The 137,908-nt window shown below is 53.9% G+C and overlaps 15 protein-coding genes across 15 annotated transcripts in view; 7 read left to right on the forward strand and 8 right to left on the reverse strand.

Moving 5' to 3' along the window:
- NCLIV_054030 (conserved hypothetical protein) overlaps positions 1–6,759 on the reverse strand; it is a gene marked incomplete at both ends in the record, with an annotated part of 7,476 nt that extends 717 nt beyond the window's left edge. Inside the window, 4 exons of the mRNA XM_003884955.1 lie at positions 1–3,061; positions 3,466–3,683; positions 4,163–6,306; positions 6,750–6,759. The exon at positions 1–3,061 is cut by the window's left edge and continues 717 nt beyond it. Of these exons, the coding sequence (XP_003885004.1) occupies positions 1–3,061; positions 3,466–3,683; positions 4,163–6,306; positions 6,750–6,759 (5,433 nt within the window). The remainder of the gene's footprint in view (positions 3,062–3,465; positions 3,684–4,162; positions 6,307–6,749) is intronic.
- Positions 6,760–10,899: 4,140 nt separating this feature from the next.
- NCLIV_054040 (conserved hypothetical protein) lies at positions 10,900–14,394 on the forward strand (the record flags this gene model as incomplete). Its single annotated transcript, XM_003884956.1, has 5 exons — positions 10,900–11,485; positions 11,951–12,296; positions 13,137–13,220; positions 13,926–14,013; positions 14,296–14,394. 5 exons carry the CDS (start codon positions 10,900–10,902, stop codon positions 14,392–14,394), a joined length of 1,203 nt encoding a protein of 400 aa, XP_003885005.1.
- A 1,600-nt stretch (positions 14,395–15,994) lies between these two features.
- On the reverse strand, positions 15,995–21,749 carry NCLIV_054050 (hypothetical protein; the record flags this gene model as incomplete). Its single annotated transcript, XM_003884957.1, has 7 exons — positions 15,995–16,535; positions 17,083–17,357; positions 17,900–18,166; positions 18,427–18,673; positions 19,210–19,298; positions 19,968–20,109; positions 20,836–21,749. 7 exons carry the CDS (start codon positions 21,747–21,749, stop codon positions 15,995–15,997), a joined length of 2,475 nt encoding a protein of 824 aa, XP_003885006.1.
- Positions 21,750–26,622: 4,873 nt separating this feature from the next.
- On the forward strand, positions 26,623–33,132 carry NCLIV_054060 (hypothetical protein; the record flags this gene model as incomplete). The annotated part of the gene is made up of 10 exons (XM_003884958.1): positions 26,623–26,805; positions 27,468–27,552; positions 28,435–28,598; positions 28,867–29,392; positions 29,544–30,232; positions 30,513–30,581; positions 30,819–30,992; positions 31,470–31,795; positions 32,288–32,481; positions 33,002–33,132. 10 exons carry the CDS (start codon positions 26,623–26,625, stop codon positions 33,130–33,132), a joined length of 2,541 nt encoding a protein of 846 aa, XP_003885007.1.
- Positions 33,133–35,505: 2,373 nt separating this feature from the next.
- Positions 35,506–39,039, forward strand: NCLIV_054070 (hypothetical protein; the record flags this gene model as incomplete). Its single annotated transcript, XM_003884959.1, has 4 exons — positions 35,506–35,736; positions 36,337–36,443; positions 37,051–37,187; positions 37,691–39,039. The coding sequence occupies 4 exons, from the start codon at positions 35,506–35,508 to the stop codon at positions 39,037–39,039; spliced, it is 1,824 nt and encodes a 607-aa protein (XP_003885008.1).
- Positions 39,040–42,431: 3,392 nt separating this feature from the next.
- On the forward strand, positions 42,432–46,242 carry NCLIV_054080 (conserved hypothetical protein; the record flags this gene model as incomplete). Its single annotated transcript, XM_003884960.1, has 3 exons — positions 42,432–44,410; positions 44,965–45,461; positions 45,776–46,242. 3 exons carry the CDS (start codon positions 42,432–42,434, stop codon positions 46,240–46,242), a joined length of 2,943 nt encoding a protein of 980 aa, XP_003885009.1.
- A 2,528-nt stretch (positions 46,243–48,770) lies between these two features.
- NCLIV_054090 (hypothetical protein) lies at positions 48,771–90,219 on the reverse strand (the record flags this gene model as incomplete). The annotated part of the gene is made up of 62 exons (XM_003884961.1): positions 48,771–49,037; positions 49,551–49,802; positions 50,100–50,339; positions 50,474–50,812; positions 51,237–51,575; positions 51,911–52,066; positions 52,416–52,495; positions 53,153–53,421; positions 53,993–54,186; positions 54,475–54,722; positions 55,322–55,544; positions 55,747–55,995; positions 56,357–56,592; positions 57,284–57,491; positions 58,012–58,215; positions 58,470–58,975; positions 59,517–59,811; positions 60,190–60,357; positions 60,828–61,521; positions 61,936–62,174; positions 62,560–62,758; positions 63,195–63,382; positions 64,021–64,302; positions 64,773–64,984; positions 65,318–65,453; positions 65,873–66,124; positions 66,757–67,241; positions 67,885–68,134; positions 68,616–68,855; positions 69,090–69,264; positions 69,809–69,998; positions 70,493–70,746; positions 71,326–71,442; positions 71,849–71,955; positions 72,243–72,390; positions 72,709–72,872; positions 72,924–73,128; positions 73,499–73,764; positions 74,295–74,555; positions 74,743–74,967; positions 75,177–75,257; positions 75,746–76,063; positions 76,247–76,529; positions 77,028–77,212; positions 77,938–78,084; positions 79,080–79,215; positions 79,673–79,904; positions 80,243–80,444; positions 80,793–81,006; positions 81,407–81,528; positions 82,006–82,188; positions 82,538–82,794; positions 83,547–83,811; positions 84,128–84,302; positions 84,564–84,727; positions 85,384–85,534; positions 86,315–86,469; positions 87,555–87,875; positions 88,408–88,737; positions 89,045–89,167; positions 89,496–89,624; positions 90,127–90,219. The coding sequence occupies 62 exons, from the start codon at positions 90,217–90,219 to the stop codon at positions 48,771–48,773; spliced, it is 14,028 nt and encodes a 4,675-aa protein (XP_003885010.1).
- Positions 90,220–92,991: 2,772 nt separating this feature from the next.
- NCLIV_054100 (conserved hypothetical protein) lies at positions 92,992–93,758 on the forward strand (the record flags this gene model as incomplete). Its single annotated transcript, XM_003884962.1, has 2 exons — positions 92,992–93,141; positions 93,489–93,758. The coding sequence occupies 2 exons, from the start codon at positions 92,992–92,994 to the stop codon at positions 93,756–93,758; spliced, it is 420 nt and encodes a 139-aa protein (XP_003885011.1).
- Positions 93,759–100,670: 6,912 nt separating this feature from the next.
- NCLIV_054110 (YHL017Wp-like protein, related) lies at positions 100,671–105,971 on the forward strand (the record flags this gene model as incomplete). Its single annotated transcript, XM_003884963.1, has 8 exons — positions 100,671–102,073; positions 102,354–102,486; positions 103,040–103,162; positions 103,537–103,655; positions 104,010–104,076; positions 104,583–104,630; positions 104,938–105,234; positions 105,960–105,971. The coding sequence occupies 8 exons, from the start codon at positions 100,671–100,673 to the stop codon at positions 105,969–105,971; spliced, it is 2,202 nt and encodes a 733-aa protein (XP_003885012.1).
- A 3,390-nt stretch (positions 105,972–109,361) lies between these two features.
- On the forward strand, positions 109,362–114,502 carry NCLIV_054120 (uncharacterized protein; the record flags this gene model as incomplete). Its single annotated transcript, XM_003884964.1, has 5 exons — positions 109,362–111,923; positions 112,531–112,876; positions 113,330–113,439; positions 113,694–113,925; positions 114,444–114,502. 5 exons carry the CDS (start codon positions 109,362–109,364, stop codon positions 114,500–114,502), a joined length of 3,309 nt encoding a protein of 1,102 aa, XP_003885013.1.
- Positions 114,503–116,003: 1,501 nt separating this feature from the next.
- Positions 116,004–116,711, reverse strand: NCLIV_054130 (conserved hypothetical protein; the record flags this gene model as incomplete). Its single annotated transcript, XM_003884965.1, has 1 exon — positions 116,004–116,711. One exon carries the CDS (start codon positions 116,709–116,711, stop codon positions 116,004–116,006), a length of 708 nt encoding a protein of 235 aa, XP_003885014.1.
- A 612-nt stretch (positions 116,712–117,323) lies between these two features.
- On the reverse strand, positions 117,324–118,307 carry NCLIV_054140 (putative adenylyl cyclase associated protein; the record flags this gene model as incomplete). Its single annotated transcript, XM_003884966.1, has 3 exons — positions 117,324–117,707; positions 117,853–118,010; positions 118,178–118,307. Coding segments are annotated over 3 exons (672 nt in total), but the record flags the coding sequence as incomplete, so codon positions are not given.
- Positions 118,308–121,163: 2,856 nt separating this feature from the next.
- On the reverse strand, positions 121,164–123,422 carry NCLIV_054150 (Ubiquitin-conjugating enzyme, related; the record flags this gene model as incomplete). The annotated part of the gene is made up of 4 exons (XM_003884967.1): positions 121,164–121,304; positions 121,870–121,992; positions 122,419–122,568; positions 123,414–123,422. 4 exons carry the CDS (start codon positions 123,420–123,422, stop codon positions 121,164–121,166), a joined length of 423 nt encoding a protein of 140 aa, XP_003885016.1.
- Positions 123,423–125,665: 2,243 nt separating this feature from the next.
- NCLIV_054160 (hypothetical protein) lies at positions 125,666–126,568 on the reverse strand (the record flags this gene model as incomplete). The annotated part of the gene is made up of 1 exon (XM_003884968.1): positions 125,666–126,568. The coding sequence occupies one exon, from the start codon at positions 126,566–126,568 to the stop codon at positions 125,666–125,668; it is 903 nt and encodes a 300-aa protein (XP_003885017.1).
- A 6,352-nt stretch (positions 126,569–132,920) lies between these two features.
- On the reverse strand, positions 132,921–136,631 carry NCLIV_054170 (hypothetical protein; the record flags this gene model as incomplete). The annotated part of the gene is made up of 7 exons (XM_003884969.1): positions 132,921–133,381; positions 133,905–134,014; positions 134,316–134,457; positions 134,858–134,932; positions 135,453–135,561; positions 135,811–135,942; positions 136,278–136,631. The coding sequence occupies 7 exons, from the start codon at positions 136,629–136,631 to the stop codon at positions 132,921–132,923; spliced, it is 1,383 nt and encodes a 460-aa protein (XP_003885018.1).
- Positions 136,632–137,908: the final 1,277 nt, after the last annotated feature.

The raw sequence follows: 137,908 nt of genomic DNA on the forward strand, positions 1-137,908 counted from the left end.
AACTGTCGGAAGCCAGGAGAAGACGACGACACGCGGGCCGGTTTCCTCTCCCGCCTGAGAAGCCGACGCGTAGGTCGACGTCGAGCCCCGCCGAGAGTTGGTCTCCTGCGCGAAGCGGAGAGCGCCTGGAATCTGCAGCGTCAGGCGACTCGTGCACTGGCGCACCAGAGACTGACACGAGAGGCCTGCGGGGCTTCGACCGTCCCCAGACTCCTCGCTGCCGCTGCGACTCCACAGGGACCAGAACCGCCGCGAAGGCGTGTCGCCGAACTGTCGGCCCTCTCGCGGACGAGGCGTGAACACCGACGCGAGACGAACCCCCTTGAAACTCTCCGCCGCTCGTCGGAGGAACTGCCACGAGAACACACGACTGCCCGCGCCCACAACTGTCTCGAAGGATCTCTGACCAGAAAGCGAACCCACCGAAAAGGGACTGCCTGTCTCCGACCCCAGCGCCTTGTTCCGCTCCTCGCTGCAGGCCCCGTAAAACGGCTCTGGGGTCTCCACTCGTGGAGAGTCCGCCGATAGGGAAAGAGGCAAAGACGACGGACGAGAAGACGGAGAAGCAGACGGAGGAGACGGCGAAGCGGGGCCATTGGTGTGCTCGTCTTCCATCTCTGTCGCACAGCTGTCAGTTGGGTCCGCCTCGCGTTTGGCTTCGCCTACGGCGACTTGTGTCTCTCTTTCCTGCCGTTCCATCTCCTGCTTCCGCTGCCGCTCCGCCCTCTTCTTCTGGAGGGCCACCGCCACCGAGTCGATCCGCGCAGACTTCGCCGTGCGGCGAACAAAGGCGCTGGCAGCGGTAGCGGGAGCAAACTCGACTGGGATTTCCCCAGGCGCCAAGGCTGCTGGGGACTGGGAGACACCCGAAGGAAGAGGCCCGGTCAGGGACGCCTCTGGGGCGGAAGGCGACAGCGTGCGAGAGATCGGAGACACAGAAACCGACTCCCCTGGCAATAGAGACTGTGAGGAAGCCGACTCTGAAAACTCGACTACTGTCGCTTCTCGAGAGACTGCAGCCTCGCCCTGCGTTCCCTCATCCTCTCCTGAAACGTCCTTGTCCTCGCCGGCGGCTTCGCCACCCAGAGGCGCCTCCCTGTCTCTCGTTGCCGCGCGCTGTTGCTCCTCTCTCTTCACCCTTTGCCTGGCCTCCAAAGCGGCCGAGGCTGCGTCGACACGACGGGTCCGGACTTGCCTCCTGACAAAGCGGCTGGCCGCGCTCGCCGCCGCGAACTCCACGGGGATTTCTCCAGGGCCCAGAGGCACAGGCGTCACCGCCTCGCCTTCACTGGTTTCCTTCTCGCGTTTTGTCTCCTCCGGGGTGTCTCCGGTCGCAGGATGCCCTCCATTTCTGTCCCGAGTGCCGTCGTCTGTGGAGTCCCCCAGAAGGCCAGATCCCGCTTCCTGCGTGCCCGTTTCTCCCGCGCTCCCTTCTGCATCGCCCGCCGCGCTCTCTTCTGCATCGCCCGCCGCGCTCCCCTGCTGGTCTGAGGCCTTGACTGTGACTCCACTGACAGAGGCATGTGCCGTCGATATCGACGACGAAACAGGGACACTCGTGGTTGCCTCAGCCTCGGCCTTCGCGCCCTCCCCTCGATGTGTCTGGGCGTCCGCCTCTGGCTCCAAGGACACGTCTGCTGTGTCCTGATTCTTCGACAAATCAACGTTGCCATCGTCGACCTCGGTTCTCGCGTCTTCTCCCTTTCCGTCCTTCGCCGTTTCGTTTGCCTCTTTGTTTACCTCTGCGTTTTTCCCCCCTTCCTCGTCTGTCTCTTCCTTCTCGCCTACATGCTCCTTTTCGTCTTCGCTGGGGGACATCTCTCCAAGGGCCTGGCGGCGTAGCCAGGCGTTCCCGAGTTGTTTGCGGCGGGTCTCTTGCTCGTCTTCGTCCTCTTTCAGTCTGCGTCGCTCGTCTTCTTCCTCTTTCAGTCTGCGTCGCTCGTCTTCTTCCTCCTGTTGCTGCCGCTGGAGCAGCTGCGCGACTTCGCTGTCGGGCAACTGTCGCGAGTACTCTTGCAGCCATTCGTGGAGTTGTCTCTGGACCTCCCGCGACCGCGCACACCCGCCGCCCGCGACCGCGCCCGAGACGCGCGCCATGCCGGCGTTGCCGCTCGCGCCCCCGCCTTGGGCGTTCCCGTGGCTGGGGCCGCCCCTGTGGAGTTCGAGGGACGAGGAGCCGATGCCGCTGGCCTTTGCCGATCGCAGCACATCTTGAGTCTGCGCGCGTTTCAACGCGCTCGGAGACCCTCCGTCCGAGGCGCCCCCGAAGGCGCCCATCGCGCCCGAACCTTCCGGATGCGGTCCGCCGGACCCGCGGCGGCTTCCTGCTTCTGCCGCCTCCATTCGCAGTCTGTGCAGACCATCTTCGTCTCCGGCGCTGTGTCCCGCGAAAGCGCCCGCGTCGATGCGGGTGATGACTGTCTTCTTTCGGCCCTGGGAGCGGAGGCCCGCGACTGCGGGTTTGAGGCAACTCTTCAGACCGGAAGCGCCCGCGCAGCCACTGGCATCGACGGCGAGCCGGCTGCCTGGCGAGGAGACACTCGCGATCGATCCCGCGGTCGAGAGCGAATCGCCGACGAGGCGCGAAGGGTGGACGGGAGTCGAGAGCGTCGGCGAGTCTGCGGAAAAGCCGGCGCGCGTTTCGGGGGACAGAGACAGAAAACTTCCGCGGCCCGCGCGGGGCGCCGACTCCGACGCCCAGTCTGGCGAAGGCGAGAGGCCATGCGCGTCGGTTTCGCCCGAGAAATCGCTGCCGCCCTCGCGCTCCGCTTTGCTCAAAAGGAGAGAACTGCTCAACTCGCTATCAGCCAGGAGTTTCGCGTCGAGGTCTTCTGCGTCGGGAAAGTCGCCGCCATCCGCACACGCGTGCAACGCGTAGATGAAAACCACGGCCGGGGCCGCAAAGTTCAGCAGGACGTTCGTGGAGAGCGTGAGGAGCGACGACGGGAGCGCAAACACGGGACTAAACGTCAAGAGCCAATACAACAACCACGGAAGCTTCGAGGCAGTGAAAAACGCCGACTGCTTGTCCATGCATATCGCCATGTTGATCAGATCGTACCTAAACACAAAAGACGAGAGAAAAAAGAACAACCGCGTCGGAACAGATAGAAAAGAGGTGAAGCACACGCAGAGGACTGGAGAGAGGAGGGCGGGTTTTGAAAGGACGGATGACGGCGTCGGGGCTCAGAGAAAAAGTACTCGCCAGCGAATGCGCCGGTTGCCCCACGTCTTTCTCCTGCGCACGCTTCTCGTTTCTCTTTGACAAACGCTACCACGTTTGACGGTGCCACGCGAGCGCGTGGAGATCCGAAGAACAGATGCCAAAAGCCAAGTTCCTCTGCGACACAGACACTGCGAGACGCGCGCCCAACAGTTGGGTGTTTCCTGCTTCGTCCTCCGCCGCGCGCGCTGTTTTTTGCGTTGTCGTCTCCGCCTTTCCGTGCGGCGGGGCCTTCCTCTTACCGGCAGCTGATTTGCCCCGTGACGATGTTTGGCAGCAGCGCGAAAACGTGGAAGAAGCAGATGCAGGCGACGGCCACGAAGGACGTGCAGGACGGCAGCATGGCGGCGAGGACGTTTGAGGAGGCCGAGGGGGCCGGAAAGGCCGCCGCGCACAGGAAGCCAAAGAGGAAATACACGGCGCAGGAAAACGCCGTGCTCGTGAGGATCGTCCGGGTCACCTGAAGCCAACACGAGAGGGAAGAAGGTTCTGTGAACGCATGCAAACCGGAGGGACAGGCATCGGCCTGGGGGCCGCCGGCCGTGATTCCGTCTCCGCATCGACCGGTTTTTTCTGCTCCTCTCGGACGCATCGAGCTCGCGCGGGATCTGCCCCGGCGGGAAACGTCGCAAAAGTGCATTTCTATCGGCAGGCCTGCATCCTCACGAGTCGCCCGCAAACACACGCGGGCCTGCAGAGACTGGAGACCGCCACCCGCGCGGCAAATGCACACCGCGCTGCATCCCAGTTTTTGTGTGGTCGCTCGTGCGCTGAGTCCGCTTTGGGCCTCGCTTTCAGCCTCCCTTGGACGTCTCGCGTCTGCGGAAAACCCCAGCTGTATCCGAGCTAAATAGAGCTTTCGTGTGTGTCCACAGGCAAGAAGTACATCCACAAACTGGCAACGCATACGCGCGCGTGAGCAGAGATTTCTTTCCGTACCGGGACGTCGTCTTTGATTTCGTTCGCCCAAGTCGGGAGTGCGTTGGAGAAGCTGTACGCGTCGACAAACGTGGAGACGAGACTGCCTATGCCGCTCCCCCGAACGACTGCGGAAGGCCACGGCGAAGAGAGGACGCCCGACGCTTTGCCTGGCTCGTGCGCGAGTGTGGCCGCGCTCGGGAGACGCGGCGCCCCGCTCACCATCCTCTCGGCAGCAGGGCCGGATGTGCGGAGACCGGGCATCTGCGGGATGGCCGCGCAAGTGCCCTCTGGACCCAGCAACCCTTCGCTAGGTGTGGGGACAGGACTCGCGCCGTCCGCAGAGAGGGGCGCAGAGAGGGGCGACGAGGCCGTGAACGCGAAGAGCGACGAAAAGGAAGACGCGGAGGAGAGTCGCAGCAGGACGAGAGCAGCCGAGCCTGTGATCTGGAAGACGGCGGCAACAATGGCTCCAAAGGAGAGAAACTGGAGCTGCATGTTATCTTGAAGATCGGCGGCAGCCAAATGCAAGCAAATGCCGGCGGTAACGGCGTACCCGAGAGTGATTCCCATGTGGCCGACACACGGTGTACACACACTGGCCTCGGTCCCGAGGCTCTGTCCGGCGGCGGCTGCAGCGAGGTCGGACAAAGTCGCTTCCGAGTGGCTTTCCGCCATTTGGTTGCCGCCCGGGAGGAAAAACGCCTTCACCACGGCGGGCAGAAGGGAAGACGACGCCGGCGCCGGAGCCCCGTCACAGTTCGGTGTACATACACCGGAGAACACTTCTTCGATCTGCCGCTGACTGGGCAGGGCGTAGAGAAACGGCAGGGAGGGGACCGCGTAGGGCTGCGTTCCGCTGCCTTTGGTGTAACCGGCAACGAAGGCTTCGGGCAGACTCGCAAGAAACTGGGAGACCGCAGACGAAACGCCCGCCGGGACGTAGGCAAGCGGCAGGGACAGCGAGTTCGTGATGGCAGCGACAAGGACCGAGAGCGACATCCACAATCCCTCGAGCCCTGTCTGCGCTTCTCCAAGCAGTCCGCCTGAAACTGACGCGAAGTCGCCGTCGAGAGACACCCAGCTCGGGACCCAGGGCGCGAGAAGCGACAGCGGGCCGTGGCCAAGAGAAACGACGGCGAGGAGGAAGGAGACAACCACGTCGAAAAGGACCAGAAGCGGCCGCAGCAGAAGCGCAGAGAGCGAGCCCAGCCACTCGAGAGCTCCACAGACCGACTGGAAGGGATTGATGTCCGTGGGCAGAAGGGGGAGAAAAAGCGTGAAGGAAAAGCCCGTCAGAAAGAGACAATCGATACAATAGGCCACCAGCAGCGCGGCAGAACAGGTGGACAGGAAAGTGTTCAAGTGCAGCAGCATGGTGAAGGTCCGCGGAAAGCTTGGCGGCAGCAGCGGCGGGGCTCGGGTGATGACGCTGTGTACACCCCGGACGACCTGGCTGTAGAGAGAAGTCGCCACTCCCACGGCGAGGGACCATCCTTTCCGCAAATTGCAGAGAGACGCGACGAACAGGAAAACCGAGGAAGCGGACGGCACGCACCATGTAGAAGGCGCGGCCACGCAGCTCACCGAGGGCGAAGCCGCACTACATGCACGCGTCTTTCCTGTATCTTCTGTCCTCCTCTGCTCTCGCTCCCCTCTCTTCGCCTCCGCGGCGCCGGCCAGTGCCTCTCCTCCCGTCTGCGTGTTCTGTGGTGTACATACACTCGCCGCAGGCTGCTGGGCAGCGTTCCGGAGCGACACCATGCAGAGAAAACGTCTCAGAAGAGGCGCAGGGCCGTAGGGGTAGCTGAAGCCCGCCGACGGCGAGGGGGATGCGGAGTCGTCTCCACGCGAAAGAGACGCAACAGTGTCCTGCCTGGCCCCATTCGTCCCCTCGCTCCCTGCAGAATACTGACTGAAGACGGCGCTGCACAGCGGGTGAAACCGCTTGAGAGAAGGCGCCCCGCCATGCAACGGAGCGAGGTAGTGCCGGACCGTGGCAGAGTACTCGAAGCGTTCGTTGAAGTTCTGGTTGTTTTCAATGAGCGTCACGGAGTGCAGCAGCAGCAGAGAACACATGAAGGAGAGAAAGCAAAAGAGAAGATTCATCAGCAGCGACGGCAGCCAGCCGAAGTCAATCAGCGTCAAAGGCATCGACGTTAGACCTGGACGCAGCGAACGCAGAACAGACACCGCCTGCATGTCGAAGCCGTGCCAAACGTGAGGTCGGACCGGAAAGCCGAACGCACGTGGACGGAAGAGAGACGGAGAGAGCACGCGAAGAGAGGAAAGAAAGACGGAGCCAAGGAGTTGAAAATCGCGCCCCTCGCATTTACGCGTGTGTCACCGTTCACCGCAGATGCCGACGCGACCGGGCGCCGAGGACGGCAACAGAATTCTAGCCAGAAAAGGAACACCGCGAGAAGACGCGAGAAACAGCAAAGCGGCTGGCGAGAGGGAATACGGCGGAAGGCGTCAGTCGAAAGCGACTCGCGGAACACGTTTGTCCGTCATGGGGGACGGTCTGGGAAACAGGCCGTCCGCCGTCTGTCTTTTTTTTCACTGGACTGCTTAAGACAGCTAAAACTGTTGCATTTCAATATCCTACCGGTCTTCATGTTTGATTGGAAGCTGTAGTCATTAACACTGTTGTTTAGTATAAGCATCGCACCAATGCGGTAGTAAGGTATAAGATAGTAGCTAGTCATTGTCAGTATCCTACGGACTTTAATGTCTCTGTTTATTCGATTTGAGTTATACAGTTCTGGATCGCGGATCATTTGTACAGACACAATATCTACGTATAATGTGATAATCACAATACATGGTCTATATGTGATCTTTGTGTTCTTAATGCCGGCTTTGTACGGTTTCTCTTCTTGCTTCCCGTCCCGCTGCATTCTACCTTGCTGGTTCCTTCTTTCCTGGTCTCTGGAAGAAGACTGCCACTCACCTGACGCGAGAATTTGGTTACACACGAAGACGAAGGATGCCGACATGCCAATGCTCTTTTTGTACTTCCAACTCACAGTTAGGTACCGTTTCCTTCTTCTCTCGAAGGCCGGCGCCCGCTGTTTGCCGCCATCTGCGTCGCCCGAGCTTCTTCTAAGAGACAACCACGACAAAATGCTCCGCCGTTTGTCGGCGTCTTCTCCGCGTCCGCCTTTGAAAAACGTTGCGCCTCGAATGAAGCGGCTGTGTTCTTCTTGAATCCCATCCTCTTTTGCTCCTTTCGATCCTCTTCCTAGCCACCGGACTAGGGTCACTACCCTCCGCGACACCTTTGCCGAAGAACGCCCGCTTTCGCCCGTGCTTTCCATCGTGGTGGAGCATTCGTAACGGTCCGAGCGGGGAGAGGACGGCACGAAAACCACGCCGCTAGAACAGCAGCTTCATGTCGAAAAGGTGCACGCGCCGACAGTCGGAGCAGCCGGCTGAAGCTCGATCTAGCAGGCCGGTCGTCCCAGACAGAAGCGAACGGAAGCGGAGTATACGGAAACGGGGTCTTTTCGGAAACCAAGAAACGGGGCTATATGAGAAGGCAACCCCCTGAGACGGCGACTCGACGAGCGACAGCCAAGCAAACGGAAAACAACCCACAGAGGGGGCGACAGGACAGCGCGAAGTCAATCTTGTAGCAACAAAGGCGCTCTCCAGTGCGCCTACAGTCCACCGAGCCGGGCGGCGAGCCGAGAAATGGAGGGCGATGCCAGAGAGTAAAGATACCGAAACGTGGGAGTGTGATGCATCTTACTGCGAAAATGACATTTCCAACATCCAGAGTCGGGAAACGCAAACTGGACGGGTTCGACTCCTCTCGCGGTCGAGGTTCGATGTGCTGGCGTGCGCGGTTTCTTTCCGCATAACCTCTGTGGGAGAAAAGGTACACGACCCCGTCCAGGCGCCAGCTGCAAACCCTGGTTGCTCGACACACTCTGGCACTTTCCACGCGACAAAACAGAGGACGTCAAACGGACCGAAATGACTGTCGGGTGTACATACACCGGAGAGAGTCTATGGCAAACGATCAGCACGGCATTTTTCGAGCTGACGCGAGAGTGCGGAGCCAGCGGGCTGAAACGGGTTCGGAAGTCAATTTGTGGCGAGTGATTTGGTCGCTGAGTTACTCGGAAACGGTCGTGTGAAAGCGCCCAGGGAGCGCTTCGACACAACTGGGTGAAGGTGACAAAGGGGACGACAAAAACGCACAGACGGAAGAAAGCAAAACGTACGACCGCCTTCCGCGCGGTGTGCTGCGATCGTGGGTTCCTTGGACCACGCGATACCTGCAGAGAGAACTGCCGCCCCTTTTAAATGTATCCCTCAAAGAGGCGCTTCTCTTTGACGACTTCCTCGCCACCAGTCGACAAAGCCGGTCCGAGAATCTGAAAGTGACAGAGGTTGTCGAGGACTTCCCTCTCGCGACCCTCGGCGGGAATGGGAGGGAGCGTGATCGCTTGTCGCTTTTCGGCCGCTTTGTAGATGCTGGTGACCACCCTCCGCGCTATATTGGGAAGGTAGCCAAGGCGCTGCCCCGGGCGACGAGACGCAGCCGCCTTGGCGTCGACGAGGGATGCATGAATGGCGGGGAGTGGACTGTTAGCTGGTTCCGCTAGCGGCGCGGAAAAGAGCCCCAGGGAGTTGCAAGTCTCATGTTTCACCCCTCAGACAGATTGAACAAAAGACAAGTTCTTTACACCTCAAACAAACGTGCTGTGGACCAGCTCTGGGAAAGACAACTCGCCGGAACAGCTCACGCCCGGGTGAGCAAACGCGGGGAGAAAGGGAGCGCAGAGCGTCGCTGGTTCACTCTGTTCCGCATGCAGTTGCGAAAGAACATGCAGCCGGCAAAAAATAAAAGCGTGGCCAGTCCTTTTTGCTTTTTGGCAGGCTCCGGAATCGCCTCTCTCTCTGCTTACTTCTCGCGCTCCAGAAACGGGATGACCGCCTCGCCTTTCTCAGCTTCTCTATGTCCCCCTTGTCTTCGTCTTTTTTCGTGCCTCCTTCGCCCTTTTGCCTGCCTGGTGGGTGTCCTAGTAAACTGCATGAGGCTTCTGCCTCAAATACACAAGATCGACGGCCTCTGCTAACTCGGGTTTTCCCCTCCAAAAGCGACTCGCCCGGCTCGCACGTCTCGTCCTCTGCTCTCCTCGTAGAGGAAAGGGGCCTTTCTGTACCAGGGACTCACTGGTGAGGAGTCAAGCGACCGCATCCGTGGTGTTATTTTGCGGAATTTTCGACTCTTTGTCTCCCGTTTTCTCTTCTGATCGCCGTCCTCGCTGCTCCCCTTTTCCGTATTCCCTGTCCAACTTCCAGGTGCCTCAGCAGCGAAAATGGAACTGACACACGAACACCGTTTTCGCTCTTCGACGATCCGAGGCGAAGGCGGCGGCAGGTCCGCACCCTCGAGGACTGCAGCAGGCGAAGAGAGAATACATGTGGCGGTTCCTGCTGCCGAAACACCTTTTGCTGTCCCTTCTAAGTTCCTAGAAGATATGTGGTTGAGCTCAAATGCCTGGTCGTTCTTGCCTCGTCTTTCTTCGGCGTTCCGTGCCTCCTTTCCCCGGCCCGCCACTCCCCTTGTATCCTCTGTTGCCGTGTATCTTGCTGGCTCTTCAGATGCACACCACGCGATGAGCAGCGCAGTCTCTGGCGCCGTTCCGGCTTCTTCAGAAGCTTCTCCTCTCTTCCCCTCCTCGTCGTCTTCTCTGCTGCCTTCGTTGCGCTCCCCGGCCTCGCTGGGACGAGATGGGAACGCAAAAGAGCCTCGTTTTCTCCCTACACCGACGATCGCCCCTCAGCCTCTTCACGTTGGAGGGCCTTCTGAGGAGTGTGAGGCACATCTTGGAGAGACACAGGCGCCTCCATTTGCAGCGAACGCGAGCCGGCTTTCTTATTCTCTCGACCCTGTCTCCCTCATCCATCTCTCCGCTTCTGTCCTTCCTTTCTCTTCTTCCTTGTCCAGCTTGTCGGCGGGAGGCTTGTTTCTCGGGGGCTTCGCTGTATCGCGCGATGGGAAAAGCAAACATGACGAAGACAGCATTTCTTCGTGGAGCAACGTTCCAGCGCCTTCCTCTTTTCGCATATATGAGAAGGCATCGCCCACGACGTCGACGTCACTGGCGGTGGCCTCTTTGCTCTCTCCTGCCTCGGCTTCTTCCCCTTCTGACCCGCATTTGTGTTCCTCTTGTGTCGGGCCCTCTATGTTTCCTATCTCGTCTCGGTTTTCTTCGTTGCCGCTTCTTCGGAAGCGTGAAGATGGCAGCAGAAAGAATGTAGACTCAGTCCTTCAGTCGCAGCCGTCTCCCTCTCTACCGCACACATCGTCGCCCGGGTTTGTTGCAACGGATGCCCACCATTCGTCGCTCTTGTTTTCCTCCCTTGTCAAACGTGCTCCCGCCTCGCTCAACTCAGCCGGACCTCCGGCAGACGGACAGCCCTCGCATTCCCGCTCGGCTGGCCTGGCTCCATCGTCGCCACCGCGTTCTCTGCCTGCGTCTTTGCGCGCCCTCGATCCACGCGTTTCTGCTTCTGGGTCCTCTGCTGCATCGTACCCTTCTTGCCAATACGTTTTTTTGACTTCTCTGGTTCCTGCCGCTCGTCATGCTTCTCCCGTTCCCGCTTTGCTGTCGTTTCTCCCTGCGCTCTTTTCCTCCCCTTCTCTCTCTCCCGCCGCGCCTCCCTCGCCCGTTGCCGCGCCTCCGTCGCCACTATCCTCAGGCGCTTCGCCTGTGCCTCAAGGTCAGCCACTGCCGCGCATGAAGAAACGACAGGCGATTCGGTTCTTCCCTGCCTTCCCCGTGCACCGTTGCCGCGGCGTCTCTTTCAACTCTCCGACGACGGGCGAGAAAGTCTGTGTCGGCCAGTTCGACGAAGGCGCCGGGATTCTCTTGGTTTCCCCAGACATCCTGGACCGCCTGACGCTGGCGTCTCGCTCGCCGTTCTTCGACGGCTTCGTACTGCGTCAAATGTCTCCGAAAGTTGTCTACGAAGACGTGAATCGCGAGGTCTCGGCCTTCCTGGCCGCTGCAGCCAAACTGGGGAAGGGCGAAGCGCGATCCGGTGAAGAAGCCGCCGACAAAGAGAAGGCCGGAGCGGCGGAGACGCCCTCGCAAGAGAAAGGAAACGGGCAGGAAGCAAAGACGAACAGCCGAGGGTCGGTGTCTCCGAACCGCAAAACGGGGAAACGTGCATCCTACGTCAAATCGCTCTCGGGAAGTCTGACGACACCGCAACAGGCGGCTCCCATCCTCACCGAGCTGGAACAAACCGGACGGTGCAGCGTTCCTGTCCAGTTCATCGAATTCACGCGCGGAAAGGAGAAGGACCTCAATCTCTGCGTTGGTAGGCCGCGCGAAACTGTGTGGACACTGTCGACAACTCTCTGGCCACACGTGCGACATCTGCAGCGACGTGCTTCGAGGGAAACGCCTTTCGTCAGATTGGTTTGCATCCACGGGTCGGCCTCCATGCGTGGTTGCCGCAACGAGGGACCCGGAGATAATGGGGATCTAGACACCTCACTCTACGCCAAGACTGGATTACCTCAGGAGATGGAGAGAGATGCATGCGAAAATTTTGACAATGGCGTGTAGGTGATTGTGCCGATCCTCGTAAGAGGTCGCTCTGTTCGCTTCTATCCTTCTGTGCTTTGGTGCCTTCTCTTGTTTTGGGTTTCGGTCTCTTTGTGGTGTCCGTGAGATCTTTTGCGCCTTGAATCGCGTGGCTGTTTCTCCTTTCGGGTGACACTGCGGCATCTGTCGAGATTTGCGATCTGCCGCGCTCTGCCTCTCTCTCTGTGGCGTCTAGGCGACTGCTACTGGCTGGGGATGAAGATTCCTCTCCAGGCGTGCAACCCCTTTCTTGTCTCACGACAAGAAGGAATCCTCGAGTACTACACAGGCGCGCCGAGCTCGCGAAGTGCCTCGTCGCCCCCGTCTCTGCCCGAGAGCCCCGCCGCGACTGAGGGTGGAACGATGAGGAATCCGCGGGGCGGGGATAGACGAATGGGGCCTGTGCACCAGAATGGCGACGAAAACTCGAGAAATGCAAGGACGAACGTGGAGGGCGAGAAGGGGAAAGGCGACAACCAACGCAAAGAGGACGACGAGCTTGGGACCTACCGCGACGTTGTCGAGGAACTCAGCAGTCATGTGTAAGTCAGGACTGGAAGGAGATGTAATGCGTGTCCCTTCGATTCACTTTTTTGGATGCCGTTTGCGGGGTGGGTGACAAAAAACGGATTCTTTAGGTAACTGGCGCATCCACCTGTATAGTCACCAAAATCAGCCGGGAGACGCGGCACGGCGAAGCCAACGACAGTTTCGAGAACCAAGTGAACACCAAATGTATTGATACAACAAAGATAACCAGGGTAATCTCGGATCCTTCTTGGCATTTGCGTATGAGTATGATCTTGATTATTAGTGGTGGTGCTATTCCAAGGCCTTTCCTAGGTTGCCTGCTAGGGGGCCTAAGTGCCTGCTCATTTGATGCAGCGACTTGGGAATACTGGATTGCTGGAAACCGTTGAGTCTTCGTTTTCCGGTTCCCCTGCCGCGTTCCCCGCAGTTCCTTTCTCCAGGGAGCTTAAAACATCTCCCGTAGGGAAGACAAGCCGAATTTTGGTACCACCGTGCAGCCCGCTCTCGCGGGAGGTTTATCTCTATTCAGATGCGCCTTTCTTTTTAAGAAGATGTAGACACACAGTGAGGATATCTACGCGCATCCAATGAAGTTGCTACCTAACGCAATCGGGCGCCATACCACTTGGCAAGCAAAGTCTCAGGGCGACAGCTAAATAGAGAAGTATGAAAGCATTTTGTCCCCCCGTGCAAACCTAAGACGTACGCCCCTGTGGTGAGAGCGGTATAACGAGAAGACCAGTATAACTAGGAGGGAAGGACGGGCCCCAGCGCGTGAGAGCGGAGGGCAGTTTCGCAGTCATGGCGCTTGCATGCAGCTGTCGTGGCAACTCTTGTTGGTCCTTCGTCAGGATGGAGATGTGCAAACGCGCTGCAGAGGTGGTGCCAAACACAGTTGCGTCAGTCGCGGGCAAGGTCCAAGAGGCGTTCCCACGGTGAGAGATTTTTCCCGGTCGATCGCGGGCTGTACGAATCCGCAGCCGTGTGTGGGAAGTGTGAGCCTTTTCTTTTCTTGCACGTTTCAACACGCGCAGCGTTCCCAGCGAGTCTCCTTTTATGCATGCGTTCTCTTCGCGTATGTGCGTATGGGTATAGGGACATAGCTGACTCTGGATGTCGTTTCGTGTATGTATCTACCCATGAACAATGTATGAGGCGTTGTGTATGTGCTGGTAAATGGAACTATTGCGTTGACTTTTCGGGCGTGGCTTACTCATGGGCAGGTCTCCAGTGTCCGATGTCCTGTACGGAAAGGGGGAAAGCTCGAAATTGCCTGCCTGTTTTTAGCAATTCACGTATGGTTCGTTCGCATGCCACATCAGCGTCCCCTCGTGTCAGATGTTGCGGGTGACAAAGGAAAAGAAACCGTCTCCGACTGTGTGGTTGGAGACACGTAGATATCATCTAGGCGAAAGCAAAGCAGGGCCCCGTTGTGACGCTGGATACATCCCTCTTCAGTGAATCCGCTTGGCGGTGTTTCGCAATTTGCGCCTGAACGAAGACCGCGTTCTTTGTTGGGCACGTCAGCGGCACGTCCCGGCTTTTCCAGATCCCAGGCAAATGGCGAGGGAATCTCAAAAGCTTGCTTTTTCATAGCTTTGTGGACTCTTTCGCCGTTGTGTGTGTGTGTGTGTGTACAGCTCAACAGAAGAGGCGATGGACCGAGGGAAAAGTTGGGTTGAATTATCGCAGCGAAGCTACAAGCGACTGACTACGCACGCAAAGTCCGTAGGTGAAACTCTGCGTGTGACGATTGTGGATTTTTGGAAAAGCTGGACGGGTCCATCGAAAGGTGGTGGATCAGCAAGTGGTGCGGGTTAGGGTGAATCTCGGGAATAAATCAGAAAAAGGGCCACAACGTTCAGTGCTCTCTTTAACATTGATATTGTAACTGCGGTCTTTCTCCACCGTGGTGGAATTTGTTTGCCTGTCCCTGTGTGGGTGCCACTCTTCCCTTTTTTTGTCACATCTGAAGCATTAAACTCGACCCTGCTGTGTTCGCGGTAGCAGTCGACATTCGCCGTCCATACAGGCGCGCCTCGTTTCGCCGCAACAAAAGCCAGTGTCGCGCGCTTCAGCGCGGAGACGGAACAAAACCACCTTCAGTGACCAGCGAAGAACAGACGGCCGCTACCGGCTAGTAAGAGAGGGAACTAAGCAGCTACCGTGGGCCCTCGCTGTCGAACGCAACGATGAAACAGATGGAGCAAGAGCGTACCTCACCCAGGAAAAGCGTTTACGACAGGCGACAAAGCCCTACACAGAGCATGCTCAGTCCAGCGATACGGCTGTCCTTTTGTCGTATGCCGTATCTTTGTGCGGAGGACGACACATGCCGGCGACAAACCTTAATCATTACGTAGATGCGTCAGAAACGGAATCGGGTGGCTGGTACTGTGTCTTTCGATGCTGGAAGGCGTCTCGTCTCCCGCCGTGGATTTCACTTGTACAACTTGAGAGCCGCAATTCCCGAGGACAGACGCAGGAGGCTTATCGTGTGGGCGGCACTGCCGAATCATGCTGTTGCGAAACTGAAAATTCCGCAAAGCCCGAAGTTCTTCTCTGGCCACCCACTTTATTTCCTGCAAGTACGCGTCGGTCACTAATTATCAATGCTGGGTGCCGCCGGGTGTCTCCGTTGATAGAAACCGCTTCCTAGTTTTACAGCAAGGCTACCCCGGAAAAAGAAGGAACTGCTCAGTCGGACTCTAGTTTTTCACATGTAAATAAATCAGCGTGTGCGACTCCAGAGTGCAGTCACTCCCTCCACACGCGTATTCGCACGCCCCTCAATGAAGTTGCCGAAATCGTAGCCGCACGGTTGACGCTGACCGGAGGCTCGCGGACACTTGCGCCCCGATAAGATAAAATCCTGAAACACTGTAGCGGTGATAATCATGTACTCGTTATCACATCCACGAAGAGGTCGGGCCTCCAGTCTTCCAGTATTGGGAAACAGATTTTCCTTCTTTTTCATACCCGACCCCCCGCCGACAATTTTTTGCAGCATGGGGTAGGGCTCGGTCCACATGAGAAACTGCTTTCGCATTGACAGAGTAATGGTACACGCTGCTGGAAGGTATGTGCCAACTGTTTTCCGAACGGCTTTTTTGCTAGGAGAACGAAAGCCCCGTCCGCGTGACGTGGAAAAGCTCTAGTTTTTTCTATATATGTTCACCTTAGCGTGTACTTTTCAGAAAAAACTGACGAACGGTACTTCTACCGTTCACGTCTTCAAAAAAGTTGTGTTCTACCGCTGACCAACATGGTCTTCACAAAAGTGAGGGAGACTGCCTATGCAAAAAGCAGGGAGAGCACGTCTGCCTGCTCCTCGGCGCCCTCCCTCTGCTATACCGACCGGAATGGCTACAACAGTAGCGTCCTCTCTGGCCTACCTCCCCTACCACACTTTTCTCCATCCTCGTTCTCGCTTCTACTTTTTCTTCCTCATACCGTCTCTTAAGTAGATTTCCTGTGTGGTATGGCCAATACCGGCAAATCTCTCCGAAAAATTGCGTGCCGGACACTTACAGCTTTGCACGCCAAAGGATCGGCCAGAAAACACTGGATCCATCTTCGTTTCTAGGGGCGTCTCACTTCGACTCTCCTCTCCGCTGTGTCGTTCAAACCCCTCTCAAGGTGGGAGACATGTACTCTGTCTTACCGCTCCTGCTGTATGATTTCCTTGAACGTCAACGGTTTCGTCGGTCTACATTTCGTGGTCCTTCAGCGAGCCACGACGATGAGAGGACAGACTGCTTTGTCCTGTCCCCGCCACGCTGTTTTCCTCCTCGTTCTCTTTCATTGCTCGTCTCAATAGACTCCGCTCTTCAGCAGTGTCAGACGGTGGTTCTGCGGTGCCTACGGTACCCTTGGTTGGTTCCTCAGCATGACTTGCACTAGCGACTTCTCCAGCGGGACTGTCAACTCCAGCATTTGTTCCGCGTGCGTTCTGGGTACTGCCGTCCTGTTCAATTCCAATTTTTCCTTCTCCCTTGAGAACGTCTGCTTCTCGTAGTTCTGCCTCTTGGGTGTCTTCGGTAGAATGAGGGAGTAGATTAGCCCCTTCCGTCGCCTTGCATCGACTGATGACCACCATGAAGGTGTCATGAGGAGCCAGGGCATGGGGGGATATAATGTCATCTTGCATGTATCCAAAATTTTGGCCGAGCCACAGATCATTAACATTGCACTCGATAGGAAAGGTTCGGGAATCGTTGCTCAAGGGAGGAAAATGCACTTGCATGAGCCTGCGAAGCAAAGCAACAAAGCTCAGCAGTCATAATTTAAGAACCGCACTACTCGGACCGGTAAACATGTGTGAGCACATCACGACTTACGTAATGTCTGACTTCACCTATTCGTAGATCCCCGCTGCTGCCAATTTCCCCCACCGACGTACACACAAACTCATCACATGGGTACTGATTTAGCGATTCGCCGCAGATCAGCCGTCTCAGCCATCAACTCCAATCAATCCTCCTTACCTTTCCCCTGATGACTATCTCTGTTTGGCTCTCACTATTGGTCGAAGCAGAGTGTCTATTTTACTGCTTCTGTTACGCGCGAAACCACACGTCTTCTCTCCACTCGCTCACGCACCTGGTGCCCCACAAAAAAAAACTTGCTGAGACGCTCTCTTCCGACATTATTGACCGCCAACCGAACGCTCTCGTTTTCTCCTAACCCCGTCCCATTCCCCGTTGTATGTAACTTAAGCAGAAAGGGAGTCCTTACTGTGCCTCGCTCTGCGCCCCGGGAGTACCAGGGGCGGAGCAGATGTTGGCACCCACTCACCTGTCTCTGTCTCCTGGCGGTAGGTTCTCCACAAGCTGCAGAAGCTTTGGGCGCCTCCAAGGCACCCACATTCGCCAGTAGGCTCTCTGCAGCTCAGACAGCTTCACGATAACGTTCTGTGGCTGCGAAGAGAGATTGACAAACGCCACAGCCGTTGAACCGGCAGCGAGCGGTCGCATCCAGATCGACAGAGTGTTCGGAGATTCGAACACCCGGAGACCCTCAAGAACCAGGTCGTCCTGATTCACTGCAATAACTTTGGGATTTGCCAGGATCTGAACGCACGGATCACCAACAGAAAAACACCCTGCAAGCCAGGAGGCAACGGCGTTGGTCGGATTCTCCGCACGCGAGACGCATAACACAAAATGGAAGGACAAGAGGACTTTCAGTTTTAGATACAGAATGAAAAGGGCGACCACTGATGGATTCGCTGCCGACGACAGCCTTGCACAACCGTGCGGACGGTCAATCGGGTACTGTGCTGAAGAGGCCGCGTGTCAACAGAACTCTCCCTGCTATACGGTACACCTCGGAGCGTTTCGCGTATACCCTCAATCCCCTTCCATATTTACGCGGCCACCAGCTGGGTCTGCATGTTTGTACTTGTCTATACATATGAGAGTTCTCTGCTTCCCTAGCCAGGTGGACGTCGCCCCCGTGCTGACCCTGACTTCGCCATTTGCGGGAACCGCGCTGAGCAGCCCTTCTGAATTATTCTTCGGCTTCAGAGAAGCCCTCTCTAGCTTCAAACACCTCTCTACGTGTTGGGAAAGGAACTCTCGTGTCTTGCTCCGCTTTTCTCTCCTCCACGCACCTGAAGTGTCTGCAGCGACATGTTGCGTACGTCGTTGCCAAGAATGAGTGGTGCCGCGATAATACTCCACACACTCATTTGAGTCCTGCCTTCTGCTGCGGAGAAATTGGCGTTTCCAACCTCCAGCATATCTGGATCGTTGAAGCTCCCGGGGGCCACGACATTTGCGAAAATACCTTGGTTGTCGCCCCAGAAGGTCATGATTTGCGCCAGGCTCTCCCATGTCGCCTGGATGTCTTCAAAAATGCGCCACGTATCACATATTTCCTGAGGGCATGCCAGAACGAAGCACACCAGCCCATGTGCAGCATGTGGCCCTCGCGTTCTTACGGGTGAAATGCGTTTCGCACCCGGAATATCTGCTCGCCTCACACAACGGCAGCTACCACCCAGGAGAAAGCCTATGCCTGTTGGAAATTTGTGGGCGTCTGTCTCCACAGGCGTGCTTATGACCAGTTGTGTCTATGCGGTTTTGCGACATATCCATTCGTTGTTCATTGCTTCTTTCTCTTCTGTGTCGTTCCCACCCCGATCAGCGTGAAATTGAAGCTCAAGGGGTCCTGCACATAGGCAGGCCAACTGCAATTGAGGACGACTTTCTGCTTGTGATCCGGATCGGTCGCTGCCGCTTTTTCGAACGCAGGAGACCACCGTCTGTACAGCATTTCCATATCTGATGACTCCGCGTAGCATCCATCGATTTTCAAGAAATCGACTCCCCATGACTGGAATGTCATCGCATCCTGTTCCTCGTGACCAGCGGATCCGACATACCTGAATGCAGCAAGACAAGCGTAGTTCACGCCAAGAGCGTAGGCATGTGCATGCGGGTAAGACAATAAAAGAATATGCGTACGTGGCTCCGCTACGATGGGCGAAGAAAGAGACGTTTATGTGTCCATAGCTGTGACATCCCGATGTGTCGACTCTGACACGACTCACAGCCCATGTTCATCCATATCCCTCGGACTTTGCATCCTCCTTTCGTTTTTCTTTTTTGTACTCACCCCATACAGGTTCTGGATCCGCTATCGGTGTATATCCCGAATTTGAATCCGTGGGAATGGAGAAACGTCCCAAGGGCGGGCATGCCACTGGGAAAGCGCTGGGCATCCCACAGAAGGGGCTCTCGTGGCCCGCGTTCCTACAACACGCGACGGCACGACGAAACACGAACGGAGAAAGAAACTGTACACGTGGCTGAAGCACAGTGAGGCATGTCGCGATGTTCACACTGGAGAAAGTGCCATGACGAAAAGACGCCGGTAGTTGGCACAACAGCTCAGCAAACAAAGTCACGTGGAGCGGACCGAAACTCTGGCTCTTTGTCGAAGACTCGAAACGGGCACATGACATTCAGGCTCATGGTGGCGGGGCCTCTCGATCCAGAGGAGTTATCCTTCAGTCCACAGAGTCAAAATCAAAACAAACAGACCTCACGTGCGTCTTCAACCTTGAGTCTGCACCAAACCGGCACGTGCATTGTAAAGGTACAGCACGCACGAGTACGGAGTCAGTCGCAGAGTGACCACAGAAAAAAATGGCCGTTGCTACGGTGTCACAAAGGTTCCCTCACGTTTTTTGCCACGGAGTCCGACACAGAAACACGGAACCACACGAACGACAGAAACATGCTCCACTCATGGCGAGTGCTATACCACAGCAGAAAAGGCGCCCCGTCAGCAGCCAACGGCTAGAACCGCAATGTAGAGAGTAAATACTTTTCTCTTCGGAAACGGTTCGCCCTCCAGCCGAGCTCTTGTGAATGGTACTTGACGTCAACTTGCTTGTAACATGCGCAGCGCAACGACTGTTTGTATTGTGCGTCGCTGGATTCGCGGTGTAACGAGTCTCTGCCCCGACACACGTCCCAGTCAATCTATCTCCGCTTCATCGTGCCTCGAGTTCGCGTGTCTCTTGATTCCCCGCCATGGAAGCAGTGCCCCGCTATCTGTCTGAGCCTCCGTTTCTCTCCTGTCTCTTTCCCCTTTCGTTCGTCACTTCCACCATGTGTTGCAGCCCTCCACCACAATCACTTCCTTCGCTCCTCTTCTTCCTTTCTTCCTACCTCATCCTTCTTGATGCCCCAGCAGTCATCGAGCGTGACATACTCGTACCCAGCCGCTTGCAGCCCGGACGCCCTGAGTGCCCCCGCTATGCCCATGACAAGCTCCTCATTCAGCTTCGATGTGTCACACCCAAATCGATTCCTGAGAACATCCGGAAAAGGAAAACGTCTGCGACGCAAACGCTCCGTGAAACGCTATTTTACGCTGGTAGTTGGACAACTCAGGTGGGCTGCACGTCGTTGCACTTTCAGAACCGAATACCGGTTGCACAACTATTGGTGATCTGAAACGACCCTGTGCCGCACCCGACACGCCCAGGCGAAATTTCGCATTTTCTCTCCGGTTTTTGCCCGCTCGTTTCCTCGGTTTGGCTCATGCGCCTCTTCATTTTGCGTCGACCCGTTCCTTGCGTCGACCCGTTTCTTGCGCCGTCCCGTTCCATTTCCCTCTTCCTTTCCAATACCTATTTCAGCCCCCCAGCTATCTCGCCGGTTCCTGTTCTCTAACATTACGAGGGTATCCCGCCAGAAAAACGCCAGCATGACACTACGCAAACGGCGAAAAAGTGAAGACGGCCCTGGGGCATAACTGAGTAGGTCGCAGAACTGGCCAAGCTCCATTTGAATTCATCCGCCGGCCACCGACGCCACAATCGATGTTTACTGTGTGCGCCATGGAATCAGCATTTTCGAGGAGGCACAGTGCTGAAGGTGTCACCGTGTGTTTCTAAAGTTCATGGAGTCTGGCGGTGGTAAAGGACAACATGCCTGTCGTGCCCGGTACATCTACAACCGCTCTGAACGACGACTTGCGCCAAAACTGTTATCGGCAGCTGGTCCTTTCGCGTCAGGAAAAACAATCTCGTACCATGAATTCCATCCCATCGGCGGTTTTGGAATTTGTGCCTTTCCACGAGGTGAGAGAGCACGCGACGAGATAGTGACCGAACCATTCTCAACCATGTCATCCTCTTTGTGACGTTTGTTGGGCAAACGTTTTGAATATGGCATCAATTTCCCACCTCCTTCCGTCTGAGGAATGGTGCCTTGAGCCGTCGAAGCAAAGAGGAAGGACTCCTGCGTTTCCGCAGCGATGAGCGTCTCTCCTGGTGCTGGAACGCGGTCATTATCGTAGCGCCGCACGAAATGGTAAGTTGGCTCTGTGTGGGCTGTCTCAATTCCTTTCGCCTCTCCCTCCGCTTCGCCGTCAAATGTACCGTCACTCTCCTGGTCTTCATTCAGAGCACCTTCATCCAGTAGATCTTCGTTGTCGCTTGTCACCTGAAGCGGGTCCAGCCCCACATCGCTATCCTCAAAATCTAGAGATAAACTGTACTCGCCCGCATCTCCTTCCTCGTCTAGTGACGGACTGTCCGCGTCCTCGCCTTCGTCTCCCCAAACGGGAGCTCTATCGACATGGTCGACCAGTAGGGTTGCGTCGTCTCCATCAGGAGACAGAGAAGCATCTGGGTCACTTTCTTCGCCCAAGTCATCCATACTACCGCGTGCCACGCCTCGATCCGCTTCCTCCCCCTCGCTCTTGCCCCCTGGCCCTTCGTCACTGCCCTCTTCCTCTCTCCATTCACCCTCACCTGACTGGAATGCTTCATCAACTGGCACCGCACTGTCCCGAACAACACCCTGTGGGGCTCGCCACGGAACAGGCGGGTCCCCGTCATCGTCGGTCCACTGCGGAGTACCACGGTTTGTTCCCGCCTCTGAACCCTCTGCCAGGAGCGTTGAAGTGTGGGGATTCGGGCTCTCGCCTCTCTCCTCCGCCATCGTCGACGAATTGGTGTAATCACTTTCACCTTGTTCGCCTGCCTCACCCCACGCTTGTATGGGATTGGGCTTATTCCCGTTGCTGTCTTTCTGTGTTGCACTGGGTGACTTCTTCTTCTCGCTCCCCGCGACCCTCTTTTGCACTGCCACCCCCTCCTCGAGAGGCCCCTCCCATTCTGCACGTGCTGTGCCTTCTGCGGTGAGCCGTTCTTCTCGTCTCGCTTCCGGTTCTCTCTTGTCTCTCTGTCCCCTGGGTGGTATATTTTGGGCGGTTGCCGTTGTGTCCCCAGATGCATTGAGGCACAGAGACGGAAGAGCAAAGAGGAGGGAAAGATGGAATAAACAGGGACGAAAAAGGAACCCGCCTGTCTTACTTGGCTTTCGTGGGACCGCAGAAGAAGCCCGAACGGGCACTGTCTCCCAGCCAGGATCGCTAGCCCTCCCTGCGTCCATGGCTGCGAAAACCTTGGAAGCGCGACCGTGCGGAGAAGAAGCAGGAAATGACACTCGAAACACGCACAAGGAAAGACACGGCAGGATGTGCCCGAAACGCAGTAAAAATATGTCTTCAAAGACTCCCTTCAAAACGATGCCTGCGACGGAGGCTGTAGCTATACCGCACTGGCGTCAACCTGCACAGCGGTGTCAACCCGCGAGCCGTGCGTTCCCCCGTAGTTCGTACGGTTTCCCACGGAAAAAAGTTCCCTGAAACGTAGGGATTCCAACCACAGACACAGGCTCAGAGCACGTCTGGCCAAGAAAGCGGTCACGATAGAAACTCACGTTCTTTTGTGAAGGTGACGAATGGCAGTAAACGCGGCTTGAGACACGGAGACAAGACGCTGCTCTGTGTGCGGTGTGGAGTCACCCGCTCAGCGCCACCTCGCGGCCCCTGCAGAACACACGCTTGGCTTTTCACACCCCGACTGGGCTCCCTCTACAGAAGTACACGCTCAGTGGGATCGAAGGGAAATGCTGCAGTTTCGATTCCGTCTACGCCCAGGATAAAAAAAATGTGATTGAGACAGCGGCGCGCCGGGTGACGGGCTGTCTGTTTGCTCGGCTCGGAGCGGGCTGTGAAAGCAGAGGCCAGCCGCCTGCGCGGACGGGCAGGATATGCCGGTCACCTCAGTCCGGCCAACCCAACTAGGCGTTCGGTGGCAGACACACTTTGATGATTGCAGTGTTCCACCGAATCAATTGAAACCATGCCTTTTCCATCAATCTGGGTTCGAAGGCAGTGCACTGTTAGCTAGAAATGCCACAGAAGGGTGCCCAAGGTTAACGGCGGCACGCGTGGGTGCCTGAGTCCACACACCTGTTGATTTTGGTACTGGTCGGAATGATGGCAAGTGCGTTGGCAAGCGAAGTGGCTCGAGGACCCATCACGCATCCACGTCGTAGCTTCCTCTACTCCTTTGTGGGGGGGGGGGAGTTGAGGTACGTTACCCATACGGCCGCAAATGGAGTACAATACTTGGAAACGCCGCAGATGTGATGACAAGCCAGATCACAAAACACGTTCGGTACAGCGAGTCATTTGTGGCAGATCTCTTCTTGTCATGCAGTTAGAACACTGGGCGCCTATTCTCCTCGGGGGGCTGTTCTTCATTCTGTCACTTGTCGGCTCCGGTTGTGCTCCAGGGAGGATGTTCAAGGACTAAAAGGAAGGGACAGGTCAGGTATTGAAGGCAAAGACATAAACAAAACCCAGTCTTCCCAGGAGAAAAGGGACTGCAGGCGTTACACATTCCATGAGAAAGGGAAAGCGATTGCAGCGTTCGATGTGCACTAATTCCAAGTGGTTAGGCTCCGCGGTTTTTACTGTGGCTGCCACGAAACATGATGGGCAGTCGAACGGAGTGGACTATGCGACTTTTTTGTTGCCTTTCCTTGTGTAGCGGGGAGTCGCACGATTGTATACGCCGGGCGAAACGAGCTTCAGCCCATGAGGCCTCCTTTTCGAAATGCAGATCATAGTCAAAACTGTTTCGTCATGCTGAACTCCGGAGCTGCCAGCTTGCCAACTTCGATATGAAAAATGCAGGGTCTCAGAGCCCACTAGCGCGGTAACTCATGCAACTCAAGATGATACGGTGCGCCTTTTCGGTTTAGTTTAATGCACTTTCTTAAAAAGAGCTTCTTCCAGAAAGACGTCTGAAAGGAAAACTATTTGTATGAGAGGCGGCGAGACTTGTCGAGTATGAACAGTTCAACGAACAATGTGGACACTCTGGATTCATGTGCCGTGCCCGTGAGCCCGTTACGCAAGTGCGTTCCTAACCGTGGTGGCATGGCCAGTCTCAGCGGTACAGTTTTCTCCCGTTTAATTCAGTGTGTACTACCACGTTTTCGGAGTCACATGTGCGCCGCTGCTTCTCAATACGCGCATCAACAAAAGAGTTTCTGCCGCTGTTCGGTTGGGCAAGAAACCGTCGCCCCGCTGAGGACAAGCGGGTCATTCGTGCTGCAGGGAGGGCCCACCCGTACTAAGCTGAAAAGCCCTATGCGCCCTTGTTGCGTTAAGCCTCCCATTTAGATGGAAAAAAAGGCTTTCGTTACGTAAATATGGGAGAGCTGCTCCTGATCCTGGCTCCTCCTACTTTCCCCCTGAAGCCAGGTGCGACAGCATACGGGCTCGTGAGAAAGAATCGCTTAGAGAAGGATGGCACTGGCTTTGGGCTGACACAGCAATCTTGTCAAACAAGGGAGAAAAAGAAAGAACTGTGCTCCGAGGGGCTACGACGGCGGGGGCTACCCCGTAGGCGCCTGTGAAAAACTGGGCCCTACAGAACCAAAGGGCGGCGCTAAGCTGATGGGAGACATTGACAGAGCCTGTACGGAGAGATCGCTTTCTCTGAAAAGGCCCTTCGATGCTATTCCACCCAGGATACGGTACAGTCCGGGTACGACGTATCCGGCGTCCACGTAGCCACTGTGCATTGTTGACTCGCGACTGACTGCACAGTTTTCTTCTGTGGGCTCGTGAATGCAGAGCGCGGCTCCACCCCTTCCTTCGCACTGGCTCTGAGGTGGATCTTGTCCAGAGTAATTGCACTCGTGTGCGGCGGCGTGCCTTCCAGCAGCATGCTAGCGCTCCTCCAGCTCAGGACGACAGCGATGCTCCACGCCCTCGCTGCTTCAATCGTCGCTTGTCGACCTGTGCACAGGCTCCTCGGTTACCCGATTTCCACAGTTCCTGTCCTGGGGTCTTCCCTTACTTGCCTTCCACGGCGTCGGCAGCAGCGGTTGTCCACCGTCCTTAGACGAATTGTATGCTTAGATCCCGCTTTCCCGAGGTCTCGCCATCCGGCGCCTTTTGCGGCCGTCAGGCAAAGACCGTTCCCATGGACACTTGCTGCGGCAACAGTTTGTTCCCGTCAGCAGAGTTCGTATCAGCTGGTCGACACGAAGCATTTGACGACTGACGGTGCTCGCGGGAAAAAAGGAGGCTCGTCCATCTGGCAGTTACCTCCCGTTTTTGTCCAGCGTCCTGCGCAGATGCTGGCTACTGGCTGCATGCGCGGCGCTGCATGCGTGATTTACTTTAGGTCCCGCAAAACCCGCGGACTTGTTCCGGCACATTGCACCGACACAACTTCTTTTTTCCGTGGAACAGAGGACAAACGAGCGTCATTTCCGCCTTCTTCCACGCCTCCGTTTTTGCCTCTGTATTCCCTTTCGCCTGCGGCTGCCTCTCTGTTCGAACTCGCAAACAAGCGCTGTGGACGATGTCTCCTGTTACCGAAACCGGGTAGCTAGTGACTCGACGTACCCACTATGACGAAGGCTTTTTTCTGTAGACTTCTTCCGTTTTTTGCTTCACCTTTTCCTCCTCAACAGTTCTCTTCTTTCACCGGTGCCTTTGCCAGGAAATATGGTTCGTTTATCAAGTGCCGCATTTCCGTCATGCCGCTGCGCGGCGCTTCTCTCTGCGTCACTCGGCAGTCTCGTCGCCTTAACGGTACACGGAGAAGCCGAAGAAAAACGAAACATTCACCCATCTGTCGTCTCAACTGCCTCGCCACGGAAGCGCTCCTACGTGGAAGATAAGGCAGATACCTCTGTCGTAGAGAGCGGGGACACCTTTTTGCGCTCCCTCAGAAACTCACCGCAGTATTCTCTTTTGCGTGACAGCAGCAGCAGCAGTCCGCCTCTTGCACCAGAAGGAGGAGAAAGATGTCGTCTCGCTGGAACGAAAACACAGAGACCCTTCTTTGCACAAGGAGAAGCGTGTGGAGGAAATAACGCACATGCAAGGCTCGCTTTCTGCGACGGGGGGAGAAGCGGGCCGCGCCGGCAGGGGAAAGATATGAAAGCTGCACAGGAAGAGGTGGGGGATAGGCATGAGGAAGAAAACGCTCAACGGGAAGCAAGACAAAGGATTTCTGGCTCTCATGCGACTCTCAGCTTGCCGCGTGGTGGTGCCACGGGCGGGGACAGATTGACGGGAAAACATGACGAGACCAGGGAGAAACACCTCAGAAAGGAGATGAGGAAAAACACTCACGACGCACGTACTCAATCTGAACTGTATAGATGGTCAACCGGTTTCTTCCTCAGCGGCAATCATCGACGTGCAGTCTCTGCATGTGCATCTTCTTCGTCTTCCTCGTCGCCTTCTTGCTCCTCATGCTCCTCGTCTTCACCTTGTTCCGCCTGCTGTTCTTCCTCCTCTTCCGCAAGCTCTTCGTCATGCTCCTCTCCTCTCTCCCTGTCTCCTTCCAAGTTCGAACACTCTGCCTTCTCCGCCGACGAGCCAGTGGATATTCCCTCCCATGTCAAGCGCGCCGTGGCAGGTCTTCGGCGTCTCCAAGTCCGGCAGAAGTGCGAAGAGAGAGACGGAGGCGAGGCACGCGGAAGCGCGGGGGAAATGTGTGGGGACACCGTGGGGACCGCGGCCTCTGGGAGAGATAGAAAAGCGACGCAGACCGCCCGAATGGAGACAGAGGAGACGGCCAAACGACAGGAGGAAGGAGAACAAGAAAGAGACACCTGGAGGGCGCCGAATCGCCACAGAAACTTGCGTCTCTCAGAAGCAGACTTTGCCCGTCTTGTAAGTGCTGCAAACAAACAGGGGACTCGACATGCGAGTCATATCGTCTCAGAGGTACCACGGTCACAGTGTCGATTGCCGGTTTACATACATACATATCTGCCGGTGCACATGGAGGTATTCAAATGCAATGTATCAGGCACATGTATATATATATATATATATGTATATTCGTGTATACATGTCTGAGGTGATGCGTGTACATTCTCTACATCGCTGCCTCTTTAGGAGAAACAAAACAATAGAAAGCTCTCAAAGAGGGACGAATGGTCTTTCTGTGTCGTGGAAGAAACGGCCAACGAGAGCTGCCGTGCTTCTGTTAAGGGGACCTCAGCCGCGTGTCATGGGTTTTAACGCACACTGCGCCGTCGCGGTTCGTTTTCTCCTTTTTTTCTCCCTTCTCTTCTCATACAGAAGGGGACGTCGACCGCCGCCCCCCCTTTGCATAGAGCATGGTTGCCTGTCCTCCCGCAACGCTTCCGTATCGATGCGAGACAGTGGGCGAATCAGCGATAAGAAAGACAGTGTTTTCGAGACGAGGCGTTCCATTCCTGCCGCTCGCAGCAACGCAGTCCGGCCCGTTTTGCCGCTGTTGTGTCTCTCCATCTGGTGCGCTGTGTTTTTCGTCTCTGATTCTGCGCACCTTTTTCCTCTCTCGGCAGGAGACACAGTGGCTGACTCTCATGGAGCGCGTAAAACACTTTGGCCGCGTATCAAGCGGGAATCGCGTGAAGATTTACCACGAAGGTGGGCGGCTGCAAGGGCCCGCTCTTCGTCCCGTTGCGTACGGTCCACAGTCGCGTCGTGTCTGGGGTTTCGCCTAAGGCCTCTGTTCCCTGTGATGGCTCTCTTTACCCTTATCGTTCTCGGGACTGTTTGGTTTCTTTGTTCTGTTCATCCTCGTTCCCTAAACGCTGGCCCTTTTTCCTTTGTCCTCGCCGTTCCGCGCAGCCTTTATGATTCCTCGCATTCGCCTCTTTTGTGGTGGCCATCCTTTGGTGCGTTCCACATGCTTCTTCCCTTCTTCCTCCTTCGAGTGTGACGCTGGAAGCATTCGAGCGGAAGCAAGCGTCCCGGATTCACTGGCAGTTTCCGCGTGTTCGGGTCTTCTCTCTGTTCAAGCTTCATTTGCTCTCCTTTGTGTGAGTCTATCCCGAGTGATCCTGTAGGTGGTAGGCGTTTCCTGTTCCACTTGCTGGTTCTTTTCGGATCGTCTTGACCGTTCCTTTGGACTTCTATCTGGTCACCCCCTCTCTCGTGGGCGTAGTCTTATACCCACCCAATCTGTCTGTCACTCTGTGCCTTCGAATCGTCCTTTGTGTGTCCTGCCCTCGAACGCCTGCATGGAATGTTCCTATCTTTCTGTGTTTTTTTCTTTTTGCGGGCGCTCCGTCTCTCTGTGACTTTTTTTTGCCTCTGCCGCTCCTCCCCTGTTGCTATCGCTTCTCGTTTCCTCTTTGGGCCTCTTTTTATCCCTTTTTCGCTCGTGTCCTACGGGATTCTGCTTGTGTCTCGCCTCCCCGCTCTCCTCTGCTCTCTTTGGGCTTCCGTTTCCTCCCTCCCGTGAGCTCTCTTCGCTCTCCTGAACTCCCCTCTCTTTTGCGTTTTCGTCCCCTGCCGCTGCTTCAGGGGACGAGGTCTTCTCGTCCATCCTTCGGAGTATCGGAAGCGCAGAAAAGACGATTTTGATGGAATTTTATATCTACGACAATTCCGCTGTTGGACGTGCCATCAAGGATGCCTTGTGTGCCGCGGCACAGCGAGGCTGCTTTGTGGTGCTCGTGGTCGACTGGGTAAGCGACAAGAGGAGGCTTCCTGCGTGTCTCCGGGTTTTTTTCGTTCCGTGTGTTCGTTGGTTGACGTTTTCATCTGAAGCAACGGGCGCCAGCGACCGATTTCCACCGTCGTCCCGGCTTTTTTGAGAAGTGTGATCCTTTCTGAGGTCGTTTGCGGACCCGTGGAACACCTGTCGAGTGAGAAAGCATCAAGTGCTTTCCCACACGGCTGCATCTCACACTGATCCCTGTCGCGACTCTGCCTCCGTGCTTCTTCCGTTCGCAGGTTGGCGGATTCAATATGCCTACGGTGTGGCAAGACGACCTCGTTGCTGCGGGAGTGAACGTCGTGATTTTCAATCCGCCGTTCCCCCTGGCGCTGCATGGACTGGAGCACGACTCGTCGCCGAGGTCTTCGCTCTCGTACCTCGCAGCGACAGCGAAACACATCCTCGCCTACGGGAAGGGCGTCTGTAAACTTCTGTTCGCGTCTCCGGCTTCACAGGGGCTGGAGAACAGCTGTCGCGGCACTGTCGAGCCTGTCACTCCCCTCCCTCTCGCATCTCGCGTCGCGTCTTCTCCCCCGTCTCCGCAGTCGGCCGGTGGATGCGGCGGCTCCCCACCTGGCCTGCAGCAAACTCCAGGAGCGACGGAAGCTCAGGTGTCTCTGCGAGGAAGCCGTGCACACGCACCAGGGAGTTTGTGGGCAGACCGCGTGGGGCCGATTCCCTTCCGAGACCACCGGAAGAATCTTGTGGTCGACGGAAAGGTGGCTTTTGTGGGGTCTGTAAACGTCGCCGAGGACGCAGTAGGTAAGCCGTGAAAAGAAGGCGCGAACTGAAGTCGCCCGGGGTTTTGCCGTCACACTCTGTGGAGGGGCGACACCCAGTTTTGAGGCAGTTTGTCGGCCTACGCTTTTCGACTGAGATCCCCTTGGCTCTCTGATGCCCCACGGGTCTGCAGGAGCAAAGTTCGGAGGAAGAAACCACTTCTACGACTTGCACGTCCGCGTCAGAGGACCAGCGGTGAAGGCGCTGGAAGCCCTCTTCGTGGAGACGCTCGAAACCTCGAACGCACGGCCCCTGCGAGATCGGCTGGTCTCGCATCTCGCAAAGGTCGACACGGAGCAGGAAGCACGGATGCCGAGGTTCGGCAACTGGCGGGAAGGAACTCAGCGAAATGGAGGACTCCTGGACGGGCACGAAAGCGGGGGGAAGACAGGCGAGAACGAGCCTACTGTCGGACACAGTGGATTCAGCCAAGAGGTAAACGGTAAGGCGGTCGTGGACCTAGGACAGAGCAGTGGGAAACTGCAGTCTTCTCTCCCCTCGTCTTCCTCTGATGCTTGCTTTGCTCTATCAGAATCGCCTTGTGCTTGTGTGTCCTCGTCTTCCTCCACGCCGTCCTGGTCTTTTTCCTTTCCGCCTTCATCGAGCGGGTTTTCTTGGTCGCGTCTTCGAGCGCGGCTGCTCTCGATTCTGCCCTGGCGAAAATCGAGTGACCGCGAAGACCGAGAGGCTACGTGCCACGGCGAGGAGCGTCGCAACCTCCTTCTAGGGTGGAAGGCCGTGAGAATGCCCGCTCGTCGTGCCGAAACCGAGACGGAAGAAGTTGACGACGACGCCGACGACGCGACCGATGTTCTGGTTCAGGTGCGCGGAGCTTGGATTTTCGAGGGAAAGGTGGAAGGAAGAACAACAGCTGCTCGCTCTGTGCTGCGGTTCCTTTGACCCACATTCGCGTTCGATGCTGCGCGATCTTCCTCGCCTGGCTCGTGCTTCGCGATCCCCGGCGTCGGCCGTCTGTCGTCCTTGTCGCATTTTCCGGCGTCCGCACGCAGCCTCAGAACTCGCCAAAAACAGAGCGGGTCTTGCCTGCGTCGCAGCCGCTCCCTGAATCTGGCGTCGTTCGCCTTCGCGTCTCTTTCTTCAGGTCCTCGAGAGCAACGTGATGCGGAATCAGCGCTCCATCCAGGCGGTCCTCAAATCTGCAATCTACAATGTGAGCCGAACCAAGAGGAAGACCGTGTATGTGTCTGCGGCCTGTCTCGGCGTTTCGCTGCTCTGTTCTCTCTCCGCTACCTCATGTTCGATCTAGCCGCGAAACGCCGTTTGCGAGCGCGTTCCCGTTTCCCGTGCTCGCCTACCTTTCCTTCGTCGTCTTCCGTGGGAGGCTCTCTTGATCCCCGAGGCGTGCTTCTCGATCGCTTTGCCGCATGCGTTTAGCTTTTGTCCTCAGGCAACTGTCTCGCTGTACGTGACGGCGGCGTACTTCGTCCCGCCAGGGTTTCTTCGCCGCGCACTCCAAACGGCTCTCGGCAGGGACGGCGTCGACGTGTCCCTTCTTCTCTCGGGGGACAGCGACGTATGGGGGGACGTGTACGCAACAACTTACGTCGCCAGGAAATTTCTGGTAGGTTCGCGCTGCGAGAGCGTCTTTTGTTTTTTAACTCTCCTCTCCCTTGATCCGTCTTCTTCCTGGCAGCCAGGCGCAGGCGTGTCTCGAAGAGGCAGGGACGCGTGCAGGCGGTGTGGGCGAGATGCAACTCGCGCCGGGGAACGCCTCAGTCTCGCAGCCCCCGTCACAGTGGATCTCGTTTTCTTCGCATTCCTGGGACTCGGTTTCTCCAGTGCAGGAAAGAAGACGTCGACCGTTCCACACGCAAACGGGCTTTCGTGTGTGCTGTCTGTGCACCTCCATCTCTTCCTCTCGCTCTGCGCACCTGCGTGTGCTTCATCGCGAGTGTGTCGCTCTCTCTGCTGCGTCTCGCTTTCGGTTTGTCCGCAGACGAAACAGCGACGGCACGCCTTTCTGTCTGCCGACTGGGAAATGGATCCCTCCTTTGCCCAGAGAGTTAAGGTGTTTTTTTCGTCGCTTCTGCCCTCGCAGCGATGGTTGACTCCGGACACGTATCCCCCGATGAGCGTCGAGGACGAGGACGCAACGCCCAGCCCTGGCTCTCAGGACTCCGCGACTTCTCCCTTTCCCCAGGACGAAGCAGAGGGAAATGCACACGGCCGAAAAGAACGCGCTAGCGAGTCGCGTGACGCAAAACCCGAGAGGACGGGGCGGAGGCAGGTGTGGAGGAGTCTGCGAGGACGGGACGAGCCGAAGGGAGAGGCGTCCGTCTACTTCCTGTCTTCCCGCCACTGCCACGCGAAAAACATTGTGGTAGACCACCTGTGGAGCACAATTGGGTCTTTCAATCTCGACAGGTGAGGCTCGGTCTCTCGAGGCGTGCGCGCCGAACACTCATCGGCGAGTCTTGTCTCGATCTGCGTCGGTCTTGTTCTGTGAACACTCAGGGAAACGTGCGCTCCTGGTTTTTTCCAGGGCTGCGTTGCCCGCAATGCGATGCGCGCCTCCCACCTCCATGACTCGCCCCCACCCGTTGTATTTCCATTGCCTCCACCTTGCCTCACACCGCTTTCGAGGCTGTTTTCTATGCCTGGCTCTGTTCTGTTGCCTTGAGTTTTCCGTCGGCGAGAACGGACGGCGCGAGCGTCTCTGTTTTCCAGCTCCGCTGTCTGCAGCGCGAGGCTCCTGGGGGCTCTCCCGCGATGCTCGCCCTTTGCGCGTCTATCTCGTTTGCCGGCTTCACGTTTTCCCACCCTTCTGGGATTTCTTCAGGCGTTTTTTGGTTTTTTGTCGACGCCACGCTCTGCACCCCTTTTAAGCCGTCCTCTGTTTCGCGCCTGCCTTTTCAGGTTTTCTTCGCGTCGCAACATGGAAGTCCTTCTAGCTTTTCTCGACCCCGCCATCGCTCTAAAGTTTGAAGACCTCTACTGGCAACACGTCCAGAACGGCGAGGCAGAGCGGATGACCGTCGAGAAGTGGAACAGCCAGAGTCTTGCCAAAAAGGTCATCTGCTTCTTCTGCTACTACGTCACCCGATTTGCTGGTAACCTAGAGATGCAGGCACTCACACTCCTGTAAACATCTTGCAAACAGGCCTTTTCCTGTACGCGATGCCCCGGACCAGATGCTCGCCACAGTCTAAGCCTCGCGAGAGCTGCCCAGGAGCATTTCCATAGGCATTCATCTTCGCCTCTCTCTGCATCTGCTGCTAGATATCTCCGCTGTTTTTGTGCATATATATATATATATATATATATGTGCATATATATATATATATATATATATATATGTGCATATATATATATATATATATATTGATAGTTGTATAGGTGTGCCACACATATATACACACTTTTATAGCCATCCGTATACGGCGGTACAGGGCAGGCATGCACGAATATCTTTTCGTATACAGGGGCGTACTTCAAGCTTGTGTCGCTGGAACGTGGATGTGAAGTGTAAACGACTGGAATCTGCATGCATCGCTGGCGACGTCGCTTTGTCTCGGATCGGTCAGCAGTCGGCACCGCGTCATAATCGTTCTCTTTTGTTCTGTGGCGTAGGAAAGAACTTCTTCGACGGCCTTTCTGACCAGCGAAGTCGGGCAGTCTTTAATCGTCTCCTTATTGCGTCGTACCTGGACGACATGCCTGCATCAGACCTCTCGACGTCTATGCTGTGGGGTTTCCAATAGAACACCAAAAAATCCGGTTGCCGGATGAGAAGGTACATTTAAGTACACGCTCCTATGAGAAGGTACATTTAAGTACACGCTCCTATGAGAAGGTACATTTAAGTACACGCTCCTATCGTGGGGATGTTCTTCATGCACATATATATGTATATATTTTTATGTATACATGTATGGCGCTGAACGCTGTGTTCCGCTCAATTTGCTCGGAAAGAAGACCTGTAACCAAACTATCAATCTCTTTATCTCGTGACCAGAGAAATTCGTCAAAAGTGCACCGGAGAACTGAATTCTCTCCTGAGAGATTCTGAACTTGACATGTAGTTCTTCGATTGGCGTTGCAGCGTTGAGAGCCGGAGCGCCTCGCATGCAGGGGGGAACGGAACAGTGCTCGAAGTGTATTTGTGGGGAGACCGCTGGATGAATGGAGTGCCGTATTTCGCTAAAACATTAAAGGCTCGTTATTTGTGAAAGGCATTTCACAGAAGCGTGCTGCCAATGGTGCGGCCGCAGACGGGGGGTGGCTGTCGGAGACATCCGAACGCAGGAGACTGCCGAGTGCGTATGCGTGGTCTTCGAAGACGCTGTTTTAGCCGGTTCAGGATTCGCGTCCCGTGCACGCGGCAGCTGAATTCACACGTTCCTACGCGACCGAAAAGTTCCGCTCGTTCGTGGCGAATTCGCGCGTGGCTAGTGGAGCGGCATTCACCCAGCTAGGGGTTCATGGACGATGTTCTTTTGCAGAACCGTCGCCTTGCGAACACAGTGCGGCTAGTGGTTTGTTACGGTGCTCACTGTCACAGAAAAGAACCGCGGATGAAGGCACATATTCACACAGAAGCGTAGGGCCCGCCAAGCGCCACACGCCGTGTTCTCCGCGCGAGTTGTCTTCAGCTGTGCACTGACGCTGGGCCATTCTCCCGAGAGTGTGCGACCCGAACAGTACCTCACGGAAAACGTAGAGACTCCAAGGAAGTCGCGTGCGGCCTCGGAGATTCCTGCCGAAACACTGGAAACCCGAAACCGTCGCAGCACGACGGACACGTGGCACAACTAAACACAGAAAGAAACACCTACTGCTTACTGGTTGAACCTCCTCCCCCTGGCGACGCTGCTCCTGCAATTTTAGGTGTCGGATCTATGTAATCAGAAGCGGGATGAAGACAGTCCTCCCTTTGTTGCATAGACACCGTTCATCCACATGTTACCGACAGGAAGAATAAAAGAAACCCAAGGAATTTCGCTTTGGACAGACGGAACCGATTCGGTGCAAAAACACTTGGCGCAACCAGCGTGGAAGGAACAGCGGTGACTGTGCAGCTCAGCTGCGTATGTGCAGATTGGGGGTTTGGAGGGTTGGGTGGGGGGGGGGATAAGACGCTTCAGGTTTTTCTTCGAAAGGAGCGGACGAAGGCCTGCAGAAGTGTGCTCTCAACGGGCGCGAAAATGAAAAAGAAGTAGAGGGATTTTCCGTGAGTAGGGTTTGAGGCACACCAGGGACCGCTCTTCTCGCTGCATGCGGCCGCGTTGATTTCCCCGGGCCCCACACAAAAAGCGAGGACCGCGAGTTAACGAGAGAAAAAGGAAAAGAACCTGGATGGAACTGCGTAATTGTCTCTCTTCTTTCTGCCTGCTCTCCCGACTCGCCAGGTCTGAAGTCTCGTCCATCCTTCTAGTCGAATGCCTTTGTCCTTTTCTTGCCGCTGAGCGGGGACTCCCCGTCCTGCTCTTGCCTTCGCCGCTTCATTCGCGTCTAACCGACGAACGAAAAACTTGAGACTTCTCTGCATGCACGCCCGTATTGCATCTTCTCTCGTCAGGCCGTTTCGTCAAAAAACGTGGTACGCTCCAACTGCACAAAACCCGCAGAAAAGTGGGAAAACCCTCTTTGCGTCCACTCGGGTCGAGAGACCGCTCGGCCGGCTAGGGGACGTATCGCTTTGTTGAAACAGTGAAGGACAGGACGTTGTTTCCTTTGCGAAAGGAAGAAGGGGACTTCGAATGGTCCAGTTCTCTCTTCTTCTCCAGTTTCGCGTTTAACGGGCGAAGGACGAGGCGCTCATCTGCCCAGCGGCCAGCGGTACGTCCTCTCCTCTGCTCCAGAGCCAAGACTATCTTGTCGCCACGACGAGTGATTTTTTCTCTGCTCTGTCAACTTTCCGCCCTGACATCCCCTTAGCCATTCCCCACTCTGTTGGGTCTCCCGCCGCGCCTTCCCTCTCTCCTCCTCTCCTCTCTGTTCTCTCCGCTAAGCCGCTCTTCCGTCGCTCCCGCGCCTCGCCTTCTACGCGCCCGGTCTTGAGCGTCTCGTGTCCCGTCTTGTCTCGCGCTGCCGTGCCTGCCTTCACTCACTCTCGCATTTGTCGACGAATCGCCATGACTGCGTCCACGTCGTTGGCCTCCCCAGCCGATTCGGGTGTATCTCCAGCGGGAAACGGGGACGACACGAACCAGCATGGAGAGCCCGTTCCGGTCGGCTCAGACAGAACTTTAGCGGGAGGGTCCGAAGTTCAAATCCACTTATCGACAGACCTTCCCGACCTTTTCCAACTCCCTGACCAGCCGTTCGTCGTCCCCGGAAACTACCGAAGGCTGGAACTGTCCAAGGTGCGCGCCCACACACGTCCTCGACGCAACCCGCACCGGAGTTTCAAGGAGGCGTATCTCCGTGCATGCACACACGCTTTTCTGCAGCCGAACATACAGCATCGTAGCGCTGCGTGCGGTAGTGTCGACAAGTCACCGTATAGTCGCTTCTCGCCAATCCGTCCGTGTATTTGTGCTGTCCGCACGTAGACTGGACGTTCTTGTATAGTTTCAGGTCTCGCGCCCGTTCTGTGCAAACATCTATAAGCAAATCGACGACGCATGATCGTATATGTCTGGATATATACATGTTTGAACATACAATGAACCCAAAGTGTAGGTCGTAGACACGTCTATGTGTTAGAGTCAGGCGACGCGACATTGTCTTTGGACATGCTTGCATGCGAGACAGTACTCGGCGAAAAGAAAGCGTAGCCATGTCTGTACTTTTACATGTCCATTTCATGCGTGCATCCTGTGTGACTGTGGACCGCCTGCCAAACGCGTGCATCGGTTTAGGTGAATCTCTTGAAAGGCACAACTTTCTGTCTGCGATTGTCGGCTTCATCCTTTCATTCGCGTCTCTCTTTTTCCCCCGCATTTCTTCGTTGCTCTTCGCAGCTGGTCAATCAACTTCTGGAGCAGCAAGATGACCCCGACTGGCCAGGCCACCAGCCTTTCGATTTCCTCGTTGACAACAAGTTGTTTCTTCGAACGTCTCTCGAGGAGTAAGGCAGATGAGAGGGAGACACTGCAGGGACGCGTGGGCCACATGTGTGCGTTGTGGAGCTTTGCTCGGTCACTCTCCACAGGCGGCTTCACGTCTGTAGGTTTTTCGTCTTTGGCTCTCCCGCCTAAGGCCGTCTCTGACAGTGGGGGGGGGGGGGGTCTTCTGGTTGCCCTCGCTGGTGTTCGTCACGCTTACACCCTTTCCCACCTTCCCTTCCTAGGCTCACGTTCTCCCTGCGGAGCGTTTCGGTTCCCTCCGTCTTCGTGGCTTTCTCATTTCCACCACTTCAGTGTTCATGTCGGCTTTGCCCGGATCCTCTCTTTCCCTCCTTTCTCCCGACTTCACCTGCCTTTTCGTCCGTTCGCTGCTGTCGGTCTCTCACTCAGCAGAAGCATCCCTTTGCCGTTCTTGCGCGCCGCCTCTGTTCGCTAGTCGCACCGCGTCCCGGCTGCGTTTCGCTCGTGTCTCGCTCCGTGTGTGCTCTCGCGTCTTCTTTTCCTTCTCTTTTTTCGCGCCCCTTTCTGGAGCGCCGCGCGGGTGCTTCGGCCGTGGCGGTCGCCGCTCTGTGCTGCATCTCCTGCTCGTCCGGCGCGCCCTGCTCGCAGGTACATGCGCGCTCGAGGCATCACGGCGGAGGTGCCTGTCAATCTTCACTATCAACTGGCGATCCGGAACCTCGGCAGTGCACAGCTGCCGCGCGCGGCCGACTGGATCTCCTCGCTCTCCTACATTTCCACAGAAAGTAAGAAGCGCGGGAGCAGCGAGAAGCGAGAAACACGGAACACAAAGGAAGAGTGAGCAGCGAGACACTGCGGGCGAGGAGACGGAACGCAGAGTGGGGAGCAAGCGGAAGGCGCGGACCGCTGCGACAGCGAGGGGATGAGCAGGCGGGAAGGAAGCAGAAGGAAAGTAGACGTAAAAAGGAGAAAGCGAAGAAGGGCCAGGACCAGCTAATGCAGCAGGGAAACCGCCGAGGGGGGCGTGTGATGGCGGAGGTCCCCAGAAAAGGGGAAGACGCGTTGAGATCGACCGAGGAAGAAGCGACCGTGCGACGATAGAACGCAGGAAGCGAATAGGAAGGTAGCTCAGCGCTTGGTTCTTCGAAACGCGGCTCTCGCGTTTTTTGTCTCGCGAGTCTCCGTATGCACAGACTGTCGTTTCGCGTTTCGGCGCTCGCCGTGTGTCGCTCTCGCCTCCCGTTCACTCGCCCCTCCTCTGTGTGACTCCTGTCTTCTTTCGGTGCAGGTTTGCTCGTGGAGACGTCGTACGATGGATGCTGCCGACTTCACTCTGTCTCGCCGTCTCCTCGCGGCTCTCCTTCCACATCTCCCTCCGCCCCCATCCTCACGCTCGGGCTCAATCGAGGCCCCCTGACTGCCTCCGCCGCGTTCGCTGCAGGCGCCTTCCTGCCGCCTCGCTCAGCTCAGCTGGTGCTTGGCAGCTCCAGCGGGGCTCTCTACTTCCTGACCTGTGTCTCTTCTCTCTCTTCTGTGTCTGCTGTCCCCGCCGAGGGAGACGAGAAGGCCGCGCTGGGGGCCGAGGAGCGAACGGGCGGGTGGCATGCAGAGATGCAGGCCGTGGGGTGTCTAGACAGCGGCGTGGCGTGTGTGGGTCTCAGTACAGACGGCGTGACGGTTGCGTCTGGCGACAAAGGAGGGAATGTGTATCTGTGGGAGAATTTTTCGCTTCTCACCGACGCGGAGAAGCAGATAGGGCAGTGGCGAGAAAAGGGTGAGGCCCAGGCCGAGAGCCAGCGCGAGGGTGCCGCCGTCGACGGCAGTGCGCCGACCGTGAACGGAAACGGCCCGGGAAAGAAGAGACGGCACGCGTCTCTCTCCCGTTCGCCCGGCGAGGACGGGGCCGGAAGCCTCTTTGCCTGTCAAGAAATGCGGCCGAAGCTCCGCCTCCGAGGGGTTCACACGGCACCAGTTTCCGATGTGGCTTTCGCGCCGTCGCCGTTCCGATGCGTGCTGTATTCGGCCTCCCTCGACAATTCGGTTTCGGCCTGGGACACTCTGGTCGGCGGAGACCCGCTGGTCACCTGGCCGGTCTCTCGCGGCGTCACGTCGCTCTCTTGCCGACCCTCAGACGGTCGCGTGGTGTGCACCGCTCACGAAGACGGGCGGCTGCGGCTCTGGGACATTCGCTCCGGCGCAGGCGCAGCGAGTGCGGCGAAGGCGGGGACTCCCGTGATGAGTTTGGACGCGAATTCGCGCCTGGACCTGAGATTCACCTTTGGATGCGCACACTCGCGGCTCTGCACGCAAGTTCGGTGGCTGCCACGTCACCTCGCCAGAGAGAGCCGCGACCGGCAGGGGGACGACGTGGCGGGTGAGCACCTTTTGGCGTCGGTTGGTCAGGACGGAGTTGTGAAGCTCTTCGACGTCCGGGCGCCGACGCTGCCTCTGCTGACGACGGACGTGCACGGCCGCGGGGCGACGGGCAGGCACGGACGCGAGGAGAGAAGCCCAGGGAAGGCCGTGCGCCTCCTCGCGACTGCGTGGCTGGGGCCAACCAGACTCGCCACCGGAGGCTCCGACGGCGTCACGCGCCTTCACTCCTTCGGCTCGAGGTGGACGCCCGAGAGCGAGTGAAGGCGCAGGCGAGAGGTCCGTGGCGGGAGGTCGCGACCGCGCCGCGCAGGCGCCCTTCGCGAACGCGAAGCTCAGAGAGAGTGCTCGGCAAAAAGAAGGAGGGAGAACAAGGGGGAACCCGGGGGGAGCGGTCGGAAAAGAGAGCGCGCGAGAGGAGGAAAAAAAAGGGGGAGAGAAGGGACATCGAAAGGGGCGACAGAAATGGCGAGGGAGTCGCGCGACGGACAGGCACAGAGAGAGGGCCAGAAGGCAGGAAGCTTGGAGAAGAACCACGGAAAGAGGGGGCCTGGAAAGACACAGCAGTACGGCGAGGAAAGAGTCGAGGAGAGAGAAGAGAGGTAGGGAAAAAAAAGGGGAGGGAGGGGGGGGGAGCAGAGGGGAGACGTTCTTTAGAAGAAGGCATGGAGCGAGGAGCTCGGCAGAGAGAGGTAGATCAAGCGCTGCTAGAAGTTTTCTCACCGGGGTCTCTTGAAAGTGCGGCACAGGGGGAATTTCAGCCTGCGAGCTGCAGGGTAGGTTTCAGGGTGAGTTGGCGGAGACGTCGCTTCACATCTTGCCAGGACAGCCTGCACAGGATGTCTCATGCATCCCCCCAAACGCGGCGCCATAATCGGCAGGCTTTTAGCCTTCCTACGCACAGACCTGTTTCTTCGGTCCTGTGCTCTGATATCTCATTCGTTCGTGCACCAGGGGCGTCGTCGTCCCCGTTTTTTCGCGTGGATGGGTTTCGGGGACTTGCATGCCCCCAAAGACCCGTGGAAATAACAGGTGATTGTCTATGTAGAGGTCTGCGGCGGAACTGACTAAGTCATTGCGGTAAAACCGAGTTTCGGTTGAGGGAAACCTGTTGTGTCTTCCTTTATCTCTGGGGTGCGGAGTGCGGCTTGGTACGCAAAGCTCCCTCCGTTCTACGGTGGGTTTTCGCTCTGTCGAACGTAGACGCGCGCGCCGGGGGGCGAATTTGTTTCAGGAATGACGCTTGCGCCTCGCGAGGGTGCGTTACGCAGCTTCACGGCAACCTCTGCGTCATGATTGGTTTGTGTATTCAAACCGTTTTGATTTTAGAGATTCTCTGCCAGCAGTGCACAGACAGCAGAGCTCCAGTACGACGCGACACTTCCTCGGTCACAAATGCAAAAAATTAATAATTATCTGCGCACACCTGCACACACGCTGTACGGGCGATCCCACGTCTTGGGTCACTTCGCTGCTGATCATTCTCGACGGAAATTTTCAGCTGCCAATACACCTGGAAAGAGCCTTGCAGTGCCGCGAACGCGAGGGCTTTTCCAACAGAGCCACTGGGACTCCGTTCAGCTGCACTTTTTTAGGAGAGACGAAATGCCTTCTAAAGAAGTTCTCACATCTCAGATACCGATTTCCTTCCGCTGGCCGGTCACGCGAACAAAGCCAGGTGAAACGCATTAGACAACGGTCGCGGCCGTTTGCCCGCTGCATAAGCGGACAAATGCATATCTCTCCACAGACTTAGGCATGGAGACGTATATGAATGCCTATACATCTTTATAAATAAATATTTGTGTATCGCTTCGTTCCCTTTGCTTCGTGTCTCCCGCGATGTATACTGGCTGCAGTGAGTGAGTCCACCCAGTAGGGAGAATGGAGTTCCTGTTCTTTCGAGCGGTTCTTTCGCAGATTCCATCGCGTGTACGTGACTCAAGATGTGCATATGCGGACGAGTAAAGATGCATTGCTTATTGTGGCTTCGTTCCTCCTATATATTTTCTGCCGCGCAAGAAGATGTCCCCGGTGTGCCACGAAACGGGGAGCACGCCAGTAAAAAATCTCCGCCCTTTTCGTCCGTGACTGGACAGGGAGTGCTACACCAGTGAACATACGCGCGGAAATCGGTTTCTGCGTGTAGGAAACGTCACCATACGTATAGATGCATATACCTGGAATCTCTGTGTGTCTCTAGGACGTGAGATACGCGGCTTTTGGACGGCTTCGCCGTCTGATTTGCTCGCCCCTCCCTGCGAGGCGGCACTTGGTAGGTTGCATGCTGTCGGAGCGCGCATTTCAAGCGCGCGAGTGGAAAGTCGGTGTGCACAGCAGTTTTCTGTGCATTTTTGAAAACGTTTTGCAAATAGAGAAAGGCTTTCGCGTCTCCTCTTCGCTCCCTGCCTGTGCTCTTTCTTCCGGCGCGCGACGCACCGCCCGCGTTTCCCTCCCTCGCGCGAACCGAAAACGCCAAGTCGAACCGAGCTTTGTGGCAGGCTTGGTGTCGAGAGAAGCGTCTTTTTCTTTTTTCGAGGGCGGGTCCCTGGCGGGGTGAGTTGGAAGTGACTCGGCCTCCCCGGCAAAAGTTCTCTTTTCGCCTCGGTTGGCCCGCGATGGAGGGACACTGGGCGGAGGCGACCCACCACCACAGAAGAAATTAGGCGGTCCAGAGAGCCGAAATCGCAAGATCGAAAATCCGTCGAAACTCGGATCTCTTAAGGGAAACCCGCCGTCGCTTGACGCTTCTCTCTTTTCCCGAATGCCTCGTGCCCACGCATTCGAAAAAAACACTTCTTTCTCGGAGCCCGCAGTCACCAATACTCCACGGTTGTATCTCTCGATGCACAGAACTCTTTATGGCTTTATACATGGATACGGACACAGATATATATGCATGTATGCATGTATAAATATACCGCTGCACTAGGAATTCGAGAGTATCGTTATGGTCATCCGTCTGTGCAAATGTATTCGTGTACAAATGTCTCTTTTGTGTCGCACTGGCGCCACCGAACGAGGAAAGGACGAGGCGCTGTAGCTACCTAGGGTTCTGCGAAACAGCCTCTCCTTCCCTCCCGTTTCCCCCCCTCCATATTCGACATGCAGATGGCTCGCGGTGTGAGAGGCCTGTGGACTCTCTTCCACGAAAAATAGCTTTTCCTCGAGCGAAATCACACGACGGCCCCGTCGTCCTGGTCTGTCTCAACTGCTCTTCTGAGACGGAGAGAGACGCGACAGTTTTCTCTCTGTCTTTCCCCTTCGTCCGTTCCGTCGGTCCCCGTCCCCGTAAGGAAAAAAGAGCGCAGGAGACCGCTCTGGCTTTCCGTCTCGCTTCTCTTTCTTGTTCCAGTCTCTCTTCTTCTCGGTTGCTCCCGCTCTCCTTTCTTCTCTCCCTTGAGCGCGCCAGCCGGTCTCGCCTCGCAGTTTCCACGTTGCGCCTCTGCTCTTTCGTCGCCTGCGGCGAGTCGTGGCGGGGTGTCTGAGCCTCTGCACGGTGCGCGGCCGGAGCCCGATCGGGTGGTCTCTCCACGCGCCTCCCACGCGTGCGCATCTGCCTCGACTTTCCGCTTCCCTCACGCCCGCTTCGCGTGCTTCGCCTGGTGTGTGTGTCTCTCTCTCTCGCGATCCGTACTCACCCTCCACGATTCACCATGGTGGCAGGCGATCCGCGCCGGCCGTCTGCGTCGCCGCCTGCGCGCGGTCTTCTCCCTTCGTCTCTGATGCCTCCTTCGTTCGCCCCGCACCCTTCGCATGTCTCTTCTGGCGGGTCGGTCTTCTTCGGCTCGCCGCCAGTACCCTTCTACCCTCCCTCTGCTCCTGTCCCTTCGTCTTTTTCGATGCCGCCGCCCCACGACTCCATGCTGCTTCCCTCAGCGCCCCTCCCCTTTCCGAACGTCGGAGAGCCCGGCGAGCGGCTCCTCCCCTGCGGGACGGCTGGGCCTCGTGGGGTGTCTCTGTCTCCGCTGCCTTCGTCCTTCTTGCCGGGGACCGCCTCGGCGCCGCCGTCGGCCTTCCCTGTCTACATGCACCCGGCAAACCAGCCGTTCCCGATGGAGGGCCGGGAAGACGGCCGATCGCTCGCGTCGGGCGCCCGCGGCGTGCCGCCTGGGGAAGGGAACTTCCTCTTCCCGCTCTTCCCTCCCGGGGCGTCGACCTTCCAGGACAAAGACGAGAAGAAGCGGCCGCGCGACGACCGGGACGGCAGACGCGAAGACGTGAGGCGCGAAGACGGAAGGGACCCGTCCCCGGGACGCGGGGGCGACCGCCTGGAGCGGCGAGTGGGTCGACACGACGGCGGACGGAGCCCGAGGCCGAGCGGCAGGTTTCGCCCAGACGGAGACCAGCCAGGCGAGAAAGAGGAGTGGGGCGGAGACCGAGGCCGTCGCGACGAGCGACGCGACCCACGGCGGGGCAGCCGCGAACCGTTCGGAGACGGCAGGGACGAGAAACGCGGCAGAGACGCCGAATTCGAAAAGGGTTCCTCTGGGTGGAGCCGCCGCGGGGTGTCGCCCAACTCTGGGGCCAAGCGGCCCAGACAGCAGGAGGCTAGCTCTGAGGCAGGCTTGTTGCCGACGCCCAGTCACCTCGCGTCTCTGGTGCACGCGGAGCACGCGTTTACCTTTCGCGGCCGCGCCGACCCCGACGGCGAGGGCCTTCGCCTCGGAGACAGCCAGCGCGACGAGGACGAGCGCAACACCGGAGAGGGTGCGAGAAAGGTCGAGGAGACAGGGCGGGCGCGTCGCGACGGCCGTTTCGACGCGACGCCGACCCACGGCGCGTCGCCGCATCGTGGAGGCCGAGGCCGAGGCGGACCGTTCGCTGCAGGGAAACGCGGGGAGAGTGGACACGCGCCGCATGCGCCGTCTCGAGAGCGCGGCGGATGGGGCCGGGGCGCCGGAGGGGCGCCAGGCGGCCGGCGAAGAAGAGACGAGAGCGAAGCGTTCGAAGGGAGACAGCGGCGACGCAGCAGCGAGACGTCCAGTTCATGCCCTCGGAACCGACGAGGCAGTCCGTCGATTCAGCGCCCTGAACGCGGAGACACCGCGGGCGCGTCACCCGCGGCCGGGCAACCGGGCGCGTGGAACGAGAGCGAGCGGAGAGACGGCAGGCGACAGAGTTGCGGCTCGTCGATTTCCTCCTCGCTGTCGCCAGCGCGAGACGAAAGCGAAGACGGCAAGCCTGCGTCGCCCTCGCATTTGTCCCCGCCCTCGGCGGCGCCTCTTGCCTCTGGCAACCCCTTCTTCCCTCCTGTCGGCTCCGCCATCTTTCCTGCGGGCGGCCCCCGCCCGCAGACGCCGGGCGAGAAAGACAAAGAGAGCAGAGGCGCGCAGAGCCCGAGCCGCGTGGCAGGCGAAGAGCGCGGAGACGATGCTGGCGCGACGCAGGCGAGTGAGAATTCGACGCGAGAAGACGGAAAGGCGCGAACCAAAGGACATCCCGAACTGCCCTTTTTCTTCGACTTGTGGGTCCCGACGACCTTCCACCCCTCGTGCCCGGAGCGCGTCCGCCTCGTCCTCGGCCCGAAAGGAAGGACACACAAAGAAATGGAGCAGCTGGCGAGGATGCGCATCCAGATCTACGGCAAGGAAATGATTCGCAGCACGCGGCGGCACGGCTACGACGCTTTCAGGTAAAAAAAGAAAGCAGCTGGGAGACACGCGGCGTGTGGTGCACGCAGAGAGCCAAGTGCGAGCTAGGCTCGCGAAGAGAAGGTGAATGCGGAAGAGAAGAAAGGCAGAGAGTGGATGGCTGCTGTGCGTTTTGCGGGTTGTTACCGAACGCTCAGGCGCAAGAGACCTTTTGCTTTCTACGAATTTTTGAATTTTCGACAGATGCGCAAAAGGGACAGGTGCTAACGCCGATCTCTGCGTCTTCTCTGTCTCTCGAAGTGCGTTTGGGGGAACGCGTGATGACAAACTGCGTCTGAATACGAACACCCCGTGATGTGTGTCTCCCTGGTGCGTGCACTTTCTCTCTGTGTCGTCCACTGTTTCTCTGGTAGCTTTGGAACCGCAATAGCTGCCACGTCTCTCGATCCCGTCACTCCTAGCAAGCGGGGAGCTTTCTGAATTCACCGCGCGAATCCCGCAGGCTTGTGCGTTGTCTCTGTCAAAATTCTCTCCGGTGGTCCTTCCCGTTTTCTCTTCGCTTTCAAGCACGGGTTCCAAGTCTGTTTTTCTTCAGAGACAATCAGCCGCTGCATTTGGTGGTGACCTTCGACCGCATGCGGCGCGAGGCCCCGTGCGCAGAAACCGCGCAGCGTGCCCAGGGCAGTTTGAAGGCGTTTTTGGAACAGCTCGTCGAGCGAACGTGGCCGCGCGAAGAGTCGCGGCGCCCCGAGAGTTTTTATGACAAGCAAATTTCTGCGGGGCCTTCGTGTGGGCCGCTGGTCTACGTCCACCCTCTGGGGCTCCACGATGAGCCGCCGCCAAAGGAGCTCCAAGGGTGTCTCGTGTATAAGCCGAATCTCTTTACGCCGCTCCAGTCGCCTCTGGCGGTGTCTGGGGAAGCTGCGCAACCAGGCGTGGGTGGGGCGGCGGAGACGCCTTTTTCCTCGGCGCTGACTCCACAGCCCTCTGCCGGCGAGGACGCGAAGAAATTCCTCTGGGGAACAGACTTCTCCGGCCGAATCTTTGGCCACGGCTTCCTGCCGCGAGCCGCCGGAGACGAGGAAGAAGAAGGTAAGGCGGGTCGGAGAAGCAAAAACGGTCGAGAGAAAGAGCTGACCCACGGAGCAGAGAGGCGCGTGCACATGCAGGCAGGGAGGCGTGTTGCAGGGGAAGGCGGGAATGTGTGGAAGGAACGAAACGGACCTAGAGATTCAGGCCGAGAAACGAGATGAAGAGGGTACACACCTGACCTGCGGGGGCGTAGCGAATTCATCGTTTCTCGGGGTCTGCCGTTTGCCGCTCTCCCGCGGCCCCTCGCGTGTGCAGCTCTGGGCTTTGCATGCCTTTGAGAAGATGCGACGGTGCCGCCCGGCGTGTGTTTTCAGCTCGGCTGTACGAAGGCGATCCGACGCTGCTGCTGGACTGCACGCCGCCCCTCTGTCTGCTGCTACTCACGCTCCAGTCGCTGCATGCGTTGCTGGCGGAAGAGGGCGTGCAGAGTCTCACGGCGCTGCCTGCGCGGTTTGAGGAGAAGTGGGGTGTTCGACTTCTGCACAGTCGAGAAGACTTTCAAGTCGCAGGCCTGCACCCGTCGAAGCGGACGCAAGATCTCCAGAGCGTCGTTGACAAGCCCACCGGCGACGACGGCTACGGCGGGCTGCTCTCCTTCGTCCAGGAGTTCCCTGAAGTCTTCGAAATCGTACGCGGCTTCGCCAAGGGCGAAGACAGAGACGAAGACGGTCGCAGAGAGGATCTGAGTGTCCTGAAAGTGCGAGCGAGAGACGTCCCCGAGTTTGCGCGCGTCGCCAACCGCTTCAAGGCGACCAACCCCTGGTTGGAGAGAGGTGCCTGACTCGCTGACGTTTTCGGTGCAAGCGCGAGCTTCGGCGGGGACGAAAACGCAGAGATCTAATGCACAAGGGGTTTGAAAGGACGAGGCGAGTTTGTCTCCCGCGCATTTACAGAGAGGGTTAGGTGGATAACCACGGGGTTGCCGAGGCACGTGTCTCTGCACACATGCATTTGCCGTCTGGCTGCATATGCATGCATATATGCAAATGCGTACAGTGCGTATGCTCGTTATATATATATATATATATATGTATATGTATATATATATATATATGTATAGGTGTCTGTAAAGGGTTCCTTGTGTACATGGTGAGACGCAATCACCTTTGCCTCGTTTGCCGGTTTCGGGAGAGGAGATCGGGGACGCGCGAGCGGAGAGAAACTCGACTCAGAGAGAAGGATGATAGGAGAGGAGGGGAAAGGATCTGAGAGGACGGGAGAGAGAGGGAACTGCAAGGAGAGGCGGCAGAGAAGGTCGAGGAAGCAGGCGACGAAGGAGAAGAAAGGAGGGAGCACACACGAGCGACGAAGGAAAGGAACGCAGGAGTGGACTGGACGGAGGAAAGCCGGAGTGCGGGTGACGTTTGTTTTTCTCCGGCAACGAGAGCGTGTACAGACAATGACAATCCCCGTTTCAGGGACGTTGTCTCGGTGCCATGTGTAGCGGAGATCCTCAAGTGAACCGCTGAACCAGGGACGACATCGCGAAACACGACCAGGCTCGCGTGTGTGAGGTGTATGTTTGTCTACGCGCATGCATTTGCATCTGTAGTCCGACGTTTACCTATACCGATTTATTTCCATTCATATGGCTTCGTCGCCGTCGACCTTCCCTTGCATCAATATAGGTAGGCAGCCATAGGGGGGCGTTCTGAGCGTAGTAGCGATTTCTTTCTTTCACCCGTGGTGCCCACTTTCGCAGCCGTTTTCAGTGCAAGGTGCGCGAGGTCTTCCCTTCACGAAGGTTTCCTCGACTCAGGAAAAGCGGCAGCCGCTCCGTTTCACCAGAAACAATGTCTTGGCGTTTTCTGAATGACGAAAAACTCGCCCTCTCTGTTTCGTTTCTATTGCTTTCCGTCTGCCTGCCTCCCGTTGTTCCGAGCTTAACTCGTTTTTTTCCATATATATATATATATAAATAAATATATATAAATATATAAATATATATAAATTATAAATATATAAATATATATATACGTGCATGCGGCAAATGCACACCAGTCTCCTGGTCGAGGGGTGCAGGACAAACGAAAACGTCTGCCTCCGCTGTTGCCAAAAGCGATTTCTCGAGACCCGGTGCTTGCAGACAACTCGCTTGTTCTTTACCTTTCCGCCGTTCTGGGAAGCAAAACCACGACTTTTATTCTAGACGGCAAGACTGAAGCACAAGTCTCTCAAGACAAACACCCTCTCTCGCTGACAAATCATTCACCCCCATCCTCTATAGCTTCTCTTTGGCTTGACGGCTCCTCTCCCGCCACCATTTCTACACACGCACCTGTGCAAGTATATATATATATATATATATATATATATATATATATAAACTGCGTGAGAACATTTCTTTCCGCGGGCTCTGTCTCTTTGCCGCTTTTGTCTCTTTGTCGCATTCTCGACACCCGATTTTTTCCCAGGTTCCAGATTCCCTTTGTGGCGGCTTTCCGTGCCTTCTTTGACCGACGTGGCGTCTCTGTTAGTTTCCCTCCGTCTCTGCTGTCTCTGGAAACGACCTCAACGGCACCTCGGATGTTTCCTAGGCGACGTGCTCACCTGAGGAGACGCAGCTGTGTGTTACTTTCGAAAGATCGGTTTCAACGGTAACTACCTTTCGCTACATCGATGCCCATATATATATATATATATATATATATATATATAGAGAGAGAGAGAGAGAGGTGTACATATTGGTGTATATGTAAATATATATATATATATAAATGGTATGCATGCATGTATATATATATATATATATATATATATATTGTACATGAATGCATGTGTTGTTGTACGTGGAATGCGTTCAGATGTGATCTAAGGGAGGCCGGATGAAGCGAGACGCAACGGAGACTCTATCTAGAGACGCGTCGACACTTGATGCCGATATGCGGAAGAATGAGAATAGCCTCGAGGTTCTCGAAACGGGATGAGCTGCAAGCGCGCTGGCCTGCACGAAGACGAGACCTCTGAGACCCGCCACGAATGTCATTTGACAAGGACGACTGCAGGCACTGACACACTCGCTGCACGTTTGATACAAACCGCCCGTCGCCTACAGCCGAACATCTCAACAACAAAACACGACGCATTTCCACATGTATACATGCCTATGGACGCGTGTATTCATTTTGTGGATGCATACGTATACGCAAGTACATGCCTATATACATGCATGCATGCAAAAAAACATGCATAGACGCGTCGTGTATAGGGAGGCTGTTTTCCTCTGGCGAGAATCGGGCACCGCTGCAGCTGCCGGCCTTTGAGAACGGGTGCGAAGACGGCAGAGACAGAGGGTTTCACTTTCACGTTTTACTCGTCTGTTTGCAACACCAAGGCGACGCCCGAGAGGATCCAGAGAGAGGGGTGCTCTTTGGTGTGGAGATTGACGTCAAAAATCCAGCCTTCCCCCATGGCGTTTCGTCGGTTTTGAGTCGCGTACACAGGCGTTTTGAGTGTGTCTCGCAGTTTTACTTTATGGCTCTCTGCAGGAGTGACTTGAATCAGGGGCATTTCCATGGTGAGTTCTTTCGGATTTTGACGCGCCAGACGGCCTTCCTCAATATCCCACCGCGCTCCCTACACACGGAAGACAGGACCACAACACAGTAGCTGGAAACACAGCGATCGTGAAACCGACACACCGTCGGTCCCCCGAGGGATATGGCTTTTGAAAGACTCCAGCGAAGCGGACTTTCTTCCCCGCGGCCTCAAAAGCGAGTCGCTTCGGAACCGCCAGAAATTCCGAGACCAAAAGCTCTCTGCAGGCATGTGCGTGTATACCTTAGCTTACGACTGGACCGACTGTATATGTAGTCACCCTGTGTGTCATTGCGTTCATCTCAGCGATTCCTTTTTCCCTTCTCGAGACCCAAACACACAGCCATAGTCCAGAACCTTCCAAAACTCTTGAGAACAGGAAAAGGGACTGCATCCTCCTCACCAACAGGAAACCCATATATGTATATATATATATATATATATACATGCAAATATACGTTTGCATGTTTAGGTGTATATATGATGTATAATACAATCGAGTGTTCAGATGTTGTTAATCGCTTTTAAAGGTCAGGTCGGCTTTTTTCTTACCTCCAGGTAGAGGCCTGTTAAATAGGTTCCGTGCTCCAACTTTTTGGGGATTTGGTCGGGAGAAGTGAGCTTTGTGACTTGCGTGAGAAGCGAGGACTTGTCGAGTGACCAGCCTCGCTTGCGGCACGTCGCTTGAATCAGCGCAGTGAGAAGAGATTCTGGGATGTGCAGGCCGCTGAGCCAAAAGCACCACGGCTCGCCCTGAGTGAATGGAAGAGGGAAAGGGAGGACCGCAAACGACACCGGCGGAGGCTGCAACGGAGGCATGGAAAGCGAAAGAAGCTCGGAAAAGCTAACAACTCAAGCGCACACGCACGACGCGCGTCTCTGCAGCACACAGCTGAAAGAGGCAGATCTGCACTTCTTCCTAGCCAGAGACAGAAATGGACTGGGAGCAGTTCATGTTCGCGGTCCTGGTTCACATTCGCGGGACCACCAGACCCCCACGGAAGTAGGGCGGCGGCCTCGAATCGGAGATATGAGGAGAAAACGAACAAGATGAAGCGCATGTCTGTCGCAGTTTGCTTCGTTCTCGCGTGCTTCGCCAACCTTGTCAATCCACCTTCTGTACTGGTCGTAGCGCCGCAAGAAGTGGGAGAGCCAAGACCCCAGAGGCTTCAGGCTGGCGGGGGCCAGCCGCGCCCAGTCGCGGGGCAGGAAGCCCGTGAGCAGGAAGTTGGCGAAGTCTTCGAGTTCCGCAGATAAGCCGATTTCGCCTCGAAGCGCGCGACGTAGATCGTTCAGGCTCGTGCGCATGCGATCCACCAGAATATTGAACCTCTCAATTTCCTACGCAGAGTCAACAGCGGAGAATGGCTCTGTTCCACGCACTGTTAGGAGCGCTGCAGGCCTTTCGTTCGACTGCTCCCGTATCGCTCTTCTGCTGAAGCTCGGCTCTGCCTTCCACAAGCGAGGTGACGCACGAGTGAGCACCGCTGGCCAGTCCCACTCTGTCGCGTTTCAGCTCTTTCTCGTTTCTTGTCGCGTTCGCTTGCCTGCATGAGGACGACCTCTGTGGTCGAGTAGCCGCCCTCGGGCTTTTCAAAGACCAGGTCATCGAATCCGAGTTTCTCTTGGATCCCCGTCACAATTGCATCAATGTGTTCTTCTCGCATCGCGCTGCCTCCAGAAGAACCTATGCTTCCAGAAAAATTCATCTTCAAAATGCCTTCCCACAGCTTCTTCGATGCATCGACAAAGTAGCCGATCTGCGCATTCTCGTGGAGACCAAAAACCTCCGGCGTATTGAACAGAGGAAGCTCCTGAAAAGACAAGCAAAGCATGTTCAGTTGGAGGAGGAATTCGTACGAGCAAAGGGGCTCAATTCCGGAACCTCGCTACCCTGAACAAACGCGAAAACGTTCACGGAGAAGCCCGTAGTACCTTCACAGATACACAAAGACCAAGCCAATTTGTACACCGACAGTTTTAGATCATATGTTCTTCCACGCACTTCTACACAATCATATGCAAATGTACATGTAGGTATAGATACATTTCTTTCAGTCTGAGAGCGCTTGCATTTATATATATATATATATATATCGGGATAAAAATGATGGGTGCTTTCTGGCACTCCTGGTACGCAGAGGCGTGTCTTCGACGATGCGTGGATTTGCTGTTTTTCTCCGGCGTCGTGTTCCGGTTTCTTCTGTGCGGCGCAAAACAGCTCTCGCCTGCATCTACCTTGATGTAGTCCTGGTAGGCCGCGAGAGGTCCTGGAGCGGGAATGGCATAGTTGAAACCGGATTGGCAAAAGTAGAACGGTTGGTAGGAGTCGAAGATGAAGTCGCCCATGTATTCTTCCAAATAAGTAACGAGGACGCGTCTGTCACAGTCGTCAGTGACGCGGCCTCCGTACATGGCCTCGCCGATGAGATAGCGCAGTGTGCTCCACGGTAAAGCGTCTCCGCTGTCCAGCGACTTGTCCAAATACATCGCAACGAGACGTCGGGAAATCGCCAAATCTGCTTCGTTGAAGTCGTACGCCACATTCCATCCAATTTTCCCGTATTTCCGGCGCTCCTGGCGAAACCGAGCGACATTTGCCGCGAGAATGGAAACAAGTTAAAAGGAGACCATAAGCGAGACATTTAGATAAAACGTGAGCAACCGAGGCTCGACTGCTCTGGAAAAGGAGACGTGCAAATACAGGGAGCGAGCATAGGTCCGAATGACATGTATCGCTGCTGGGATACCCGTGGAAACAAGGCTATACCTATCCATATAAATAAGGAGAGTTATGTATGTAGATACACAGTCCTTAAAGTAGACGTTCGAATATGTCCAAAGGTACACTTGTCAGTATACAAGTGTAAACATTTTAGCGCAAACGGCGACGAGACGTGCGGTTCGCTAACCTGTACAACAGCATGGAAGAAAGAGAGGACGTAGACGAGAGACGGATAGGCAGGGTGCGAGCTCTCCTGGAGCGCGTCTTCAGTCAGCTTCGCGTACGAGCCCTGTAGGTTCGGCCGCAGGCCGTCTGGTGGCTCGGTCACGACCTTCAGAGAGTTCTGGAGGGACATGTTTTGGAAGAACAAAACCACCTTTCAGTAGACAGATTACACCCACGCGAAACGTGTAATGCCAGCGGGAAAACGGTCCAGAAAATCCGTGTCCTACAGATAAACCCACCGTCCCTCTACGCATATACACCGCGATGGATATCTGTTTTTCACCTGTCAGTGTGTCAACCTCCACCGCTGCTTACGTAAATGCCCATCTCGGCGTAGGTGTGTGTGTGTGTGTAAATGAATTGAGTGATGCTCTCCACGAGTGGGTGAAGGCGCACACGGCAGCAGTTGACAGAACGGCGGGTCTGAGATGCGACACCGAAAAGAACGATGGTGCGTGTGCCCGCACCTGCAGGATGCTCATGGGAAACTCGTCGATAGGCTGCGTCGTCAGCCAGAGTCGGAAATCCTTGTGGGGTTTCTGAATGCCTACACCGATCAAAACGAAGAAAAGACAGCACTGTCTTCATATTGTTATCTACTTGAACAGAGATGTACACCTCTATATGTATATATATATATATATATATATATGTATTCATGTGGAACAGTCCTTACTGGTGTGTTTGGGCCTTTTCATCTACTGACATACATTGACACGCAGACTCGTGCAAGTTTCCTTACAAGTACAGAACTACATTTCCCCCTTCCTCTCTCTTTATATGTCTGTATCTCTCCATTCATATCTACATCTCTTTATATACATATACATGCGTATTTTTACATTACGGGAATCGAAAAGCGGGTCTTCCTCTCGGATCGTTATGTTTTCTCTATTTGAGAAGGTTGTTTTGGATTTTTCCGCCTCCACCGGCCCTTTCGGACGGTACTGCTGACGTCCTTTCTAGAACGCCGCTGCTCTCAGCGTCTCCGCCTCCTCCCGAGGCGCCTCCTTCTGGCGGCTATGTTTCTCCCAGTAGCGGTTCCCTCTTTTTTCCGGCACTGTGGCCACAGAGCTCCGCCTCTGCGCGCAACAACTGTCGCTTCCTCTGACTTGTTTTTTGAGTCACAAAGTGTCCCCGCATATCGCCACTCGGGAATTAAAAGCCGAAGCTCCGAGTAGCCGGCGCGCGCCTCCCCGCGCACCTTCAAGAAGCTTGGCAAGCGTCTTGAGCCAGGACGCGAGCAAATGACAGTTTTGCAGCAAAACCCAGCAGCCGCGCTGACACCCTTTCTCGATGTGTTTCTGTGCGAGCGGCGCCATGCCTTGCCCGAGAGCGAGGAAGCGAAACCTGTTGCCGGTGAAGCCGCGCGCTGCAGCCAGCTTGTAAATGTCGCTCTGCGGATCGGCGCCTGGCGAAAGAATCAGCAAGATCGGGCAGTAGGCCGACGACTGCGCAAGGATTTTGGAGTATCTGAGGCACCGGAAAGACGAACAACGCAGCGTCACCGGCGAAACGCACATCAACAGTTTGAAACGTCAGCCTGATCCACTCCTGACAAAGCAGGGTGTCGAGCGTCAGCTGGTTGTTGATTCAGTGTGTCGCTGAACCTCTGCGTGAATGATAGAGAGCTATAATTGCCCCGGTTATGAACTCCCAAGACACCACCGACACTGGCATGGCAAGACGTCTCGCTTCTGCGGGAATCTGATGGGTATTGATACAGCAGTCATAAAGAACAGGGGGTTGGCTGTAGGCAGTATAGATACCAGCCATGCTCTAGGCTCGATAAAGCTGAATGAACTAAAGGCATCTCCACACGCGCCTTTATGGACGTACACATCGAACCACAGTTACACAAAAGATGTGTGCATATGCATACATAGATATACACATATGTGCATCTGCGCATCAGCGTTCCATGCGTGTGCAGGCGCATATGCGCATATAGATAGATAGATATAGATATAGATAGATATAGATGTATATAAAGGGTTTAGGGCGGATATATATGTATATCTGTAAAGAGGAAAGTGCTTCTTACTGTAGAGTCGGCGACTGGACGTAGTGTTCGTTCAGCCTCCAGGCGATGAAGTTTTTGAGAGCCGCTGGCACGCGGTCGACGCGAAAAACGCGGACGACGAGAAGCTTCTGGAAAGGCGACAACTTTTGATTCCACCTCTCTGCTGGAAGGGGCGTTGATTCGAGGTTCTCCAAGTCGTTCCATGCTTTCCACGCCTAGGTGTCCGTCGCACATCATTCCACAATGCACAACACGCCAACTGTTGACGTCCATGTGAAGCAGTATAGATTGGGGTCTGTATGGGTTTGCTTGTGATCCGTTTGGAGTGACGATTTAGGGTTTACGGTGTCGCTGTTCGTGGCAGCAGATTTTTTCTGTCTCATTTTTGGCCGGTCGTTTGCCTCGGGGAAAATAGGCGGGGTTTCGTATTTGCGTCAAGCTGTCAAGGAAGGATCACTAACGGTGGAACGTTCGCGGGTTTTTGACGCTCCCTTCGCGCCCACCTCGGTCTCAGTTAGGAGGCTCTCGAGAATGCCCCTGAAGGAGGCGTTCAACTCGTCGAGCCGCAGCAGATCTTTCCAGCTGCTGTCGGGGAGCCAGGCGAGACGAGCAGGCTTTTCCGGTAGCTGATCAAACGTGGGATTTCCCATGAAGAAAAACTCCAGTTCTCCGCGGTCGAGCACGCCTTCGCCGTCCATGATCATTGTCGTCATGTGGAACGTGTACATCAACTTGTCCCGCTCAAACAGGCCTGACAGAGCGCAGAGCAGCAGGCTGTCAAGCCCTGGTCAGCCCCAGCTTTGCCACGTACGGGCAGATGCATATGTGTGTACCTCTTTATCCATTTACATCTATGTATATACATATATATATATATATATATATCCCCACGCATCTGTATATAAGGAGTAGGGAATAATCAATGCATGAGGTGGATGTGTGCTTGCAGTGATCTCTAGATGGACAACTCAGCCTCGGATACAAGTGGGGAGATGCTTGTGCAGATGGAGATCTACCTGAGGATGTTTACATCAGGGGAAACGCGGTGTCTGATTTCTCTCTTCCTCACATACAAAACAACTGCGGCAAAAACGGAGAACGGCTTTACTCTCTCGAGCGTCAAAGAGTGTTCCAACGGTCGCTGCCAAGGTTTTGAAAGTGCACTTTCTCTGGACAACGAAGGAGACGTGTGCGGCTCGACCTCGCCCGCTGCGCTTGTAGGTGAGAGCGGCCTCCGCGTCTCCGTTGTTCATTCCCTTCGGCGGCCAGCGTTTACCCGAGTTGTTTCTTCGGGATTTTCCCTCGTTCAAGACACACACATGCCTCAGCGCGATGAGGCCGGGGACGCACCTAAACAGACATAGTCGTAGGAGAGCTGGGTGATTTTTTCCACGACGTTTTTCAGGCGATTTTCAAGGATCCGATCTGGCCGTGCCTCGCGGAGTGCAGCTTGGAAAATTGCTAGGTAGGAGGCGAGTGAGTATTCGAGCATACTGGAGATATTTCGGAGGCTGCTCATCGCGAAATACATGATCGATCCCCTCTTGGCGACGCTGTAGTATTCTTGGCGAGACTGAGGCAAACGACAGAGTCCCCAACGGCACACCATTGTTGAGTTTCAATCCCACATGATGCCTTGCATCGCTCCTTAGTTGCGCTCTGATGGAACGTGCGTGTGCCGGACATGCGAAAGGCAAAGGACAGGTCAACCGCAATTTAACCACATGAGGCTTGGGCGTGGCTTGTCCGCCACGGAGGCACCTGCCGGGAACCACTTTTTGCCGGAAGCCTGAGGGCGATGCATGCGGGCTTGCGTGTGTGTGTCTTGAAAAATATTTTCCGCTCTGAGAAGAAAAGAGACTCGCCTTCTCGATCTGCGCCGCGGTCTTCTTCGCCTCTTCCAAGGATCTCGTGATTTCCGTCGCCTTCGCCTTCGTCGTCTGCAGCGTTTGAATCAAGTCTTGGTTGTCCAAAATACTGCCCTTAGAGACCGCGAGCTCGTGGAGAATGACGTCTTCGAGGTGCTGAAGAAGACACGTGAGCACACGGAAAGAGAAAAAGACGAATCACGAGAGAGCGAATGAAACGAAAAAGACGGCGCTTCAGGGAGAGAAAACAGAAACGGCAAAACTCCCCATCTCTACATACACATGTACGTATGTACAAATACATATCCCAGCAAAAGCAAGATATGTATCTATCTGTTCGCGTGTCCTTCCGCCGGTGTTTGGTGATCTTCTGGAGCCGCTCGTTCGGTTTTGCCTTTCCTTCGTATGTCTCGAAAGTGGAGCAAGCCTGTATTGCGCGATGAACCCACCGTCTTTGCATCGACGTGCGAATGTGTGTACGCGGCTGCCTTTCCACTCTCCAACTGAAGAAACGCACTTTCATCATTTGGTGGCAGTCACTCATGTTTTGCACGAGTTCCTGCCGCTCCGTTTCCAGCTCGGGCAACTCGAACCCGACCACGTGTCCCAGAAGTTGCTCCGCTAAACCCGCCATGGTGACGGCGTAGTTGATCACCACTGTCTGTCCCATCGTTTCTGGAGAAAAGCGAGGATTCGCCAGCTTCGTCGTCAAGTACAAGGAAAAGGCAGGGCTGCACTCAATTTCTTTTCCACCTGCGGTTCAGACGAGAGAGAAGAACAGCCGATCGCGTTTCGCTGTCCACGTTCCCCTCCCCAAAACGTGTGCGTCGAGCGCCAAACACTAACGCGGTCAAACTCAAGAGGACAGGCAGGGGGCTCTCGGACCCTCCCTCCTCTCCGACACTATCCCCTGTTTACAAGGACATTGGGTCCATACTCAAGCCTGCATTTCCCCTTATACACTTTTGTACACAAATAGTTGTGTGTGTAGTTCCCGCAACCTCAACATATCTGAGGAGCGATGAATCGCTGGAGGGTAGATAGATCAACGGATACACAAATCCCCATACTGATACCAGCTATGTATGCACGTAGAAATGCAAAGGCATGATGTACACAAATCTGAAAAACACCAGTTTCTCGGTGAAAAAACACGTTTACCTTTTTTCACACATTTCCATGGCGCTTCTCCACAAGCAGAGAGAACTAACGCTTATATATTGCATACATTTCTACATAGATAGATAGATAGATAGATAGATAGATAGATATATTTTATGTAGACTGTATGTGGATACATGTTTGTATTTACTACACGTGTGCATACCTGTGCATATGTGTGTTCGAGCGGTCTGGTTAGTCGCGCGTGCATGAATGGGGTCTTGCTGTCTAAATAGTCCAGATGGAGGCGTGCTCTCGCTAGGCGCCCAGGATCATTTCGTACCGAGGACAAGCGTTTCTTGGGATTTGTTCTTCGTCCAGGTTCTCTCGAGAAGAGGGTCGATGAGAGGGTCGAGTTCGTGTTCCACATTTTCAAAGAGAAAGGGCTTCCCGTACTGAACCGCCAGCTCCAGGAACTTCAGGTAGTCATCCGAAAACGATTTGATGACAAGTCCGTTCGCTTCTTCATGGCGCTTGATCCAGTTCACTGCCTAAGACACGAAACGCAAAGCCAGAGCCGCAACGGTGTTCCGTCCTACGCCACGTCACTACCTACCCCTGCAAGCATGCTAGCAAAACCGCACATACAGGCACATCTCTACATCGACCTCTCTTTTCTCTCTCTCTCTATATATATATATATATATATATAGATCTACATCTGGTTTACTGTTTAACGTCAAGGCAGCGCAGATTTGCGTGTTGTTCACATGAACTCGTTATCCATATTCCCTTCCCTTTGCGATCGAGATGCAACAGTTGAAATTCTCCCGCTTCGACTCGTCTGCCTCACTCCAGCTCTTTCTGTCCCGCCCAGTTGTCTGTCGTCGTTTCTCGTTTCGGCTTTGAAAATGTGGCCTTGGCAGTCCCGCAGCGTCTCTCCCCATTCCATCTGATGAAAGCCTGCGTGAACCCGCAGCTGTGGGAGGCGGTGTGTAGGTCTGCGTTCCTCGTGTCTCTCCCTCCCGTTTTCCTTCCCCGACTCGGCTGGTTTTTCCACGCGCTCCTTACTTGCATCTGGGGATCGATGCAAAGGGGCCATCGAGCCGCGCGAGTCGTTAAAATCCCATTTTGGATGGACATTTCGTCTCCGGGGAGGCCTTCGCCATTCCACTTGGCCACTTCTGCGTCGCTGGTCAGCAGAACTTCCAGTCGGAAGTTTTCTGTGCAGGGGATGCCGCGTTCCGCGATGGCCTGGGTCCAGTGCTCGTAGACCTGCGCGGGGCAAGCAGAAGAAAACGGCAAGAGCACGAGCAGAAAAACAATTTCACCTCCCGTTCTTCCTCGCACGTCTCCTCGTGTGTATGCTCTTGCGTGGAAAACGCGTGGATGCCGCGACTCCGTTTCCCCAGTTGCCTCGACCGCTGCACTCTGCCGGGAGCCGCCTCGACGGCCGCGCGTGCCTTTTTCGCGTTCTGCGCTTCAGCGGGTCGCGCTGGGTCTGTGCCTGCGGCTCTGCCTCCCCTCACCATTTGCTGTCGAAATTCAAAGGTGAAGGGCGCAGCATATGCGAGGAAGGCTCCGCCGATTAAGCAGTTCCCGACGAGGTCGTCGCGTTTCTTTCCGCAGGCGCGGAGATCCGCCGTCCACCGCAGCCTCTCGGAATCGAGGCCCTCAATCAAGTGGCACGCAGCCGTCAGGCGCTTCTCCATCAAGGCCGCCTCCGTCTGAATTTCGTGGAGACGCGTCTCCTGCTCTTCCTGGTCCTTCTGCAACGCACCAATTTGCTCGGTTAGCTGGCCGAGCTCGAGATGGATCCTCTCCAGATCCCGCTCCGCTTGCGCCTTCCGCACCGACAAATCTTCGACGGACTTCCGCTTGGGCTCCACGCTCTTCGCCACGTGGTGATAGTCAATCATCGCCTTCACCCACGTCAGCAGCCCGTTCCCCGCCTTGGAAATCTTCGCCATCTTGTCACCCGTGAAACTCTCCGGATCCTTGTTAAAGTACTCCGCAATCTTCTTCACTTGCTTGTCTAAAGGGACAGCAAAGTCGGAGGCGACAGAGAAAACGAGAAAGCGACAAACGCAGGGATAAGGACAGCGCGTGCCGGAGGGGGAGCCGACGGGCGACGCGTCGGACGGTCGACCGAAACCGCCGTGTGCCGAATCCCTTACCCGTCGTGGGCGTCTTTCAGTGCGTGAAAGAAGCAGTGGAAGAGAACGGAAACAGAGGCAAACCTAGAGACGACGGCTCCTGACAGTCCCTGTATCCGGCGAAAACGCCGCAGCCAGTGTTTTTCCCACGTCACTAGACAGCCCACTAGACAGCCCAAACCCCCCCCCGGGGGAGAAACGGAAGAATTTCGAGGCGGTTGAGTGGCGAGCCGAAACACTCACATTTCCAGACAAGGCAGAGAACAATGAGACACTCAAAAAGCCAACTAACGACTCCAAAAACTTGCAAAAGAAGAACGGACAAGTCGCCAGCTAAGGTGAGGGCAACACCTTTTGGAAGGAGGTGATCTGCATGGTGTTCGCTTCAGAGAGAGAGTGCGTGTGCTTGGCCCAATGTACCTGTGATTGTGTCCTTTGGGTAGTCAATTAACGCCTTGAGGAAATTGACGTCGTTGAGCATCGCCTTGGCTCCATTCCACCCCTCCGCTTCATTCTCCTTCCCCAGCGGCCTCAAGACGACAACGCACATGCAGACGTACATGACGGGTTTCGGCGGAGTGGCAAACGCCTTGATTTCCGTGATGTCTTTCTTGTCCAAGTTTTCCAGCGCACGCGCTGCAGCTTCCAACGCAGGAATCGCCGCCGCCAGCGCCTCGTCTGCGGACTGCTTCTCGCGGGTGATGACGATTTGGTCCTGAGAAGGCCCGCGCCAAAGTACACCAGGCCAGAAAACTCGAGACTCAAAAACAATTCGCAAATTGGAGACGCACGTCTAGCAACTTCACCTACTCTCACAACAAGCAGACATAGATACGCATCTATGAACCTGCGAATGCGCCACTCTCACTCTACATATATATATGTATTTATCTGTTTGCGGTTATGTAGATAGAGGGGCTTACGCACCTGCAGCGCAGATAGCACTGTGTATGTGTGTGTCCATATATGCGCGTGTGTGTAAGTACATACATGTATTTGTGACTGTTTATGCACATAAATCGTTCCTGAGTTGTTTGGGGAATCTGCACGTCTCCTGCCCTATTCTGTTCCTGTCTTGCTTTTCACACCCCACCTCGGAAATCTGTTGCGCGGCGGCCGTTGCCTCTTCCTGTCTTCTGCTTGCTTTCGCACTCTTTTCTTCGATGTCGTTGATCAGGTTTTCGACGTTTCTTCGTCGCTCATCGACAATGATTTTCTTCTCAGCCAGCTCCTGGTTCATCACTTTCACTGCCTCGGTCGCCTGACAAGCTCAAACCCAAGCAGAACCGAACAGACCGCTTGTCCAAGAGAGAACCCCAAACGCGAAGCTACCCTCGTGCGTCAAGCGTTCATCCTTTACCGTTTCATTTCCTCGAACCCCCCTTGGGTGTACCGTCCCGATCTCCTGGCCATCCTCTCTGCTCGTTGATGTTCTCCTCTTCTTTGCCGGCTCCATGGCATCCCCCACCATGTCCCCTGTCGTCCCCGAATCCGCCTACTGCCAATCGGTTCTCTGCATCCGTGGACCGTGACCCCACTCTCCTGCGTTCGTCTCTTCAAACTCGGTTCTTGCTTTTCCAATCCACTACGGGTCTCTCCCCACACCGTCCCCGTTTTTCCCCGAACCCCGGAGCCCCCGACCATCCTCCCTCTGCACGCACTCGCCTCCCTCTTTGGCCTCCTCTCGGGCCTTCGCGCTTTCCCTCTCGTCTCCTCCCCGCTGTGTCTCACGTTGGCCATCTTGGAGAGGCCGCCCTCGAGGCGATCCGCGAGCGTGTCTAGTTCGCGTCTCTTTGTGGCTAGGTTTCCCGCGTATATGTTGATGAAGTCGATGTAGTTTTTCGGCGTGGCGAAGATCTTCCTCCCCACTTTCCTCTCAAACTCGGGTGCGTAGCAGGTGGCGGCGCTGAGGTGGGCTTCGACCATGAAGTCTTCGATGTCGCCGCGTGCTTGCTCGGGGAGCACCGCGTCTTTGAGGAGACTGCGCGCGACTTCTTTGAGAGCCGCGCGAGGCCAGGAAGTGAACAAGTCGATGCTGGTACAGGAAATCAGACCGGAAAAGTTTCGACACCGCGTCCTCAACGCGTCCCCTGCAGGCGACATCGCCAGCGCCACGTGCAGGTTGGCCCGGATCCGGGCAAGGGCGAATGTCCAGAGCGCGTCTTCGAGAACCCCTTTCTCCGCCGCCTGCTGCCGAAGTTTTCCCGTCACGCTCTCCTTGTCTGCCTCCGCAAACAACGCCGGGACCGTGCCAATCGTCAACAGATTGTTGATGCTTTCCAGGAAACTCTCCTCGACAATGTCCGAGTCCGCAAACAGAAACGTGTGGGGTGCGACAGCTGCAGCCGAGAGCAACGCGCGGAGATCCTCTCGCAGCTCCGCCTCCCCGTAATTCCGCGCCGACGTGAGGCGGAAGAGTTTGTACCTGCAGGAAAGGCACCAAAGGGCCTGGGCATTGGAGGTGGACGGAAACTCTGAGAGGAGCACGGTTCGCAGAGCGACGTGGAGACACCGATCGGGAGCAGAGCAGACAAAAAGCACGGAGGCGTTGGGCGAGAAAGAACACAACCCTGGAAGGAAAGAAACGCGTGTGCATCTGCGAGACGGGGGAGAGAGCCCGAGAGAGGGGGGGCGCGCACGCGAAGCAGAAACACAAACGCGAGACTGAGAGAAGACGAGGAGAAAAGGCGTGAAAGGCGGGGTGCACGCCTTTAGGGCTGAGTAGTCAAAACGCGTGCTTACCCACATCCTGCATCCCAGCGCTTAAATGGCCTGGCACCTTGTGTGTTGGGTTCCAAATAGCGTGTGGCGCCGTTCTTCTTCCTTCCCTTCTGCTTACCCAGCGATGTAGGTGGCTAGCTGCGTTAGGCTCCGCTTTCCAGACCCGCCAGTCCCGATAAGGAGGGCGTGGCCTCGGCTCATTCGCAGAATTCTGTGGATGCGGACAATGTGCGAAATCGCGTCCTCGAACATCACATTCTGCAGGCGGCAGCTGTTCTCCTCGTTGTAACTGTCCAGTAGCTCTTCCAGGATCTTCCGCAGCGACGCGAGGTCGCTCAGGTCTTCGTAGGTTCTCTCCTGAAGCAGAAGAAAGACGCGAAAGGAAGGAATGCTGAGCCAGCGAACAGGCGACGAACGCGCTCGTCTCTCTGTCTCTTTGCGTGCTGTCGCCCTCTGGTGACTTCGTCGCTGGTGTGAGTGCCGTCGGGGCTCTTCTACCGCCTCCTTCCTTTTGCCCGCGCTTGTCCTTCCTCTCGCTATCAGCACCGCGAGTTGACGACGAAGAAGCTGTAAGAAACCCCGGCTTTGCCTACTTCTTCCCTCCATCTCGCTGTGTCACTTGGTGTGTGCCCATCCATATCTCGCTCTCCGTCCCTCCCTATCTGTCTCCCCTCTCTCTGTCTCTCCTTCGGCGGCGCCTCGTTCTCTTCGTGCCAGGCGGGCTGTCGCTGTGTCTCCGAACCTCAGTGGCAGGGCTGTCCGAGAGCTGAAGGATGTTAATGGCCGTTCGGAAGTCGCCCCACAAAATCGGATTTTGCGCCGCGCTCGCTGCCTCCTCTGGAAAGCATTCCTTCAAGATTTTCCCCAGAAGTTCGTCGTCTACGAACGCCCGCTCCTCAGTCTCCAGCAGCCGATCCTGAAACACGCGAAGGCACTCGTGTCTACGCGGCACAGAGAAAAGGCACACAAAAGGATCACGGAAGTGAACGTGGAGAGAAGACGCTGGTGAAACTTTCGGCACAAGCTGGGCAAGGGGGGGCGATCCACAAACAGCCGGCATGAGTGCTCCAAAGGAACGAGCTGGAAAGGAGCAAGCATGCAGCGTCTACTCCATATATCCAAACTGCAGAACCCTCAAGAAAAGACACAGAAACGCAGTGTCACTCGCGCGCACATCTGCTGTCTTCAGCAGTCCAGTAGAGTGTTACGGCAATCCTAGAGAGCTGGGCACTCTCAGAAACGACGTGAGAGGTGCGTGCTCCTTGCAAGCGAAACACAACGCGAGCCTGCACTCATCCACGCGTCTGCAGCCAGGAAGGACGGGGGATCTTTTTGCAGAGTCTCGCTCTGCCTTTCCTCGCGGCTGCCGGTGCTGACCTCCAGAGGCGAACGAGAGCTTTGGCGTCGCCGACCGCTTCAGGTTTCGCCCGCCACAGCCCCTGGTAAACTCGCGAAAGATCGCGCAGGTTGAACACGTAGTGGAACTTCGTCGGCGTGCGCGCGAGCTGAGCAACTACGCCTTCGTACACGCGGAGACTGGCCGCCGGGAGCGCCTCCGCCGCTTTCTAGGAGCGGAACAGGAACGCGCAGACGGTCTGTGGAATGTAGAGACGAAGCTCGTTAAAAAGGGGGACGGCGACGCACACACAACGACGCAGCAAAGACCGCGCGAGCAGGAACAGAGCGAAGGCAGCAGAAAACAGCAAACCGACGGTCAACGAAGAGAAACACACAAGTGTGTGAAGGTAACGGGAAGGGGTTCATCTCGTCCGCACGGTGTTTCACTTGTTGGTACTCCGCGACTGCGCTCAAACGCGTAAGCGCGAACTCAAGGGCCACACTTCCTCTGCCGTTTTCAGCGTCAGCCAGGGAAACAGGCGTCGACGACCGGCGGTCCAAACGCAGAGGCAAATACTAGTAAGCGGTTATAGATTACCAGACATCGTCAAAGGAGCACGCGTAGTTTTATACATTCATAAATATATGCATGTATATATATGTAAACATATTTATATATATGTAAATATATGCATATATATACGTAACTATATGCATATATAGGTGTAAATATATATACATATATATATATAGGCGGATAGCCCAGCGTTGGAGAAGGCGTTTGAAGGCTTTTTCAAGCTTAAAAGGAACGCTGTTGCTGGGGAGCTTTTGTTGCAGCCTATCCTTTGGGTTTTTTTTTATTTACTTGCACGGCCTCTGGGAAGTTGGAGAATTTGTACGAGAGGATGGAGGAGTAGATTCGATGAACTGAGGCTCGCGACGGGAACGTGATGTGGAAGCAGGAGAAGCGCGAAATGACTCGAGGGTCGAGGCGGTTTGCGCCAGCGCCTGGTGGATTCATTGCCGCCAAAAAGGACAAATCTTTCAACACGATTTCCTCCAAGTCGCCGCCTCTCTCGTACATGCTCATGCGTTCCATCACAAACTTCAAAAGCGCGAGCGGCTGCTGGGTGCCGTAGGTGTCCACCTGCAACCGGAGACCACGGTGAGGAAGGCAAACGCCAGGAAAGAACGAATTGGAAGCGGTCGTTCAAAAGCGGGTCTTTACCATCCTCGCCGTCACTGTGCCTCAGACGCCCAAGCCAGTGGCAGACACTGACGTTCGCAGCACGTTTTCAACACATATATATGGAGATAGGTCTCTATATGTGCATGTATGGTGAGAGCGAGCTCGACATAGGCCCATCGATGCATTCCTACACGCATATGTTTACATATATATTGATGTACATAGATATGTACATATAGGAGAAAGCCTCTGGGAGCGTTTCTTCTCGTCTCTTGGTAAATACATGTATATATATGTATAGTTATGTATAGTTATGTATATTTATGTGGGCGGCAGTTTCCCTGGGCTCGCGTGTTTGCGAATTCGTGCGACGCAATCTCTGGAGGCTTCTGGACTTCATTTCTAAGGCTTGTTTCGCGTGTCCCCACTTTTGGCATGCTCAAATCATCAATGAAGAGCTTCAGCAGTTTCCCCGAAGGAGGCCCGAAGATCCGCCCCGTTCGCTTGTCAACATTGTCCTCGATGGTGCGCTGGAGGTCGAGAGACGTCGTGCGACTCGAGAGGTTGATCTGCACGTGCACAACCTTTTGGGAATCTAGCGACGCCAGCCAGTTCTGCATCTGGACCGACTTTGCAGTCCCTGAGCGTTCCACCGGGGAGAGATACGAGAGGCACAAAGCAAGACGTCCCGAACAGCGGGAGCGGAAGAAGCCGTGAGGAGCGAACGAACGGAAGCAACCGGCGGGAAAAGAGAGAAGAACGTGGAGAGCCAGAGACGTCCTCTGAGTTTGCGTGTCCGTTTCTTGCACCGCACCTTGAAAGCATATCGACTGCCGGAGAGAGAGGGGAAGACGTTTTTTCCCAAGGAGATGGACGCGACCGCCTACCGGTACCTGTCGTTTTCACTCTAAGATTCTGGTTCTAGGAGGGCTGCCGTTGCGCTAAGAGAGAGGCGCAACACGCCTGTTCTCACCAGAATCCCCGATGAAGAGAACTGGAAGAGAGTGGCGGCCGAAGCCGTCGAGAAGCGTGGCGTATCTCTCTGTGTCCATTGTGGGCACGAAGATGGTTGTGAACTCGACATCACCCGGCGGACTGTACGGCTGGACCTAGGCACGCACGCGCCAGGCAGAAAAGGGCGGGGAAACGTGGAGAGAAAGAAAAAACAGGGAAAAATAAAAAAGACAAAAGACTTTATGAACGAAAGGGCGGCGCGATGAAACGAAGAAAGGCAGACGCGAGAGAACGGGGAGAAGCCGCCAGCACACTCCTGTCTACATGTTTTCAAGAGCTCGTGACCGTTGGTCCATTCATACATGTTTATATATATCATTACATACCCATATATGTATAAATATACCTATATTTATATATGCATAGGAATGCGTGGATGAAGATGGAAATATATATGCAGAGAAAGGAATGTATAAACACAGACGGAGAGGTCGCGTTTCCAGATACAGAGATCTCGGCGTCTAGATAGGGGTAAGCAAGATGCGCATGAGTACGATAGGCTTCGATTTTGTACCTGAGACTCCCAGGTAAGCCACTTTCCGCTGGCGACGTCGTACGTGCAGTCAAACAGACTCTCTCTAGGAAGTGCCTTGTTCGCGATTTTTCTAAGAAACGAATCAAACCTCGGCCACTCGTCTCCAACAAGAGCGACGCCGAACGACCAGACCAAGGCGAAGAGAAAAACACTCTCGAGGCGATCCGGGGCCGCGCTGTGGACGGCGTCTTCTGGGAGAAGGATGTCGATCAAGTGACACATTTGCTGAACCTAAGAGATCCCAAAGCAAGGAGCGACAAATCTAGAGAAATACACAACTCGAAAAAAAGAAGAACCATCTCCAGCGTATATTCATGTGTACATACATCTACAGATATGCATTCATCTGTATATCTACGTATGCCTATATATGTATGTATATAGTGTGAACCGTATACTTATGTATGTGTGTTGATGTCTTTACATATGGTATATTCATGGTTGTACTAATGGTCACTGACGACCGTGACTGTCTCTCTGCCTAAAACGATCCTAGGAACACAAGCAACGGTAAGGCCATCCGTGCGTTCTCCTGTACATGAGCATGTGCATGCATAACCGTAAACAAAACCAATGTGTTCCTGCATTCCCGCATAACTTCAGACGCGTCTCTCTGCACCCGTGTGAGTATCGTCATATGTATATATACACATATATACATATATATATATATATACACATATATATACGAAGGCAATAGCTTATAAATATATATATATATATATATATAATATGGGTGGGTGAAACGTTTAGGCGCACGGGTCGTTTCGCTGTGGCTGTTTTCTGTGTATCTGCATACACCAGAGACACCGGTTTGCACACTGTTGGCTGTGAAGAGACCGCGATGGATTCAGCCGCCTCACCAGATTGAGGTCGGTCCTCGGGACGGTGAGGACGGGCGCGGGTCCCAGGTCGTCTGTTCGTTTTTGTTTCAGGACAAAGTCGATGCACGGCTGCATGTATTTGTCGAACAGGTATTCGAGAGTCTCAGTCGCGACTTCGGAGTTCTTCCCACGGACCCATTTGTCAAAGTACGGCCCGACGCCCAAGTTCCGAGGGTCCACGTAGACCATGCCGCAGCGCGAAATAGTTGCTGGCGAGGCATACTGGAGATCGTCGACTTCAAAGAGAAGCGCACAGTGTTTCTCGAGGCGAATTCTCTCGCCGTTCGACAGCGTCAGCAGGCGGTTGTCGTCCATAACGGAGTTCATGTTCTCAACCCAGACGGCGTCGACGTCGCCGTCAAAAACCACGTAGCGCCGCTCGCTCTTCCCTGCAGGAAGCGGCTGGTTGATCTCTCGGAAGATCTTCGACAGCAGCCCGTCCGTCCAGTCTCGAGACACCGGGTCTTGCGAGAAACAGAGAACACGGCGAGAGGAAAGGAAAGAAAAGCGAGACACTCACGCAGGCGCAGAGGTGGGTTCCAGGCGCGAACGACTTCTAGAAAAGCGCGCCTGAGGGCTACGCAGCGATGCCGGCGAACGGCGCGCTGGGAGCGATAGGTGTTTGCCACTCAAACTCAGCATCTCGAGGCTCCAGAAATGCAGACAAAGAAACCAAGAAAAGGTAAATACACTTTGATCGTACATGCATACGTGCCTCCACGTCCAGTGAAACAGATATGCAGGCGCATATACACACCTACACATGAATATTACTTATATATATATATATATATATATAGAGAGAGAGAGAGAGAAAGAGAGAGATGCTCTGCATGCACATACGTATGCATGTGCATGTATAGTTGTGTACAGAGACATAGAGATCCATATGTATATTCCCAGCCACCGGTACAGCGAGAGATACGTAGCCGACTGCCTAGGTGTGTGTGTGTGTGTAGACGAGTAAGTATTTGCGTCGGCGGGCAACAGCGAAGGGTCGGGATTGATACACAGGGATGCAGAGACGAAGCACGCGAAAGGAGACCACATTTTTTCTTGTTCGAGGAGGGAAATGAAGGCTAAACGGCGAGGGCTGGTCCGCCTCACCGAGGACTCCGTAGAGTTCGTTGGTGCTTTGCGCCTTTGGATTGATGACGAACAACTTGACGGGGCAATCAAAGGCCGCCTTCTGCGCAGCGGCGAGGGTGTTGATTATCACCGTTTTGCCGCCACCTGTGGCCCCTACCAGCATCGTCGAGTGCCGGCTGTTCATCGTCTCGTACAGTTGAATCACTTTGTCCACTTGGAGATCGAACAAGTCCGTGTACTTGGACCGGAAGCGCCTCGCGGTGAGTTCCTGGCGGGACACAGAAGCTCAGCGCGGCGGCACGGCATCAATAAGCAAGGAAACCGACAGGATGCGAGGAAACCTGCATGCGCGGGGAGACGCCCGCCTCTCCCCGCAGGTTGAAGGACAGGTGGAGAGAGAGCGCACGACTGTGGGATGCATGTCTAGGTCTCCAGGGAGCGCGAGTTCGACAACAGATGGATCGACAACACACATGAACTCAGGACCGCTGCGTCAATATCTAAACAGACTTGCGATTGTACATAGACCTGAATGAATACTTCGCCTTTAATGTGTGTATGTAAGGGTATGTGTCGTCGGAGCGTTGTCGATTTAGCTCCTTTCCCGACCAACTGGTTTCTCTGTGCCTTCAAGTCCTCTCGTATGTCCCAGCTCATGTTTCTGTGCAAGGTTTGGACTGTGGTCCGGGAACCGCGTTTTCCCTAGCTTCCTGTGGGTCGAGCTTCTCTGAGCCGCGCGTCTCCCTCACCTCTTCGATTGCCCGTTTGAGCTGGCTGTTGCCGCCGTCGGGGCACTCCAAGCCGGGGAAGAGGTCCCCGAGGAGGCCCACGAAGAGCGGCACGTCTTGCTTGACGAGTTTCGGGATGTTCATGTCACGCAGCGCTCGCATTAGAATCATTTCTTCTGGCAAGTCGGGGCAGGAACTGCGAAGGGCGCCGGCCGTGACGAGAGCCGCCTTTAAGGCGCGCAGTGCAAAGTCGTAAAAGTGCTGCAAAGAGGGAAACGGTCGTAGCAAGCGTCATGACTCCGCGTCTGCCCACCCAGCTGTCTGACATCTCAGACAGCTGGGTGTGTCGCGGTTTCCTGCCCTCTGCGTTTCGCGTGTCGAACGGGCTTCGAAACAGGATCAGTCATCGAGCAAAGAAGGCGGGCAAACGCGCTCGTGGAAACCCCATTTCTGCCGTCCCCCTGTGTGGCGTGTTTCTCTCTCGACTTGCCGCACTTGCTTCGACAGCTGCGCTTTGGCCAAGGTGTAGAGAACCGTCATTTTCCGGGCGAGCTCTCGAGCGTGGACGAACCCCTCGGAAATGAGCATGTTCTCGCAGATCATGACCAGGTCTGGAACGATCATCGTGGCAGGCCGGAACAGAGCCTTCAAGTTGTCCGGCAGCTCCGACCTGAGAGACGCGGGGACGCACAAGTGTCGCTCCGTTCCAGCGCCGCCCCCAGGTCATTTCTTCGCAAACGTTGCTCTGCAGTAAGTCCAGTAAGTCCTCTGCAGGTGCACGGGGCCTCGAACGTGTGAAGAGAAGACCCCATAGGGTCTCCAGCGAAAAAGGCCTTAAATGCTTTGGCGGATCCAAACGCACGTCCTCCGGCACGTCCCGCGCTCGTCCGCAACGACCAAGGCAGACTTTTAAGAAAATCCAACGTGGAGCATCCCCACACGAACAACTGTACCCCGACCTCAACTCACATATATATATATATATATATTTATGTATACATATATATATATATACATATATATATAGATATATATGTATACATATATATATATATGTATACATATATATATATACATATATATATGTATTCAATTGGTGAGTGATTTCGAGACCTCTGTGGGGTCCTGTTGCATTCCATGAAAGCGTGTGCTTGAACAAGCAAATCAACAGAAGGCTGGCAACGATTGGTGCCGATCTTGCCGGCGGCTCGCACCTCCCCGCGTAGCCTGGATTCATCGTCACAAAGATGCCAATTGTGGGGACGAGCGTGAGACTCTTCCCGAGCAACTCGATCGAAGTTCGCTCCTGCTGCAGGCCCATTTGGATCGTCCGGATTTGCTCCGTCACAACCGAGAGCACTTCGGGGTTGATTCTGTTGAACTCGTCAAAGCAGCCCCAGAAACCTGAAACAAAATCCGAAAAGAGAACGCGATCTCGCCCCAGATCCGGGACGGAAACTGTCGTCGTTTTACGAAAACCTCGCCATCGAAAAACTGCCTCTCTCCTTGCTCTCTAAAGCCTATATGAATCGAAATATACCTATATATATATATATATATATATATACGTAAATATATAGTGTATATATGTACACATATATGTAAATATATAGACATACATAAAATAAAATATATATATATATATGTGGACGTGGATGCGTCGATCTTTTTCCATCTGCAGAGATGGCCGCCTGCCTGAGTCCACGAGTTGGTAAGCATTTCGAGTTGGTAAGCATATGCAAACATGGATACGGATACGAATATCGACAAATAGATACACGGAAGGAGGAACGGTCTCTATAGGTGAAGTCTGAGCAGCCGTATCGCAACTGCGTTGTGAGTCCCCAGGTTCCAGGTCCGCTGTTTGAAGCCCAACGCTTGATAGTTTCTTTGCTGACCAGTCTGCACCAACCCTGAGAAGATGGTTCCCATCGCCTTATAGTCGAGGCCGTCTCCGCAGTTCTGGACCACGCAGCGGATTGCGAGGGACTTTGCCAGATCCTTGACAGTTTCTGTTTTTCCAGTTCCGGCAGGCCCCGCAGGCGCGCCGCCGAGGTAGAAACTCAGCGCGGTGGTGAGTGTCATGACACAGCGGTCGGTGAGCGGGGTGATGACCAGGCGGCCGTTTAGACCTTCGTATTCGTACGAGTACCTGCAGGTGACAAGCAGAAACAAGAAAGGATAGACAAGAGAGGGTAAATAGAAGGGGAGGGAAAAGAGAGGATAGAGAAAAGAAGAGAGAAACGAGCATATAGAGAAGAGCGGAGCGCGAAGGGAGAAAAGTCGAGGTGAGTGGAGAGGAGGGTGAGAGTGCAGAGGGCTGAGGCGACGCCGGAAAAACCGTAGCTTTTTCTCGCTGGTGGCGAGACGAGTTGAGAGAGCCGAGGGGCAAGTCGCACGAGGACATGTCAACCAAGCAGGGAGCGCACAATTGAAGGACGACAGGCAGGGTGGATGGGGACGAAACAGCCTAGTTCTTCTAGGGCTCTTCCCGCCCCAGTCCAGCCTCCTCATATTGGTCTCCGTGTCACAGAGTCCTACCTACAGTCTCCGGATCATACTATCATGTGTGGTTTAAAGCGAAGGGATAGAGAAAAAAGAAGATCCAGCAGCATGCGGTTCCCGCCGGGACCGCGCCGTCTGGGGACCCTCCAGAGGTGAGGCTCTTGAGCACAAGGAACCGCTTCGAAGCGACTGGCCTCCACTGGCCTCTGCGTGTGCTCGGACGTACCCAAATTCGCCGGCGCACTGCCGGACGGCAATGTCGTCGGCCTCCTTCTCCCAGTAAAAACGCAGCTGGCTTTCCCACTCAAACTCCCGCGTGTTGAAAATCGCGTCGCGCACGAACCTAAAGAAAAGGCCGACGCTCTATGCATTCATGTGTATTGAGTTTAGCTTGGTACCCATTTATATGCCTATATAGATGCATGTATACGCAGAAAAGTCTGCATTCATGTATCTGTGTGTGTGTTCAGCCACGTGTGTTTGATTTCATGTGGAAATAAAACAAAGTGTATCGCTATTTAGACCTGAGTCTGTGAACAGAACCGGATATACGTAGACAACTCATGCAGCGAGAGAGAGAGAGAGCACTGCTGGTACATGCACACGCGCCGAGGCAGATCTGGGAAAGATTCATTCGTGTTTCTATCGATGTGTGCTAGCTCCTTCTGCAGGCACACAGAGGGGGGTCACATTTGTTACTTGTCTGACGACCAGGTTTTTCAGAGCCATGAAATCATTTTGGCGTGTACCTGTCAACCAAATCTCGGGCGTGGACATCCAGAATGATGAGTGTGTTGACCTTTCTGCGCGCGCGCGGATCGAGGGGCTGTCGCACCAACTCGATGAGGTCGGTCAGCTGAAGAACGGGACGCAGGCCGGGAATTGGAAGACAAGACGAGAGGAAAAACAGTTAGAAAAGAGAGCACCAAGGCGAAGGAGTGAAGACGCGAACATGGAGATAGTCTTTTTTCTTCAGAGGGCGGCTGCTTTCGCTCGCTCGCCTCACTTGTCAGGGAAACCCGATCTCTGGTGGTTTTCTGCTGCTCGGTGCGCCTCTTGCTGCGGTCGTGTTTTGCTCTCCAGCGCGTTGGTCTTGCGTTTTCTCGCGACTTTTTTCTCGCCTCGCCCAAGGCTCTCTCTCACCTGTTGCGTCTGCTTTTCAGCTTCTTCCTTCAGCGCATGCTTGCTGCCACGGCCAACGCGCCGAAACGCGTCTTCGACGCGCCACGTCCACCAAATTTGAGACCCCACGCAGGTGACCATGCCGAGCTGTTCGAGCACCCACTGCGTCCTGTGTCAAGAGGCAGAAGCGAAGCACACGCTCCCCCTTCCCTCGCCATGCCTCAGGAGACACATGCAGAGAGACGGCAGATGCAAAGAGCGGAGCAGGGAGGAAGAAGCGGAAGAAGGCGAAGAGCCGAAGGGGGACGCCAACGCGCAGCCACGCGTATATTGCTGACGCGTCGCCACGGCGCTTGTCTACCTTTTCGACAAACCCCACATCCGGCAGCGGTTTTTTGAGCGCGCCGGCAGTTCTTCCTCTTGAGTGTGAAGGTCCATCTGTCCTTTTCGCTGCCCCCGAAAGTGGCGACATCGCCTCTTCTCTTACCTGGTCTTGTACGCGTAGTGGTACACTCCGGCTTTCGTGGTCCGGTGGAGAGTTCGCTTCATGGCCTCGTCAACATTTTTCACCCACTCCTCGGCGGGGCCTTCTGCCGTAACTACCTCGTGGAATCTGAAGGACTCGCCTTCTTCGGAAACCATGCCGGCGACCTGAGAACAGAGCGCAGACTGCATGCGCAGATCGCCATGTCACTGCCTCACTCGAGTGGGCTCTCGCGTCCCCCCGCCTGGCCGCGTCTCCTCTCCTCGAGCCGTTCGGTTTGGAAGCGCTTTCCTTGCCTGAGTGTCAGCCTCGAGAATCAGTTCTTTGCAGTTGTCGAAAAGTTTCAGCATCAGGGGCTGGATGGCCAGGGGGCTGCTCGAGCCGAGCACCGAGAGAAGTTCGTCGTCGGAAATGAAGCAGAATCTGGCAGGAGAAAAGACAAGACCCAGTCCCTGAGCGCCCGCAGGCGCCATGGCAGGCGGGGGAAGGCAAGAGGCAAAGCGCTAGCAAACACCCGTTGTCGATGAGGGTGCGTGACCAACCAGGTTCGCGCGTCCACGGGGGTTGACGAACAGCGCAAGGGCCCGCGGGAGAGGAGAGAGATCGACAAAAGGAAGGGATCGCGGGAACACGTGCCCAGCGTGACGAAAGCGGGTTCGTCTCGTTTCTTCCGGCAGGTCTTCTGCGTCTCCCCCGCTTTAGCTGTTTTGCTCAATGCGTGCGTGTCGACATGTGTGCAAAAGCGTTAGTGCAGAAGTGTGACTCTGGACAGGTATGCGCGTTTCGTTCTCACCGAGCGAAGGTCATGCGTTTGGCATCAAGGTAGTCTGAGAGAGATCTCTGACTCCGGTCTAGCTCCGCTGAGAGAGCCTTCAGGTCTTGCAGACGGTTCTCCGCACAGCAGGCGGACAAGACACTTGGATTTTGCGCAGTTTGCGACAAAATGGAGAGGAACTGCCGACGCACGACATCGAATTTTTTCGCCTCGTCGGGCAGTTGAAGCCGAATATCGACGGATTCAGTGAAGATGCCGTCCAAGTAGATCCACTTCCGTTGCACCTTCACAACCAGAGAGAAAAGCGAAAACCGCAACGTTCGACACCGCGGAGACGCGACAGCCGTTGGCGAGTGGACGTGGAGACACGTTCAGTGGCGACCTTCGCAGAGGAGACGTCAGGGTGGTCTCGCGCCCTCGCCCCTGCCAAGAGGCGGCGACAGGCAGCACGACGAGAAGACCCGCATCCCGAGAATTCGGGAGTAGAGCTCAAACGGCGCGGCACACACACATGCGCAAGGCAGCGTGAAGGACGCGAAAACTTGGCACAGACTTCACAACGCAGTCAGGACGCCACAGCACCCCGAATCGGCCAGCGCATCAACTCCGCATTCAGGTCCTCTCGCCAGTCGCGCGAGGCCCTGACTCAGAATCTCCAAAAGGAGGCCGTGGCGTGTTTTGCCGTTCCTACCCACGGTAGAAGTCGCTCGTGAGGCGCGTGCGCTTTTCCCTTCCTGCGGAGCGGTGGAAGCCGACGAGCGCGCGCTGTTCTCAACCCCTTCTCGCCACGCCGGTTTCGCGCGGCGCCACCTACCTGCAGCCACGCTTCGAAGACTTCTCGGATCGTGTTGAGCGTCTTCTCCCACTTTTTGATTTTTTCAATCACGACGGAAGCGAATCGAGATCCCACCATCGACTGTAGCTGGAGAATGTGGTCTTCGAGAGTCACGCGCAACTCTTCATTCGCCCGGAGCACGAAGCTCTGTTCTTCGGTTTTGTAGCGGCACATGTCGAGTGTCTGGGACCGCCAGCAACTCTCAATCTTGGCGATGTCTTTCTCCAGCTTCATTTCTTCCTGCGCGAGAAAGCGACCTGAGAACGCGACTCGAGAGGGTTTCCACAAGACACAAAGGAGAAAAAAGCGACCAAGGGACCGCCGCGGGGTGTCCGTGTCTGGGACGCACATTCCTTTCGTGCGGGAACAGAAAAGTACGGAAACGATGGCGTGGTGCCGCGAGAGCGGCAAAGCGCTTTTTTCGTACCTGAGCAATCTGCAGCGTATTTTGAACCTGGTCCGGGAACCTGGAGAGGTCCAGGTCGAAGACATTTTGCAGTTTGAACTTTTTGCTGTCGACCTCGAATTCGCACCCTGCCAGTGCCATTAACTGCCGCCAATGCTGCGGCCTCATGGCGTCGGTCTTCAGCCTCTCAATCAAAGGCACGGAGTTTCGAAAGCGCGCGATCGCTTGAGTCAGTTTCTGATACGTCTAAAAACAAGACACACGCACGTATGCATATACTGATATACACAAGTGTGCATGCATGTGTGTCTGCACGTGCGTGCATGTAGCCGTATATGTATATACGGCCCTCAAATAAGCACTACATATATTTATATATTTGCCATGTAGTAAAGGCATAGCAAAGAGAAAAACCGCAATCGAGGCATCATCGTGGAAGCCCAGATCCGCCTTACAGGAAGTTCTGCGAGAGCGGGGTAATCCTTCGGAAGTCTTCGCAGTCTTTTGGTGAATTCGTCGGTGCCGCGTTGCAGTTCCTAGAGACAGAACAACGAGGAATGGGCCCTGGCAAGGGACGGACAGTTGGGGGCCAGGGATCTTTACTCTCGGCCTGCTCTCAGACGCAATCCGTAGAAGACTCTCCGCACGAGGCACGAGACAGACTCGTAGACCTGCACGGGAGGTTGCCTCGGGCAAGACACACCGAGCGGGGTCTACTTTTAGACTGTTATATTGGCATCTCTGGAGCGGCAAGGAGATAGGTAGGTGTAGCGAGCGTGTGAACGGACACGTTGACAGTTTCCTTAAAGGACGTTGTGAACTCCTGGGTAGCGAAGCACACAGAGGCAAGCATACAGAAACCGCTGCGGCGTGCTCCCGGTGCGGAGAGCTAGCAAACGTGGATGGAATTTTAGGTGAACGAAAACGGCCTGTCGGCAGCAGGCGACGTCTGCAGTCCATTTTGTCTTTACCGCGCGAGGTTGTTTTTCTCCGTGCGTCTTCGCTCGGTTTTTCTTCCGCTCACCTGCACGTCGAAGGTCGCCCAGGGTACGTTAGACCACTCCAGGACTGCATTCGTATGTTCGACGTAGAGGTGATAGACGACTTGCAGGAGCTGCACTGAACTGCGAATTTGGTCCAACTCGGGAAACGTGGTGAGGGGCAAGGAAAACAAAACTTCGGCTTTCGAGAGGGCGTCGCGCTGCGCCTGGAACCTCGAAAGTTCCTCGCTGTACGAGGCCAGAAGGGCGACTCCCTCATCGAGCTCCACGGCCGCCGCCCCCGGACCCGCTTGTTTGAATCGCGTGAGGAAAGCCTTGCATTCTGCGGCGAAGGCGAGGACCTGGGAAGCAAACAGAAAAAGACGGCGTGTGGGAATCCTCTGCCTCCTCACGGCGAATCGGAGACAAGACGACTAACTAGGGTTGAGCTGAGACGGAAAGGGACGCATCGAATCAAAATCTCGTCTTCCCCTGTTCTTCCTTCCTCCGCCTGAGTTCCGTCTCTTTGCTTCTCGTTGTCTCACCTCGGCCTTCTTTTCCTGCGCGAAAACTTCTTTTTTCCGCTCCAGCTGCTTCTCCTTCGCCAGCGCGAGAGTCTTCACTCTCTGCCACGCAGTCGCCAGCTCGGCCTGCTGCTTCATCTGTGCCTCTTCGATGTAGCAGTCGTGCACGTGGAGCGTCCGGCACATGGCCTGGACGTCGGCGATGCGGATTTCGGTGTCCATGGAGATGCTTTTCACCGTGCTGATCTCGCTCAAGAGGAACTTGAAGGCTTCCATCGAGTCGGGGTTCTGTTCGAGGTTAGCTCTGGACAGGCACTCCGCAAAAACCCCCCGGAGAGAAAGAACCTGAAGACGGGGAACGCGGACAGAGACGCTACCGAGAGAAAAGGAGAAACGCAAAAGAGTGGCGTCTTCTGCCTCCAAGGAAAGCCGGTTCGAAGCGATTGCGGACACACAGAGACGCCTGTTCTCGCGTCGTCCTGCCTAAGCGGCGGACCTTTTCGAGAAGCGCGCATGGACGCCAGCAAAAACGTGAGAGGGGTAAGTACACCGAGTTTCTACATTCATGGAGACCTGTACAAATATATATATATATATATATATATATGTATTGATTTAGATGTACACACGCACATGTATGTCTGTATCGGTGTATCTGGCGAAGTCGTATCAGAAGGCAAAAGGTGTAATCTCGTTGTCCTCGAGGCACACACACTGCCCAGCCTACGGGGCGGCAGGCCTGTGCATGCAGCGAGGCCTCCACGCGCGTGGGATGTGAAGGAAGATTGAGTTGGAGACTCACAGACTCGTGTCGACCAGCTGGGTCAACTGCTGCAGTTCCCTGGTTGCAATCTGATTCAGAACGCGGCCGTACTCATTCACCCACTCGAGCGCCTGCGCCCGAAACCCCCTCACAACGACGGAGGCGTCGATCTGGAGGAAGCCGACAACCTTCGTAGTCGGGAGAGCGCTCAACTCGGCTGCGAGCTACGGAAAAGAGACAGGGAAAGCAGACTCAAAGAGAGGTAGAAGGGGACGACTGCAGACAGACGATGAACGACAGAAGAAGAAGAAGAAGAAGAAGAAGAAGAAGAAGAAGAAGAAGAAGAAGAAGAAGAAGAAGAAGAAGAAGAAGAAGAAGAAGAAGAAGAAGAAGAAGAAGAAGAAGAAGAAGAAGAAGAAGAAGAAGAAGAAGAAGAAGAAGAAGAAGAAGGGGTGCACGGAGAGGGAAGTGAAGGACATTGGGAGGACGAAGAGAAAGAAGGGAATGAAGGCGAGAGGGGCGCGGAGAGAGAAGAGAAAAACCATAAGAAAGAAGACGCATTTCATCAAGAAGATGCTACTTTCAAAGGTGCGGGTGGGCGAAGCAGAGAAGAGGAATGCGAAAAAAATCAGCAACGGAATCGTCAATGCGCTTGGACACATAACCTCGACACAATGTCACAGGTGACCCATCGTGCGGAACTTTCGCCGCAGGAGCTCGAAGGCAAACTGTTTAGAAGAACGAAGAGAAGTCGAAGGAGGCAGGTAAACAGAGAAACCCGATGGAACGGTGATATAAGACTCTCTGTGACTCCTCCAGTCACTGTTCGTTAGTTTGGAAAGCGGTAAACACACGCAGATGAAAATTTAGAACGCTCAAGAGAGGCAGGTAGAGAAGAAAAATGTGAAGTGAAGGCATATGTTGGTCGTGTGGAATATAGGGAGATTACCTTTTTGTAGGCTGAGATGTGTACATCGAAGTAAACAATCCTTGGTCTCTTGTCCACGAGCTTCTCCAGGTCGGCTTTCCTCTTGAGGTCCCACAGCCCCCATTGTGTGTCGTATTTCTTCCAGCTCCGGACATACTTTGAGATGTTCTGAAAAGGTATTCCCGGGCGAAAAAGCGGGTGAAAACGACATCCCAGGAAACTGAGGGTTGTCTACTTCGATGTTCACATCGCGTACAAAAAGACATCGCTTTACGGTCTACATGCAACGGCCGCCTTCTCATGTCACGTTTATCTTCTGCGTGTATAGCTACAAGCGAAAGCCGTACCCTACCTTCACAGATACCGATATGCACATATATATACACATATGCGTATATATATATATATATATATACATATGAATATTTATATGTACGTGGGAGGTCCCGTGCATAGGCAAGTGTACGTCTATGCAAAACACCTGTGCTATTCAACTACACATTTCTGCAAGTACAAGAAACGTAGCAGAAGCATGCATCGAAATGGGTCTATTGTGGAATGCCGATCAAGAAGCAGCTGTGCAGCTAACGTCCTCTCGCTGAACCGTCAGTCTCTTGACCCCTCCTCGGCCGAGAGCGCGACGCGAGAGAGCGACAGTGAGAGAGAAGGTGGAGGAATCGGCTAATATTCGGTGAAACGGAAAAAAGGCACTTGCACGTCCTCTCTGTTAGCGGCGACTCCGCATGCTGACAGACCCAATATTCCTAGGGCTGTTCGCAGTGCTTGTTTCAGCGGTGAAACGTTGATTTTTGCGGAACCCCTGTTTGTCTTGAGGCGTTGACTTCGCCCCCCCTCCTCCAAGGCTTGTGGGAAATCGCGGAAGTCACGAATTTCCTTCAGTGGCACAAATCGGCAGGTAGGTAGACCTCCTCTCGGTCAGCGGAAGACGGACGGATACAGTTAGAGAGAGCAGTTGCTCGACACGTGGGCATCGGCGCAGATAGACTCTCTACAGCTACACGCCGTCTTTACAGGCAGGACCGCACCTGCAGAGCTGTGTGTGTGTTTGCAGCTACGCATCTGGTGCGGTATTCCAGCAGTTGCGCAACGGCGCTTCGACGGGATTGGTATATCTGCGCTTTCGCAAGGCGTCCTTCGTTTACCTGAAACACCTTCTGGATGGCTTGGTGGGTGGCGACAGTCATGTCGATCAGCGCAGGCACTCTGGAAATCTCCGAGTAGAATGTAAAAGGCGGAGCTTGGGACTCCTCTTCTTGCCCCAGTTGAGAAGGGACACATCTTGGAGAAAAGACGGGGAGCAAAAAGAAGCAACGCAGCCTTCGTCGTCAGGCCGCCGAGAAACGGTTTCCCCCCACGCCACTGCACATGCAAACTGGAAAAATAGCGCTTGTCATTTCCCTGGCGCTCTACAAGCTTTTCGTTGGGTATTTGCATGCTGAAGGTTTTCTTCTTTGCTCCTTCGCTCGCTTCAACCGCCAAACTTGAATTCAGAAGATGCCCCAAAGACGTAACCGAAACGCTACGCCCACTACACGTGTGTCTACACACGCTGCAAAAGGCCCAAAAACTAGACGTGCTTACCTACATGCAGGCATCTGTATATATACATACGCTACATACACGCAGGCATCTGTATATATACATAAGCTTCTGTATATGTACGCCCACACAGGGAACACAGAAGACTGAGGCTCTCCCTGGTAGCCCCTTCACTGATGCCGCGTGAGCATCTCACTTGCAGGTGCCGTTCATCCACCGAACAAAGCGGGTGGCGGAGTAGAGAATATTTTGCATCAGACGCGAAATGATTTTGAAGATAGCTTGCGTTGAGCCGTGCACCACCACCTCCGCTTGATTGAAGTCCGCGCTCACCGTGATGAGAGGCGGCAGGCGGCTCCCAGTTGGATTGAGAGAGAAGAGGGCGCGTAGGGCACTTGTCCCTGGGAGGAAAACAAATACGTTGACGTCTAGATAGACAGGAAAAGCGACGGAGTCGAACGGCGACGTACGTGTTCCAACCTTAGAAAAGGAGCCACAGCTGTCGGGGCCGTTGCGGGATTTACCGCTTCGTTGTTTCCAGGCTTAAACAGCGCTGCTACTTTCCCAGGAAAGGTGTCGCCCCCTGCCGGACAACAGGATGTCCTTCCTTTCTCATGGAAGACAGTCCCGACAACTCGCTTTTCGCGCCTGGCACGCAGGCCGCGTGAAGCTGATGAAGAGCCTTCGAACCCACGTCGCAGTTCGACGAGCTTGACGGATTCGAAGACAAAAAGGAAAGGAAGGACCAAAAGCGCAGGCGCCTCACCTCGAATGAGCATCGTCGAGATGGCATTGAAGATTCGTCTTTCCCAGTAGTTGTAGTACTCAGCCATCGCCTCGCTGGTCCCGGTCATCGTCCCCTCAATGATCTCTTCGATTTTGATGATGTACGAGGTAATCGACTCGTACTTTGTTTGGAGGTCGTCGACGACCGCTGCTCGGTGTTTCTCAAAGTACTCGTAGAATTCCTAACAAGAGAAGAGCGGTATCTGGAGTTTAAAAGCGGTGGGGGTTGTGCCTTTTCTAATCAACTTTTTCTTCGTGTACGAGTCGTCGCCTCGGCTGATACTTCCTTCCACACGCGTGAGGACGGGGTACCGATGAGGAGAGTCGACACTGACGCAATCAAACACCGAGTAAACACATGGTTGATAAGACTGCGGGTTTGTATGACCCGACAGCTTTCTTCTTTGGCGTCTCAGGCGTGCCGACACGCGTTCATTTGACTGAAGCAAAAACGGTGTTCTACGCGTATTGGTGAATGTCTGCACATGTGCATAGCCCCTCTTTCGTCAGGCACGGAGAACAAAGTTCACCTGAATATTGAACGGCTCCTCGGGGTTCCACTCGAGGTTTCTGACCAACTGCGCATCCTCAATTGCTTGCACAACTTCGCCTATGATCTCGGCGTTCTTTTCCACCTGATCTCGGAGCGTCCGAAAAGCCGTTACGGCTTTGTTGCAGTTGCTGATGAACTCCTCCGAGCCTAGGGAGGTCCAGTTCAGCGAGTTTAAACCGGGCTGGAGCCACCTGCGTTGAGAGCAAGACGCGGCTGCATTCCTACGTGCAGGTGCGGCGCCTAGGCATTTGAATGGAGACTTGTCGTTTTTCAAGAACTTCCTGTGTTGCGTGAGAAAAGCGGTTGTGTGGTGGACGTGGCTCTTCCCAAGAAAGACGAGACACACGTGTCTCGGGGCACACTCCGCACGCATGGACGTCACAGTTCCTCAGTGTTGCGTGAATCTGTGTCGATCGTGAGAGCAGGGAATGCTTATTTGTTCGCAAGCGCCTGTCGCTTTTGGCGAAAGCTCCTGAAGGCAACCAGACACCTCGACCTGAAGATACAGGTTCAGCCTCAAAGGGCTCTAAACTGTACACTCCATGTCCAGGGGTTCTGGAAATTATGATGCCCACGGAATTCTTCTCTCACTTATCCAATTTTTCCAGATGGTTTATTAGCAGCCTCTCCTGAAAGGGTGGCATGCCCTCGCGGGCGGAGGCGAGGTGCTGGAGCATCTGGTCGAGCAGCCCGCAGTTTTCGATGTATTTTTCCTGGCGACGCAGAAGAGCAAAACGTGAGGCACCAGCAAACTGAGGAGCGTCCTAAACGGAATGCAGTGCTTCTTGTTCGGACGCGGAAGAGGCCTGGCAATGAGTTCAACTGAAATCCAAAGCATTCTGCCGTCTTAAGCAGCCAGTGGGCGGTGCACATAATCATGAAGAGCGATGCGGCCTTTCGCCTGTAGAGCGCGCTGGGCTTTGTACCTACGCGTCGCGCTAGCAACTTCCTGCGGCTCGACAAAGCGAGGAACGCTGTCCAGAGGATTCGTGCTTGAGTGGATCGTTGTGGCTGTTCACGGACTGCAAGACGGTTATGTGCGTCTCGTGGGGGCGGAATGGATATATAGCCAAGCCGGCGACACGAGAGTCAAGCAAGCAACTGGAAGGAGAACAGGGGCTGCGTGGGCTTACGGCAGAGTCTGTGTTGTTTTTCGGATGTCAATAGAGCATCAGGATACAGTCAAATACCTTTTGCAGAGCGACATTGAGAATTGTGTGCGGAATGTCGTTCCCGCCCATCTGGTTGAGAAAGCGGGCCTCTTGCATGACCACCCACAGCTCGGGAGCGAAGTTGACCTCATACTTGCCGTCTGCATTCTTTCTCAAGATGTTCATTTTCAAGCAATGCGCCACGGCGTTGCTTGTCCGAACCTGGAAACACAGGAACCCCGGCCCAGACGACCTGTCGCTGAGCATCCGTGTAGATATACAGCGCACCCCAAAAGCCTCGTGGTGAGAACAGAACGTGGCGCCGTTCAGGACAATAGTGGACACCGAGGCACGGATAAATATGCGTGTTTGACATCTACACATATGCGCAAATAACTCTGCGTGTTTATTCGTCTATGAAGTTTGTACATATATATATAGTACATATATATATATATATATATATATATATATATATATATATATTTACGTGAGACAAGCAAGCTCTTGCAGGTGAAGCTACTTTGTATAGTAGATCTAGGCATTTGCTTTTTGCAGCGGTTGCGCGGACCTGCCACTTTTTGAAGACGGCCTCCTGGTACGCAACCAGCTGACGAGCGAGATTGAGGTAGTTTGTGAAGACCGCCTCGGCGTCGTTGCCTTGAAAGAAAGCGGGCATGCACTTGAACTGCAGCACAGACTCTTTCAGCCGCTGCAAAGACGTTCGTGCCCAAGCGATGGAGCCCGCTACCCTGGGGTATCCTTTTGCGAGGGGAGGATTCTCTTTGCCGGCTTCAAATTCCTCTCGCACAGCGTCCACCTCATTTCCTATGTGGACAGGCTCACAAGCAAGCAAACCGGGCACAACTGGTTGACCTCCCACAAGTCCGGGCTTCCAGAGACGGAAACGCACACTATGTCTATACGCAAATGTAGATATGCGTAAATAGAAGGCATGGTTTTGTACCGATGGACAATCCTCACAGAAACGTATGCATCTACCTCTCGACAGAGATCTGTCGTTGGATACGCAACGACACATAGAGACAAATCGACCGTGTGAGTCCGTGTCAGATGCATGCTGTCCGTGTATCTTCTATCCGAACAGGGTTGTGGAAGCAGTCACGCATAGGAGGGTAAGAATCATTTCCATGCCCACTCCCGCTCATTTGAGCAGAAGGCGCCTCTCCATCTGAAGGAACACCTGAGGGGAGATACTAGCCGTGCACTCGCCAAGCGAACGGCACTTTGCCGAGAAGATTTTGTGTCGCAACTCCTAAATGGACGCTGTTCTGCTGTTGGGGCTCTTGTGGTGTTTCCGTCGAGAATCACAGGGCCATGACGCGTTCGTCCAGAGCCATGCCCTGTACCACTGGTGAGAGGCGCGCGGCAACGTTTCACGATCTGTTTCCACAACATCACTTCTTTTCGAGGAATACTCATACGCGGGGATACGATCGAGAGCCTGTTAATGTCCCAATCGTGCCTGAACACTCTGTCTGGTCCAAATCAGTTCGGAATGGAGCAATAGTTTTCGGGCTGACTATTCAGAGACTGTCCCTCGGGCACGAGGCACGTACCAAACTGTTTTAGAATATCGACGAACTTTTCGCGGAGTTTCGCGTTTATGACTGGGCGGCTTTCAATCGTGCTAAAGTTTTTGAGCATCGTGAAGGCCCCCACAGCGGACCGAAGGTTTTTGAATCTTGTGTCAAGAAAATGCAGAGATTTCGCTTCCACCTCCGTGATCTGCTGCCTGAAATTGGCTAGAAGCTTCTCCCAGGCAGCTGCGCTGCTCTCGTCGAAGCCGGTGTCGCCGAGGACGTCGAAACTTCTAGCCAAGGCCTACGGAATATAGAGGATTACTGAGTGTACACGGTATGTGGTCCCAGCGGTGGCGGCTGAACTCTAGAAGAGTAGAGGAAATGCCTGCAGCTTGGGAGTCCCAGACATCGACGTGGCGCGTCTCCAGCTTCGCGTGAGACAGCTGAGGCGCACGTCTGCTGGGCACAGACGCTGGCGACAAGCAGCGACACCGCTCGAAGTGTGTCGCCCCTCGGACGACTGTTCTTGCGCACAGGCGCTCACACACCACTCTCTCTTCGCGTGGCGAATAGCAGCTGCTCGACGGGCAGAGAATCTCTTTGCCACATGAGCCTACCTGGATGTCCCGATTCAGGCGATCGATGCCTTTGTGGTACCGCGTGACAGTTTTCAGCTCCGGACCCAAGAACCGCTGAAACTGGGTGATAACGTCCACCACCTCGCGTAGATGTGTGCACACTTTTGACATGTATTCTGTTCGACTGAACAGTTTCCGGCGATCAAACTCCCACCTGGCAACGCATAGGAAGGCGCTGCGAAGCCGCACTCCATGCACTGTTCGGGTGTAGGCCCGAGGTCTCGGTGTGTTTCACGGGCGCGCGCACACATGAAGTGGAAACACAAGAGAACATGTCGTGCTTGTTTCCGAGGCTAAACCAGGAGAAGGGTGCTTAGCTGTCATTTCGGCTGCTGAACGGTTCCCAGCGTCTCCGCAAAACTTTCAACTGCCGGCATATCCTGCACAGAGTTCCGCATCCGAACGGGCCTCGCACCTCCTATCGCACTCGGACTCCTCGATTTTCTTGCGAACATCCATATACAATTCTTGCCACTTGTCCAGGCAGATCTTCGCCTCTCTGACCAGTGGTCCCGCTCTCGACACGTCACCAAGCAAGATCGTGCTGGGTTTGACTGCATCCGCGACTCGGTCTGCAATCTGAGACAAGCAATCGAGAGACACCCCAGTTCGTTCCGAACCAAGCCTCCGCTTCGAAGTTGCAAACCCCAGCCTTTCCCCGGGCCAGCAGCCTTCGTCGGGAGTGCGACCAAATCCAGGCAATTCGAACGAACGAGACTGGTGTCTGGCGGCCAGTCCGAAATTGGTCAAGTCGTCCAGGGCGAAGCATCAACAGAGACGCCAGTTCTACGGACTCGTGTGTCAATGCACGTTACCCACGATGCTGCAACCGGCGTGACTCGCGGCTACCAACAAAACGGCGCCTATTCAACTCAAAAGTGTCGCCACGCGTGCCTGCGTTCATGTCGAAAGATGTGGAGTGGCCAAGGTCCACGTTGTCGCGTGTCACCGACGTGCTGCCGGCGAGACCCGAAGTTGCCGGCAAAACCTGCAGCGTACTTTGACTGTGGAGCGACCGCCACATCGCCTTACGAGTGCAATGTAGGTACCAACTGCGTGTCTCCACCTTCCCCAGTTGGGCTACAACGAAAGATGCCGCCAAGCGCAGCACGAGTCTGGCGACCAAAGACGCCTTCGTCGCTGCAGGCATTCGCCTGCTTGTGTACCGCCTTGGAGGAAAGGCGGTGAATCAAGGCTTTGCAGGAGACTGCCAAAACATCACCATCAACGCTTACCTGCTCAGCAACGCGAATCATGAGCGGCTGCATCTTTTCATCCGTGTTGTAGTGGCGCGAGGTAATCCAAACCATCCGGATGGCACTCAGCAAGGGACCAATCGTCTCAGCAACGACTTTGAGAGAGCCTGTGGCTAGGCTCTTGAAGTGCCTGAAAAAGGAACATCGAACGGAGTGTCTTTGTAGTCATCCAGAAAATGCATCTGTTCAGCCTTCGATTTCTGAAGGAGGTCGCAACCGAATGTAATATGCAGCTTCGACGGTGGCTACGTTGCCGCTAGCCATGTTACGCCTATGTTGCCCGTGTATGCATAGTCACATACAGATGTATTCAAAGTTTTTGGCTACGGGTAACAACGTAGGCAGGTCTGAAACATGAAACTATTACACGTGTACGTGTACGTGAAACAGGATATCTGCAGGTATAGCTATGCGGAGGTGTAGAAAACTGTAGATAGATCGAGAGCCATCATGCATCTGGTTATGTCTACACGTTTGTGAAATGTCGGCCGTACACAGTAGGTTGTTGAGCGGTCGTAGGCACCTCCCCGGCGTTTACTCAACTGAAGCTCCCAAGGGGAGAAATGGGTCACCGCAGAGAGGCCAGTGGAAGGTAGTCAAAGCCCGAATTTACATAGCATCCTCCTACAGGCGCGTGAGTTGGCGCTGGTGTACGAGGAGGTCCCTGTCTTGTGACGAATTTCGAAAGTGTGTTATTTGGTGGAGGATCCATAGCTACTTCCGTGTGCAAAACCGCAGCTCCCTTGTTTCTGCTTCGTACCGACTGTGTTGTTGTAGCACATAAATTGCCCGGACATACGGGAGTTGTTCCCAAACAACCGGATCTAAGTCGCCAGTGAAGCTATGTCAGAATGGAGCGTCACAAGGCGCGCAATCTGATACCCTGCTTCATACATCGTTGAACGCGTACCTTTCCAGTGTCGACAAGAACCGGACGGTGTCCTTTGCCTCCAGATACAGTTTCTGAAGCTCTTCAAACCGACTGTAGAAGGCCTCCAAGCTCTTTGATTCAGGACTGGCATTTTTCAACCATTTAATAACTCGCTGTGTCCTGTGGACTGTCAGCTGCTCGTACAGCGTGGAAACGGCCGAGTTCCTGAACAACGTTGCGTCGCCTCGAACGGCATATAGGTTCATCCCCGGTGCATGCTGGACCTTCCCCTCCTGGTGACGTGCCCCATGAAGGAACTGGGTTTCCACGTACGCCACGTTTTGTATATTTTCCATCTCGACAGGCACGTATGCGGGCCCATTGTGTCAAATACTCTTGAGATTCACAGCCAATTCCTGGTAAACCATGATTTCTCTTTGTTAGCACCTCAAGCACACAGGTGAGGCAAGGCTGGTAACTTCACGCTAACCGAACTAGGCGACTCCCGGGCTTTCGCCAGTGTCCGCGGACCCTGGCCAACTCTGCTTCGTTCGGCGCGTTCTCGTTTTCTCGAGGTACTCGCAGCGGCAGTGGCGTCTCAGGGAGACTGTGAATAACTAGTGAATCTGGTTTGGAAGAAACGGAAATGGGGTGTCGAAAGAAGGCATTTCAGAGTTTTTCCGTCCTTCAACAGGTTCGACAAGCTAGCATGTCGTGTAGAGCTCGAAGGACTATACCTCTCGCGCCAAAATTCCAGTTCTGCCTGCGGATACTTGTCGACAGGTCGCCTCTGAGTCTCCGCCTCGACGACATTCATGACTGTCTGAGGAACCAAACCCCAGATGCGCGTTGTGTCTACCCAAGAGCCAATCTACAGATCCTCGGACAACGTGGATACGAGGTGTTCGAGTCGGTGTGTGGGCGTCGTCCCACATGTCCACCGAAAACGAAAAAGCGTAGATTTATTTCTTCTATCTGTGGAGCTCAGTTCACGCATCTAGGAGATGTTCTCGAGATGAATGAAACGCTTTCGTAGCCCACCTCGAGATGATTTTAGCTACACGCTTCGCTCCTCGCGTGTACTGGGAAGTCTGTCGTCCGTGTATATGCCCATTTTACCCAGTCCGATAACTGCCACGAGGACCATTCTAACATACGAAAGCGTGGCGGCAGTCTCCTTCTGAGTTAACTTATACGCGAATCAAACGCTCAAGTGTTATTCAACATCCGGGAACTCGTTGAAACAGCGGGGTGGGGTTGCGTCAGTTTGGTGAACTACCTGGGTCCAGTTCTCGATGGTTGCTTCGACGGCAGTTATGAGATGCGCGTCTCTCGAGTCAGCCATGCCGTCGAGGTCCTCAGACGGCACACAAAGAGGAACCGCTTCGCACACCTCATTGATTGCCAGTCTGATTCTTGCTGTAAGTTTCTCGGCGGCGGTGGCCAGCTCATGTCGGCATGTCTCCGACAGGTCGATAGCGCGTGTGGTAGCAACCTGGTGTCGAGGAGCGTTCGGTAAAGTCTTCTCCCCCGACAAGTTAGGAGTCACAGGCTGCCTGTAAATAGAGCCACGTGCCTTTGGTGTAGTGCCTCCATCGGTCTGTGAAGTGAAAAAGAGCAGCAACATTTCGTACGGCACCTCACAGTCTCTGCAGAACATGTCACGCTCCTGTACGCCCATGGGTTTCAACCACGAAACTTGTCGCCGCACGTGGCCTCTTAGTGCGCACCCCATTGAGGGTTGTCTTCACATTATCCTCATCGTGTCGCAGTATCGTAGCTCAGAACTTGCCTGCTCTACCTGGGCCCGTTCTCTGAGCACCCAACAGAGATATATACGCGCCACAGCATTACCAACCAGACCAACACAGTACATTCTGGCTTCCACCGTGGACGTTTCCCTCTTGAGATTTTGTGTCGAGAGAAGTACGAGCAGATACAGAACTTCTCTTGAGCCGGAGACCTGGTGACAGCTCGAGGTGTCGACGTCACCGGATTGAACGGCAATTTTCTATCCGATAAGGTTGTGCCACACCAGGGTCGAGTTTGTCGGCAGATGTCCAACTCGAAAAGCTTGTTTCTTCGACGAACCTCCCTGCCAGTCTTTGTAGACGGCTGTCAAAGAATATTACCTCTTCTTCTGACGCCGTGCCGTCATCGGTCACTAGATCTCTGCGGTCACTCAGGTTTTCCTCGGACGCAGAGCCATGCGAGCTTCGCCGTCTGTCAGCTTTGACGAATGATCGCTTGTCAGCAGGTTCTGAAGGCTGGTCGTTAGCGGGTGGAGATGCATCGAAACTGGATTGCTCCGGTAGAGACTCGTCCCCCTTGCAGTCGCCAGGAACGTCCGGATCCTTTAGCAATGGCAGGTACAAGTCCTCCATCAGAGAGCGCAGATCGTAGATGAAACGTTCGTCCGCCGTACCAACTGCGACGCATCGATTCATTTCCTGGCTGATCGCCTGCGAAGATAAACGTGCGCCAGACTGCCATTTATAGAGTTCGTGGAGACGAGAGAGCCTCGCATAGGGCTACCAGTCTGCATTTCATGGACTTTCGTCTTCCGAAAACTCATTTTCTCGTAACAGCGAATAGTTTCTTCCCTATACGTTACCAGCGTTGTACCAGTTGCACCACTAAATACACTTGTATATACACATCCTGCAAAATGCATGTTTATCTCCGGAAACTGCCCCCCGCCCCCGCCCACCATCTCCGGGTGCACGACAACAACAAACTCTTCTGGCCATAGCGATATTCCGGATTTACCTTTCCAGTCACGTCGATCATGCCAGTCTGGGTCTTAACCGCGTAAGCCACAAGTCGTACCGTGTCACCACGAGGTAAGAAGTTGACAGCGACGGCGAGTTCTTCACTCGAATGGCAATCCTCCTGAGTTTCACCACGCAAACACCGGAGTCCTTGAGCAGGCCGTTCGGGTGAACTGTGTTCAGTTTGTCGACATACTTATGGGAGTTGAAAAGCATGCTATCCGTTGCCAGCATCGCTAGATGGTTGACATCAAATCCGTACGTCTCCCCGCCGTCGCCGAAGGCGCAGATCCATTTGTATGGTCGTCTATTCTCATACTACTCAAGATACATAGGAGACTCGAGGGAAAACGGTATTTGTGCCAGCGCACTTCAGATATATCCAAACCGGCGTCTGCACGGAAAAGCCTGCAAATCATTTGGCTGGTTGCTGTGGACGTTTTACGTACATGAACAGGAAGAGGATTTCTGCCATTTTGTCCAATCTCGGCGTGCGGTCGGAGGTAGAAAAGCAGTGACTCTCCTTGGGAGCTGCTGTTCAAGAAGGTCATGACCTGCTTGTCAGCAGCTTGCTCATTCTGTTTCAGGACACAAGGAAAAGGGGAAGCTAAGCAGTAACACCCGAGTCGTTTGCTTGCTCTGAGAAAGCCGTAGGACTTTCGCAGACTTCCCGACCCAGCGGTGCTTTCAGAGCCCTCTTCGTCATTCATCGGACTGCTGGCGACACAAAGGTACCGTCTGAATGGGAGAACGATGGCACTATGCAGCCGTTCTCTGTGTCCGTCGAGCCCCGTGCACCGACACAGGATTTGTAGGGATTTTTGATACGAGGAAAATCGGAGGTAAGGTAGTGGGCGAGCCCGCCGTTGAAAGAACGCCTCCCCGCCACACCAAAGAAAATTCATGAGGCACAGCTTATTACGAGAGACCCAGCGATGGTGGTCAGAGGTTCTAAACGTTGTTTTTTCGTATGCGAACGATTTCTCTTGGTCACGATGCCCTCTCGTATCTCGTTTTCTAGTTTCTTTCAGACCTCGAAAGGACGAAAACGAGCCTTCCAAACAGATATATAAGCCTCACCCGGCTAAGGAGGGTATCCCATTGGGAAGGTTGAGCTCCGAGCAGGTCGAGAACTTTCTTCTTTAGCCATGACTTCCTAACGTCAAATGCCATGTTGTTAAGCCAGACGGACTGCCGCAACGTTTACCGCGGTTGATCGCTCCTGCAGCTGACTGTCGTGGAACAATCGAATACGTGTGAACATGAAAACAAGAAGCACGTGTTCTGTGTGTGTCATCAAAGCGTCACAACAGAAACAAAGTTATGGGCACACAGTTCTAGTTTATTATAATCAAACGTCATGACTCTAGCTAACGAAGAGATTCAGTGGGAAATGACCTTTTGGCTGGTGAAGTGACAAGGCCCCAGCCTTTCTCCTTTCAGAAAAGCATTCCTTTAAGAAGTCACCTGAAACATGTAGCAGACTGGCTGAGGGAACAAGCATGCAAGAATGTGCATGTGTCGCACATATGGAAGCGATTTCCATGCGCTCAACGCTTCGCACGCTGGAACTGGGCGACGGTCGACCAGATTCAGTCGGGGTGGGTCCTCCGTTGTCCCCAAGCGAACTGGCCTCGATAGCTCGTTGGTAGTCTATTTTCATTTCACCTAGCACAGAATGACGTTCGGCTCTCCTCGCTCGTTTATTGCGTAATTATATTCCAGCTGCTCGTCAAATGTGGCCGCGACATCGCCCACTTCAGGGGCCGCGACATCCCGAAAGTGCGTCAGGCACGCACTTATACCTCAACCAGGCTCAACCTGCTCAGCGGCAGCTGCTTCTGTAAAATATCCACCAGCGCAGAAATTTCCCCTTTCGTTGACAAAAGAAATGTCGCCGACACTAGTAAACATGTATGAGAACGGAATTGTGGCGAGCCATTTCTTAGCCGATTCAACTACCGTTTTTCTCGACCGGTAGCACCACACCAATTTAGCCTACGAAAGTTCCGTTGGTCTTGACCTGTAGCAACACACCAATTTAACCTACGCAAGTTTCATTGTTTCTCTACTTGTGGCAGCAGGCCATCCCCAGATAATCAAGTCCCTACTGTGCTTCCTGTTGTACAAAAGAATGTACGGATTAACGTGTGCAAGCGGTCATCGCGTCGAACGTCTTCACGAAAAACTCAGATGTTTGGTTCCTGCAGATCGGGGATGTTAAACCGGATATCGCTCGCACTCGATCAAGTTGCATAAATGACGCAAACCGTCAACACTGGCGTGTGCCGCACAGCGCGGTACCAGTTAGTTGTGCCTTCGGCGACCCTGCTAGACTTCCTATGTTGTCTGCCTCTCTCTACCCAGCGCAACGAGAGTTCGACTGATATGGTCTGTAGTTCTAAGCCTAAAACGATTTCAGAATTGATGGAAGGATAACCCTTTCTAACACGTGACAACTGGGCAGTCGTGTACTGCTCGTCGAGTAGACAGGTCACGTGCTCCCACCGAGAGTAAAATTCACTTCATTGTTCTATATAATCTGTGCACGCCAACAGAAGCATGGTATTCCACTGCAAGCAGAGGGCGCCTTCACTTTATCTGAGTCGCCATGTACCCGGAGCCGAAGCCGGTCTTTTCGACGTGCCGGTTCATGAGGCAGTACCTGCCGTGCAGTGTGTTGCGTTGTCAGGCACGGACATGCGCTCGAACTGCAGAGCCCCGCTCTGTTCGTGTCCTAGCTAACGACATGAACACATATGGCGCATCAAGGTAAGCCGTCGGCCTATCTCAGCATACGCCAGCACGGAAGCCCGAATGCCTCCGTAGGCTATTCACGGTGCACGGCAAGCGACCCTGCCCTTCCCCTGCTCGGTTAACCGGACGCAGTTGGCCGAAAACTTCACAAAAGGTGTAGGGGAACGCTCCTACCTGTGTTTTCCGCAGTTGTCACATGTGTCCGTGCCCACGAGAGCTCCCTGCTTTCTGACGCCCCAAATATTTCCATCGGCAGAGTAAGTGCGTTACGGAAAGGACCACACCGTTTGCTGGTATCGCGGATTCACAGAGCTCGCTGTCATTCATCGCCCCCCACCCCCGCGGCAGACGCCAAGGAAATAGCTGGCAAGCACGTCGTCAGCTTTGACCGCCTAAAAACTGCACACAACTTAAATACGGTACTGAAGCCCGATAGCCACATATGAAGTGAATCACAAAAGCGTAGAATGCCGTGAGGCCGTTTTCCGAAAAAAGCCTGTTTCCTCATTTTCGACGCGGAACGGTGCGTTGCATCCGCTTGCCAGAGGGATATGCTGCTTGCCAGCGAAGCGAGCTGTTGATGGCGGGGTGTCGCGCACCTCCCGTGCCGCTCGACCCGCACGTCTCTCGATTAACTCGATTAAGCCTGTCTCGCGACAGCCGCGGGATTCCGTGATGACCGTACCTTCACCCCTCAGCTGCATCTGTCGCCAGCCCAACTGGAGGGCGTCTCGTGGCAGTACGGCTAGTTTGCTTTAAAAGCACGGGTACCGCAGACCATTGATTTTCACCTCCGTATTTTCCCTCTCTGTCGTCGGATGCGACTTTTTTTGTAAGTATTGTCGACCGACGAACTCTTCTGCCGGAGTCTGGGCGACCAAAACACGGCACTCGACATCCCGCGTGTCGATTGTGGCCCAGTACATTCCTCTCTGGGGATACTCGAGCGATCGATCGAGGAACAGGGGCATCGATTTGGGTCTGTTTGTGATTCGTTTGGTAGCGATAAGATTCGTTCTCCGCCAAAAACTCAAGATGGGGAATATGTGCGCCATTTGTTTGAACCCGGGGAAAGCGGCTAGCTGCAGCTGTTTCAATTTGGCGGTGGCGGTTCTAATTTTTGGCTCATATTATGGCTTAGTTGGCGGAATGGACTTGTGGCAGGCCACAAGATCGGATCCTGTCCTAATGACTCAAAAATACAACTCCATCTTCACGTTATCAGTTGCGGCCGCACTACTCCTCTCGGTCCTTCTTGGAGTCCTGCGGCTGGGTATCATATCTTACATCTTCACGATGATGGTTTTCGTGTTGCAGCTGTCTGACGCAATTTTCAAGGTAAGATGCAGTCTTGTAAAAGGGGGAGTAAAGGTAGGCCAGTTTCCCTCGGCTCCCTTATGGAGTATAGGAACTCAGGCGGGCCTGATCGGAGGCACGGCATGCTCTCTGAGCTCGGTTTTGCGATGGCACGGTAATGTGTGTCGTGGAGGCCCGAAGAGTATAGACAAACACCATCCAGGTCCCCAGAAACCCCCTACGAGGGGATCGTCTCCTCCAGAGATGACGCGTTCCCTTTGCTTTCGGTGCAAATCACACGGGAGAATGCTTTGTTGACGTGCCCAAAGAACTAGCGGGCTTACGTACAGTGTACAAGAGCGCCAATTTGCGATTGTTTGTGTCTTCAGCTGGTGACGTTCATATTGAACTGGGTCGAATGGGGAGTCGCTCTACATGACGGTACCATGTCCTTCCAGTCAGCAATGGTTACCTCCTCTATCAGTCAAGTTCTAACAATTCTCCTTACCTTCTCCATGGCAAACGTCCTGTATAGTGCGGCGCTAGTGTACAAGGCAGGCGGAAATGGATGTGAGTATCGAAACTACAAGCAAATTGAGTCTGCAAATAGCGCCAGCAGCAGCAAGAAAGCGGATACCGAAACTGCGACGGAGGTGTAAACGGGATGAGAAGATCTAGGTCGTCCGGCATATCTCATTCAAGACCACTGAAATAATGGTACGAGAATGTCAACTAGGGACAGACCTGGCAATAAATTTGTACCCGTGTGAGGCATATTGACTGCTGGAACGAGACTTCTTTTCCAAGCGATGGGGACAAGTGGATGCAGAACACGTTTTTGCCTCCGCATATTACAGGTTTCTGTGTGGGCATTGCGAATTTGCTAGTCTCGCTTATTTCGTCTCCTGGAACCGGAAAAATTGTCGAGTCTACCTTTGCACAGAATTGGGATCTCGTATTTGGCATTTCAGTCCACCGTTAGGTTCCCCCACCCCTAGTCATGGGTTGTCACCGGGACTTACTGCGTTAATCGCCCGGGTCATCGTGAGATCCGCTCTTTTTTAATTCACCTGTGCATTGTGGATTGAGCTCCAGCAGTGGCCAAGCGTGTAACTGTAGGCTGAGTGTAGGTAAGAAGTCATCGCGCGCGCCGTCGTTGCAAGGCTCTCTCTGAGAGATTCATCGCAGAAGTACGGCGTTTGAAACTCTATGTTGCATATGAACGTAAAGGGCTCGTATGCAAACTGTTTTCCCGGACGCCACCAGGCATGACTCCAACGCAGTCTCAACTTGTTCCCGGTACAACATCAATGAATCCGGGAAGCGTTCCAGTGTTGACATACGCAGTGGCAGCGAACAGTCGAGTTTGATTTGTTCCAACGTCCAACGCGACTAGCGCAGTCAATAGGAGAGGGGTAGTAGAGAAAAAATACAGCTCAACTACCCTCGCGAAACCATCCATGATGGAAGTTACAGAAAGGCGTTCGTTGCTAAGCTTCACTGAAAGTGAATGCCCCGGTGACCGCATCTGAAGAATGTCACCACAAATCCGACGCGGAACGCTCGCCCAAACTGGGTAGGTATCTTCTCACACTTCTCACATCTTGTGGACACGTTCTCAACTCATGACAGCCATTACAGCCTTCTGACACAGTGTTGACGTTTTTGAGGCAAAGGAAAGGCTGGTCTCAAAGAAAGGTGAGGGGAGGTTGCTCCTTCAGGGGAGCATGAGACAAGCGAAGCACATCCCTTCTTGTTCATGGCGAAACCTCACAGACGTCGAGAACACTTGCCTCCTTTAATATCACAACACTCTGACTCCAGTCAACGTTACACCAAGATGTGCCAGTTTCGCGTCAAATCACCACTGCACTGTGGTGAAGCATAAAGCACGGCTTTTACCTAACGAAGTCAACCACCCACGAGTTTCCCTGGCACTGGCGACGGGCAACGACGGCGTAGGGGGTCGTCTTTACCCTCAGACTGACGACACTTGTAATCATGTAGACTGTGTGGTGATGGTTTCTATTTTCGTTTTCGTGGTATTAATATCCGGCCAATGATTCACCCCAGTTCCATATCAGACACGTCTGTGTCGTTGACAAGTCTAAGTGCTGTATGCATTTCCTCTGCCAGCGAGCCTTACTACACATCGTTGTGGCCTCTTTTGACCCTTAGCCCCGATGCTACACGGCGCCGACGGACATGTGATGCCGCGAAGGAATAGAGCTCAAGCTGAAGACTCGATCGAAAGGCAGACGATCTTCCTTGGCCTTGGGTTACGGATTTTTTTTCAGCCCAGACGCTGGCAGCAATATCGTAGTCTGCAAATGTTAAAAGACGGCAGGCCGTTGGCTGTTGACTGTGGTTCTCCATCGTCAATTCCGCACGGAGCACGTAACTACGACGCTCTGAGTAACTGACCTGTTTGCAGATGAACTTCGCTAATCCTTTGGCAGTGAATGCCTAGTTTGTCTGCTCAGGATTAGCAGCTCCGTCGTGTTTCAGCACAAAGTGCTTTCACATATGTGTACACGTTGGTATGTATGGCAATTATGATGAGGCGGCGTGTGTGGTCACTCACTCCAAACAGGCCTGCACAGGAAGGATGATCATATCGCGTCGCCTCCGCTATGAAAGAATAGTGCACCGACTAAAACTGCATTCGTGAAGCAAATGTATTCAGGGATCAAGTTTAAGCGCATAAGCGTGTGCGTGTGTATTCATTTATATGGAGGTCTGTATATACGTAACAATATATATACATGTCCTAAGGAAGTCATACGGCATCGTTTGACTGCCTTTCCAACTAAAGGAAAAAGAGAGTCTAGAGATCGACAACATAACATGGAAAAAGGCGTTCAACTCCGTCCCGCGGGACTCTTCACCGGACAGCGCAATAATTTGACTCGTTTTATTTCAGGTTGAAGCCGTTACTTCCCGGTGCTTGCTGCGTTTAGCTGCAAAGCATACCAATGCATGTGTGCATGTGTACTTTCCTCCCAAGTTCTTATATCAGGTTTTTCTCGCTGTTTTCTCTCCTCGGTCTGCGTTCCTTTCATCGTTCCAAAACAAGAGCGGAGAAATAAATTGTCGTGTTGCGTTCTTGCCCTGGCTCCGCAGATATCTCTACGTCATCCGCTGTGAGCAAAATGGGTAACCGCGATGTGTGGTAGACGTTCAGAACGCAGTTTGTGTTTCCGCGTTACCTCATGCATGGGTCTCGAAAGGCATCCGTGTTTTCCTTGCACGTTGTTGAGCTAATCAACCAAGGTCCCTCCCTTCGGTGCTGAGCAGAAGAGAAATGGCACCTAGATTTCTCCTCCCTCCTAAACGACAAACAGCACGTGGTGAGATGTGGACGAAGTCACGGTTACGTGCTGCCCTCTGTCTTCCTTGCCTCGCGAGGCACGAGATTGGAAGAGGAGGCGCCTGTCGCTTGCTCATCCCGAAGCAACGGGACGAAGCGCTGCCCAGAACACTTTTCCGCTCTCAGCGGAGAAAGTGCTGACGAGTTCTCCTCACGTGGCCATGGACATCCAGAACCAGAATCCCCAGGAGGGAAAGTGGCAGAGCGAGCTCGGTTTCCTCTCCCTCTATGCCAAGCTGACCGAGGCCGTGTTCTAGGCAGTGAGCCAGATTGCAATCTGCCAGGTCGCTCGAAATGGCAGACCATGCCTTCGCTTGCGCCTGCCCGTCTTTCTGCTACCAACCTTCCTCTTTCGATGGGTGCAACAGTCGACAATGCTCTCATAGGCGGCGTGAAAAGCTAGTCGCTGTCTAGCCATTCGCTTAGCACACGCGTTCATCTTGAATCTCCTCTCGGGTCCTCGTCCACGCAGCAATATGAACGACACATAGGTAGGCCTGCTTTGAGAATCCATCAGAAGATTTCTTCTTTCAGCCTTCGCGTACATTGACAATCTTCTTTATCATTTTTTAAAATTGCCACTCTCGCGCTCCTCTTGTCTTGACACACTGCTTCCTTCAAGCAAAGCCTCTGTTGGACGGGGATTTTCTCGTCCGTCTTCTGGCTCGCTCGCTTGTCTCTTCTGAAGGCAGATTTCGGGTGGACCCTTTCGTCTCTCGTTTTCTGTCTTCGTCGCAACATGTTTCTGTTTGCGACTTGTTTGCTTGCTGCAGTGACAGCAGCTGCAGGGCCGGCCGCTGTGGTTGGGGCCCTGTCAGTACAAATGGAGGAAAGGAAATCGAGGGTGGGGGCGGTTTTCTCTTCCGCCTCTTATCCTCTCGGTCGCTCGGCTCTGGCTTCGTTTCCCGATGGTCGCTCTTCGGTCTGTCCGTCTGCCCGTCGTCGCCGTCGTTCAGTCACCTTCGCGGCGTCACCAACTTACCTTCCGCCGCCGCCCTCTTGTCCGCGTTCTTCGCTCTTTTCTGCTCCGCGCCTCACGTGCTGCTGGAAACCGGCTCCAGAAACCGCGGAACGGGATCTGGAGTTCGTGGTGCATCCGTGAGAGGGGCGTGAGCCCCCTGGAGCTGGAACGAGGACGATGAAACAAACGACGAACCAAGCCAAAAGACGACAACTACGACGACGAGCAAGAGTTGCCAGACGGAAACAAGAAGGAGCCACGCACGACAGGACAAAGAGGGTGGAACGAGGATGGTGCTCTTGCCCTTGGTTTCCTCGGAGTGCGTCCGGTGGTGTGTGCTTGTGTTGTGTTCACTGCTTGTCTTGTTTCTTCCCAGATACATGCAGTGTACGTGTCAAAAAAAAGACCTTTAAAATCTTTTTTCATCTCGCGCTTGGTCCCGCGCGTCCACGAGTGACGCTCGATGTCACCACTCACAAATAAGCTCCACGAACCGCCAGCCACGCATATTTGTACACTATCTTCTGGATGTCAGTGGAGTCTCCTGCTCCGGCCCCAATTTCTCTCCTCTACGTCCAAGAAGGGGCAATCACCAGAATAAAGGTGTTAAACAGGGGACGAACAGAATGTTTAGAGGGGTTAGTTCTAGACTGAGCCTGAGATACACACTGTATATTCAGCGAGACAATGTGTGTTAGTTCAGAAACGAGGCTTCACTCGAATTGGGGCCCCCAGAACAGGCACGGGAGGACAGCGGCGGTACTCATCGTACTTTCTGCTCAGGTGGCGATTCCGTCTTGCCGGCAAAGCGTCAGCAGAATACACCCCGCAAATGTCCTCGATATGCGATTTTGGGTTACCGCCTCTGTTGTTGTATGCCTGTCATGTTAAGTCCTCGAACGATAGTCGTGTCCATGGGCGATATGGAGAACAAGCATCTCCTTACACGTGTATAGTTGTGCCTAAACACTAACCGAATTAAGATGATTCAAGCGCTTTTTACGTTTATTGAGTGCGTGAAGGGCATTGCTGTCCTTTATGCGGAAACCTCTACATTCACCCTTTAAGCCTGTGTACCTACATAAATGCTTCAGGGACTTATATGCGCCACGTGTTCCTGTCTCCTGGTGGACTACTACCATTTGTGAACTTCTGGTCAGATCCTAAGTACGCAGTGAGCAAACCATCTGGTTTGCTTGACAAGCATTACCAGATTCATGTAAACGACGAGAGCATCACGATGTTAGTTCGGTTGGTACAAAATATCAAACCTCACACTAATTAACTGTGTTAAATAATACAGAGGCGGCGGCCGTTCGTTGATGCTCCTGAAAGAAGACTGTAGTCCTTTCGTTGGCGTGTGCCAAGTTTCGGCGGCAGTCTGGAGACAAGAAGATGGATAGAAATGAGAATTTAGTGTTCTTTTTCTTCGATTTCTCTGGTGTTGTGCAGAAGACTGATGTGCGCTGTTTTGATCCGCGATTCCTCTTCAACATCTCGTCGGAACGCGTGCAGCTTCTTTGGTAAAAAGGAACGGAAAAAAAACGTGTGCGACACCCATGCAAGAGCGGCGCAACAGAAGTTTCGTTTGCACCGCGTCGGTTGTCGGCTCTGTTCACCGGCTGCTAATGGGTAAGAAACATGCGTTCGTGTTGTGCTTGTTTTCACCCCTCGATGTTCGCTGCATTCTCCCCGATCCAGGAAAGAGGTGTCGTTTGCAGTTGCCTCCTGGTCCTCCCCCGTGAGAGGAGAGAGGCTAGTTTTCCGTATTGGGGGATTCACAGAGGGGTCTGTGTTTTCTCGACTCTTGAGCCGTGTCTCAGGGTGTGTTTCATTGGCATGCGCACTACGGTGTTGTCTATTGTTTAAGCAATAGACGAAATATAACCCCACGTGTCTCTTCCGCCTTAACCTGAGAAACGCTGGTGTCTTGGTCAGAGTACTATCTTGTCTCAGATGTAGCCGTGTTTTTGTGCCTTCTTTTCCCAGCTGACTGGGAGCCTTTTCGACAGTCCTCCATAAACCGTCGGAGCCGACTTTTTCTCAGGAGGGTATGTGTGAACTAGAACTCCAATGACAGTGGAGGGAGGCGCTGGATCAATGGTGGATTGATATTCTTCTTTCTTCATGAAAAGGAAGATAAAAATAACGCCGTTCTCTGTTCGTTTTTCTCATCCAGTAGAGAGAGTCTTGTCTCGTGTTTTTGTTGACGCGACAAACTCTGTAAAGATAAAGACGGCAGTGCTAGCAGGTCGTCCATCGAGGGGACTGGGTCCTGTGTTTCCAGCACGTAAACGAAAATATTGTCGTCGCGTTTCTCCCTTTTCTCTGTCTTCGTTTAGCGAAAAACCTGGTTGGATCGTGTCCAACGCCTTCTGTTCGGGAGGATTCCGTCGTCGTCTCCCCAAATTCGATCGTTGCTTTCCACTCCGCCTGGGTCCGCCCACTCTAGGCACCGTCACAGTCTTGCGAGACAACGCCATCAAGAAAGGCGGCACTCACCCTTTGAAACGTGCTGAAGCAGCGATTCACGCGCACGTTTGCTGCAATTCTTCCGTCTGAACAAAACAAGCCTCGATTTTTTGAACTTTTTTTCCACGCGCGAAGTCTTTCCGCTGCTCTGCATCGTCTGGAGGCGCCGGCCCGCATATCTCCTTCCTTGTATCTTGCAAGCGTCCTTCGTTTTCAGAGGCCACAGCTCCCCTTCCTCTCTTTTCTCAAATGTGGTAGCATTCCTTGTCTAGGACTGCACAACCCCACCGACAGAGATATCGGCACAGTCTCCACAAGGCTCTATCTTCTGTCTTCATTCAACGGCGCGAACCTTCTCGCGCTCAGTTCGCGGCCGCGGTGCTGTGAGGGCGGAGTCGAGAGACAACCCCCCTATAAGAGGTGCCGAAGAACGCCAGAGAGAGTCCGGTTCGGACGTTTCTAGGGTTACCGTGCATCCGAGCAGAACAGAAGATAGAGCCGAGGTTTTGGCCGCGCGTCGCCCTCCGGTACAGCCGAACAGAGAACCGCCAGAGACACTTGCGACGGCTTCGTACCCCCGACGGTGAAAGAAAACACCGTTTTCTTTCGCTCGCGTGCCGCACCTGTGAAGAAATCAAGTTTCAATACGTTTCGACAAGAAGGTTGGCGTGTGTTCATTTCCTTGGCGCGGTCGGTTTTGCATGTGCATCGACTGACGTTGACATCGTTTTTTCTTGTGGTGCGAAGGCGGTTCTGTTTTTGTTCAAGATGAGGAGGCCTGGAGCACCCGAAGGTTTGTCTGCGGACTCGGAAGAGGACGAGAGGCTTCCGAGCGGGCGCACAAGCCTGCGGTCCGTTGGCTTAGACAACCGCCGCGATTTCTTCTCGCAGAGTCCGACGCTGGCTGCGTTCGCCGCACCTGGCTCTCCAGTTTCCCTGTTCCGCCGCACCTCTTTCTCCTATGTCTCCGTCCCGTCTGTCTTCGTTGCGCTTTGCCTCGGTCTCCTCGTCGCTTGCCTCTCTGTCCCATGTGCTGGCCAGATTGTCACGTACACCAACCAGTCTGCGCCGGAGCCCCTCCACATCGCTGCGGAAAAGGGCGCGTTTTTTCTCTACGGCAAAAACACAAAATTCTACTTCCCCTTCATCAGCCTCTTCCTCTCCTCGTCTTCCGACTCTCCGCCCGCGCCGACGGTCACGTTCAAGAACGTGCGGTTAACCGCTGAGTCGTCCGCCACGGTTCAGAAGGCCCTGGAGGAGGGACCAACCGAGTCCTCGGCCTCGCCCGCTTTCTCGGCGCGCTCGCCCGCCTCTCTGGAACTCGCCCTCCTGCCGTACGCCTACGTCCGCACGCTGTTCACCTCTCCGACTGCCGCTCCCTTTTGCTGCTCTGCGCAGGCACCCTCTGGCGAGGGCGAGCACCCTTCCTTCTCCATCCCAACCTCCTTCTCCCCAACGAATGAGTGCCCGTACCCTGGAGCGCTCAAGCGGCCCATCACTGGCGATGCAATTCCGCTTCTCTCCTCTTCTCTTGGGGCCGAGGGAGGCTCGACGCGAGAGCCGACTTCTCCTCGGGTGCCCGTTGCTGTCCGAGACGCGGCTGTCGCTGGCCAGTATGTCTGTCCCCTCACCTTGCGCGACGAGGGCGCCGAGACCGGCGAGAGACGCATCCAGATGGAGATTGAAGAAAGCGACATCTACTTCCTCGTCGCCTCCAACTGCGGCAACTTTAAGGGCCTCACATTTGAAGGCGAGGTGGCGGTCCGGAACGCGTACGGCTATCTGCCGGGGTACGAGTACCCCAAGATTCCCTTCTACTTCCTCTTCATGCTCGTCTACCTTGTCGTCTGCTTCGTCTGGGGGTGTCTGATGTACAGACAACGCGCCAACTTGATCACGTTCCACAAATTCATGCTCGTCGTCGCAGTGCTCGGCTTCCTGGAAAGCCTGGCGCTCTTCGTCTACCTGTACGACTACAATATGAGGGGTGACCGAAACAAAGTGCTGCTCGTCGTCTCCATCCTCGTCTCAGTCGTGAAAAGCATCTTTTCCTACATGCTCGTGCTCCTCGGAGCAATAGGCTGGTCCATCACCGTCCCCGTCCTGGAAAAAAAGACTGTCGTCCGCATGCAAATCATCGTTGTCCTCTACATTATTCTCGACACGGTCAGGTGAGACCCTTGGTTGCCGCGCAGCAGATCGCGGGGCCGCAACGCGCAGAAGCGATCGAAGCGATTCCACAGAGAAAGTCGACTGTCAGCCAGAAGTTAGCACCAGAAAATAAAAGGTGCAAGGACACAATTGTACGGTCTTGGGGGCCCGTTCACGCATCGTACAAGGCGATTTGCCAGTGCGTAGGGGATGCAGATAAACACACACACGATGGGTTTCCGTCCGTAGATTCCCGAGTTTGTTTCGGGATCGCTCTGTGTGGGTATCTGTCACGTGCAGACAAGTCAGCGACGAATTCAGCAACTCTCACTCCCTGCCTCTTGTTCTCCTCTTAACTTGCCTCATTCCCATCTCGACCCTCAACGGAGTTCTCTTCTACTGGATTATCTCGTCCATCAACAACAACATTGAAGTAAGTATTGGCTCCGGCAAAAAGTGTGTAGAAATACACTTGCCACTCGTATGCACATACATGTACGCCTCTGTGGCCGTCCGAGACGGGAAGGGGGTGCTCCCAGACGAGCCAGCAGACTGGCAAATGGGCCGCCACGAGGTCCCCGGAGAGTTGAGTAGATCGATGAAAAGTAGCAAGGGTTGTATGCCTCGAGTGGATCTCTTCTTTGACGGGACCACCGATCGTCCAGGGGGAACTGAAATCGACTGCAGGGGTCGGCTGTACGAGAGGTGGGCACTTTCCTTTTTAGTACCCTTTACCGTTTTCCTGTCGTGAGACTTTGCATGCCGAGTGCCAGCCGAGACACCGTGCTCGGGAGCGACGCCTGTGAAAGGGTGGACGGCACGTTTGTTTTCTTCTGAGACGAGCGCCTGGACTGGAAGGTTTCAGGCATTCTGTGTGTAGCGACGCCTGGCCCGCTGGGTGTAGATGTGCCGAGAGACGCGGATGCGTGGTTGAAGAGCGACTGTGCGATATGCAGGCGCTGTACGGATTTTGCATGTCTCTTCAGATGCTGCAACAACAGAAACAGCACGAGAAGCTGCTCATCTACAGGCGTCTATACGCGGTCCTCCTTCTAGCAATTGTCTTGGCTATCATCGATCTTCTCTGCCAGATCTACGTAGCTTCTTGGGTAAGAGAACCGGGAGCCTCTTACTGGCTATCGTGCCGACCGATTATTCTCACCTAGGGGCGGACGAGGCTTCTCTTTTGTAGAGGAACCGGATGTGTACATCTTGCAATACATATTTTTGTATGCTTTGTATTAAGTGGATGTAAGGACGCGAGTTCCTGCATGCTGCAGTATGTTTCCGCCGTATGTCGGCGCTGGGGCGTGCGCAGTTGCATTTCCTTCAGAAGGCGTCTTCGAGATGAGGAGCGTACAGGTTGGTCCCTTTGTGTTTTTCAAGCGACTTGTTCGACGGCCCCCATCTCTCTGCTGAGTTTTCGGGAGTTTTCTCCGTCTGAGGGGCATCGTGTGTGTGTGTGTGTGTGTTTGGCGCTCAGGATGCGTCGGACCGATGGAGAGACCAGTGGTGGTTGAGCGACGCCATTCCCCACTTTCTCTTCCTTCTCGTCCTCGCCGCAATGATGGCCATATGGAGGCCTAGCCAGCAATCCAGACGGTGAGCACGAACCCTCCGCTTTTTTAGCGCCGCTCTCTTCAAGCGCGATCGCGTTTCTACAGATCAAGCCGTGTCACATTTGTGCGTAGAGGTGCGTGTATACAGCTACAGTTGTGTTCTGTGTACGTGTGTATTTGTTCATACGGATAGAAGGCGACTGGGGTATACTGTATGTGTGCTGCGTACGAAGGGAGTCGGCATTAAAGGAGATGTCTATAGTACATGCCGGTGGATGTGGATTCGCCTTCGTAGACAAGGTTTTTAGATCAGTGAAGAGAAGTAACCCTGGACATGCACCGTTTTGATCTGCAGCTTCCGACAAAGGTGTCTCTTCGGTTTGTGCGTTCCCCTCAGGCTGGCTTACTTCACAGAGTTGGGCGATGTGGACGATCTCGAAAATCATCCCGCTCACACAAAGAATGTAAGGTTATATGTTTTCGCTTTTTCCGAAATGGAGAGCGTGAGATACAGAACCTTTCACCTTCGACGCGACCGTTTCCCCCTACTGGCGTGAATCTCGGACTCAGTCCGAGAGAGACCAGTGCCTTGATGTGGAAGTACACTGGAAAACACAGTCGCTGATGAGGAGCTCGCGAGGGCAAGCAGCCTCTTTTGAAGATGTCGACTGAGAATACTTCCTTCTCGGGACGGCTTGTGAAAAAGCGTCTCAAAGGGATTCGTGGAACGTATGCATGCACGTGCCTGTGCGTGACCATAGCTAGTGTGCGTAATGTATCTGCATGCATATGCATGCGTACCATGTATGGGGTGGAGTAGATAGTTTACGCATATACAGGTAGGTATGATAGGTAGTATCTCATACAGATACAGAATGGCGTGTATAAACGTACACTTCCAGGCGTAGGTGGGGTTCAGCTGGGTTGTGGGTTTCAGCTGGTTGACTGTGTTTGGCTTTATGTTGTTCAGGCGGCGGACTTGCATGTCTGGGGCGAGGAGCTCGACTTTCATGACCACGTAGGCCCTTCACGTGCTCGTGTGGAAAATGGAAGGAAACTGCCTCGTATTTTTTTCTGAGAGGCCTGGCTCAGGAACACACAGAAGCCTTTGCCTAAACCGTTGTATCCATTCAGCGTACAAAAGAATCTGTCTGCTAGATAAAAGGACACAGGACAACTGTGCCGTCACCCTACGTCTACACAAATCCATACATATCTAGACGTGTTTTTTATGTATGTGTAATTCCGAAAGTACTGACGTGTAAAGAATCGGATTTTTCGCGTACTGGATTGTCTTTTCATCTATGTCCTCATGGCATATGCAGTTCTCGGAGGAAGAGCTGGAAGCAGGAATTCCGAACTTCAAACTGCACTCTGTTGGGTCAATGAGTGACGATGGGAATTTGTCTGACGAGGATCTGCAAGGAGACGAGGAAGGCTTCCACACCAGCACACAGCTGACCCCAACGTCCTCTCAACGCCTCCCGACGCCGACTCACTCCGCCGGGGAGGGGAATAAGCCGCAGCCTCAGGTTGTCGGAAGGGAAACGCTGGATGACGAGGTGGAAATGACGACGCAAGATGGCGCGTCGACAAACGGCCGTAGATTAGAGCATGGACAGGTACGCTTTTGACTGAGCGGCGGTTCTGAAGGAAAGACAGAACAGCCGGAAACGAAGAAGGAAGAACGCATGGAGAAATAGCCACCGAGAGAGGCCGTAGCGCTTCAGGATCGTAAGCAGGCAATTGGCAGGGCGCAGTCAGCTCTTCGAACATCGCAGCCGTCATTTTGTGTACACGTGAAGGTTGCTTTGTCGAGGACGAGCGACAAACCTACAGTTGCGTGTCTGCTTCTGTGGTTTGTATGCGTGGATCGCAACGGTGGACAGTCACATCATCAGCATGCTCGCGGATAGTTAGGGGGACGAGAGCGTCGCCGAGACTGAATCCGAAATCTGCTGCAACGCGGTCGGTTAGCCCGTTAATTCGCTTGCTTACTGTGCGAGTCTGCGCGGGTGTCTTTCGTCGCGCGCCTTTTCTCCGGTGTCGGTTGCGTTCAATTCGCTGGTTGTGTCATTATGACAAGTTATCTTCACCATGTCATGCCAAACATGCCGATACAGGACGCGTTGAACCCATTGACGCACAGATGATCGCGGGTTCCTTTTCCCTTGTTCGGTGGCTGTCGACGTCAAACAGTCTCACTTTTTTCTGCGGAGGCGCTCGAGCTGGTCGGCGCCCATGCGGTCGCCTGAGTAAGCGTTCCGCTGTTCCGCTTGACCCAAATTGCACACAGTGAATGACTGTAGCAACAACCTGCGTTCTTTCGGCGTCTTTTCTTCTGCAGGTAGGGTTGTGAGCACGCGCTACTTCCAGGTGCCTTCCTCGCTAGAAAGAACGGTGACAACCGGCGTGCAAGTGTGTGGCAGGGAGACAGGGAGCAACGGAGGACTTGAGCTGTTCGGATTTTGCTCTGCCTTTCTGTCTGTTCTTGTCAACCCGGCGTGAACACTGACCGTAGTACCGGCTCAGAAGCGAGCTGAGTTAGATTGAGTAAGGGACGAGAGTAGAGGGGAGAGCCAACGATCGATTCGGTTTTGAGTTCCTGTGCCTCATCCGGACTAGAGTGTGTCAACAGAAAGTGAGGGCCGCTCAACAATGAAAAGTGCCAAAGAGGCAGCGAACGACTTATGCCACCAGGATGAGAGGAACGGCCGTCATGGAAAGCTTGTTTACCGTTTGGCAGCATTTGTGCGTGAGGACGAAAGGAGCTGAGCCATGAGGCAATGGCCCTTTTGTGGAAGGAAAACGGACTGAGTGGGATTTTTCGTGCGCGGGGACCCTCTCGTTGAAGTGTCACCCTCGTGACATGCGCAAAAAAACGTGGTCCGGGCGTTCTCCCTTGTTTTCTGGCCATTGTTCCCAAGGAAACAACCAAACGCGTGTTTCGCGTTTTGTAGTGCCCACTTTCACTTTCTCGGTGAGACCAGTTTTTGGTCCTTCCCTGTATGTGTCTGCTCCTCAGACCGCTGGGATGAAACGCTAGGTTGGAAACACCATGAGAAGTCTGATGCGCATTGAACGCGATCAGACAGTGGTAGAAGAGAAGGCGGTTAATGTTCCTATTGGAGTCTGTAGAAGCCTCAGTCTAGTTCTTTATTTGGGGGAAATGTATGGAGTCACGTTGATAAACGGATGGCTACGCAGACTAGGCAGGATTACTGTTGCTCACGGGGACAGAAGGGAAACGCCTTCATCCACAAAGCCGTCTTAGTCGTCTAAGTGCACAAAAAAATAACGGACACCCTTAGTCAAACAGGCGGATGAATGGGAAGGTAAGTTAGTTTAGCAGCCTTCGAACGCTCTCCCGTACCTAGGTTGAGGTGTCCTGGAAAAGGAATGGCAAACACGCCGGCACGATCCTGATCTGGGTTTCAAGCGCGAGTCTCAGGTGTACAGAGGTCCTCCCTGTCTTCCTACAGAGACCGCAAGATTCCGGCCTTCAGATATCTTGTGTTTCGTCACAGATCCATGTAGTTACGGAGTGATTCACGGGTGGTGGTGTGCCCGTGCATACGGCCCCACCTCCGCGAGAACATTCCAGAGGCGTAGTTTCGCGTGAGTTCAGGCAACTGCGAGCACGATGAAGGCTATGTGACCGTGTGTAGACGGCGTCAAGGGAGACTTGCCAGTCTGGAGGCAGACAGCGTGATGGCTCACAATTTTCGTATTTTGCGCCGTGAGCTGTATTTCGTGCTATGGACGGGGTATTTTCACGGGCAAAATTTTCTGGGCAGACTATGAAGGCACAAAGAATTAGCGCATGGAGCCTCTGGTACGTCTCCCTCCGATTTGCAGTTTATTCCCCCCTTAGGAGGCTTCGTTGTCCCTGGCAAAAGTGGCCTTTTCTGCTTGGAGGCAACCGTGAGTGTGAACTGAATGCCCTTACTACGGTACGATGCTCAACTAGAGGATAGCAAAAACTGATTGCTACCAAGTGTTTATGCCTACATTTCCCTGCGGTGTCACTTGAAGAGTGTGGTACAATCCATGTTGCGCCCGTTTATGTTGGAATCAAGCGTGCTTCTCTCGAGCTGTTCAAAAAAAAATGCGGTTCTGGGCAACACGGCGCGTCCTTGCTGTGTAGCGTTTCCAGACAACGAACGCCGTCGCAGATTTCCGCATCACGAAATTCCGCAGTACGAACCCGTGCCATCTTACAGCGCTTCGCTCGGAAGAGAAGCGAGCTAAAATGGCAGCGTGGAAAGTACACTGCTTTGACAGAAAATAAGGGGGGAACACAGAGAAGGAATTGCAACTTCAGGCATCTAGGGTCTAGCTGGTTTGAAGACAACAAGTGCGCAAAAACCCGCGACGGCGCGCGGCCCCATACCTGGCAGACACACCGTGATTTCACACACGAGAACGTGACTTTCCCTGAAGCAGAAACGAGTCATTTTGTCTTTTGAAATTTGCTTCATGGTTCTCAAGTGAGCTGGCAAAAGTGCCGGCCGGAGATGATGCTGTTTCCCCGCCGCGTGGAACGGCCTGGCGGCGCCCTAGGCTCGCTTCAGAGTGTCCAGCTAGCATGGAAAAGCGGCCGTGGTGTCTTCCTGTCTAGCGGCGCGATCCCGAGTCAAAACGGGAGAGTTCGTTGTCGCGAAGTGAATTTGGCAAAGCAGGGGGATCGGGGCTCGTGGCAGAGGGGAGTTGCTCACGAGAATTTCTTGCGCTAGCTTGTTCGGTTTCTCAGCAACGCAGGTCGTTTTCAGGCTTTACCTGCATTCTCGTCAGTAATGGCGGAGTCACTGCTGGCTTTGGGCCAAGACTACAACGTGCCAAGCCAGAGGTTATCCTCCTCCATGGGCCTTAGCTACTCTATGTGCTCCACGCGTTTTTATCGGAGCTGAATCTCTTTTATTCGTCGGGCCACGCCGACCCCTCCATGTTTCCTTTGTACGTTTTGAGCGGGTCTCGTCGCTTCTCGATCAGGCACGACTCACGCCCAGTGTAATGTCTGCTACGGCCTTGAAACGCTGGCCTTTCCAAAGAGAAACGAGACCGTAAATCTTTTTTCAGGCGCGGCCAGCTTGAATCAGGAGTCCAAGAAACGCTGAATGCCTGGCAAAATAAGCGACCTCCTGTCCGTCTGAGTTGCCATTGTAAACTGCTCAGCCAGTCTGCCGCCTTCCAGAACAGCCCTTGGGTTCCTGGCCCTTCGGGGCGTGTACCCGGGGGCGGTCGAGAGGATCAGATAACTCGAGGACTTAGGGGACATTTTGATCTGCTTCACGTTAACTTTCATGTATCGACTTACCCGTCAGTAAATTAATCGACTTACCCGTCAGTAAATTTGCCACTACCACCAGTGTGCCGCGTCACGCGTCGGTCCTGGTAGAATCCTCTTCGCGGACCCAACAGCTGCATTCGCCTGTTTCGCTGGCTCTGTTTTCCCTTCGACTTCATTTTCTGTCGCCGTTTCCGCCGGTGTATCGCTGTCCCAGTCGCTTTCTGAGTTGCAAAGCTTCGCGGGTAACGGAGGCGCCTGCGGTGTGTCGCCTCCTTTCGGACCGAACATCGTCCTTTTTTGTTATGGACCCGTCTGTCGCCGCGTCATTTTTCAGGAGGAACGGTCCTACTTGAGTTCGTTTTCGACACTTGCTTCGCTCAAAGCTTTTCGACACCACAAGGAGGCCGCAGGCAGTCCTCTCGAGTCTTGTAACTGCAATCGGAAAGCTCTCTCTCTGCCATGGCGCCTTCGCGAGCTGCCCCCAGCGGGGCGATCGCTCTCGGACTAGCCAAACGATCAACCTTGTGGACTAAAGGGCTGAAACCGACCTTTCTCTGTTTGATTTTCTCCTGTCTCATTGCATTCTTGGGGTTGCCGAGCGCCTTTTGGACCTTCGAGGCTGGCGTTGACGCCTTGTCTGTATCGACTCGTGCGTCGGTGCACAAGGATGTTGCAGAGATCAGCGCGAATCAGTCGGATCAGGAGCGTTCTAGCGTTGAACAGCCCAGCGAATCAGATGCTCAGCAATCTGTCTCCTCCGCTGACTTAGCGGCTCCAGAAAAGAAGGACGATCTTCCCGATAAGAAACAGAGCCCCAGTGAAACCCCGGAAGCAAAACCTGAGAAAGTGAAGGCACCATCCGTTTCCTCACCGCCGTCGAGCCCGACCCCAAGCCCTGACACGGCCCCAGCTGCGACGCCCAGCACCACTACAGACAAGTCACCGGACACATCAAAGAAACTGAACAAACCAGCCCGTTCCAAAAAGAAAGATGTTCGAGCGGTCGATGGATCTCTGGCAGAGGCGGTTATTGACCAGTTGGATAGTATCAAGTCTGTCCAAGTTTCCGGTGCCTTGTTACGTCGCATCTGGAAGGAGCATCAGCGAGTCGGGGAAGATATGCGTGATTTGCTGAGAGAATACCTCTTGGCTCTCGAGCGAGAGCTGTACACGCAGCAGGCGGAAATTTTTGGGCTTGAGAAACTGAAGATGGACGAAGTGATCCGCCACGAGCACTATCCGGAGGCGAGGCAGCGCGAGGTGGAGCTGGAGATGCAGGCGCTAGCAGAACAACACAAATTCATGAAAAAGCTTTTCAGTCGCATGCATGCCAACACAGAAACAAAAAGCACAGCAGCGCTCGTGAACAGGATCGAAGAACTGGATAAGCCAGTTGACATCGTTGACGCTACCGACAAGGGATCTGGAGCTGATGTTCTTCACGGTTTGAAAGTTGTTGGTAAAGACATCAAAACTATGCGGGAATCGGTTAAGAAGTTTTCCCGCGAGCTTGAGACGCTGGAACGGTTATATTCCGAACAGCCTTCTGGGGAACATGACGAAATCAGAAAAACCCTAGGTGCTGTGATGGATCCTCTGGCCGGACCCGTCAGCTCTATGGACTATCAATCGCTTTCCTGGATTCCGAAAAAGGGGAAAGTTCTTGGTTATGTCGATAAGGCCTACCATAAAAGTATGGAACATGATGATGATGCGTTTCTCGATGAAGACGATGACATGGATGTCGACGAAGACCACTACGATCCTTTTGACCCGCATGATCCCTGGGACGTTGACGGCGATGGCGATGATGACGATGATGAATCCAGTGAAACACCCCGGAAAAAGGGGAAGCATGGGCGTCCGGGGAAGAAGTCGCACCTCGGGAAGGAAAAGAGTTTTTGGAAACATGATTTCGGCCTTCCTTGGGAGAAGGATAAATCGCATCGCCGTCACAAGGGTTCTTCCAGCAAATCTTCGGGCCATCATTCACGCAGTCAGTCTGTGTCGTTTTATGCGAGCCCGGCGGAACCTGTTGAGGAACACGAGGAAGATTCCGCCGTGAGCCATGATGATTCTTCCGTTTTCCCAGGTCTCTTCTTTCTTGAGCTTGGCAGCAAACGGACCGTCGGAACGGCAGCTGACAATGCCATAGACGCAAAGCAGAGATCCTTTGTGCAGCGGAGTCAACACTCTGTGCAAATCCGGGAGCACCGCGCCACAGACGACCAAGACAGATTCATGAACGGAGAGCAGCCTTTGAGCTTCCTCCAGACAAGGGGTGCCAGCGAAGAGGCCGGAGGCTCTGAGGAGGTCGGCTCTGCAAGCGCAAACCAACAATATGACGGTGAAGGACAGGGCTCCGCAGAGGACGGGATAGAGGATGAGAGTGACAAGGCAGGAGAGACAAAAGCAGAAGGGGCTCATGGGGCAGCGGGCAAGGGTGTGCAGCAGGCAGCGGATACCGAGGAACCCTCAAGTGAGAGGGAAGAAGAAAACGGAGGACACGATCACCCGCATGAGAGTGAAAGCGGTGTAGGACCAGACGAGAAAGGGGGACACGATCACCCGCATGAGAGTGAAAGCGGTGTAGGACCAGACGAGAAAGGGGGACACGATCATCCGCATGAGAGTGAAAGCGGTGTAGGACCAGACGAGAAAGGGGGACACGATCACCCGCATGAGAGTGAAAGCGGTGTAGGACCAGACGAGAAAGGGGGACACGATCACCCGCATGAGAGTGAAAGCGGTGTAGGACCAGACGAGAAAGGGGGACACGATCACCCGCATGAGAGTGAAAGCGGTGTAGGACCAGACGAGAAAGGGGGACACGATCACCCGCATGAGAGTGAAAGCGGTGTAGGACCAGACGAGAAAGGGGGCAATGAGTCAGAAGCGAGTCACACCAGTGGCAGCAAGGACCACCCCAGATGCATTGACATTCTGGATCCGCAGAAGTGTGTCGAGACCACGAACTGCTTCCATGACGACGTCTACCGCCAATGCTTTTTCAACTGCACGGTCATCCTCGAGGCTGACAAATGCAATGAGCATCAGAGTTGCAGATATGAAACGCTCCTCCCTAAAGATGCCTGCGTCAACCAAGGCAAGTCAATCGTCTTACTTCAGGGTGCTGGTTCATCTGCCTCAGCTCCACGACATCAGATAGATGCGATACCTAAACACTTTGAGCATCCCGGGGTTGCCAAACGGATGCAGCTGCTCTCATCGTACAAGACAGCAGAGTGTAGCGAAAGCTTGTGCAGAACACTCTAAACTCATACCACGCTGCAGCGTTTCGGACTCCAGTTCGGCACCAGCGAAAAGGCGGAGGGCTAGCTCCGTCTCATAAGTCTTCACATAAATCGCATAATGCGTATATTGCTCTTGAATATCATACACAAGCTCGTGTCCCGTATGTATCATTCAAGGCTCCTGCCAGTCCTCGCGTCTAATTCTGGAATTCTGTACTTTCGAGTTCGCGGTAGAACAGCCAATGTGTCTTAGGTAGCATACGGTCACAAGTGGTGTCTTTTAATGTATCGGCAGCGAGGTCACGACTCCTGCCTTTATTACAAGCGGCGCTTCTTGAAAATATTTCCGCTGTGGTTCCTGGACAGGCTACCAGTCGGTCTCGCTCACCAGACAATCATTCGAGGGCATTATGCGTGGATGCGAGGAGTTCCGGGACAAACCGTCATGCGATATGATGGAGAGAGCCACAGCCCGGCTCAAAGAGTCGGGGACTCCTGTTATCTACGACTGCCACTGGCTATCTGAGGGCCCTGAGGTTTCAGATACAACGCCAAGTGACAGCAAACAACCTGGCGACAAAGAGGAAAAAGAGGTTGGCAAGGAGGAGGCAGCCCAGACGAATGGTGGCCGTAGCGTCTGCGTCAACCGTTTGGAGGCTCCCACAGCCGAGAAACTTTTGTGGGGGACAATCATTGCAGAGAAACAAAGGAGGCTTGAAGGTGAGTGGTCTTTCTCACGTTGGTAAGGTGTCCTTTGCTGCCATGTGGCACACGATTTTCGTTCGAGGTAGTGCATCGTTTTTTCGTCTACAGCAGTACCATGATTTGTAGACGCCCAAGGATGCGTTAAAACGTCCACACTTGCGAGGGATGATATTTCTTTTGTTTCGCCTGTAGCATGGCGTCTGGATCGCTAGCCTATTTGACCTCCTAACTCTATTCGACGAGTCAGCTGCATTCCAGCAGAAGGGTGAGGCATTACGAGACTCACATTGATGAGGCAAACATCGACGCTCCAACATCAGGGATATGTTATTTAGTGTCAGAAAGTGTCGGGGCGGAGATGCACTCGGGTATCAGTTAGGTCAGAGTTTGGCTACTCGTTCGCTGCACTGCTCCAAGGGACAAGGTCGGTGGTGCTCGTGTATGAGCGTTTTATCCTGCTGTATACAGAGTTGGAAATCAGCAGGAACCTCACACCAGACAAAGTCTGTGTTCGGCCTCGCGAACTGGCTAACGCCACGCTCCATCCCGATAAGCCTTTCTACGCACTCGGCGACCAGGTTGAGGCAAGTCATTACTCGTGTGCCTTTTTTGTACGAACTTACTCAGTTCGTCGACGGCAGGTTACGCTTGCTAGTCTGTCGTTTGTGGGGAGGGAGAGGAGCCAGCTATAGTCTCGTCGGAGGAGTTCTGGTTCGTGGTTCTTTGCATATCTGCTTTCTGCGGTTTCTCGAGTTCTGACAGCAGAACTGGAAAGCGGAATAAGGTTCATTCACTAATGCAAGGGGCTGGTTACTCCTGGGTGCTCCTGCAGGTGAAATGCCGTCCCGGATCTTCTTTCATGGGAGTACGGCGGGTAATCACCTGCCACGAGGAAGGCATCTTTGATCCACAGGTTGCCTGTATCCCGAAGGGGACCCTCTCCAATCAGCAGCAAGCGTTCATGAAGGAGGTCGAAGACTATGCCGAAGTCGTAGAGGCCGAACCAGGATGGGCAGCCGCTGGCGCGGAGACTGGCAGCTCATCAATCACAGCTAGCATGCAAGGTGAGTATTATCTACTTTCGTTCAATAGAAGAAGGTTGAACATCTTGTCTTATCACTCTACAGTTACCGTAGCTGCTAAAGTCGATGGCAAGTGGTGATTCTGGGTAAGGTTTATCGGCTGCTTGGGGGATCGGCGGCGACCATACACCAGCGGCTGTTCAGTAAGATTGCTATTAGGAATCAGGAGTGTGGTTGATGATGAATCGTGCTCCTGTTCATTGGCCTACAACTGGAGGAAGGAAAAAGAAGGTCACACTCAAGCATCAGCCGCAGTTTGCGAATGTTGATACTTTGGAAAGAGCATATATGAAACGCAAGCAAAGCACTTGAGCAGCGTGGCAGCTTCAGCCTGGACTACAACATACGCAGGTCTGCTTTTCTTTCCATAATTATGATAGATTTGTTTTCAAATTGCTAATTTCTTGAGCCATTTACCCTCTCTCGGACCAGAAGGGCGAAGCAACTGATCACTACGTATGAGTGGACGTGTTGTTTGCTGGTGATTTGCTTTGATTCAGGCATCGCAAATGCTGCCCATGCGCTTATTGCAGTTTCGACGATCCTCACAACTCTCTAGCGGTCTCCGACAGATCAGAAAAAGAAATAGATTTTTGTCTGCTTTGCCAGTGCCTTGTTCATGCCGCTCGCCAAAGCAAGTCATTGTTTCTGTTGTATGGCGCGTAAACTTTCTGACGTTTCTTTCTTTCTAAACCCCGCGTCCGACGCCAAGCGAAGGCACTGCAACGTGCTTGCGAGACTTTAACAAATGAACGCCAGTTGACTTTTTCCAGAGTTTTTTGCGTCCAATCTGCCTTGTCTATAGGCAATATGGGCTCGGTGTGAAAAAAATGATAACAGTACCACCGGGCACCGGAGAACTCAGCGAGTTTTTTGCCCCGTGAGCGGTTGTGGTCTGAAGCTCCCGCCACTCACTGACTTGTTCCGTAGACTTCATTCTCGAATTGAGGAGTTTCAGTCAGCTAAGTGATCCCTTATTTATTTCCCTGGATGATCAGTGGCGCCTTTGCTATGCCGAGCATGTGAGTTGACAGATCAATACGTTGACACGCGTAATGTACTACAAACTGCGCTTCCGTGAGTCTATAACAAGCCCAAAAGAGGCGTTTTCTTAATAAGCATGGCTAATGGCCCTCTACGTATCGCTGGGCAGCATATGTAGTGAGACAGGCACATAGAGCCCGCAGAAGCGTGTGTCACTGATGCTCACTTATTTCTCGTTTACGGGTATAGCCCCCAAGTCACAGTCTAAATTAGCTGAAAAGTGGGGTGGGAAGACGATTCCCGGTATTTTTCCCCTCAGGATTTCCTGAGGTCAGGTACATGGGGTGGAGAAATTGTTACTCATTGCGGCTGAGGCTCAGCACAGTTTATGTCAAGTTTGTAGAATGCTGTTAGTAAGCTAAAGTAACTGTCGCTCCGATTGCAGAATGTAGATCACTCCTTCGGAAATTGCTGTAAAAAAACTCAGTTTCCTGTGGTTTCCCCATTCCTTCGTGATTCCAAGTCTAGAACGGTGTTGTCTCGCATGTTTTCAGTTACTATACTTCATTCAGCTAGGCAGGACTCGCAGTGGTGCGGTAATCACCTTGCAGCCGCGTAGAGAGCGGAGCGATGACTTTTCCTGACGTTGGAGTCTTGACCATGGTAAAAGAGCACTGATATGGTTTGTGTCCGTGGAAAGCGGTCACTTTTGTAGTCAGATGGGTGGCTCAAGCACTGGAAATGAGCTGGTTTCACGTCTTCGCATCATAGTGGTCGAGTTCCCCCGATGAAATACAGACGGACACAGATTATCGTGCCGGAAGCCGTCTCCTGTGTCGTCTACGATCGCGGATGCCAGAACGGAGTAACACAGTTTACACACAATTGCACGAATTCCTCACCTACGCTGAAACAGAGCCTCTGATGCCTCTGTCTGCAGTGAAGCAGTTCCGCCATTTTCGAAAACGAAGCAGACGACTCCTACCATACATCTGTAACGAGTTCCTGACCGTACTCACTACGAAGGGTCGTCACCGTCAGCCAGCGAAGCAGATACGTACCTGACCCGGCTTCGCTCATACAAAGCACTTCAACATGTAGACAGTGTGCGTTTGTCCGAGCTTGGGGAACGACACCTTAGGAGCCGCGGGGACGGTCCAGTCCATGTCAGCTTCGAGACCAGCAGACACCAGCAACGGAGCCATGGTAACCAATGGTAAGATCGCCTCTAGCACAACCCCGTGCTTGACAGTGTCTAGGATGGAAGCGTAATTGTCCACTATCTCGTAAGGGTTCATGTCGTTGGGATGTTCATGCACGCCCTGCTCCTGCGTGACGGGGTAGCTAGCCGCTTCAGGTGTGTCCAGTCGCGCTTCATGTGTGTCCACTCGCGCTGCTCCGAAGCTGTATAAATTCGACCCAGCGTCAACCCCCTCTACATCGTGCGTGTGACGCGGGATAAGTTGATACGCACGAAACTCCCGTGCTGTGTTATTTCCAGCTTCCATTGTCGGGAAGTTGAACTGTCCGCTGGACAGATTCATGAAAGCCAAACTACATACGAGTGCGAGGAAGACAATCATATTTAAATCTACACTAGAGGGCATTAAATTCAAAAACCGGAACTTCGCAGGGGCAACAGCGGTGAGTAGGTGAACACAGCAGTAACGGGCGGCCGCCGGTGTCTGACGTCCAAGCTTGCCGGTGTACGTACACCTTTCGGCGTCTTCCAGTGGCTGTAGATGCCATTGGTGTCTTCCAACAAGGCAAAAGAGAAGCAGCATTTGCCACGAGTAAGGCAAACGCGTTCAGTGCAGGTGAACGCAGCCGACATACTTCAAGTAAAGATTACAACGCATTTGTCGATATCAAAACGCCATGGCGATTCGACACTCTTTCTTTCAATGTTTCAACCAGCTCACTCCTATACTGGCACCTGCCAGCTATCCTCAGAAACTCTGGCCACTGTCCCTCCCACACCCACTACGGCAGACGAATGCTGCCAGCACACCAATACTCAAAGACATGGTCATTGATTATTCTCGACTGTGTATTTCTCCTGAGAGGCCATGCATGTGGTGTTCTGCCATCGACAACCCGCACATGCCACCCCATGCTACCAGATCGTGTTCGCACAGAAAGTCGCACAAATGGCTCGTGCGCATCATCGGACAGACCAAGTCCCTCTCCAAGAGAAACCGCTTTTGATCGAACGTGCGCAGAGCGTCCGTGCGTAATATTCAAAGAAGTCGACAGTCGAGAAGAGTTCATTCGTTGTCTTCTCCCAGACCAGCACACACCAAAACCGGTAATGAATATATGCAATAAGAACAACAGCGTTAGTACCCGTCCTTAATCGACACGCTGAAAAGGTCAGGACGACCCCGTCGCCTTTCTCAGCGCGAGTACAGCTCAGAAACCCTGGTTTCAAGTACGCCGTTCTTGATGTGGTGGTGGAATTGTTCGGGAATGGGCACTTCTGTCCAATCGCCATCCTCCTGGTCTGTCTTGGGGAAATTCAGATTCATTTCCCCAGACTTGCTAGTCGTGATCTCGACATCTTTGCTTTCCTTCGAGACATAGAGATCCACACCCGAGCACTTGTCGATCGCAATCGAATGGCAAGTACCCTGGACCTGAAACTTGATTTTGCGACAGTTGACGAACTCGGCACCAGAGATCAGGCTGTTGACGCACAGCCTCAAGTTTTCGCAGTTGTCAATGATGACGGAGTTGACCTTTGATTCTATCTGGATGCCAACTCCTTTACAGTCGCGGATCTGTAGCGCACATGGAGCACATACAGTCCAATCATAAACCATAACAATGTCGGCACGTCTTTTCTACGAGAGGCAATTGCTTAAAACGGCAGGCGGTGTATTACCAACGAATATGCGCCACTAAGCAACCAGCCTAATCACTAACCTGGACTTTTTGTTTCATTGTAGCCGCATCGATTTTGATGATGTCCTTCTTATCGACAAAGTTGCACACGCGCCATGTGTCGCCTTGCAGTTCCAACTTCTCGGCCCCCTTGGCCCCACTTTTTGCCGCAGTTCCCGACATGGTGGCAGTGGACTCACCTAGAAGTCGCAAATAGCCACATGCAAAATGCGCACGTATACGGTACATATATGAATTGTCATTGTGTGGGCAAAAATGTCATGAGGATTCAACTGCAGCGACAACTCGCATTTCCAAAGTTCGTGTGGTCGGGATGTTCTGCAGAGTATCACTGGCGGCAACATACCTGCCTTGCGATTGCCGACTTTGGTTTGCTCTTTAGTCCCCTGAAAAAACTGAAGACACGTGCACGATGACAGAACCATGCCTGGCTTCGGGAAAAAAGACGCGTTACAATGTAGTTCGAGGTGTGGTTCCTGAAAAAGCGCAAACAGGAGACAGAAAAAAACTGCAATGAGCGGATATGGCTACCGGATCAGTTACCGCATCGCTCCCGCTTTGGCTCTCGGATTAGCTCCCGACGAGATAGTTAACGACAACCGGGTCTATGCTTACTGTGCATCCGCTCCAGTCGCACGACCAGTCGATCTCTTTCTGGCTGCGCAAACGGTTTTTGATGTATTCGGTTAAACCTGGTAAGAAGGAAAAGTGACTAACGCTCCTTCCCTGCACAAAAATGGTGAGAACCGGATTGTCGAGGCCGAGTAGTCATGATGCGACGCGCTGTGGAGAGCGCTGGGCCCGAAGCTGGAGTCGTTGCATTGAGAAGTCGCGACAGCGGTAGCTAGCGCAGCGTTTCCAGCCTGCTCCATACGGTAGAAAAGGAGAAACACCGCTCCGCGAGTTTTCGCTATGCATCCATAAAATTATTGCGGTGCGGAAGAAAGATTTACAAATATTATGATGCAGAGCCCCGCAGCACGTCGGTATGGGGAGGGATTATAGAGACATGCGTCATTATGCAAGCACCGTCTACGGTGACCATCCATCGCTTTTCATTTCTGCCTCTGCCCGACCAACCTGTTTTTGCCGTTCCATACCGCGTCACTCAGGCGTGCGTCTCGGCTCGAAGACAAGGAGACTCCCACCTTTGTCCCACAGGTGTATGGTATACCTGCGTTTTGTCGAAATCGAGCGGGATGATACAGATCTCCATGTGGTACCAAGAATGCATGCCCCTACCAAGGCATAGCTGTAAATCGCAAGCGGGGGTCTCTGGTGAGAAACGCGGCACTGTAGCCCAAAATCCGTTTGTCATAGACTGTGAAGGAAAATGGTGTTACAATGGGAAGTCTTCAGGAGACCGGGAGCAGTGTGTCGCGTCATGGATGAAGTCGTCATTGCTCAGGGGCAGCCCAATGTCGAGAAGTGCTGTTTGAAAAGGGTCCACGCTAGGCAAGTGTAGGAATTTGGCACTCCTGATTCACATCCCATTTTAGGCTTTGAGTGTCTTGAAACCGTTTTGTCTTCGCAAAGTGGATATGTGCGAAAGGTATGGACGGAAATCCTTAATCCCCCGATCCTGTTCGAGGGTGATCACACTTCTAACGGCCCAAAGAGATCCGATGCTTCTGTGAATAATTGTCATACAGGAACTCTACACGTACTCGTACTGCACGGAATCTTAGTTGCACAGAATGACAAAGGAGGCAGTAGCAATGTGCGAAAACGTATACTATCGTTGTTGACAAGCGATTTCGTCCCCCCCCCCCCCCCCCCCCTCACAACATCACAAGAATTACTGGGTTTCCCGTACACGCTATGAAATCGGCTCAGACAGTTGATACAAACTGCACTGGCTTTCAACACACTTGCAGGCGCAGAGAGAATAGCCCTAGACACGTGCGTGGGTCCCTCATACTTGAGCGGAGAATGAAGATCGCCCAGCAGATAGGGAAGGTTTGGTGTGAGGGGAAAGAAAATGAGTGAGCGACAAAACACTATGGCCGCCGAAGGTGTCCGCTTCTCCCTCATAAATTCGCCCCTCGTCCAACGTACATCTGAGATACTGCCGAGACCGTGTTCTGGGTACTGAGTGTCCCTGCAGTCGCAGCAATCGCTGGTTCCAATTTCGTGTTGTGCGTGCATACGGGTACCATATTGCATTGCTTTATTGCTTTCTAACAGCTTCTGTGGAAGAGGACTTGAGCGCTTTCAAGTTGCGGAGCTCACCAAGTATTCTACTGAATGAATCACTTCTCCGTCTTCGATGGAAATCACGTCACTCTGTGAGTAGTTTTAGCCCTGGCAGTACTGTTGAATACACCTGGCCGTGCTGAGTGCAAGGCATAGCACCGATCACGCGTGCACGGAGTGCAAGTGCCACTGAAAGAAACAATTCGTCGCTTTCGCTCAAGGTCGGCACAATCGGAATGCCTTGCATTGCTCCGCAAGCCTACGCCTCAGCATTTTATGCTACGACCGCAACAAGCTGTCTCTGACATCGATAGTATCATGAATGCGGACTCTCCCGAGTAAAAAGCTATGTGTGTGATTTCTGCTGCTGTTTGCCACCTCCGTTTCCCCGCTCACTGCCACTGTTGGTTCTCTTGAGGGACGGGTGGAGACGCGGTGGCTGTGTGTAACGCCTTCTGTGCCCCCACGAATGGACCTACGAAAGTCACCCCGGGCGTGCTTCCTGCGACCCACACCTACCGGGACAGTCTGCGGCGCCGTTAGGCGCACCAGTGAAAAACGGAGAACCGAATATACGCAACGAAAAGCGCAGTTTGCAGTGACTGCTTGCTCACAAAAAGAGGCCTCCAAAACGATGTGGATCGCCACAGGCAAACTGAACATCGGCCCCAGAGGACGCCCACGCACGACGTTGCTTATGTTTGGACTTTCCACTTACGCGGGCACAAGCCAGGGGGCCTTGGCGACACCGGGGTGAGCAGCTTTTTCCAACGAAACACGAAAAAAAAAGCGCGTGAAAAACCACCGAGATAACATTGAACATGTGATGGTGCCGCGTCAATCTTCCGGATAGGTCGGGCGCTCCAGTCCCGCCTGCGTCGGTATTCTAAAGGGCACCGGCGCACTACGGCGGGACGAGAGGGGGGCGGGAGCGGGGAGGGGGGGGGGAGGGGAAATACGGAGTTCTCTCGTTTGCACCACCTTTGCTGTACTTTCGCATCTTCTGTCTTCTCTTCCCCTTGTCGGTACTTCATCCTAAACAGGGAACACATGCTTGCTTCTCGTCTACGTTCAATATTCTACTAGATTCACCTCTCTTGCGCGAGCACGGAGCGTCTTCCTCGTTTCTGTCCTCATCAGTACATGTCTCCTTCAGGTGGCTGTGGAAGGCGTCGGTTCGCTGGAGCAGCCATTTCCTGGCGCAGCGCCGTTAAAAGGAGATCCAAAGTGTAATGTCGCTGCCAGGACCGCAGCAACGGGAAACTGCTACGCAGGACCTGTCACGCAGAATAAAAAATCATAAACAACTTAGCCTTTGCTTAGTCTTTGCTACCTGAAACTGCTCTCCAAGCACACACGGGACAGAAGTGACGCACAACTGGCCGAGGGCAAGGTCGCCATCCGGACACGGGGAAGGCTTGGCACGCCATTGACAAGATCTTGGAACGATGAGGCAGTCGTTCTATTTGTTCATATCATAGATAACATTTGATAATTCGAAATTACGAGCAACTTCTCTTTCCGAGCATTTGTACCACCTAAGTTGACTCTACTGACACACACACGCCAAAGTCAACAGATCGCAGCTACAGGGACTTCAGACACATGTGAGTATTCACCTTTCCTAATTCGGAAATGAGGCATGCTTAGGCCATCCTCAGCTGACACCGGACGAACATCTACCGCGGTCCTTGCCCATATCCTCCCCCGATACCGACACGGTGTCCTGGTTCGAACCTCTCAGATCGACAGTCAGAACTCATCTCACCATCAAATTCTGTGCAACTCCCACTGAAGACAAGCAAAAAAATGTTGTTTTTTTGGAGCAAACTGCAAACCTACCACTCCAGTTGGGTCCACAGAGTGCATGTTGATGCGAGTTCGAAAGCAAACCTCAGGTGGCTCATCAGGATAGCTCGGACCGCAGTTGATGCTGACGGAATAAATTCTGTTTTCGAACGCCGTCTGCCAAGAGCAAGAACGGCACACAATTATAAAAGAGTAAATGCGTTTCCTCCGGCGGCCCGCCTTCCCATAACGTCTTCGTGAAACACTGAAAAAATCCCTCTCCAACTCCATCGGTGAACCAGGACTGCTGATTCAGTACCAATGCTGGTACTCAGAGCCTACATTCCCTAAGTTCAGGTATAAATCCACAGGACCACATGGCAACATTCACCTTCTCCATGAAGCTAAGTTTCGAAAATTTTTTTAACCACCGAGATGGTCCCTCGGTCATGCAACTCCTAGCTCTCTCTGTGCTGACACTAGAGAAAATTCCAGTCACCAATGGCGAGACTTCGGCCTCCGTGGAGGAGCAGCAGATACAAGGCCCTATTCGGTTACGTGAACAAACATAAATTCTGCGACAATTCACGTCAGAAGGCTCACTCCAGGGGGGCCGAAGATGGTGCCTGACCACTTTGTTAGCGAAATGTCATCCGCTTCCTCCAAGCCGAACGAGACACCTTCTGCAACCTGACCCTTCTGGCCCTTCTCCAATTCGTCCAGTAGCCGGAACGAGCGCGGCACTACTACGGCCTACAATGGACACCCACATATCGAAGCATCACACACGCCAGTTCGAATGCCTTTACAATTTCTGTACGCAATGAAATTTTCTCGGCAGGAGGCGAGCACGTTGTACGTTATGCTACTGACATTCGTTATAGCATAACAGAATAAGCATTGATGTTTCCTACTTCCAGGTCTTGCTAAACCGGGCCATGTGGGCTGCAGAGGGACACGCCATCACTGTTCGCCCTGTTCGCCTTAGAGGAGTGCCCGCAATGTAGAGAGAGGCGCAAGTATCTCGACAGAAAATGGTCTTCTGCGCCTCCTGTCCCACACGTTGTTTGTGTGTTCCCCCAAATTTTCCATAGAAAGAGCCTCCTTCCTGCAGTTTTTATTCCCGATGCTCTACTGTTTGTGTTGCAATACCAGCACGCGGCGGAGCCTTGTTCCATCACGTGAGACAGGTAGTGGATTCCATCTTTGTGTGCATTTACCGAAACAAAAACAAAGCTGGTCTACTGTGAACAAGCAGTCCGCAGCAAACAGCCTCGAGGACACGAAAACACGAACAACAGAGTCCTGAATTCGTAGGAAAAGTACGCAAATATCGATTCCGCGTGCTCGTATCAGCCTCGTTCTCCTACACAATCTTCGCTCAGGGCGCTCGCAGCCTTTCCAGGGCGCGATGTACATGGAACCTTGCCATCCCGACGTAACACAAACAGGATGATGTCACTGCATTAAGTGAAGAATCTTTGAAAAGGTTGTGGAAGGTAGCTCATCCCGGGAAAAGACACCGGGGCGGCGTGTAGAAGAGAAGAGCGTAGAGTATTGCATCGAAAAGGTGACCGGCATTAAACGCAACAACGTACCTCCGCCATTGGGTGGAATTTCAGTGGAGAATGGATGGACTCGTTCTGTGATCGAGACGTTTCTCTTTTAAATGCCACAGTCGGTGTGGACGGCGACGAAGGCGAGCACGCGAATGACCAAATAGAACCCAGCCGGAACCTCTCAAGGAAGCGAGAGCCAGGGTCAGAAATTCAGCACACAGAACGACGAAGATTAGGTAGTCTGATGAAGAGGCGACCATGTAACGATGACAGACACAAGGTCGCCCCCTGCGTCGTTCTACTTTGACTTGCCTCTGAGAGAAAAACAGTTTCTGCGAGGTAGAGAGAAAGTGCTGTCACTGTTGTTACGCGCCGCTCCTGGTGCGCTGAATCTGCTTTCGCCTTGTAGGAGCGCATGTTGTCTTCCCCCCCGCTCTCCCTCCCCGGCACAGACGCTTTCCAGCTTGCGTCCTTAGGAAAGAAAAGTAGCTTATTAGCGGATGTAGGTCGTTTTTTTTAAAGAATTACATTGTGTTCGTTTTCGTTTCCTCGTGGTTTCAATACAACTGATGGACTCTCGGAGATTTCTAAGAAACAAGGACGGAATCCGGAATATCAAGGCGCTGGTTTGTAGCTGCCCGGCTGATGCCGCATGCCATTTTGTGATATGCGCGAGTCAGCCTCAAACAGTAACGGGGCATTACAGCGTACATGTTGGTTGATGTTGGCACATTATACGGATGGAAGGCCTCAGATTCCATAAACACGTAGTGTATCTGGAAGCCTAGAAAGCCAAATCCCGCACGCAAGAGCATCCACGCTCGGTTCGCCGCTGGTGACGCCGCCGCGGAACGCATGGTAGGCGACACACACACACACACACACACATACACCCATTGGCCCCTACAAAGATTGGCATACTGCCTATGTGAAATTCGAGACACACCAATCTTTTCCATCATTCACAAAACCCACCATGGTCGATTATACTCGTCATGGGGTAGCTTGGTGGCATAGAGCGTCGGAACTGCTCCCGAGCGGAGCTGACGCTGTTTGCGAGGTCACAGTAGATGAGAGTCTGGTGTCACTCGTGCGGCGACGCGATGCCCGTAGTTAGTCTTATTTTGTCAGCCTATCGAATCTCTTGGGAGTGTCTTAAGATTCACCACAGAAGCGGTTTGACTGTAGTCTGTCTACAGGGGAAGAAGACTCTGCCTAATCGTAGCCATTTTAACGAGGAAACATGTGCTTCGCTTCCTCGCCGTTACCTTTCTGCTGAAGAAATGCACACAGCTGTCACATTCCCATCCAAGCGCGTGGCAGAGCTTAGCTTCTTCGGTCCACTCGCTCTCCAGGCAAACCTCCTACAGGCCCGGCAGGTTCACGAGATGGCATTCCATCCGGGAACATCCCAATTTCAGTAGCTACGTTACCGTAGGGTGCTGGTTGCTGCCTCTAAGCGGGCGCCGTGGCCAGAAAATCCCAGATCTCGGCGACTGGGACCTCAGAATGCCCCTTCCTCTGAATAGCTACATTGACGCGGCCCTACGTATGGAGTAAGTCGACAATGCTCAGCGAGGTAGGGAGGTATTGTGGACCCGGAGACTTTCAGCCGACTCGCGTCTAGACTCTGTCGCAAAAATGCACGACACTGGTTACGTTAGGCGGATAGTGCACCTGCTGTCACCACAGCAGTACAAAATTCTGATAAAGAGCCTTTGGAAATCGCTCAAAGAGAAAGCTGCATGTGCAGATGTTCACCTCGTTGTGACACTAGAACTGACGCAGGACACTCTCGTCGTACTAAAGTAGACACACGCCCGAAGGGCTTCGAACGGGTATTAGCCCCCCCGATTCACTGGCATCCCATCACCTAGTTCTCATGAAGGAATGCTAATTACTAGTACGTGTTTGGTCTGCGGTACCACAGAGCGAAGGCAAAAGTTATTGCTGCAGGTGCATGTGGCACCTGCAGGCGACCGAACGCCGATTTCACTATCCTATACTCTGGCTGATACAGACGGTCGCTAATTGTAAATGTTTCTCTTCCACATCACGAGGTGCTGGTCAAAACCGCCCGTCCAGCGTTTTTGCACGACAGCAAGCTTGGAGAGATGACAGCAGACGTTACTCGTCTACGAAAAAGAAACTTTACATTGTCACAAAATGTATTTCACACGATTCTGCTTCAGCAACTGAACCGCATGCTGGATCAAGCAGGTCACTGTTACGAGAGCATGGGGAATTAATCCTCTTCTTGGCACCTGCGCCGTTCACACCGCTTCTATCAATCACACGACCACAAACGGTAACTCATTCGTGGAGACAAGGAAATCAGTTAGCTTCCATAGCTCCCTTACCACTGCCCTGACCTGACAGAACACGCAAATGATAGCTAGAAGAAGGAGAAACATGCAGCATATCCCGAGAACGAACGTGAAACTGAAACCGTTGGTGAGGCCGCGGAAGGAAGACGCCAAGCTTTGTCGTGACTGTGTCCTTGGCGCACGCTTCTTGTCATACCCCAAGGAGCTTGGCAGGTGATGAGATTCTGTATCCTTCACCTGTCCGCCACTATCCTTCTGGCCTCCATTCGATTTCGTTATAGCTGCACTCTCAAACAGGCTCGACGGCTTATCAATCTGCGGTATTGACTTATATCGACCCAAAAAACTGGCGTCACGATTGGTGGCATGCCTGGCTTGGCGAATGTCACTTGGACGAGTCCACTTGAGGATGCCCTCGATCTCAAGATCTGTTTTGGGGGCACGACGAGCTGCAACACTGACAGCTTGCTCATAGCCCCATTGTCTCGAGAGTGCGTTATCCGTCGTACGTTTAGAAAAACCATGTCTCCTCAAACTCATATTTCGCCTCTCATGACGAGAGTTCACCTTTCGGTGGCCAGAATCCCTACGGAATGCTGACGGGGTGTCAACAGACGCCGATTGTCGACCGGCAGGCGAGTTTCTGACCCGCTGGTCACATCGCAAGAGACCGGCATGCTCGGGAGGAATTTGCCGCTGTTGCACAGCCTTGACGATGAATTTCCTTATGTCACGCGAGTTTTCAGGAGCAGCGAACTTGCTGAAAAGGGGACGATTCAGTGTGGCATCAGCCCCGGCCACAGATGTAACTATACAGTGAAAGAGCGTCACCAGCACGCAACACACGAGATATCTGTTTAAAAGCATCTTGCCAAGATAAATGCTTTTCAGTGCCTACTGAAATGGAAGAGAAGCAAGGCGAATGCACTGGCTCTGATTCGGTGTGAGCAGAATCGGCGCAGAGCCTCCCCCACAAAGCCTACACTTGCAAGGAGCACTGGCTGTACAAACTGGCTCAAGCGCTTTGCAGTGTGTCACTTCGTCGGAACTGACAGGACACCAGCTGGACCCCCGGCCAAAGATCGATGGAGAGACCAACGCGCAGCTACAAAGAAGGGATTTCTCAAGGACGCAAAGCCAAGTGTGGAAGCAATGCTACTGTTTTGGTCTTGCTTAAAAAAAACGAAGTCGTGTGCGCTCGGGAAAAGCCAGATATACAAGAACTGGTAGGCCACCAGATGCGTGCGCGTCTTGACGTCCGAATGAGGCAGGACCGCTCGCCGGGCACCGCGCCTCAGCCTTCCCCAGGATGCGGCACTCTCTGAGCAGCGGGCCTACTCATTCTTCTCTCTCAACGGCGTTTCTCCAGCTTCAGAGGCCACAATTCTTCATACTAACTACACACGCCTATTTAGGGAACTGCGCTGAGTGGTTGGCCCGTTTCTTGTACGAACTGAGTATCCGTTACCTCAAGACACCGTAGCTTGCTTCATCGGGTATTGCCGCAATGTTTGGAGCATGCTGAGGGGCAAGAGCACCGCAGCGGTGTGTCTGCTGTTTTATGTTCAATCCTTTGTGTTGAGGACCCTTGTTTAGGCAACGCTACCTGGGCTACTCTGCTGTGTGGGTCCTGGACTGTCAGTGTCTTTGTAGACAAAAACCCAGAAGCTGCTACATATGGCCCGGTTGTTGACTGTAGACAGGAGTGGTTGTGTGCAGAATCGCGAAGCACGCGGGTGTTCCGGGGTCGACTGTACTGGGTCAAGTTCTAGTTAACGTGACTATGAAACCTGCAGATGTCTTCACAGCAGTTGCCGAAGTGTGAGAGTGAGAGGCTCTCCATCCAGTGAGGCAAGTTGAAATGACGTTCTGCAGAGCAGAAAAAAAGAATGAACAGGGAAGAAATCTGGAATGGGAGAAAAACTGGTAGTGCACACCCACCTCCGCGTTGGTCTCTCATATAGGAGGACCCCAGCACGTAGAAGCGGAAGGTGTATACACCTACATCGTTAGCCGAATCCTTCCTGTTGCTACTGCCTAGAGTGAGTATTCCGCCTTATACAAGCCGCGATGGTGTCGTGCTCTACTGGTTTCTTTTCGAGTGAAGGTTGTCGGCCCTACTGCACGCTGGGTTCTTCAAGTGTCTTGGATGCAGAACCCCGTCTTGGCGTGTCACACGAATTGCTGTCATCGAACGGCTTTCGGCAGTGTGGTATCTCGATGCTCTGACTTGGTCTGTCTGCAGAGGCACAGTTTTTCACGATGGGATCGCCTCCCACTACGTAGCCATTTCCGTTGTGTTGTGATATTTGCCACTCCCACATTCCATTTCTCCTCAACCAGCCCGCAAACATAACGCTGGACCACCCTGGGGCGCTCACCGTATGCCAGATACATGAGTAACTAAGGACTGCCCACACCCGCAAAATATCTCCGAGAAACTGGAGTGCAAAGGCGACATAAAATGTGGGTTTGTAGTTATTTTGTGGTGGTTGAACCGCTGTGAGAAATTGAGAACCGGATGCTAGTGGGCCACTCTCCGACACGTGCCGCTGCAGAACCAGTATGCACTACAATGCGCTGGGGGGACCGGAACAACAGGTTTGGATGAATGTATTATCGCTTCATAGGTTTCCCTATGCCCGCGTCTTATCTGGTCGTCACCTACCTTTCCCTCCACCGATGCACTGGTGATACCAAGCTGTGTTTGCCTGTCTTGTTCCGGGGTGTGCCTGTGAAAGTGGCCCCTTCTCGTGGTCAGCCAGTGAGCTTCTTAAGTCGGTGGATCTCGTTCTCTATCGTCAGCTGGTTTCGAAAAGACTCGCACTTATACTGTCGACAGAAATACGGTGACCTGTCACACCCAAGATAGTCCACAAAGCGCGTAGCACACAACTTGAACATAACTGCTGTGGTGATGTCTTGAGTAGAAGCACTGCGTTCATAAAGCATAAGAGTCTCACGAGGCTGACCTCGGGTACAATATGCGAACACAACTGCATCAATCGACATCCGCACGAGTGCGTTTCCTCGCTAAAACTGCAGTGTCATACCGCATTCTGCGTGAGAGGACAGAAGACGGCAGGTGGCGCAAGGACCGTACATGCAACCGAAAAACATGAAGATCTCACACTATCTTATCTGTACCGGCTCCCTGTTTAGTCGCACGGTGACATGCAGAATCTGCGTGCCAGGCAGTACGCGGCCGCAACCACCTTCTAAGTAATCTCGTGTCAAAAAGCATACAACATGGGCATTTCATATCTTGAAGGCAGCTCACTGTTCTCGTGCAGAGCCCACCGGCCGAATTTTAACAGGAGCTTTCAACGGCCCCTCGGAAACAGGCAAGATGATTCCCCATCACACCCCCCGCTCCCCCAAGGTAGGCTCGCTCGACACAGGCTGCCGGACAGACCCGTACGCCCACCGTCCGTTAGAGGCAAGAAACGGCTCTCTTCTCTTCGATACGCAGGACATCTGCATGCAACACAGCAAAGATACCACACTGCCTGGGATACTAGTGGTGACTCTCCCCACGATAGATTATTGCTTGGGTATAAACATGATTTCAGTAAGTCACCGGCATCCGCCGGCAGGCGACGCTTCTGACCAACGCGATCCCAAGTCGAAAACGAATACTGTTACGTTTCCTCACTAGAAAGGTGCCGCACACGTACTCGGTGTGCCGATGATTGCTAGGCTCGTCTCCCCATTTGAAGGATTACCATTATCACTTCGTGTATGTGATCACGTATTCATGTAGAAAAAGCATTTCCCGTTTGACTTAAATGTATCTATGCATTCATGCGTTTGTTCGTGCTTATTTGAGGTATGCCCCTGAGAGACACGTTGACGCCCTGGACAGGTCTTCTCTCACCCTGCTAGCAGCCACGTGCCCCAGAAATGCTGACATCAGAAATAGAAGCGCCAATCCTGCGCTTGTTTGCTGGACCGCAAACAGCGGTAACTCCCAACAGCAGGCTCACATTCTGTACACAGGGGCCATCACAGCAGGAGAAAACGAAAAGATGAGTATTTTCAGCGCGGCCGTCACGGCAAGGTGTTTTGGTCGTACCCTCATCCTATCGTTACACATTCCCACCAAATGAATACCTACAATATTGTGTCGCGAGTCTCCACACACGTAGCGTCCTTCAGTGCCACTGCCTGGAGACAGATACACACCCTTACGGCAGCACACTACTAACTCACCAGAAAATCTCCGGAAGTATTGACTATCGAGAGATCCATTGCTCCTTTCGCCATCCAACATGCTTCACGGTTTCCAGTGCACCCTAGACAGTAAAGAGCTCAATTTATTCGGATTCCGTATTGGTTTCACAGGAAAATGTGACTCCCACTGTATCCTCGCTACAGCCTCCATGGTACAACTAGACTGCAAGAAGGCAGTGGAGTTTGTCACCCAGTCTTCAGGCCTGCAAACACATTCAACATGCAGAAACCGATTGCCCTTCTTTGATCGCGGAGAAAAAAATTCGTTTCCAAATTGTTCTTCCCCCCCTCTCCTGAGTTACGGAGAGTTCGACCTCCTCCAACATTGACCTCTACTTGCCTGTACGGGCACACCGCTGATAAACAAAAGAATGACTTCGGGAGTAGACTGAACTCATCTTTCAACGACCTAGAGCCCTATGTATCCGACGGCTCCTCGATCGAAGTATTGTGGATCGCATGTCTTGGCTTGTTCGAAAGGCTACACCATGCAGATATTGAGTCCCCCAAACTATGTAACAAAATCCAACCTCCTACTTCATCCCTCAACATTCGTGTGTTCAATGTTGAGGTCGCATTTCTTCGACAACAACATGTAGTGTTGCTTGACCAGCTGCTTCGGTTGAAACTGGTTGACAGAACGCATGGCTATCACAATGGCGCATCACAGTATGTTGTCCGTGTGTGATTGTCCCGAGTGCGCCTATCCCTTGGAGGCGAGATGTGGCTCCATGCTTTCAAGAAGCACTAGGCTCGGCAGTATCACGAGATCGCATTCGGCCGGACTCAGACATCTTCTTCCATGATTCATCGCACAATTCTCTACATGGTTAACATCAATCGTGCCCGTTTACCCACGAATTTAACCAGTCCGGACACCCTTCATAGAAACTATCGTTACCGACTTGTGCCTTCCTTGTGACTGCTGACCTCCGCCCACGTGGTGTAACCTACTCACGAACCAACACACAGAAACCTCTATATGGAAATATGCCTGCGCAGTTAACACCGCTGAACTGTCGCAGCACTGCGACAGCCACGCACCTCAACGGCTACAAACGTCACGGCACCTTCCTACAATTGTCAGTATGCACGGCGCTGCGTAGCTGTATTGATAGCTGGTTAACAATAAAAGCATTGGAGGCGGACCGGACCGCTCCGAATGAGTCATACCAGCGACCGTATAACCTACGCTGGTAGAGCCCCACCTAACAACTCAACATACTGCCCTCTGTGCAGCCCTGCTCTCACCCTGCTAATTAAACAAAAAAACCTTGATAGGAAGACATTCTCCGCAACAGGCCCGCCGGATTTTCATAGTCGCTAAAGATGAAACTGAACTACCACAGACAATACGGACCGCGACTGTTCCTTCAATGTTGTCCTATTGACAGTACACTTCTATTGCAAACGAAGATGGTACACCCCTCGAGCATGACGATTCCTCCTAACGCCCCAAGGCTACATGCACGTTTGCCTGAACCCAATGCATGACGCCCATACATGCATCAGAAAAGTCGAACCGAAGGCTTTTCTCAGAATTAATCCTCATCCGTGAGCTGGCCAAATAACATGAGGATAGCAACAGCTCGTACTTTTCCCGTCAACTTCTACGTCGTGGATACGCCTGCCAGCAAAAAGAAGTGTTGATCATTTACTCATATACTGACAGAACCTTCACGTAGTACTGGCATCGAAGCATTGCACTTTTTATCTGCTACTGGAGGACTACCTACTGATGTCAGTGGTTTACGAAGCAAAAACAATCTTACTTCCATTATTATTACACGGTCATTGTAAACTGCGTTCGCCGTGCACCTGTACGTTGGCCGTTTACTCGTGAGGCACGTATCGCTTCAAGTAATTCCCCCGAGAATTTCCTGACGGGTTTTATGTCTGAAAGACCTAAGTAATACTCAACCAAAACTCCATTCCTAGACTAAGACACTAAATGTACAGCTACGGAGATCTTGACGCTCAGACCCCGCTTTCGCTACACGATAGGGATGCTAGACTCCTTCACGGCAAGTAACCACCGTGCTACGATCCTACGCTGGTTCTACACACAGAAAGTCTGATTCGATGGAAAGCAATCAAGTACTCTTGGTTGAGAACACTGAAAAAATCTGACAGCCTGTTTCTGAAAGAGCATCATTATCAACACAGCTATTTGCTACCCTGGCCAAAAATACAACAGCTAACTACCAGTTTTCTCCCGTCTTCGATTGATATGGCCATGTTAATATGTAACGATCATACTGCTACAACGTAGTCTACGTTGGTACGCTTTGACACATCAGGGGACCTCGTCCCTGAAACATGTGATCCCGTTCGTAGCAGTTGTCTCGTCTTCGCCCCATGGGCACTAACAGCAATCCTATCTGAACTGTTCTGGGAAAAGCACTAGTCTTCCAGCCGTGAAGTGCCCTCCCAACAATTTTGAGTTACGGGTGTGAAAACGTGGATAACAACAGGTCTTCTCCCACTGTCCCTGGCGCATTCCTGGCACTGAATTTGTAATTGCCGTGCACCTTGTCGACACTGAAGCCCTGGACTTTCCTCTACAGTATGTCTTCTCTTTACACATCACGTGGCGTGCCCAGCGATCTGCTACACTGTGATTCTTACGCCTCTTTACTCACGCTTTCGTACATGCCCTACATGTGCAACCCCTAAACTTGTTGCCAGGATGGCGATCCCAGTTTTTACCATTCAGGGGCCAAATGGGCCCAAACACAGCTTCATTCTAGCTCCACAACAACATATTTGCTCCTTTTGCAGATTCTACCACCGAAGCTGATGGGTACATACACAGGTGTATATACACACTGGGGCTGTAACTGAACTCGGTGCACATTTTGATTATTTCTCTCCGTTTCCTCCTCCAGGTTTCTTGCCTCTCTCTTCGTGTCTCTGGATCGCCGGATTGAGAAGCAACTCTGGCGCGTCGCTCATAAGACCGCTACACCGTTGTTTCCCTCTCTCGCTAGTACGGGTGGACCCTCGACGCAGGAGGCCGTGTGTATCGGGTCTGTCTACCAGCTGCTGCATTTCGCATGTCATACGGATCGACGACTGTGTCCCCAGCGCCAGCCGTCCCGGGTGCTGCGAACTGACCATAAGAGTCGCCGGGTCCTTGGTCTACTGCCACAGAGTGCGCAGGATAGATTTGCTGATACACTGCCCCCAGAGAAGCCGGTGGATGCGAAGAGGTCGGCGACGGCGGCGCAGCCATGTAGGGGCCTGGCGCACTGCCTGGCGGCGGCAGGCCGTACGCAGGCACCGCCGCCGCGACGGGGGCTGCGGGCGGGTAGTGCACTCCAGGCGCTACTGCAGCGTACGGGTCTGAGGGAGGCACATACGGCCGCCCAGCCCCGGCGTAACCATCATAGTCAGCTCGCGCTGCCGGTCGCAGAGTTTGCGGATAATGCCCTCGCCGCATTGGCCCTGGAAAAGACAGCCGAACCCGCGCGACAAAATGAAGCCCGTGTTCCAGAGACTACATAGCCCGCTGTCTGACGGTGGAAACTGCCTCCGGACTGTAGGCGGGTGACAAACGTGCACGACCCGTGGACCCAGTCCTCACATGCGACGCACGGACATGGCCCACACATCCGCCATAAGAGAAGACAAAAAATTGGACGCCCTCCGAACCGCCTTCTCTGGAAAAAGCCACCTTCCGCAGACCTCATCGTTAGCCTAGAGCGCACAAACACTCGCCTTTCCCGAGAAACCAAGGTGCGATCTCGAAAACGCCCTAGTCCTTCTGCACACGGCTGGCACACTCTATGGCTACCTATCCATACCTTGCTTTTTCCTATACCGGAGAGTCACCAAGGACGGTTTTTCTCATCCTACGACGCCGAAACAGGCGTATATAAGTATTCTTATACAGACACCTATGCACTCGTCTATACAATGCATATACACATATATGTGGTCAGGTGCTCTTGCACGTCTTGAACCTTACCTGCGGCGTATGCGTCAACATCGGGCGGTAGACCATACGGACCTGAATGGGGCCTGTCGTAGCCATTCTCCTCTCTTCGTCTCAACCTGTCGTCGCCTCGTCGATCATCCCTGAAAAAAACCAGGAGTACGGGACGGGACACAGCAGACGTCTCTTAGGCCCACGACCTACGTCGGGGCTTCGCATTGTACCCAAACCTTGGTCCCAACACGGAATCGCCAGAGACACAGTTGGTGAACCAGAAGACTTCTGAGGTAGGTGGCCAGATATCACCCCCGTGAATCCGTAAACGCGTAGAAACGTGCACGAGCTGGCCATCAAAACCGTTCAAATGGAACACGATGAATTCTGTGGATGAACAAAACGAACTGCTGTCGGCATTGGTTCACGTGACTTTTTGGACGAACTCACCCCATATGAGGCTTGGTTGTGGCGTATCTCGGCTCCGCCTTCTTCACCTCGATGAGGTGGCCATCGATGTCGTGCTTCCCCACGCAGTTTTGTGCACTGTGAGGAAACTGAAAGGTGACGAACCCGAAGCCCCGGCAACGGCCTGACCTCAGACGAAGACACCCACACGGACCCGGAGTGAAAAAGGCGCCGCTGGGAGGCGAGGTCAAACACGGAAAAGGCCTCTTTCACATGCGCACACATGCAGCCAGTCGGTCGCCACTGGGGAGACAAAACGGCAAATCCCTCAGCACTGCATCGATCCGTTTCCACTGTAACTGCCTCCTGTTTCGTGCCAAATCACATCCCACCGAGCAAAAAAGTACCTCGAGACTACCGGACTTCAATGCCGTTCATCAGTGCACCGGAGGCTGTTCCCTGAGCGAGGACACCACTTCGCCATTCCATCCGACCCCCTTTCCAATTTGAAAACTGCTACATGTTGAGACCTGACACGGTGTGACAACCAGTTTGCTTTGAATTGCTTTGCCTCCGGCTCTCACCGGTGTTTTTGTCGTGCATGAGAGACACTTTCTTCACGCTGCCAAAACGCTCAGAGAGGAAGGCTGCTATTCGCTCTGAAGTGCACACACACAAGCGCAGCGACGCGCAAGCGCAGAAATAGGTATATGGAAATACGCATGCGGAGACGCCAGTGGATGCGTACACATGCATGTGGAGAGCCAGGGACACACATCACCGGTCATGCGGTCGGCGGACCACGCCGGGGCGGAGCTTAACACTGAGACGAAAAGACGCTCCGCGACGCTTGAGAATCTTCACGCAGAAGCCGTGTCGACGTTCTCGAACGACGTTCGACTCAAAGACACAACCTATGCACTGACTAGAGAAATCACGGTACAGTGAACCACTCCAAAAGCGGGGTATGATTTCATAAAAAAAAACCGTTGACTATGACTCTTCATTCAATATTTCAGGCCGGCCCAAGCACCAGCATGTGTGAAAGGGGCAAAACGTTTACACCTTTGAATGTGAATATATGTAAATGTACATCCCTCCATGCAAACAGTATGCGACACATCGTGTGAAAAGGTACACCGTGCTGCTGTTGCTTTTTTTTGTTTTGCGGTCGCCGACCTTCACTGAGACTCTCTGGGATTCCTCCAACGAAAACTTTGTTCTGTTGATCGTCCTCTCCGTTCTTGCTCACGACCTGGCCTTTTGGAACCGCATGTCTGACGTCGACCTATGGAATCGAACCGAATGAAGACAAGCACCAGTAAGGACAAAGCCTCTCACGGGCGTCCAGGGTTTCCTTCGCCACTTTCTTTGACGTGTGTGAAAACTTATGCGGTATCTACGATGGTTAGGGCCATCGTTCCCTGCAAAGACGCGATGGACCCCAGGTGTACGAACACCTGACACACGTGTTCCGGGCTGTTCTCGTGCTGCTTGCCTATCCACCCACGGGCGCAAAGTCCGCATGCAGGCGTACCTCCTGGCCATCAATAACGTGTTTCTCCGCGCCTACGCAGTCGGCGACGGCCGCAGCGTCAGCGAAAATGACGAAGCCGAAACCTCGACTGTTTCCCGTTACTTTGTCGACCATGACCACCGAGTCTTCTATCTGCACCGGAACGCACACGTGCGAGTGGACGCAAGCATCTTTAGTGCACCGCGGAAACGAGACAGCAGCACACGAGACATCGACGGCGTGGCCGTTTTCCCCCCGTCGCTTGACACCGTCCGCGTCTGGGGTGCAGCCAAGCCAGCTCTGTCCCTGCACGGTGTTTCGCCGCCTTCTCGCCTAGCGGCGCCGATATCCACACTGGACACAGGACCGGAGGCCGCCCGACGCCGATACAAACCACACTTTTTGACATGCAGTCCCTGGTTTCTAAGACACCGGCACTCAGCGACACTGCTCAAACACACTCCCCCTCCAAGTGTCAGCGCACTCACCGTTCCGAACTGTTTCATGTACGCCGTGAGGCTCTCCGTGGTGGTTTGTTGATTCAGATTGCCGATAAAAATCTTGTTTTCCTCGGGCTGCGCCGGATGCGGAGCCCGGGTGTCGGCGCGCTCGCGGCTGCTGGAGGGGTACGGCGCACGGCTTCCTCGGCGCACATCGCGGCTCACTTCACTTGTTCGATCAACGCGCGGGTCGCCGACACCTGGAGGGCCCCAAGCTTCTGCGGCTCCTGTATACGCTCCAGGATGTGGCGCAGCTGCTCCGTAAGGTGCCGGGGAGCAAGGCAACGGAACTGCGGGAGCGCCGTAGACTCCCAAGGGCGCAGCTACGGGGATATGATACATGTTGGCGGAGGCTTAACGGGAAGCGATCACGCTTTCGTTTCCGAGGGCCAGCAAAAACCTCTACACACAAAGATAGCACGCCCTTCCGTCGGGAACTGAGGCACGGAGAAACCTGCGGGACAGCGAACGAGCGGCGCTCCGAAAAACGGGGAAACCGCGGTGGGACGAAGAACTCGAAACGGTAGGAAGCAACAGGGGAAAAAGGAAGACGTGCGGGGCGTTGGGCAAAAGGAAGGACCAATACAACAAACGAGAGCGCTGTCTGGGGTACGGCGAACTGTAGATACACGCAAAAGAGGCTGCGGCAAGACGGGACCCTTTCAGGACACTGGGAGACGAGTTTACGAGACAGAAGACGCAGAAAGGGAGATATTATACCAACGGCAGCAACTTCGAAGGCAGAGAGGCAGGACACGCGCACGCGCGAAAAGGTCGGCGCGCAAAAGACAAGGACTCGGATGAAAGACAAGGACACCTCAAGAGAAACCGGTTCACAAAAATCTGTGGCAACAACTCTGCTCCCTTTCAACAGACCAGAACATGTCAAGGGAAATTCAGTTGCCGACTCCGCTCTGGTGTTTCTGCATGCGCACGGGGGATGTGGTGCCTCTGGCCGTAGCATCGGGCGGTTGCTCGGAGGCGCGTTTGTTTCGCTAGTACACTGGTGAATCGGCACACATTTTTCCTAACTGCTGAGCTACTTTCCGTGGTTCGTCAAACGCTTGCGGGATGAGGCGACGAAGAGCATATTCGGGTCTGTTTCTTTTTAAAAAGGAAACGTACACAGTCTGGGCAAAGTCCAGAGTGAGAACACAGTTGGGAGAAACTACTCGCGCTGCCGCCCGCACCGTCTTGTTCGGGGGGAGATGCCTGCTCTTTCCTCAGAGCCTTCTGTGCATCTCCTTTTTCCGGGAGAGGAGCACTATTCTTAAGAGGCGGAATGCCTTGTCGAGCTCTCTGAAGCAATACTTTTCGACTTCCAATCCAAATGTGGAACCCTAAATCCGCAGCTGACCAGCCTAGCCGAAAAGCTCATCTACATGTTGATACATGCCGCTTCAACAAAGAAGAGTTTGGATGGACGACTGTTGCGCTGTGAATAAAAGAGATTGCGGTACTCTTATGTCATGTAGGAGTCGAGTTCAATAATCTTAGCGGCGAAAGTGTTTTTCTGCCACGTGCCCTACGACGCGTGAGAAAAACCTCAGACACCGGCAGTGTGTCTGGGACACTCATGTCCATCGTCATCACACGGTGATGCGAGTGTGGGGGGCACT

This window comes from Neospora caninum, chromosome XI, assembly GCF_000208865.1.
Source record: "Neospora caninum Liverpool complete genome, chromosome XI".
NCBI classification, from domain to species: domain Eukaryota; phylum Apicomplexa; class Conoidasida; order Eucoccidiorida; family Sarcocystidae; genus Neospora; species Neospora caninum.